This window comes from Oxyura jamaicensis, chromosome 7, assembly GCF_011077185.1.
Source record: "Oxyura jamaicensis isolate SHBP4307 breed ruddy duck chromosome 7, BPBGC_Ojam_1.0, whole genome shotgun sequence".
NCBI classification, from domain to species: domain Eukaryota; kingdom Metazoa; phylum Chordata; class Aves; order Anseriformes; family Anatidae; genus Oxyura; species Oxyura jamaicensis.
Genome location: NC_048899.1, coordinates 11,071,587 through 11,206,208, shown reverse-complemented (window position 1 = coordinate 11,206,208; position 134,622 = coordinate 11,071,587). Strand labels below are relative to the sequence as shown.

General features: G+C 38.0%; 1 long non-coding RNA gene across 2 annotated transcripts; it reads left to right on the top strand.

Moving 5' to 3' along the window:
- Window positions 1-37,690: 37,690 nt before the first annotated feature.
- Window positions 37,691-94,563, top strand: LOC118170272. 2 transcript variants are annotated; one of them, XR_004752616.1, is made up of 6 exons: window positions 37,691-37,725; window positions 38,463-38,611; window positions 38,815-38,894; window positions 92,241-92,307; window positions 92,447-92,520; window positions 93,143-94,563. It is a non-coding gene; the product is annotated as an uncharacterized LOC118170272 (long non-coding RNA). The 2 variants fall into 2 exon arrangements; XR_004752615.1 differs by having other exon boundaries at window positions 37,696-37,743.
- The last annotated feature ends 40,059 nt before the right edge of the window (window positions 94,564-134,622 follow it).

Sequence of the window (134,622 nt, the reverse complement as noted above, 5' to 3'; positions counted from 1 at the left end):
TTTGGCCATGACTTGGGCACAATATTGTCAAATTACACACTTCCCATTAGAAAATGCAAAGTTCTCTTGTGTTCCATGTGCATAGTTGATTGCCAGTCCAGATCTCAATACCTCTCTGGGTATTTGGAAATGATTCCAAGAGATTTGTCCCAGAACAAGCTGACAACATTTGAAAATCTGTCCCAAGTTTGGGAAATGAGTTATTTAGAATATCAGATCTTTAAAGTATGTGTGCCCTTGGCTGTGTTTAAGCAAGGTCTGGAGGTGATGGTTGGTAGGATGTGGTTTGCTTCAGATCCATGTGGGGAACTCACAGGGACTGGTTACAGGCATAAGCTCTGCAACAGAAGAAGGTTTTGGGTCACACAGCAGCTGATGGGGTCAGGGGAGATAATTAAACTGTGTAAAAACTAATTTTGTAGAAAGTAACACTCCAGCATGAGAACTTTGAAGAATCACTGAGACTTTGGAGGGAATAAAAGGAGTGATGAGTCTCTTTTCTGACATTATTTTTAGATCTTGCTGAGAATATTTGCTAACGTGTCATAATGAAGAACTGCAGCCTTTATTGATAGGCATATTTCAGCTCTTGAAACCTTAACTATCATGGCAGTAACTCACTTTTTCTTACCCAACTGAAATTATAGTGGACCATTATGGAAATTGATAGCACCACCTATTGATGTGATTACAAAACTGCAGCTCATAATGCTATTCTGCATAATTTTAAAATCAAAGAAAAAAAAAAATAAAAAAAAATCTTTGCTGTTTTATTATCGAATCAGCCAAATGTGCAACTGATCTGATCCCATAAATGTTATATGGAAATGTTATCCAGTAATTTTCAGAGACTATTTCTGGCAAGTTTGTTGAGAGAGATTGCGGTGCTGTGCTCATGCAGGAACCACTCACTGCGTGGCGTACGAAGAGGTGATCCAGAGCAGAAGATGCTGATGAGGTAATGGCAAGTGCTTTAGGGAAATCGAGGAATTCCAGTTGGTCTACACGAATGACTTCTTGCAAAAAAGTACTTCGGAAATATGCACCCTACCTTGCAAAGCATGTGTTTGAGCTTGCCCAAGCAATGCCGTTTTTCTGTGGCAGCAGTGCAAGCCTCCGACAGGCTGTGTGCTGGGTGTCTCAGTGCACATGGGAGCTGCGGAAATCAATGGGTCTCTTTGCTGGTGCAGATCGGATTGCAAGACCAGGGCACTGGATGTCAGATTTATGGACCTATTACTTCCAACCTCATTTTTGTTTCCTTTCCCTGCTAGCCCGTAGCACAACTATTTTTGCTATTTCCCAAACCCCCTTTTCTTGCACGATAGGAAAAGACCTGGTAAAAAGTAACTCTTAGCAGTTCAACAATTTTTAACCTTAATCTCCCATAACACATACAAGTTTAACTCTTTGCTGTCTGCTGCTGCATTCAGTGTGCCCCAGCCCAAATCTGGGAATAGGGAGTGAGAAATACAGGGGCGTGCATGTCACCCAGCGTACTCCCAGAGCTCTGCTGGTAATCAGCATACTTTTGGCGAAGAATGAGGCCATACCCAGAATGGGCTTCTTAAGGCCAAATCTGGATCTAATTTGGCTGTTCACTTTCTCACAGGACTCACCCTCTCCACTGCTTCCCACAGACTCAGCTGAAGGTGGTGGGTGGAAGGCGAGTGTAGGATTTGGAAGGTGGGTGGTACAGGATCTGCCTCGTGCCCAACACCTAGTGGAAATCTTTGTCTCCTCTGCCCATCCTAACTGCGGTCTTGTGCTGTGTGTTTGGGTTAGGTCTAATTCAGTGCTCTGTACCTATTGTTTTAACATTTAGGGGTGGCTTTGCATTTGGGTAGTTTTTTTGCAGTGTATCTGTCAAGCAGATGTTTTTGTGTGTTTGTGGGAATGTAACATTTGTTTCCTAGAACACTGATCTGCACCAGGTAGTACCTCAAGCTAATAAAAACTCAATGAGAGAATCTTGCTGGTAACTGAAATTAATGCTGCATTTTACTTGGCAAATGTCAAGATTTTCTTCTGTACTAAGCTTGATTTTCTTCTTGACTAAGCTTAACCCACCTAGGGTTGCTATTGGTTAATTTTTTAAATTGGTCTCCTTACTAATTTTATTATATAAAGTTATAAAGCATCTGAAATCATAGATGATGCTTTTCTTCAGCACGCTGTGAATAGTATAGTTCCCTAGGCTTCTATGCACAGCCTATGATGGAAGACCATCAGATTGAAATGGAGTTAGAAAAAAATGCACAAATTAAGTAATTTGGGGGACTGAGACACCACCAAGTGACCCTGATGACACCGTTCTGTTTCAGAAGATGTTTCATCTTCTGAATATAGCTTTATGAAAGAACAAGTATATAAAAAGAAAAGCTAAGTGAAACACCAGAAAAACAAGACCGTTCAAAAAGCAAGGTACCTAACCTGAAAAAGTAGAACAATAAGATTCTCTCTTTTTCTGATCTTTTCATATTTCCCTGTTCATAAGCCAGGCCTAATATAAGATATATTTCAAACTGATGTTATAATATTAACTCTGCAGCATGTTTCAGCTCATCTGGTTTGGCTTGCTGAGAGAGTGGCAGGATGCCTGTGCTGCCTTATTCCCTTTAAGCTTTTGGTATATTTTTTTATTGTTGTTATTATATGTTGTGCAAGTTTGTCATGCGAAAGGCTGGATCATGAACACACCCTGCTACCCACTGTCCAACAACTCACTCAAATTCCTGAGGAAAAATAAATATTTTATTTTCCTATCTAGTTCTGGAAATGTTCATGAATACAAATAACAAATGCAAATGGCACAGGGACAGTGGTATTAAGAATTGAAATGCCCTCTGTGTATTTTGTACAAATATATTCATTATGCTAGAAATGCATGATGACTGAGAGACAGTCCCTGTTGGTCAGCAGTGGCTACAGTTGATGGATACAGATTATTAAATTTTATTTTAATAACAGGTAGTGACAAAGTAGCTCAGTGCCTAAGAATACATACAGATATCTGCCATATAAACACATGCAAATATATTTTTGTACCAGTCCATAAACGCTATTGCTTCTTTTAGGTTCAAAGAAGAAGTTGATATATAAGTCCACATGCACCTAGATGGATATAAAGTCAGGAGAATGGTGCAGTTTTTTGGTAGGTCATTCGAAAAGAATTTCATCCCAAACCCAAGAAGTCCAACACGAGGTTTTTGTGGCAGGCACGTCTGCTGGACGCACGTGGTGATCTGAGGGCTGGCCGCTAGCTGGGCTGGCAGATTTGGTTGCACCAAATTTCATCTCAGCAGGGTGTTCCTGCAGTGTCCAGCGCCACTACTGAGGGAAGGCCTGCGGCTGGCTGTAGGCAATGGGAACCAGCGCCGGGCACTTGTGAAGGGAGCGAAGCCCCCGCAGGGCACTGCTGGCAGGCTCAGCCATGGCGTGGCCTAGCAGCTTCCTGCAGCCTCAGCACCCACAGGAGAGCAGAGGAGGCCTTGTGGGGGGAGGATTGGCAGGATAGGGAGATGTCACGCTGATGGTTTGAGAATAAACACTCTGCAATTACTGCTTTCCCCTCCTCTGACCTCTCAGCCCTGTGGTGCTTATTAGGAGTGGGGCCTGAGCCCTGAGCTGCCCAGTTTGAAGGACTGACTCTGTCTCATTCTCTGTGCTCTGGCTGGCTACCACTGCCTTCAGGACAGGTTTGATTTAATAGAAGGACTAAAATCCTCAGGGTCTGGCCTTGGGAGAGCAGTAAATGCAATCAGCTGCCTTGGTCTGACAGAATGAATGAACAGGGGCTCAGGGGCACCTGTGGCAGCAGAGATTATGAGGGAAGACCTGGATCACATTGCTGACTCCAACTTTGCCCTAACTACTTGTGCAGGAGGTGTAGGCATCACCCTGGACAGCCCAGCAAGGGGCTCCCCTCAGTGCCTTGCAGTGGTTAAAAACCAAATGAAAGGTATCAGTCAGGAGAGTGAAATGACAGCAAGAATATTAGAACAGCATTATTATAAAAGCCTTTCTTTGCATTCAGTTCTCATTACTCTGACTCACAAAGGAAATGGCAGAAATAACGGGGTTTGTAGTGGGATGATGGAAATCTGTAGAGATGTGAAAAGACTTCTGAATCAGGTGAGAGTGAAAAGACTGGTGCTATTTAATTTAGAATGAAGATAAACAAGAAGGGACATGACAGGGGCACATAGGGTAGCAGATGCTGTTCAGAAGGTAAATCCAGAACCTGTGTTTGCCTCTTTTCATGATACCTGAATAAAGGAGCGATCAATGAAATGATAAAGTGCACATTTCATCCAAAAAAATGAGGTATTTGAATTCATATTATGAGACTTAATGCCATGAGGTGCAGCCCAAGGAAAGTAGATAATGAAACCTGAAAAAGAGATAGACATTTGCATGGTCTTTTCCTAGCGACATTAGAGGAAGTGCACGAGGCTTTGGGAGGAACGTAAGCTTGCAGGCTATAGGGGCTAAGCAAATAAATGGTCGGGAGGTGGGAGGTGATTTCCCCTGCATGAGTTATCCTGCTGGCCTTCCATGGGCTGCTTGCACTTACTCTAAAAAAAATGAAACTTTGGTAGGAACACCTCTCCACTATGTTAGATAGGCCCTTGTTTTGAACTGGTGTGGCAATTAACTCCTAGAAATTTGTGTTAAAAAGTAAATGATGTTACTTTTCCATGTTGTAACCCAGCTATGCATGAAATGTCTAGGCCTGACCCAAAGAAATACCAGTAGAGTTGACTGCTTGATTACATTATTCTTGGCTGGTTTAGTTCAGTTGTCCAGTCTCATCCCCATGTCGCAGTGGCCATACTTCGCTGCGGGTTTCTTCTCTTCCCTAGCATTTTTCAGGAGAACAGCTAATCTCTGAAATCTGTAGCTGCCTTGGGATTTGCACAAACACAAATTACTGGTGGCGTGGAGGCAGGGACGGTCAACGAGTTATTTTTTGTTTTTCATACCTTGTGTCTCAGGAATGTATGTGGCCTGGACTTGTCCCTTGGGTGAACTGAAATGAATGGTTTAAGACCACATACTCAATTCCCTAATTACTATAGGTTAAGAGCAGGTAGAAGTACTGCTGCTCAGCTAATGAGCAGTAACTAGTTTAGACACAGAAATTCACTTGCTGTCTCTATACGCCTGCACTCTGTCTTACGTATGGGTGAACTTCAAACAAACCAAATTAAGTAAAGGTGTGAAAGGATTTTTTTCTTCATAATGTCTTCCATTCACTTGGTACTAATATGTACCACCTCTTTCATTCAGAATGAAGTAAGGGAAGTCCACAGACTTGATTTTGATCACTGCTCATTACTGAAGCGAATAGCAAATGCAGCTAGAGAGATTTTGGTTTAGGTGATCTAGGATAAGTCTTTGTGAAGGAACCAAAATATGAGAAAAAATGTGATGTCACGTAACTGCACGTGACATGATGTAACATGACAGCTGCATGAAGGAACCCTGGCTGGGTGCTCACTTGTTGCTTTTCCTTTTGCAGGGAGGAGTCGGAATTACGTGCTAAACCTGCTAATTCATTTCAGGTGCACTGAATCAGTTCTGGGCCAATTTCAGGATAGGGAGCACTTTTTTTTTTCTTTTCTTTCTTTTTTTTTTTTTTTCTTCTTCTTCTTCCCACTGAAAAATTACTGATTGTAATCCTCCATGTATCTCTTTATGAAGAGCTGTATTACAGCTCATATGAATAGCTGGTGAGTAGAGCTTTACCACTGTCCTGTCTGAGTTGTGGCTACACTAAAGTTTGTCTTTTCACATCTCCTTAGCTGAACTATATGAGCACTACCCTGCAGGAGGCACACTGCCTATTGTGTAGTTACATAGCAAGCATACTATTTCTTAAACTCCAAGTGGAGAAAAGAGAGACAGAGAATGAGAAATCCCTGAAAAAGGCTATGAATATAATGGGCTATTTGTCATAAATTACTCAAAAAATACACTACCTCTTGTGTCCTAGCACATAAAAAGGGATGATTTTAAGTTGTCTTGATGGGAATACAATTTGTCTCTGTGGTGGTGATTGGGACTGGCCATGTCTGTGCACTTGTGGGTGGGTTATGGGTGAGCTGGCAGCAGTCCGGCAGATGTCTATGGAGCAAGGGGCTCTTGGCATTACTGTGATCCCAAAGCTCGGTTTGGCTTTTCTGAGGCCTTCTGTTTAACAGCTGATGGGTTTGCTCTTTAGGTACTTTGACTCCGGTCTCCTGAGTGAAGAACAAAACCCACAGCAACACCCAAAGTTTTTCATGTGAATATTGCTTTGTGCTTGCACCAGGTGAACACGTCTTTGAGTTGTGTGCCATGACTGGGGAGGGTCTTTAGGGCTGGTCAGGGTTGCTCATGGCTGCCTGGCTGGATTTGGCTGGGGTGAAGCTCCAGAGACCTTTTTTGAAGGAGCTCAAAGCCAGTTTTATTTATATTTCCTAAATACTTATTACTTGTATTTGGGACCATACTCTCGTCATGTTTGCAGAGAAGGATCAGATTTGGAAACATCTTTGTGCCTTGTATGCTTGGATTTTATGCATGCCAGGGTCACAATCAAAGCAGGGACCTCTTGAAAACAGGGCTATACAACCCACAGCATTTATTGCTGTTGCTCTGTGTCTTTAATGAATTGGGAATGTGAGGGTAGAAGTAAAGACAATCAATTAAGTTTGGGCTTTTATGTATAAAGGCGTTACATTAGGGTAGCAATAGCCTTGCGAGGTGTCGGTCTGAAGCCACACCTGCAATATTGCATGAAATCCTGGAAAACGCATCGTTACAAAAATATTGACAAACTGTTGAGGAGGTGAGAGGAGCAACAAAGCAATCAGGGCAGAAGGGACCGAATGATGAGGAAAGATTTTTTTTTTTTTTAAAAGCTAACTGCCATATCTGTGACTTTGCTAGAAGATGATTGATGGGAAACACAGATAAGTTTGAAGGGAGCCTGAACTCCAAAAAGAGAGAGAGCGAGAACAGTTAGGATGGTACAGGAAGGTATAACTAAGAGTGATGGGGTGAAATTAAGCAAGAGAAAATTTAAGCTGAATCTTAGGAAAAAATCATTACTGAAATATATTAGGCTGCTGAGTGATTGCCCATGGGGAGTAGTGCAAACTGCTGCCGGTAGATTGTTTAGCCTGGGCAAAATGCTTTCAGGCATGCAGCTGAGGAAACTCCAGAAGCAGGAGAGTGAAGTATTTACCTTTTTCAGTTTTCTTTAGTGTTTAATGTGTAACATTTACAGGCATAATTTGCTTAAACCTAGAGCTTCAAAGAGTGTTTATTTTTTTATTTTTTATTTTTATTTTTATTTTTTTTCATTCAGCCCCGTTGAAATTGGTGGGAGTTGAAAATTGGAAGGTATCTATGGATTTGGGGTGATTTTGGATATAAGTGGCATCTTGACAGGGAGTTGAGGACTTTGATTCTCAGTAATGGTGGTGTAAGCAAGTTACCAGGGTCTGGATGGCCAGAAGTCTTGCTGGTGATGAGGAGTATTTCCTTGTCATGTGGGGCTTCTGCAACTCGCACCTTGCCTTTGTGAAGGAGACAAATTGAAAACAAGCCTTGAAAAAAGCAAGCCTAACAATTTACATCTCTTTCTTCAGTTAACAATTTTGCTTCATAATGCTGCTTACTGTTTTTAGAGTTCTGATTCTGTTTTTATAACTGTTTGGAAGATTTTGGAGGGTGTTCCCTCCCACCCTCCATTTCTGCCCTCTGCCTTTTAGTCTATGTATTCGCTACTCCCTATCTGAAGAAATTCTGCCTAAATTCCTTGAGGGTCTGACCCTTCCCTTAGCTTTAGTTTATACTCCTTTGTTCTTGTGTTTGACATTAGCTCAAACAGCCTTGTAAAATCTCATTTCTGTTCCCTTCAGGATTGTGTATTCCTCCATGAAATATTTTCCCCACCCTCCTCTAGCCTGCCTCTGCCTAGAAAAGTGCTTCTGTTTTAGTAACAGTTTTGCACAACTAGTTGTTGGTTTTACGAATTGTTTCCTTACTCTCTCTGTTGCTGTCTCTGTTCCATGCTATTGTTCTGCACTGTTTTAATTAAAAAATAAGTTTTACTCATTTTTGGATATTCAGTACTCCATTTTATTTCCCTTACATTCTCCTATCTTTTCCGTTCAGTAGCTCAGTATAGAGTAACAAACTGTAGGCTATTTGCACCACGTTCTGACCTCTGAAACATGTATTTTGGTCCACATCTGATGCAGTTCACAATGGAAGATGTAGTCTATCTTCCCTAAAATCTTTGATGTGCATTTAATTCATCAAAATGATCTTATACAAAATCCTGAGTTAAGCTATCCGTAAATGGAAATGGGAAATTAATTTTTGTAAAGTCTGTTAGACTTTATGTTCCTTTGGTAAGAATTATATTTTGAGCCTGTACTAGTTTTGCAAATTGCCCTACTATATATAATATATTATAAATTACATTTAAACCAGATCTTTATCATAAACAGTGCTAAGTAGATGCTGTTGAATTTGAATAACTATATTGCTGCAGACAGTGTGAAATGAAGAGGAATTTGGCAAGAAGAAAGTTGATTGAAGAGGGGAATGAAAATTTGCAGAGAAAAGTGTTTTGCTAGTCGTACAGGAGAGCTGAGGTTTCTGCAAGGCATTTCTCAAACAGCTCAGGCTGCTTTTTAGAACACAATTTTCCAGTTTCTTTTCTCTGGAGTGTGCCATTAGATTCAATCTTCCATTAACTTCTTTGGTAACTTCTTAGAAGAACTCTCTAGAGAGCATCTCATCTCTGGAGGACCAAATACCAGCTTGATGAAATTGAACAAATGAGTGATCTTACTGGTAGGCAATTGTGCTGTTTGTCTTTTTTATTTTGACTTCAACCGGGGAATAGAATGTCTGTGATTTTTATATTTTATGAAATACAGAATAGGCATTAATCTAAACACCTCATGATTAGTTTACATGCTGCGCTGGCCAGGAAGAAAGGAAAGAAAATGTAAGCTTTAACATTGGTAGTAGGTATTATTCATGAAATGAGATCTTTTATTGTGCAACTCTGACTGTGAACTTTACGTGCTTCCTGGTGTTTTAATTGTCTACAAAAGTTTCTCAAAATGAAATGCAAAGTTCAACACAGGCTTTTTGTGCAGACGTGGGTATTTCTAGGATTGAGCTTGACAGATAATTTAGCCAACATCTTGAATACTTTCTTCCCTTTATCCAAAGGAAGTACAGCTGGAGACTGAGGAAAAACGTTTCATCTTTGCAAGCATTATTATCCTAGACTATTGTGCAATGTTTTCTAGCAAATGTTTTCAACTTACAGATTCCTACAGTATTTAGTAATGAGTAAAAAAAAAATGTTCTTTGTTACCAGCTAAAATGTATCACAGCTTTTAGTATCTTGAGTAAGTGTAAGGGTTCCAGAGTTCCTGTTGGCACTGTTCAAGCATAGTTTTCTGAGGAGATAATGATGCTTTAGAGTGATCTGGCTTCAGGACAGCCTTGCATGAGGCAGCTCTGTGGCAGCTCCCTTGGTGCATTTCAGGGTTCTGTCCTAGTAAAGGCGCATGCTCTTATCTAGGAGCAGGAAAGCACATGTCTGATCTTCGTGAGCTATGCAGTGAGCCTTGGGCCTCAAGCTAGCTGGTAGGAACTGCTTCGCATATACATATATCTATTTTTAGTTTTGTCTCTGGGACTGCCACGCTACCACTAGCAGAATGGGTCTGGACCACTCAGGAGTCCTCCAGGCTCAGGTGAGTGCTGCTCACCATAACTGTGCTTGAGCTGGTAAGGGTGAAGCGGTGTCCCTCCTCAGTGTCCTTATGATTTGTAAAGCTGGTAGCACTACAGACAGCTGCCAAAATGCCTGCTGCAGGGGAAGCTCTATCTTTCATCCAAGTGACATCTCGGACCATCCTGGGAGGTGCCGGAGGCTTCCTGCGTGCAGCCCAGCCTTGTTGGACACAGCAGACAGCACACGGGGCAGTGACACCCTGCGCCCAGCAGTGGCCCCAGGTTTGGGACAGATCCCCAGGGATCAGAGCCAGGGCCCCTCCAGATCCCGCGTTGGAACAAATGAAGCCAGATGGCCAAACATTGTTAAAGCTGTTTTGCTTCCAGACTTCTGCTTTTATGGTATGCTGTCATGATGTGAGGATATGTCAGGGTACCAGACAGCACAAGGCCTGCCAAAAAAGCAGCAGAGGGCTGTTCTGGGCAGAGGGAACAAAATCTGGTACAGATCATGTTCAGGCCCTCAACCAGTAATGCTGTTTCTTTTCAACCATGTTGTTTTACATGGGTGCACAAGAGCACATGAACATGCAATGATCAAAGGATTTCCTTCAGCCAAGCCTTTCCAAGCAGGTTATCACCAACCTGCTGACTCGCGAATGGTGGTGGTCGCTGGCAAGGCCCACTCCGCTCCTGCAGCACAGGGCACTCCCCTTCCTTTAGCTCACAAAACTCCAGGTAAGAAACACAGATCCGAGCAGGCCACAGTAAATAGGACCAAATTAAAAACAATAGCATTTACAGTTAATTGTAATGCATTGTATTTCACATGAAGGCAGATGTCATGAGCAAGAAAACGTTTTCCATAATCTATTTTTCATTTTTTTAAACAGAATTTTTAGGGAGAAGATTTTTTTTGACTTCTAGAGCTAGCCAATACAGAGACAAAAACTAGTTTGACATTCAGTAGAAACCACCGGGTTCAGGAAGGAAAGGTAAAGAAGCTTCCTGTCTCCAAATAAAATTGTCTGTGTAAGCCATTTGTGGAAGATGAGGGGATTTCTCTTTAGAAAGATCAGGGAGATCATTGCTGTCAACGTGTATTTTTTCAGAAAACAGCATATTTATTCTTTTTCACTTCACATACACAGATCAGAGATATACTATCTGGGCTCAGATTGTGGAAAGTTTCCAGTAAAAATGGTTGCAGTGATGAATAAGACTGAGTTAGTGGGGTTTTGTTTTTGCTCTTTGAGAATTATCCAGTAGGCTTAGATGTCTGACAAAGCTGATTACCTATTATTACCACTTCCATGCTGGATAACTGCAGCAAATAGCCTCTTTTTGATGGGATGGCAGACATCTCCTTGCTGCACAGTGCAAAAACTGCTGTTTGTTTTATTTGATGAAGGCAAAATTCAGCCTTGGGGTAAGGAGTTAAAATGACAACCGGGACTGGCCACCAGCATGCTATCAAAGCAGTGCAGAAAAGACAGACGTAGCACGTTTCCAACATCCTCTAGCTTGTCTTAGCATTTTAAAGAAAACAGATGCATATATGATGGCTTTTATATAGGGCTGTGCTTTTGTACTGCACCTGGAAACTGTGTTTTTATACAGCATGTACCATGTTAGAGCTTCATCCCCATGAAGACCTCTGTGCACCACAATAATAATTTTGGTCTTTATCACTGTGCAGCTATCACAGTCTAGGAGCTTAGCTGAGCTCTTGCGATAGCTTAACTTCTTTTATTGACAATCAGAAAACAAATCTTGGCATTGTGGCAGGAGCTGATCTTAGTCTTGCAGTTTATTGGGCAGTATTCAAGTTGTTTGTACAGCTCCATAGATATTCTGGATACTTTACAGACAAATATAAACCTGGCATCTGCCCCAAGGAATTTGCACTCAAAATACAAGGTAACACAGGAATAGCAAAGAAAACCAAGGAGGAATGGAGAGGACTGGGAGTAAAACATCAACTCATAGTGCAACATTAGCATCAGCATTGTGAATACTGAAGTCACTAAAAAGCTTCTCCTTCTGTGGATTGCATTCTTATTTTCTCATTAAATATTCACTTTTACAGTGATGCTAATGGCTAGTCGCTATGAGACTTTGTAGGTAGCAGTTGCTGGAGGTCTGAAGTTGTGTGCCAGTGTACTAATCACAGCACACCGTACCAGCCAAGCAGCCGTGGGATACGAAGCACAAGGCAGAATGCTAGCGTGAGCATACTGCTACCACATTGCTTCTATGCAGGGATGCTCATTTTGGGATGCACTGCCAAATCTCTGTCGTCACACTGTCTAAGAGAGTTTTCTCCTTGTCACGGAACGATTTTATGCATACAGTACAGTACAGTAGGGCTGTAATCTTGTTTATTCTTCACAGAAACTATGTGGTTCTCTAAAAGCCTTAGGGATCATCACCCCTTTGTTATCATAGCAAGCAGGTATGCACCCTGTGATCTCTCTGTACTAATTGTTAAGAAAATGTGCTCGGTAGTCCTTCACCGGCAGAATCCCAATTGCCAAGGTAATTAATAGTGTTACAGACTTCAAGGCCATAATGCTCATCAGTTATTAATTAGCAATTCATTTTGCTGAATAAATAATACTTATGATTGATGATGGAACTTGTAATTGGGCACTAGTAGTGTTTCTCAAGGGAACCGCTTCTCTGCAAGTATTAACTATGACAGTAACAGCTAAGAAACCCAGGATTACTTAAGAAAATCTACCCTAAACAACTGTGATACAGCCAAGGGAATTTACATGTAATGCTGGAGAAGTAGAGCTTCAAGATCAGAGCCTTGCCTGTAGTAAACCAAATGCTGTTATTTTTGTCTATTTTGCTTATGTTTTTTTCCCCTTTAAGTTTCGTCTCCTTATAAGGAAATGTCCTATATAATTATGTTGCAGATGTTACATTGTCCTTATGAGCTTTCATATGCATTCTTCACAATTTCAGAAGATGGGATAAAAATGGAAATACTTTCCAAAAACAACAACTAATTTTAAAGAAATTTACTCAGATTCAATCTATTTGAGATTAATAGATTGTGGAAAATCAATTTTATTTTATACTAGTTGGCACTACTCTTTGGCATGAATAAAGTTGAGTTCAGCCCTCCACCCCCTGAGCGGAAGGAGAAGCTGGCAAATAAAGCAAATAAGCTGTTAGCTTTAACTGGGTAGTCAACAAAGACGACAAGTAGGGGAGGTCAGCTGCTGACCAGATGCTGCCTTCAATTAATATTCCAACCCTAAAAGACATTTATCGTTCAGTTTAGAAGGCAGAGCAGCTGAGTCATAAAAGCAGCCCACAAAAGATATTTTAAAGCATTTATAATGGCTAAATTGCTTGAAATAAATTAGCCCTGAAAATAAACATATTTTGTGCAGTCTATGTAAACCCAATTTCTTCTCCCTGCAAATTGCTCGGACTAAGTGGGAGTTTGTGTTTGACAAGAACATACATTTGCTTCATTACTCCGCATGGGTTATTTTTTCCCGTGAAAAGGGTTAACAAACTATAAGGTATCATTGCCAACTAAATGAGTCCCGCACCCTTTTAAGAGGGGAAGATGCTGCAGAAGAACAAGTTAAAAAGAAACGCAGAGACTGTGTTGTAATGCTAACAGGCAATTAACAAACTCATGGGTGTTAATTATCTTCATACTGTATCATGTTCAATTAGCTCAGCTCCTGCAACAAAGGCGACCATGAGCAATTGCTTTGATAGGCGTACAGTACTTCATTTGTAGTTAATCGGTTTAAGCCTTGCAGTTGCTAGGCTACACTGGTCTCCAGAGGTAAAAAGCTGCACAGATGCACTATGTTTAAATGACTACAGAGAACTGTTTAAACTCAAACCATGTATAACTCTTTATTGATTTTTCACAGAAGATCTCAGCTCTGATGATAAGGTTTTGATATATTTTCCTGCTACAGCCAGTTCCTTGGAGTATTGCAGAAAAAAAATCTGTCAATATGCTTCTATTATGATCTCTTGATCTGTGGCTATAAAAACCTTTAGCTGCAGCCCTTATTATAAAATAATGGAAGAAGCAATATTTGATTTCCCTCCCCCCCAGTCTGTAATACATGGAGATTTTTTTTTCCCCACTGCCTCTGGAACCAAATTACAGTATGTTCCTTCTGTATTTCTGTGTTAGAATAATACAGAAGAATTTCTAGCACTAATTAATTTGATTGACTCTCAGCAGGAAAGGATCAGCTGTAGCATCATGAACTTTAACAATAACTACCAACTGATGGGCAGTTCACATCAATAAGACCATCACTAGCCTCCCTCACCTGTCACCAGGCAGGGAATGAGCAATAACCACCCCCTGCAGATGCACTGCTTAGCACTTTCTGCCCGATTAGCAATTTATAATGGTGATCAAGAAACAGTCAGCGGCAAATCAAGACAACTGTCTGGCTGCCTGTTTAATTGGCCTTGTTTGCTTTTTGATAAATGGCTCGTGACTGCTATAGGCCCCCGTATTTTGACTTTTAATAGGCCACTGTGATTAGACTACCAACAGATACTAGGTCAAAACTGAGGGAAGGTGCAAAAAATGTTAATTAATATCAATAATAGGCAATTATTAGTTAGACAGAAGGACCTACTAGCTGTGTGCTCTAATGACTCAGAGCTAACTTGAAGGGAAACACTGCCAAATTAGCATAACTGTGTATGCAGGCTGCATGGTGGATCCTAGCAAACATCTGTTATGTGAGCAATTCAAACAGAATTCTTGCTTTTCGCATGATACCCCCAAAATCATCAATTCTTTTTGGTCATTTCAAGACACTAATGATGCCCTAGCGATTTGCTGTCTTGCAGTTGGGCTTTGTGTTGGCCCTTTCCAACCTTGTGTTTCTATGATTCTGTGATTCATATCGAGAACTAAATTGCAAAAGTTACTTTGGGTGTGGCTTCCAAAATGTTTAGGTTAGTAGCTCTCTATATAAAGGTCCCTAATATTGTACGTAGAAGAGCATATGCCGAGCAACTATGTTACACCATGTTACTCCCACTACAGATAACTTCTTTCCCCTTTATCTCATTTAAGGAAAAAAACACCAACAGCACAAAAACCAACCACAACAACAAAGACAGTGATGGGCAGTGAAATATTTGTCTATTGTTGCTGACCATTTGAATATATATGACGTGATATGGGGGTCAGAACAATTACAGGGATGAGACAAAGTAGTGAAGGAGCTCCTCTGGCTCACTACATGCTTATCTGCATGTTGCAGTGATTTTCAGGACGCTGGGAATGTCAACTTCATTGCAAATATGAAGTGGGCAAAGTGCACACAAAGTGGAAACATTTCACTTAAAAGTAGAATTTTAAGTACACTTTATATAAAGGGCTAATAGCCTTAGATTTTAGGGGACAATTTATTCTTTCAAACATAAAAGTCTAATCAAGCTGAACTTTTCTGATGGTGGAGATTAGAGGAGACTTGTTCAGAGCATATTATTCTGTAAGTAGTTTTATCATTTTATTGGGATCACACTGCAACGGTTTCTCATTCTCTGAAATGGTCAGAATTCCCTTTTAACAGTGGTAATATGTGCTACATAATACTGTTCTGCCTGTTCTTCTCCATTCCTCTTGCCCAAGCATCTGAATGTGGTTGCATAAAGAGTTAGAGCCAAACTCTGGCCGAGCTCTACCATTGGTATTTCTAAGGCAGCCAAAGTCCCCGCTAATGCTGATGTGTCATTGACGGGAATTGTATCATGACAAAATCATGCTGATGCAAACAGAGTCAAGGCCTCATTATCAGTCCAACAGAAATATCTCTGGCTGCTGGCTCAGGGAAGTGCTGTGAGTCCCAGTACAGGCTAGTTATGACTTGGGTGGAGAAACCTCCTTTGTTAAGGGCCTTTCATTTTCTTTCTTATTTATTTAATTCTGTACATACAACATATGCAGCACCAAGATCAGGTTGACGAACAGTCTGATTTGTACAGGGTTTGGCTTTTGAAGCCTGCAGCACTCATTTTTTTGCTGATATGTAACTTCTTGGAGCAGGAAATGTTTGTGCACATCTTTCCTCTGGTATTTCAAAAACTTTGACCTATATTCTCAAGTTAAAGGAAAAGGCAGGCTCTCAGTAGCTGGGAGCTCACTTCTGGTGACAAGATGAGAGATATGTTTCAGATGTCTTAAAAATAGTATTTGGGAAAGAGAACATGCTCCTGGCACATCCTCTTTTGTAGGATTCAGGTGTCTGGCTGCTGAGTACCTGCAGTGCTGACTGACAGAGGAGGGAAATATCTACTTAGCAACGCTTCACTTGTCAAGGGAAACTTTGCTGGAAGCTGAACGGGGGGATTCAGAGAAAGAAAAATGCAGGGAGCCTGTAGGATTTAGGAGAAAACAAGGTCACTAATTGTAGAGTTGGACCAAGCTCTGCACTTGCCCCTGTGTGGTACGTGCACGTCAGGAAAGCTCTCTTGACTTCTGACAAATACAGTTGGCAGGGAGCACAAATGCTCGTTTCCTTCGTTTTCCTCTTCTGATTGACCTCTGCTGCTTGGTAGCTTCCTTTGTAGGGTGCCACAGACCTTTCTGGTTTTGTAATTTGGCAGATGGTGTTGTGTGGAGGTGTCTCAGCTTCTTCTCAGCAGCCTAATTCTTGGCAGCCATGAGCCAGCTGAAAGGGAATTGTAGTAGGTTCAGGCACAAATACCTCCACCTGTTATGACTCATTTTCAGTCTTGCATTGTTTATTTGCAGTAGAACAATGCACAGGGGCCCCAGAGGAGATTATTGTGTAACACAATGGTGAAAATACCTCTCTGAAAGAATTTAAGAGCTGAACAAACAAGATGGCAGGAGATGTTTCTACTTCCTTGCTGGAAGCAAAGGCAAGGAGGGACAGAGACTGAGGAAGGCTTCGTCCACTTTGCCATCTCCTGAGCTCCAACCCAAAGTCTTACCTGCAGAACTGTCCTCCTAAATAGTCCAAAATTCTCCTATAGTATTTTTTTTTTAATATATTTGCATCAAATGGTTATGGGCACACATATCACCTGTAATCACACTTTTTTCTACTATAACATGTGTGGACTTTTTAAAATAATATTTATAGCAAATTGAGAAAGAAAACTGTGACGAAGAATTATCTTCCCACTAAGAATCATCTTAAGACTTTACATTGAGGAATAGGATTAATATGAAGCATAGGAAAACATAACAACTGGGTGTTCCAGGTAGTCATGGCCACTTCATCCCATAAGGAAGGTAAAATACCTTGTCTATCACCTCATTCATGCAACAAGAGAAGTACTTTGTACTTCTAGCTTCTGTAGGACTATGAGATTGTTATCAGCTTAAAGATTGGTGCTACTTAAATTTTGTAATTTGGATGATACCAAGAAATTTGGATGATACCATCATAGAAAATGATCCTTTTCAGGAGCTGATTTTTTTTTTTCCTTGAATAAAGGTCTTTTAGTTACATAAATAAAATAATCAGACAGAGAACCTACATTTACATGCTTCATATCATTTGTTATTTCTTTCAGGTGTAACTGTCTTTATTACAAATACTCTTTAAACACAAAATTAACCGAATATACTATTTTTTGTCTGTCTTGGGCTGGGTTCTTCTGTCATGGTCATAATTTCTTCTTCTTCTTCTTCTTCTTTTTTTTTTTTTTTTAATGAAACAAACAAACAAAACCAAGGCTTCCATTATCTACAGCTGATTTTTTTTTTTCCTTTACATGAAATAATTGAAGACATAGCAGGCAGTAAAATTTTCTTAACTTTAAACTTTTATTTATTTAGGCACGGTTTGTTTTGACAATAATTTGCTTAAAATTCAGGAATCCTGAAGTCTTAAGGGCATCTAAACTGCTCAGTTGTTGTCTGTTATCTGTCTCTCTCAAGCATTCTTGATAGCTAGAGACCTAAACAGTCTTCTGGAGGAAGAAAACAAAACAAAACCAACAGCCCCCTCTTGCAGTTTAGATATCCTGACTGACCTTTTTATTTTCTCATTTATTTTGCATAAATTATTTTACTAACCTCATCAGGGAAAGAGTTGTGGAAATCTAAGGTTTATACAGAATGGAAACATTGCATGGGAACTCATGCTCAATACAACATGTTCTGGTACTTAAGGACTATCATCTGAAAGAGCTCCAGGAGGTTTTCATTTCAGTAGGAGAGAAAAATTTACCCCAGCTGTTAAGTGTTTTTGTTTTGTTTTAATTTTCCCAGTTCCTTTGAATTATTCAGGTGCTTAGAGAATTGTTTCCTTCAACAGAGGTGAGTTACACTAGTACAAAGAAGTTGCTTTTTGTCTTCAGGTTTGCTGAAAGCACTGGAGCCTTTTGCCAGATCACACTTCTGTCCCAGGGTGTCCTCATTGTTTTTCAAGATAAATTCTGATTAAATCTCTTTTGAGGTGCTCTGGATGGAGATGCTGTCTTCTTATGGCTGCGTGTGATGAAGTTGCTTTTGTGAAGTGAGTTCTCTAGAACGTGTATTTTCTTTTTTTTTCTTTTTTTTTTTTTTTTCCTCGAACTGTCTCCAGTGAGCTCAGTGAGTTTCAGTGAGGGGGATTTGTTTCCTGTTAGCATATGAACTTAACAAGAATGAAGAGAAACCAGCACTCTGCTGGGAAAAATAGTATACTGCGGTCTTTAATGATTTTATAGTCTTGCATCATGGAGCACAAATGTCTAAACAGTCCCTTTCAACTCAGAGTAGTGTAGAAACCACTTGTGATATTGGAAGTAATGACCATTTATATTGCATGATTCCCCTGTATTAAAAGTTGGTTTGAAAGTTCTTTGCCTTAGTTTTTATAATAATACAATCTCATAATGAAATGCAGCCCTGATTTATTATTATTATCTTGTTTAAAAGACATAAGAAGCATTTAAAATCCAACAGGTTTAATTCAGAAAGCTTGCATTCAAATTCTGCTTCATGAATGGCTTTCAAACATTAAAATCTCTTCTGTAAAGCTGTAGGCACCAGGAAGCTGCATGTATGTATTCCAGATTTACAAGTAGACATGTATTGCATGCCCATGTAAAATGTGAAAAAGCCTAGGAATAGAGCATCAGAAAAGACCTTTAACTTTTCAGAATAATACCCCCTGTATTTTCCATGGTTTCTTGAATGGTACATTTACTACTATATAGGTAAAGTGAGAAAGTGTATTGCTACATGTGTATATTTAACACTCTTATTAAAATAAATGTGGAATTATTTATGGATTTAAATTTTTATGGCATATGACTTTATAATATTTCTGTTTTATTAGCCTTTTATTTTAAATCAATAGACAGTGCTTTATCACAGGCTGTCATCTCAGAACATTTGAGTTCAGACTTTAGCAAAAGATGTCTCCATCTCCCATGCTTTGCACAGTCTGTATGCTGGCAGCCTGTTGCCACATCTACCTGATAGGGTAATGATGTCAGTCTAGGTAATTTTACTTTTATTTTTATTTTTTGCACAAATTGTTCTTGGCAAAAGAGTAAATTGAAAAATGACAAACATGTATTATGATCTGCATATGGGGGGGGAAGCTGGGGGAAGGAAGAAAGAAAGAAAAAAAGTCTAGACTCCTAGAACAGAATCCAGGAAAACTAATTCTGATTTCCTGGATCCCTTGCAGCCAACTCTATATTTGGTCTTGCTTGGCAGGTTTACTATGGCAAACTTTGCAACAGAAACTTCTGCAGCTCTCTTTGTATTGTACTGAAAACAATGCATCTCCCCTTCTATGGTTGCTGTGTTCTTAAATGTTACTGTCCTGACCGTGTTAGAAATTTGCAAACCAATGTGGCACTGAGTAGATAAAGACTTTGATATATTAGAAGGTATGGTAAAGAGATTAAAACCTGAACCAATCTACACTGTCAGAAGATAAGTTCAGGGCATAATCCTTGCTAGAAGTAGAGATGGGTTGACTTAACAGCTCTCCAAATTCAGAACTAATAAAGGTGGATCCCTGCCTTTCTCGAATTTATCATATTGAAGACATCTGGAGGGTTAATCTTAAAATTCAAATCAAATATCTCTTAAGGATAGTGGGTTTTGGGGGAAAAAAAAATATCTCAAATGGTGTTGGAAAAAGACCTTCAAATGTACAGTAGAACTAGCTTTTTGGACATGCAGGTGATGCAGTATGGTCTGAAGTACATTGATCTATTTCATACACTGAGGTAATCTGTGCGCTTCCTTACAGATAAAACTACCAAGTAGAAAAGTACTGAAAGTAGAATGATCTTTATGTATTAAGCAGTAATCTCAGGATTTTGTACTAGGATATATAGTTGAATGTTGTGAAAAGAGCACAGACATTTAGGCGCTATTAACATGAAATAGTTCAGCAAAGATGGGGAAAAAAAAAAAAAAAAAAGGCCCACATGGAAAGAAGAAAACAAATGACCTGGGAAATGTCTGGAGCCATGTGGTCCACCACAGGTTCCCCCCCAAGCATGTTACCTTTTTATGATGATTCTGTCATCTTTATGTATGTTTAGCATTATAAATAGTAAAAAGCTATGGGAGCAACACTAATATTGCTGATATTTGGGGAGTTATTTCTGGCTAGATTAACAGAAACAATAGCCTTTAGGAAGAGGGAAACTGTTGGAGTCGCACTTGGACTGTGCTGCTGCTACAGGCTCGGATGCAGAGGGTGCATTTGGGAGGAAAGTAAAAATTCCGCTCTCATCTGAGCTCAAATCCTGTAAGACTCATTGAAAACCAAATCCTTCAAGTGTATCCATTTAATCTGTGAGGCCAGAAACAAGATTAATTTGAATGTATTTCTAATCTATAGATCTCCAGGCACAGGAGCTTCCCATAGGGGCTGTCTGAGATTCCGCCTGACATGGTGATGCTCACAGCTTGTTGTCTGAAGAGACTCGAGCGGCTGTGCTCCAAATACTCACCTTGCATGGAGGCTCAAAACTGCTTTAGATTTATTTTAGACTCGGAGCATACAGCATGTGTGTGTGGACATACTTTTGACTTTTAACTTTGGATGGTTTGTGAACAAGCAAAGCAGGAGGGCCACCCTAGTGTCTTGGATTAGCTACTCTCTTCTCTTAGGTAGAAATCAAAATTATTGCTGTCAGAAGAAAAGGTTTGTTATTCAACTTCCTGAAAAAAAAATGACCCTATGGACCAAAATCTCCAGCTTCCTTAAATAAGTCTGTTGCTAGCTGGGATGTAGGACTTCAAGGGAAAGAGAACAGCCTCTGAAAGTGCAGTTTGATATGATCAGGTTTAGGAGAATAAATGCACTTGTCAACTAAAAGCTGAGTATTTGAATTGCCTGACACAACTTGTATTCACATAGGAAAAACAAAACAAAACAAACAAACAAAAAAAAAACATTAAGGCAATTAAAATACTTTCTGGTTTTCTGACAGAAAACTATTCTGCTATTGGCCAGTTCCAAACAGGTTTCTTCCCTTATCATTTCTGTATCTTTTAGTGTTTTTATATTCTTGTTGAAAAATAAAATTCAGCTACTTCTTGAAACAAAACACTCAGTGTTTTTTAATGAAGCTTTCATCAGGATGAAGTTCAGATGGAAAACAGAGGCAAATACAGCAGCTTCACCCAGCAGTTGGTATCTGACTGCAGGTATCCAAGCCCAAATAAAATAAAATGATCATCTTCAATTCCACTACCTTAGAAAACAAGAGAGAATGACACATTGCTTTGATCTTTCTCTTTAATGTTTTACTTATAAGTATGCTGAACGTAAACCAAGTTGTCTCCCACAGAAGACAGCAAAATGAAAAACAACTTTTCCATTTCATTCAGTATTTGTACAGTACTTGAACGTGACAGTACCTGATGCGGTATGCAAACCTAGATACAGTTGACTTTGCTCGCAGGCAAGTCACCTTTTGAGATGGCCTCAGCTGAAAGGCTTGTCCCTAGGACAAGTGCCTCCCAAACACTAAACAGACCCAATGGTGCCTGAAAGAGTCTTGCAGGTATATTGGGGAACCCATGCTGCTGAGATCCGGACCAGCTGGTATCAGTCCTCTGCTTTTGTACGTGCCTCCTGTTCCCAGTCTCAGATAGATCCCTGGCAGATTTTAACATTACCATGGCTGAGCCCTAAGAACAAAGGAGTGGTTTCAAGTAAGGTTTTTTCCTTTTGTTACTCTTGCTTTCACTTCCATGGAAGATGACATATTTCTTTCTCTTCTTGCCCTGTCTTGAACAAGGCCAGCAGCCAGCAAAGCAGGGAAATGTAAAACTGGTTCTGCAAAGTCTGAACATGCAACTAAATCCCATGCTCTGCTGTGTACCCAGAATGCAGGGAGAAAACTGAGAGCCTGTAGGTTACACTCAGAGAGCTCTAGAGAAGGCTTCTCTCTCTCTTTTTTTTTTTTTTTGGTCATTTTTTATTAAAGTAAAACTAAGTAACATTTATATGACTTGTTAGCATGGGTACTTTATGATTAATTTGCTTTCCAAACTTTAGCAGGATGGGAGAAATTTCTGCATGACTTGAATATGAGCATCTGACCTCAATGCGTATTCTTTTCCCTGAGTTTGTTTAGGCATCTTCAGCATCCCACACGGTCAGGTTGAAGTGAGACAGTAACTCAGGGTTTACTTGCTTTTTCCTATGTACCTTTACCACTCTCTTCCACTATAAGTCATCTCTATACTAAATAAAAATAAGGATGAACTGTATGTTAAGTATATCATAAAACCTGCTGGTACAACCATAATTTGTGCATCCAACCACAGACTGCGTTATAAATAATTGTCCTTTACTTGACTCTGTTTTCAGTAGTCAGCCTGTAGCTATATATTTCCTCAGGAATTGTTCACCACATTAAAAATTACCACATGGTTAACTAATGTTCTGTTTAGCATTTTTGCAAAGAATAATTGACATAGATGCACAATCAATGTTGTCTATACTAACTTAAATTTAGCTGCTTCAGCTCTCATTAATGCAAAAAATTGCATGAAATGCTATAATCTGATGGTGAAAAGTTTAATAAATGAAGCACAGTTCTGCTTTTCTGTCTGTTATGTTATGCAAAATAAACGAGGATTTTTTCTTCGGGGGAGTAATTTTTTTTTTGGTGGGGGAAAAAGGGGGGAGGAGCTGTTAAAGAAAGCTTTGGAAAAGCCAAATACATGACCAAATTTTCAATGAACCTCCCAGGATTTGTTTTTATTTAATATCACTTAGTTGCAAAATTTGAATTCTATTCTTTGGTTTTAATGGTTAATCTGTTTTAAAACTATAGAAGCTTAATTGTGACATACGAAAGTCCTTATTTAGGGTAGATTTTTAATTTGATTGCTGTCTGCCCTGCTGTGTAAATAGTCTCTTGGGTATGGATTTTTAAGAGTGTGTGTTCTCCTTTACATTTCACTGTATAACAATTCCTCTTTACCCATCCTCTCCATCCTCTGAGCAAGCCAAGAGCAGACAATAGATACATACTAATGGAGCTGTGTACTTGCCATCTGTAAGAGCAGCTGCTCTCCTGCATCTGTACAATATGTTGGAACTGAGAGCTTCACTAATCTGCATAATAAGGAGAAGGCTTATCCCACTCTAGCTAATAATCGCAAGCAATCGATGCACTTCATTCCCTTACTGTAGAAAACAACAAAGTTTCAATATGTTTATGTATTCTCCAGATATACAGAGGTCAAGCAAAAGAATGGACTGCTTATTCTGCCTCAAGAAAAAAAATAAAATAAAAAAAATCAAAATCCAATTCACTGACGTTTTTCGAAACTGTTATCAACAAAACCCCATTATTGTATTCTGATTTCGCAATTCAAATAGAAAATTAAGAACCTTAAGAACCAAATTAAAATATCAGTACATTCAGTCAAGCATAGCTTTTAAGCTGTCTGTAGTATTGAGCATTTTGATTTTGTACTATGACCTCTCTACCTAACTCCAACACCTTTGGAAATATTAAATGAGCTAACGTGATTTCCCCACCCTATGTCCTGCTGAATATAATCCAGACAGAGATGCCCTAATAATTAATTTCTTTTGGTACTAACTCGTTGCAGAAAAGCACTTGCAGTTGAGTATACAAATGTCTTTTTCCTAGCTATTGTGCACATACGGGATGAATTTGATATTCATAGCCATTTTAGAATGGAAATTCTATCCATGACTCCCATATTGTCAGAAATAGCTGTAATGTTATATTACGCTAAGGAACAACAGAATGAGCATGAAAGTGGGTCAAGAGCAAGTGATAAGCAGTATTTATTTTCATTTCATTTACAACACCAGGATGAGACGTATATCTCATCTCTACCGGCGTACTGTAGGCAGCAATGCTGAAAGCAGAACAATGAGAACAATTCCATTTAGGAAAAATAAAACTGAAATACAAAGGTAAGAGAATATCTGCATTCCTGTTGAAAACACATCTAAATAAATGCTAATCTTTGATTTCTTGGCAACATGTTGCAGCTATGCATTTTCTCATATTGACAACTTATCCCAGACGAAATGCAAGGTGACTCTGAAGGAAAATAGGAGTAGATAGCACTCACAGCTTCAGTCAGTGTGCAGTCACTCTGCACCTAGCCCGGTTTCCCAGAAGGGAGGCAGGCCGGCAGGCCAGCAGGCCTCCCTCTTCCCTCCTGGAGGAGCATCCCAGTGGTACTCATGGCAGCTCCCTGAAAACTTCCCTGTTCTAACATATTGCATAATGATAAAAATTCTTTCAAGAGCAGGGCCTGCAATACCCTATGAGCTTGCTCTTGCTAGCAAAGCTTACAGGTCGTGAGATAATTCTGAAATCCTTTTGGTATACTATTGTAGAGCTAGAAGAAAAACAAAAAAACTTCCTGAATGATGTGTTTTGGTACAGTGCATGGTAGGCAAATCAGTCAGCTAGCCATCTGGTAGGACTTTGAGCAGTGTATTCCACAGTAGACACAAAAGTGCAATGTTACTGAAGATCCATTTTAAGTCAATGTGTAAGAAGAACATTTATTTTTTCTTTCTTTAAAATAAAATCCAGGAATAGAATGCTTTGATCATACATCCATCCTCTGACATGGTTGTGGTTAGTGTTTTTAACAGTGCTTGCTTTTCATTCCGATTATTATTATCATTTATGTTACTGTTTGGAAAAATGCATGACAACTAGCACAGTCACAAAGAATGTCTTTTTCTTTTGCATCTCGGGAGCTATGAGTGGTAGGAAACAGATTTAAAAAAAAAAAAAATTAAAAAAAATGACAAAATCTCTAAGTAGGGTGCTATCTAGTAAACCACATGGAAAATATGAAAATCTTGCATGCATGTGTGCTATACAAATTTACTTATACCCAAGAAACATTTCAGCTTCAACTAAGCTGAGTTTTTACAATGGGGCACAGTTATAGGTGTGTTCAGATGCTGCAATCAGTTTGCCATGGTCCCAGCATATGCTCCCCTGTCAGCAAGAGCCCACCTTGAGCAGGCTTGACTGTGCACCTGCGCTTACCTCTGCCAGCTCAGGGATGTCCTCACCACACCATTTGCTGCCTCTCTTGCACAGGATGCATAAAGCCAGGTGTCTTTGAAGCAGAAAATTCTGGGAACAGGCAGCAGTTATTTCACCTCTTGTGATGTCAGTACAGTTCTTCTTGCAGCCTGATAGCTGGACACAGTTAATTATCTCTGAATTTCAGTGGTCAGGGTAAATGTCTTATCTTATAAACCAAATATTAATGCTCCAGCTAAGCTAAAATCTCATATGTTAAAATCAATCTGTTATTATCTTTTAGTTGTCCCACAAGTCAAGGTTTAACCACGAGTACTTGGTAATAGTGTGTAGGTGATTATGTAGTAATATTGTACTTGTGAGTAGTTGTGTATGTGAATGTGCAGACAGTAGATGCACAGGAAAAAGGGGAGGTGAGGCTGAATCACTTGTGACAAAAGTACCAGTGAATATCAAAGCTCTGGTTCCAGAGCCCGGGTAGGCAGCCCCAACAATCCCCCTTGGTGTCTGTAAGTGTACAATAATTGTTAAAACAGACTTGAGGGGAATATATTAAATCATGTTATTTTTTTCCAATGATTTCCATTTTTTTTTTTTCTGGGATTTTGTGATGTTCTGGACACGTGAGGCACTTCAGTTTGTCGTATTACAGCCTTTACATTTTGCATTGTTTTCTTGCTCTGAGCTAAGCAGAGTGGAAGGAATCTTGGGAGAATATTCAGATCCCAAGGATTTGGAGGTAATGTCAGATACATCCATCCTCCCTCTCACTGTGGTCAGCCAGGCTCTTTGCTCACATCATGCTTAGAAAGGAACCAGTGGCTCTAATGGGGGAAAATCAGCACAAAACAGTGACATCCCCAGATGTCCACCCTCCATTCGGTGACTGACAAATGTGCAGCAGATGGTACAAGTGCTCCCAAATGTATTTACAGATCAATGTGAAAGTACACAAATAAATAACCAACAACAAATGCAAGCCACCAACCTTACTGCCAGTGTCTTGGTGGTACTAATGAGGCACAAGGAGGAAGAAAAAAATGTGCGATGTGCCTGAATTTACCTGGGGAAATGCTGCATTCTCTGTTGAGCTGCCTGTATCTTAGGACAAGGCTCTTTTACCCCTAAGAGGAAATTCAGAGATAAGTACATTTATCAGTGTTATTGTCACCTTCTCTGTAGGTGCAGAGATCCCACCTGCTTTAAAGTAGCATCTGACTTCTTCCATCCTCCGTACATATGGAAATGATGAGAGACGCACAGTCTTGGCACACCCTGTGGGGTGTCTCATGAGCATCACTTGCTGGTTGCTGCCTCTGCAACAAGTCCTCCATTTTTCAGAAGACACAAGAACAAGGGTGTAGTATGACTGGCTTTTTATTTCCCTCTATAAAAGCACCAGCTATACAGGGAGTCTGACCACATTTCCCTGTGAAGAAGGCGAGGGAGCAGCTGGGGCTGTGGGGTTAAGCCACTGAGCCCCTCTCCCTGTGTCCCACTGGGCTGTGCTGGATGACCAGAATAAACAGGGAACACTAATTTTTTCAAAGCAGATTTTAGCAGGTTTCATGGTTTAGGGAAGGTTTGTTATCCCCCTGGGCTAATCAAGCAGGGCAAAAAAAAAATAAAATATATCAGTAGAAAATTTTTCACTGGTATTATTTTAACAGCGATCATTATGCCATGCTCTGTAAACAAATGTGAGCACAGCATGTCTGCCAGTAAAAAGTGTCGTAGTCTAAATGAAAGTGTACTTGAGGCTTCTGTATGGGCAGAGATAGCACAGGTATTCCCTCGCTTACCTTAAAAGCAGACCAGCCTGACTCTTCTGCCATTCTCCTGCTTGGTTTTGGTGCTGAAGTAAGTCCCTCTCTTCTAAAAGCAATCACACACTCATACTTGTGAGTAATAATCCTATTACTTGTGAGATGTTTCATAGCTGTGAAACACTTCACGAAAGGCTGTTAGAAACATTATTCTCTGGAAAATGTGTTAAAATTTTTGCCCAGTGAAATCAATGACAGCAACCTACTCAGACAAAAGAAGTATGTCTAGATGTGGGAATGCTTTGAAGTTGTGTAGCTACCAGCAAACCACCAGGAGCATTTTAGAAATACTCTTTCCCAATGAGCATTTATTAACTCAGCCATTTTTTCCATTTACAAGTATTTCTATGGCTAGGTAAAATTGGGACATCCTAACGTCCCCAGTTTCTCTGAATCTGAAGCTGTTCCTGTGATTTCTCAGTGCCATGACAGGAGGAGATTGCTGGATTATTGATTTGTAGCATCTACATTTTAGTATGCGTGTATCCACAAATTTAGCCTCCTATTCCAGCACTGAGCCGAACATTAGCTTGACCTAAGAACCTTCCAGAGCTGCTTTCAGACTTTACCTAGGAGGTTTCCAAGGCTGGAGAAGCAATTACTGCCTGTGGGAGTTTGATTCATTACCCCAATGTTAAAAATTAGCACCATTTGTCCATTTTAAAATTGTTTGCCTTTAAATTCCAACTCTTGTCGAGTTCTTAATAACACCAACACAATGAATTCTATATAGTTACAAAAATATTGATTTTAACGTGTGTTGAAGTAATGGATGGCCTTAAAAATACAGCCACGCAGAAACGACCAGCTCTCGAAACAAATTGAGTCATGAGAGTTTTTGCACTCAACTTCAGTGGGTCCAGGATTATGCCCTTCAGCTCCCAGGCATGAAGAGACTAAACCTTTGTTGGGCGGTTATGATTCTTCCTCTGATGAATGTGTTGGTTGGAAGACTCGCTTTTTATGAGTTTGTTTGCACAGTTTATATTTCACATTGCCTGCAATGTGGTATTAGGCCTGGACTCTGGACCTGAAGTCCAAATGGGATCCAGGTGAGAGTCGGGCAGTGCTAAACCTGGGAGTCTGACTGGGATACAAGATGCAGACAGACACAGAATGGTGGTCAATCGCTGCATCCCCCCATAGGATCAGTGGCTGGAAGGCTCAAACACCTTCTCTTTTCTGGTATGGGCTTCTTTTCCTCAAGCCCTCTCTGAATTAAGAGAGTTGCATTAACAACTGGACAGTGTTTACAAAAGGAAGCCTTGCCTTCTGGTAGTTCTTTGTTTTCCAGATTTAAAGCACAATTGTATCCTTTGACACTGGTATTTGTTTGCTTTCCTGTGAACTCCATTCTGCAGTGCCCTCTTGCATACACAGCTTTTCTTCTTTTTGTGTTGGATGGCATTATCTCTTGCATGTGATAATTTTGTTGTTTTGATTGCTTTTACTATGACATACCTTATTTAATGGGAAGGCTTTTCTTCCACTTAAGATGCTCACCCTGATTTTCCGGATGACACTTGTATTTTAGCTGACAAAACTGAAATGTGTATGTCCAGCAACATACACAGTGGTTTTGTTACTTGTCTCTTATTTGGGAGCTTAGAGAAATGACACTGCTTTTGGAACAAGAAAATCCCAATTTTAATTTGTGACTTTGCCACTAATTCTCTTGGCCATACACAGCCAAAGGCATAATTTCAACTCAAGAAACTGTACCTGGAGTATGTAGCTAAGGCAGCAGTACCTGCCCAGCATCCTGGATGGGATGTGCAGCTCCTGTGCCACAGCACATTGTGCCTGGTGGTGGCCCTTGCTGGAGCAGGCGCATGTGGGCAAGCAGCAGCCATGTGTTCAACTAAGGCATAGTTACAGCAGGTGTTGTGATCCTGCTTCGATTCCTCCATTTGCCAAATGAGCATGCTGACACTTTGTCATAGGGGTAGAGTGGAGTTAAGAACTGAAGTGATCCTGTATTGAGGATTTATGAAGTGCCAAGCCATACCAAATTTTGCTGTTAATAGAAGTTTGCATTTGAAAAAAAAAATCGAATTCTTACAAAGATCAACTTCCCGTAACGTACATTTTGTAAAAGGCCACAAAGGAGCTACTGTGGAAATGTGGATAGTGTTTAAACTCCTCTACTGGTTTAAGAATTATTATTTTCAAAACGCAAAATATATATGAACTGTAAGATATATCTACATACCCAGCTATCTGGACTTAATTTTCATTCTATAATTCCTATTTCATTTTCACTTTGCCTTTCAATAAAGATCAGAAGCTATCACGATATCTCTTACCAACATTATTGGTATAATAATCTCAAAGAGAGCACATCAGATTTAAAGAAGCCTGTCCGTGTCCAGATGTGAAGAGGTCCCTGAATGAATGCCCAGCTCACAGCAGGGAATAGTACTGCATGGTGAACAAAAGACAAGTGGTAGGGGAAGGAGCACACAGTGCTTTGCAGCCTGGGTGAGCCATTTTACTCTGAGCTCCTGGCATCTGAACCTAGACTGCAACAGGTAGTGCAAATTCAGCTCCACTGCCTTTGCACGATAATAGCATAGAGTAAATATGTCATCCACTGCTGACCCTGTGCTGAAAAAATAACTCCAGATGCACTCCATATACTCAGACATCTCTTGTACAAAAGCCTACTTACTTGCACTGTGTATAACAAGATAGGATTTGGTGTCCAACACTGTTTTTAAAATGTAAAAAAGCAAACAAATACAAATGTATACAAGTTTGACATAGTCAAAATTAAATACCTACTGAAAAGGAATCTCATATTTTTCAATGCAATTTGGAAGTGGTGGTTTTGGAAGGCAGCTGCTCCTGTGCATCTTTAAAGTTATTTGTCTTTTCCTTAGCAGTGTGTTATAATGGTTAGTTCCTGTTTGAAAAACATGCAGCAGGAGAGTGTATTTTCAGTTCTGTGATAATCAGCTTGTGCTTGCACTCACAAACATGGGCAAGTCTTTGAACTGGTGCTGTAGCAAGTTAGCACTCTAAAAACAAATGAAAATTCTTGGTGTAAGGAATGTTCCTAATCCAACAACAGCAACAAAAATCAGACCTTGCTCTTGACTTGGAATAAGGAAAAATGTGCAAGGTAAGAAAAACTTAAAGATTTTGAATAATTGGTAAAGTCAATTTAGATTTTAAAATATATTGGGCCTTCTGCCTATAAATGCAGAACCATTTTTCCCCTCATTTGCATCATTACTAAGCCGGCTGAAATAAATGATGTTCTCCTTTTTAGTCTGTGATATTGCAGTGATGCCATTTCACACATCTAAGTGGGAGCAGATTTTGCCTGACTAAGCCTATTAAAAAAATTCCTTGTTTTTGTTGTACCAATGTATGCTGCATGTGACAGCACAGCAGGTGGCTGTATCGAGGTGAACTCTAATTAATTCAAATCAAAAAGTGAAACCCAGATAACAAGCTCTACAATTAGCAAATTACATCAAGTCTATGCAAGCATCTATCAGCAAGTGGCTGACTAGCCACCGGTGTCCTCAGGGTAGATCCAGCCAATGTGTTATTCATGACTACAGTGAGTGCTTACGCTTCTAAGCCAATGGGAGTTTTGTGGGTAGTTTCCCACCGGTGCCACCACTGTCTGGCCAGAACATGTGGGCTTTTGTCTCCTAGAGGTGCAAAACACCAATGGGAGCACAGTCTGGGGTATAACCTGGGTTGCACCAAGCAGCAGTCCATCCAGTTGCTGTCACCACCCACTTCATTATGGAATAAAATAACCCACGATAATATGAAATAAAATGGGTGGCCTTGCTTCATTACTGTTAGGGAATCTGGAGTTGTACGGCATATTTATGAATAGTACAGCCTTATGCAGCCTTATGCCAAGTATTTCACTGTTCTTTTCAAAGTAGCTATAAAACATAGGAAAGGCCTAGGGGAAAAAGATTCTGCTCCCACAGTAAATCAAAAGTGAGCAGACAAAGGTCAAAATACCAAAAGACACAAGAACATTAACACTTAGGATATAAAGATTTCCTAAGAAACTAATGCTTGCTCTTTCCCCAGATAACGCAGACACCTTATCTTTGGGAGTTTACAAAATGGAGCCAAGCTATACAAGTAACCACTTAACTAAACCAAGGCCTGGATCTTTTAGCAGTCTGCAGTCATTAAAGCTCTCAGAAAGTCTCCCAGGAGCCAATGTGCTTGCTTAAGTATATGCTGTAAAAGGTCCCTGAGATTTACAAGGAACCACTCCATGCTAAGCTAGGCACCATCTGATAAACAAGCAATTTTAGCTTCAGGGTAAATGATGCTCTTTGAGGCTTTGATTTACAAGGCTGCCGATGATATATTTGTAGTTCTAGGATAGGTTCTGTTGTGGCCCTGCTGTGATTACTCATCCATGAACCAAGTTAGGGCTCAGATCTTCAACTAGGAGGTCAGAAAATTGTCAGTGGAGTAAGAAATGTTTGATAAGGTTTATTTAGATGCTAACTGTGTTTAAAAAAAAATAAAAATTAAATTAAGCGACCAGTGGTGAACAATTCTTAAGCTTTCTAGGGAGTAAGGCTTTTTCAAATTATTTTTTTTCTGCTTTTTTTCTCTTTTCTTTTTCTTTTGGTTAAGTTAATTTTAAATGTATTTTTGAGTCAAAAAGATATGAGAGTAACTCCCAAATTGACTCTCTGGACTAATTTTACTTTCATTAGACTATCTCTTGGAAAGAGGAATGCACTTAGTTTAACATCTTAAAAAAGAAAATACTAACTTAGAGTTTATGAAATTTCTGAGTTCTGTTACACTTCTCTCCAACATCTAAAAAACAGCTTGGAAATAAACAATACAGGACAAACCATATAAACTTCAGGAGTTTAGATTAAAAACCCAGACAGCCTTAGGGGAAAGGAAGCTTGACCTAGCATTTCAGGATCGTGTTGCTTTCATAATTTTTTCACTGATCCAAGACCTGTGGGCCCAAACCTGCACACTGCTGAGTACCTCCTGAAAAGTGGTGAGTAGTTTCAAAGCAGGGATTTTTTTAGAAGTTCCTCTAAATTTGCTGACAGTAATATATAATTCATGGAACAATAGTAATAATAAAAAAGTGGTTTTAAGCTTGTCGCTGCAAATCTTTTTTTTTTTCTCTCCAGAAAAAAAAAAAAGAAAAAAAAAGTAAAAACAAGTTACATGGATCAAACCTTGTTAAAGTTAGTATAAACACAAGAGCTTTAGTTCAGGAAAAATACAGCATTAATTACTTTTAAACAGAACTCATGTTTTTTTGAAGTTTAGAAACACTGTAACACTGACAGTTGAGCTTGTTTAATGTCACTGTAAAAGGCTGAAAAATGTTTTTTGTTATCTCAAAAAATGTAGACAATTTTTAAAATTATATCTAAATTTTTGCTACTTTTTCCAGATCATTTTCAAATTTAAAGGTCATATTTCTGGGACACCATTGATATGATTATTTCCAAAAATGCTTTTCTTTTAAAACAAAGTTTGCAAAAACCCTTCTTAGTATACAATTTTGTTTCTATACCTATATATATTTGGCTCCTTTAAATACTTTTTCCATTAACTTCTGCTTTGCAAGTGCCACATGCCATTTATTTCACAGCCCTGATTTCTTGCAAAGTTTAATTGATTTTGTCTTGAAGTTTACAAAATCATTAAGACTACATAACGCAAGCAAGGCAGTTATCAAATGATCATATGCCTGAAAGAAAAGAAAATATTGTTTCTGAAACTGTCAGCAACTGCAAAAGAGCATGCTGCAGGAGGTACCAGGGCTTGCCTATCGGTGTGTGTGTGTGCATGTAAATATGTAATGCTGTGCAGAGTGCATGTGGTGGCTGAGATACACAGGTAATATGATCCTGTGCCTTGACATCACTTTATCTTTCAGAGTTGTGGCAGTTAAGTCTGTAAAGGATCATATTCAGTGTTTGGAAATTTTTAAGAACAGCAATTGTGGTCACGTAAGTACCAATAGCTGGAGCTAAGGTTCCAAAGGCATATTATAAACCACTATCTCTTTTTTTTTTTTTTTTTTTTTTTTTCAAATTTGCATTTATATAATTATATTTCTGTTGAAATCTCTCAGCACAGTAATATCTTGCTTGTGAAGACAAGAGTCTGGGTATGGTTCTGTATGCCCACTGGGGGATGGCACCCCTGAAGGAAAGCAGCACCCTGCCTGCTCTCCTCTTCACTGTCTTGACCAGTAATTAAGTCCTGCTTTTTCTGCAGATATTGCGTGTGATACAAGCCAAATTGTATCAATAGCGTGATAATGCAGATATCCCATGGGAGATTTCTACTTCACAAAGCTCCCTACTGAAGTTTTAACAGTGTCAAGAAAATGACTTTTAATGGAAACAGCCCAGAGGCTGTGCACTGGCTACCTTCCAGAGTGTGCGCTCGTGTCGTGCCTGGTGACATGAATGGGATTTACAGGTTTGCAAATGACTGGTGTGTGTATATATCTATCTCTCTGTTAGACGTATAATACATGTGAAATATGGTATCGAGGTTCAATTAGTAATGTAGAAGGTCACTTAAAAAGAGCTTGACTTTTGAAGTAGTTCATAAGAGCACACAACTGGTATTCCTTTTTTTGGTTTCAAGACTTTACATAAAATTAAATATTTCTTTAATAAGAGAAAAGCTAGTAGAATAAGAAGTGGCTTCTAAAACATAGCTCTAACTGTAATTAATTTTTTTTTTTTGGTCATAGCTTTTACTTCCGTGCTATCAGTGACAGAACATGTATGGTTGTGTCTGGTACTTCCAAGACAAAGACCATAAACATTTAGAAGTGTCCTTGCCCCAGCCTGTTACACAAACCATGTTTCTATATTGGTTGAAATGAAAGCCTCTCTGTCCAGCCTCAAAGTACTGGACTGGCAAACCAAGAGTGGGTTATTTCCTCACTGCAATGCTCCTGGGATTGTTCTCACCCCTGGAGCTTGCTCTTTGAGATCCTCTGGCCTCATCGCATCTGTCAAGGTCAGATCAATGTGGAATCTGAATCCTCATGAATATCATTATGCCTCAGAATTTTCCCAAATTCTGAATGTTGGGACCTTTTCTGATCCTTTGCAAGGCTACTCATCTTGAAAAATAAAATAAATTGGTAAATCTCCATTCCAATTGCAGAAGATAGAATCTAGGCAGCTCACAAAAATGTGAAAATATGCAAAGTAAACAGATTGTTTCTGACAGTAACAACCTTGCGATTGTATAAAGCATCATCAAATTGCAACATGCACGTATTAAGCTTTGAGAACAACTGAATTCACAGTGACACATTCTCGGCTCTTGAATTCATTATCACACCTGCTCAGCTTGGAGATTTGCAGTACTGTACCTTGTTCTCAAAGGTGGCCTCCAAAGGAGCTACGTATTATCAAGGTAATCTCATTTAGGTTCAATTTTCTGAAGTTCTTTGTGAACTATATGGAGAATTGTAGCAAGGGCAGGGCAAAAAGGTGCCAAATAGAGAGAAGTATACTCAAGCTCTGCTTTTGGTACTGCCATCTGGAAAGATGCCTGAAGCAAGTCCTTAAGAGATGCTGAAAGGAGACTGTGGAAAGGTGAAAGGACCTTGTCATGGTCAGCTGGGCTGATCCACACACACATTTCCCTTTGTGACTTATAACAGCTTTATTAAGAAGAAATTCATAGGGGAAACAAAAGAAAAACAAAAATAAATATCTAATTCATTATTAGGCAAATGGTAGTAATGACTCACCAGAAAACAAACCTTTTAAAACAAGAAAAATCAATACTTCTAGACATTAAAGCTAGGCTCTCAGCCCCCTAATAAACACCTAGATAAACTTTCATTCAATTATAAAGAAATACATACTTCATGACAATGCTACAGTCAGTCTGGTCAATCTGGTCAGTCTGCTGGGGATTCTTTAAATCAACAAGTTAATGGATATGGTTATGGACATTTTTAATAGTCTAATATATGAACTGGATGTAGAATTTTTAAGCATTTCAAAGTGCTGTGGCTTCTGTTAGTTCTACTGGGTAATTTATTAAAGTATCTTTCCACTTATTCTAAGGAAATATATATGTGCAGACTTGCATTTGGGGCTGGTCAGTAGATATCACTAATGCTTATATAAATAATTTTTCATGGTTGTCTTTTCCAGAAGTAGTTGTTATTTTTAAGTTTGGAATCTGAGAGTTCTCTTGTAATAATATTTATTAAAGGTCAGAAGGTTATGCTGTGATATAATGCATTCTCTATAAGACACGTGTGCTGAAGCAGCACATAATTTATTATGTATTTACATTCATTTCCTTGATTTTATATAATTGATACATGAAGATGAGATAGTCGATGGTATATTTATTAAAAAGACTTTAAAGCTGTTAAAGGATTTCTGTTTCTGTTTGTTTGGGTTCACTCTAATGTGTTTATTTACGCAATTCATTTCCTTATTTCTCACAGATGTACTAATACATCTTCCAATAAGAAAATTGTTTCCTCTCATGAGAGGCACCATGCTATTACAGCAAACGGCTGCAGCTAATAATGGCTGCAGACTGATAGATCTTTACAGCGCTAGGTCTTTCAAGGTCTTGCAGAAGCAGTTTGGCAGAGAGAAGTCCCCCGGCCACTGCAGCAGTGCGGGCAGGCAATGCTGGGTCTGACAGCAGTCATCTGCTGCCAGCAGCACCAGCAGTCGGTGACATGTGCCCTGCTTCTTCCTCCACTCTTTTGCTCACTCACATACGTGGAAAGTGGCATGCAAATACAAAATCATGTCATAAGAAAAGGAAAAGGATTTAAAGACTTTTCTTATTCCTTTTCATCCTTATCCTAACAAGAAATGTGTCACCGTGTTTCACATTTTCAGTGCAACTCTTACTCAAAAATGCCTGGCAGTTAAAAACAAGTTATACGTACCAAAATACCAACAAAAAATGTTTTTGGTTGGGTTCCCATAACACTCTCCCTGCACAGAGCAGAACAACTGACAATGAAGGACTTTGGGCTCAGAAGAGTTTCCTAGGAGCAAGCTGTAACAGGAGGAGCTGTAGAGATATTCTATTTCTATTGCAGTCACAGGACAGCATGCCAAGCAAGCCAAGTGTCCCCCTCACCATCCAGACTGTGGCAGCTTGCTAATCAGGTAGCAATCGTTATGAATACAGTATTGTAAAACAGAGGGAATTCAGAGAAGAGATAAGATTTTTTATTGCTTTTAAAGACAGAAGCTCACTGTTTACAGGGAGAGCTCTGAGAGCAGCAAATGTTTCCTGCTAGCAGGAGAAAAGTGCATTGCACAGCAGAAGCTGCTCACTGGGTGATTGTTGCTGATAACACAGCAGTCTGTCCTGATAGCTTTCCCTGATTTATTTATTTATTTTTATTATTATTTTATTATTATTATTATTTTTTGCATTGTCAAAGCAAACCAAACTGTTATCACTTTGTGGCAAAGGCAGTTTTTAATATATATTTAACATGCCTCCTTCTACATCAGTCTGTGCCAGTTTCAAGATGCAGAGTAAAATTTGCCGCTTTGCCTGCAATGTTAAGGAGGTTGAGATGTTGTATTTTATCTCTGAATTGGTAGGGATGGTAATGCTGCATCAGACAACAAAGAGCAGTTTCTCTTCTCCTATTCATCCACTCCTTCATCTACTTCTCCTATCCATCTTCTATTCATCCACCATCACTACAGTTAAAACCTTTAGCCAGGTGTTTAACGGGGTTGGTGTTTACACCACAGGGTCATAGTCAAGGCCAGGAGTGCCAAACTACTGCACGAAGGTGTCCTCATTGAGCTGCAGCTCCAGTTGGCCTTGAAGAGGCAGTCGTGCTCAGCTCCTGAGGCTTTCCCTGCAGCCTGAACACTGGCTTCTGCAAGAAAATATCCTCATGTCCAGATGCCAGCTTGTCACAGCTCATTGCCACATAGTAGTGCTCATCACCTCTTCTAGACATTAGCAATAGGCAAAGAGATCCAGGTATATTTCAGTACGTAACCAGTCTGCTCTCCTTTGCCACTATTCTACATTATAAACCACCAAGGGTGCCTGTCAATAAATACATTTCAGCACAAACATGCCTGATATTTGTGTATTGAGATACATTTCCATGTAGCTGTGTGAGAGGACAGCTCAGATACCCACAGGTAAATGGGACTTGCCTTTATTACAACATTTCTATATGTTTGCTATAGTGTTGAAAAGCTAAATTTGTCATCTTGCTCCATTTAACAACTCTTGAAAAGCAAACATGCATCTTTAACCCTTCAAACTAGCTTTCTTGTACTGATGACTTGCTTATCTCCACCAAACACCAGCATGCTCAGGAAAAACCTCCACACATGCCTTTTGGGACAGGGTGAGGAGGCAGCTGGCATTGCTCCTAACACACCTGGTGCCAAGCAAGGCCCTTGGTGGCTGGGGGAGGCTGTGGAGGCCCCAGCTGCAGGCAAGGGGCCGGTTGGGACCAAGGGAGGCAGGAGGGCAGCTGAGCTGGTGGCAGAGCAGTTGGAGCAGGTGGGGTTGGTTACCCGATCAGGAGCTATATAATGGCTGGGGGGGGGGTTAATTCAGCCCAGTCTTGGCTTTGCTCTGGGTGTGAGGGGTTTGTGCTGGTTTCCAGGTAATCACTTTTTTTTCAAAGCTTTCAATTTTACCTTGTTTACAGGTTCACTGTGGTGGTGATGATGAGGGGTGCTTTGTTGGAGGCTTTTTGTTTCGCTATGGATATAGCGTCTGTGCTCTTCTTGCCCTGTAGGACTGGAAGGGCTCTCTTTTTTTGTAGAGCTTCTGGAAGAAGAGGGAGTATGTGTGCTTCTTCCCCAAGTAGTTGTCTTGCTTTGCTCTTGTAAATAACTATAACTAATGTAATAATTTTGACGATAACTTTTTGCAGAACTTTTGGCACTGGCTGGTTATGGTTGGGTAGGTAACAAGTACAGTGTTTCTGGGGGGTTGGCGTAGGCTACCTATTTTCTGCCCAAGGAGTGGAAAACTGGAGTTGAACTAGTGTTTCTTGTTTGCTATATGTAAACTTTTTCAGTGCTCAGTCTCTCCCTTTGTAGAGGTGAAATGTGTCCTCAAAGCATAGCTTTATGCTAAAGAAGTTAGGATAAGTTTTGAGTGTTAAAGATCAGTAAAGAAATCCCTAAAGCAATAGGACTAGCTCTGTGGAAGCAAATGTAGCTTGCCTAAATGGTGGCTGTTAGAAAAGAAACCCTGTCTGATCTCTTGCTGCTTTAAGTTCATTGGTTTCTTTAGGTTCAATTCTAATTTAACTTTGACTGACGTAAAATTTTTTATGTATCTCTGCCTGTGTTGAATTATCTGCCAAATCAATAGTTGGTTGCTGAAGCAACTATCACTACCGACAGGGAAAGTTGCAGCTGGTGTTGATGAACCTTAATGAAGTTTAAAGCAGGAGTCAAAGTCTGCTGATGACCATGGTTGCTTTCTTTGTCTTTGCTTCAAGTTTATGCTGAATTACCCATGTAGGTAGCTGACTGCCAGCTACAACCCAGACAAATCCCAGAGTAGGTGAGGGCTAAGCCTTGTCATTTACTGGGTAATGGAATATTTCAAAGGAGGCAGTCCCCCTACTGCAGAGAGGAAAAGGACTGTGTGTCCTGTTTTCGTGCTATTGAATTCTGCTCTTACTTTGAGAGTGTAATTTAATTTTGTTTTTTAAACCTAGTAGACAGTTATGAAGAAGGAAAAAGAGCAGTGCTTCTGTTGGGTGACATGAAATGCATCTCAGGTTACCTGATGAATGTGGTGAGTAACATTTTCTGAATTCTTCTACCTAATATTTACTTACATTTTCTGCCATAAAATACACAAATATACATTAAATATACTATACTTGTTAGTCATCAATGCATAACTGCTTCTCAAGGAAGCTCTTTTGATAATTATTCAATGGTTATAAAAGTTTACATTCATTTTAAAACAACACTAAAGGTAAGGTTGAAACTGTAGTCCTGCAAAGGCATTTGACTGTGCGATTTAGAAGATGTGTGTTCACATAACTGTGTCATTTAAAAAACCTGTATTCAAATAGGGAAAAAAATGAATAACATGGAGAAGCTAGCAGAGATGAAAATATATAAGTGATAAAAAGCTAGGTAGAAAAATAAAACGAACTGACTGAGAAAGGAAAAAAGAACAAAGAATAGAGTGAATGACAAAAATGAAAGTCAGAGGTGTCTTAACTACTGCTATAAACAAACACTGAATTATTTGCAGTATGGAATACTTGTAAATGTATGGATTTTTCCAGCTGTAAACTCAGATTACAGGATGTCACATGTTAGTTTTGATCTCATTTAAATTGACAGAAGATGGGGTTTGGAAAGGTTTTCTGATCACTGTGCTGCCAGGTGAGTGGGAACAGGTTCTACTCTGAGGCTTTGATGGTGCTTTTAACTGAAGCTGGAGATTTGTGCAAAGGGTATCATGAGCAAAAATTCTCTTCTTACTTGATGACCTTGAAGGTCTCTTCCAACCTGAATGATTCTGTGATTTTACATTTTAGCCTTTGTCCTTGTGTTACATCTTCACTGTCATTATTTGTGACTAATGTAAAATGAATTGGTTATGGAAAAGGTGTGTGGCTTTTTTTTTTTGTTATTGCAAACCATGTATATATGTGGTTCCTAAGCTGGAATGAAAAACTTTAATGCTACTTTGGAGTACTTTGGGAGGTGAGGGGAGAATTTCACTGTAGCTCTTAGAAGATACGCTATTAGTTCTTTCGAAGATTTGACTGTCCTAGCAGAACTCATCTGTTTAGCAATAGGAAGGCTATTCTTTGGAGATGTGAGGAAAGTATGTCTTCTGCGTTCTTTATAAACAATTAGCTTTAACTGATTGCATCCTCTGCTGATGGAAATCAGACAATGCTATTTTAATACTAGATAACTCTACGAAGGTTGCTATTTAGTTTTTTGCATGCTCTAATGTATAATCTCAGAAGGAGCTTAAATAATGCAAAGAAATAGATTTGAGTATCTGACCCTGTACTGGAAGAGGGGGTCAGAAGAAACAGGATCAAGTCCTCAGTGTGACTCCTCAGCTGTGTTGGATGGCTTTTAAGCTGGAGAGATCTTGGTTCCCTGTTGTGTTTTTCTTTAAAAGTTTTATCAACAAGCGATACTTCAAACTATGTGTTCTGTCCACATTAATACTATCCCTGGCAAAATCAGTGGAAGTTCTGTTATGAGTACCAAAACTTCAGTCAGGACCTGCAGCTCCTCATCTCCAGTTTCTGATGGAGGTAGGGGATGTTGCTTTAAAAAACAAATTTTGCAGACAAATTCATTGTAGCCTTAATGGACAAGGCAGAGAAGATAAAGAAGAAATTTGGGGAATTGGCTGTGTCTTTCATAGGGCAGAATCAGATTTGGGAGAGATACAGCAGGGTGACTGGAGCCCTACAGCAAAGGAGCTAGAAAATCTGGGTTCCTCATCGCAGCTGGGTGCTGGGTCATACACAGCCAGGACATACCAGCATGTGTTCTGTCCTCAGCATGTGTCCTGCTAGAAACTGGGAGTCAGTTCTATAGTTAATATTCATCTGACTGATGTTAACAATAGTAACCAATAACACTGAGCTGAGATTATTGCTCCAAAACATTTCCAGTTTCAAGTATCTAGGACAGTGAGTATACTATTGTGAATATTAATCATGTAAAGGGGACTAATTTTCAGATACTTGATGTGAAAATATATTTATTCATTTAAAGAAGCTAGTGGGGTTTTAGGTTTTACCTATTACTGAGGTACTAGTAGACATTAATTTTAGCCTCTTTGTACATGGAGCTGCTGAAGTTAAGCAGGAGAAACTGGTGAGTTTAGATTTTTAGGGGATGCTGTTCGCTTTTTACCATAGAACAGAAGTGTCCTGGAGATAAAGAATATGTGGCTTAGGTAAAGATTTAAGTATACAATTTTCTTTGCAGTGTTGTGTAGATCTATTTTTCATTTTCAGATAGATGTGTTTTAAGCAACTGAGGGCCAGCCATGCTATGATTCAACATGTTTTAGGGAGTTGTAATGTAATATATAATCAGTCATATTTCAGATTAATGGATTGATTAGATTAGGAAAAATGTGTATACATTGCACTTTAAACAATTTTAAAATAGCAGTGTGCAGTAATGAACCAAGCTAGTGTCTTCTATTACCTGCCTTATTAGAGTAATAATGTGCAGATCTTGTTTTGCAGTACAGTTGTAAACACTTTTTGACATGTAAATTCACTGATGTTCTTCAAGCTTGTATTGATTTTTACAGAAGAATTTGTTTATTTGACCTACCTTGCTTAGATTTTTTTTTCCAGGAAAATCAATATAATAAAGTAATTCTTTCCTGTTATCCTCTTCTTCACTAAGCTCTTTTGAGAACAGTCTGAAAATGTCTTTCCTTCAATTATTTCAGTCTTGTTTGCATTAAATCCTTTCAAAGGGACCTATGTAAATGGTGCTACTTTAATAAGGATGTCTCCCTATGATATAAGCTAAATAAAATTTTACATTTAAGGTGAGTAAGAACCAGTTATGGAGAAAATTGTTCAATATGTGTTCTACCCTAATTTCCTTTTCCATACAAAACCAGCTCCAGCTATAAAGTAGGATGGGAATTTGATGATCCAGTATGCATAATTCATGTTTTTGGCCTTCTGTCTGCCCTTTTTCTGGAATTCTACATATTTAGATCAGGCAAAATTATTCTTGCCTGCTATCAATGCAGTTTGTTTTCGAGGAATATAATGCAACCTATAATATAGACTACTTGGGGAAAAACACTATTTTCTGTTCTGCATGACAGATCCTAACTTTAACACTATCTTGGTGTTCTGTATCAGGACTTTAAACAGAAATTTTCTATTTTGTAGTAATTTATCTATCTTTTTATTAGAGGCTTATGTACTTAAAAGTCTTGCCAGCTGATTGTTTCAATTAATGTTGAATTTAGCAATTACTCATTACTGTTTAAAAATCTACTGGTTTTATGGTTCAGGTGTCATTTCTGTGGCCAAAAGTCACTTTCTGCTGCTGGGCAGGAGTCTTACTTGCCCAGCAGCAGAAGTGTTTGAGATTTCCTGGCTGAATATTTTAAATTTCATAATCTTTCAAGACAAAAATTTAGACTGACAGTCCTTTCCTGGACTTCTGGAAGCTGTGCAATTCCAATGCAACTTACCAAACAATGTGACAAAATTTGGTGCTGCAAAATGCTTGCAAGACAACATGCTATTTCTCAAACTTTCAGTGTTCCAGAATTAGAGTGGGCAAAAAAAATGCTTTATGGATTAAACTTTGTTTGATATCACTGCCCAACCTGAACTTGGTCATGAGGTGCTATTGTACTAAAGTACAGTACGGGGTGGGGGGGAGGGAAGATGGTTTCAGTGAGATTGTAAAAAGACCAAATTAAATGATGGACTCCTGACTTCTAGAGTAAGTGTTGGAATAAGAATTCTTCATTTTAGAATAAACTGGTAATAATGTTATTCAACCTTTTTTGAGCAGCATTACAAGTTGAACTTTTTTTGGAAAATGACAAACATAGCTTGCATTGAAAAAATGTTGAATAATATTTTTTTAAACCAAACTATTCCAAATTATCCACAAAAAGAAATTTCATTAAAAAAAAAAAAAAACTCCCTTATTTCAGTTATTCAGTAGTCTTTCAGATGTACTTTTGTGATATTAGAATGACTTTTCTCAATGATTTGATTTTTGCCTAGATGGCTTTTTTGGAAAGAACTTGTCATATATGTATATGCAATTACAGCTTTGAAACAGCAGAATTGTGCAGAATCCTTATGTAAGATGGCCAGTCTGGATTTCACAGCTGGAATTGAGTTTGTGTCTATAGATGAACATGTAAAGTGTTCTTCTGGATACTTTCTCAAGTGTTTCAAAGTTCCCTTCTGCTCAGATTTATGCTTACAGAAAGAAAACAAAAATAAAGGAGTATTTCTGCACTCTTAAAATAAAGAAAAACTCCTTTTTGCTTGGATACCCTAGCTGCTACCACTTTCAGGTGTTGCAAGCTAGGGCTGGAAAATGGCTGGAGAGACACATTCTACTCTTAAAAATGTGGAATTTACCTTCATTCCTCTGAAAATACTTATTGAAAGGCAGGAATTGGTCCCTGATGGTTAATTCACTGTCACAGACAACATCAGCCCATACTTCCTGAACTGTTTATATTTACCCATACTATTACTTGGAAAGAATAATACTGTGAGTTCCATTTTCCCAGGGGTCTCCTGCTTCAGTATAGATCCTCCTGCTTTGGCATAGATCCCAAATTTGTGAATTTGTATCAGAAATTCTGATGTATAAGTGTTCCTGTTTGTTCTGTCTGCGGTTACTTAACTGTCCTGGAAAGTTAAATAATAGTTTAGCACTGCATTGATTGTTTTGTTATTATGCATTGTGACTATTTTGGTTGCAAGTTCTAGATTCCTGGTAACACACTATGCTACGTAGCCGTTCTCTACTGAGCTCAGGATCTTTTCTGTAGCAACTCTTTTATTGTCTGGAAAATACTCTAATTCAAACAAATATTTAGGAAATAAAAATGAAAACATTGGAAGGGTCAATTCCTTGCTCTGGCACAGCTTAATTTTTTTGCTTACCAACAACACTGGGATCTGCCTTTAGTGGCAGCTAGATGTTGGTAAACTTCAACGGTTTACCAGATTGTGAAAGTAATTGTGTGTGAATGGCACCAAGGTGCTTAGTACAAACTTGTGTGTGAAATAGCTCATATAAAGTACAAAATGATTTTCTGAAATTACTTGAAAAGCCGCTTGTTGACTTTTTGGCTCCAGTTTCTGTTTTAAATGCTCTGTAAGATAATCTTGTTCATATCTATAGAATCTGTATTTAAAGCTGTTTGGAAATAATTGTTAGTAGGTTATAGCTGTGTTCAGTGTGACTGTGGACAGTCCTGCTCTGTGCATAGTAGAATTATTATGTGGCTGCTCTCATTAAAGCTCAGTAGAACCTAATCATAATTTCAGGATCACTTCTGCTAGATGGCTAGATCTGTTTTGGGCTTTAGTTTTCTCAGGACTAGCACTATTCTTGTGATTGTAGAACTGGGTTGGAAAATGCCCAACACGATGCAAAAGTAATTAAGTTGGCTAGATGGTTGAAGAAGCATATGTCCAAATAATTTATAAATCTGATTCAGAACCCGTTATCTTCCTTTTCATTCTTTCTGCCCCATCCATATTTCTCCCAGGCAGTTCTGTCTCTATTGGCATTGTTCATGGATTTGCAGCCTAACAGATCTTTTGCAAGGAGCGAGCTCTCCTTTAGAGACTCTTCCAGGTACCAGTTAAAGGTTTTGTGTTGGGTCCCCCAGATGCTTGCCAGGATGTGGGACTAAAGGCAGTTTCATAGTCTGGGAAGGTAGGAGTATCATGTCTGGCTGCTGGAGTCATGATAGATGGAGTCAGCAGAGACTGGGTTGCTTCTGGAGTTGGTCTGGGATCTAAGCTGTATTTGACTTTGGTCTTGAGAGTGCTTTGACTCTATATTGCCTCTGTGTAACTTGCAAGGAATTATATTTCTCTTCACTTATTTTACTGTGCACTTCTTGAGTTCAGTAGTGTCTCTTTACATGGAAATCACTGTCATAATTTATGCCATGTTCTTGCTGAATTTAGTACTTTGTAAAGGCAATAATCCTAAGTATGAATAAAAAATCAGCACTCCAGGCAGTAATAGAAGCAATTCTTATATTCCTAATATATTGTAGCATTTTTAAAGGTTTAAAAAAAATGTTTTCAGTTTGCCTTTAAATGACTTCTGAATGATAGTCTTCAGCTGATTGCTTCCTTGACATCCAGATGACATCCTGTGTAGCACATTCATAACTTAGGATGTGAAATGTGTTGCAAAGGAAAGAATGGAAAATGGGTTTGGGTTTTAATATATTGCTCTTGGGACAAAATTAACAAGAAATAATGCATACATTCCTAGTCTTTATGTTTACTTAGTACATACACAGCGTGGGAATGAATATATTATATCATGATGTATATGTTCTCATATATAAAATTGAAACTATAAATATTTGTCTGTCAGTTCATATGTAGAGCACCTATTGTAAGTCAGGGAATGTTGTGTAGGGAAAAGGTATTCAATTTATCTTCAAAGACCAAGCCCATCTTGGCTTTAACTGAAGGTAGGGGAACTTGCTGCTGATGAATTTGAAGAACAAGTTCTTCAGTTAAGCCTGTCATCTGTACTTATGTAAAATTCCAATTGCAATGTGTGTATTACTTTTTTTTTTTCACTTAGCAATATTGGCTAATAATGTATTTTAAATGCAACTTATTCATGCTAGGACTTCTGCTGACATAGAGGGAATTAAAGGAGGACATTTTTTCTTATAACTTCTGCAGAATGAACTGCCTCAAACTATTTTGTGGAAAAAAAACACTGTGGAACAACAAGCTTTTGCATAAATTGGTAGAGCTATTCTATCTTATACTTCTTAGACATAGACCGTGCTTTTGAAGTTATCTTCATTCAGTGAAGATTTATTGGATTATGGACTTCTAGGAGCAGTTCAGCTGGTGCAAACCAGTGGGTGGTGACTTGGACAGTTTCATGAGACAAAGCGCATCACTGCCTCAGTGCTGCTGCAGAGGAAGGCCAGTTCCATTCCCTCCTCTCTCACAAACCTAGGCTGCACAGGCGTTGCTGCCCTGGCAGAAGCTCAACTAGTACTGAGTCACTGCCATTTGAGCCAATGGTGGAGCCTGCAGAAATGATGGGAGGTTGAAGGGAAGGACCTGGGGAATGAAAGTTGGAGCTGGGGAGGGAGCAGGACCACAGGAGCAGAAGGGAAAAGGTAAGACCATTCCACTTCACGCTTCTGTGGCAAGGAGCTCACTAGTCTTGGAGACTGCAGCTGTAGATTACCTGGGACACATGACGGCATCTGAGGAACCAGTTCAAACACCTACTACTTTCTTTTACATTCTGCACCAGTCCCCATTCCTGCTCAACTGCCTAGAGCTGAAAATTATCTGTTCATGGAAATCTATTAGCTCTTCCATGTGAATTTTGGCCTTCAGATTTGCATGTCTTCGTATATTTGTAACAACTTTTGTGTTTTAATACTTCTGCATGAAATAGGAAGGGATTTGCTTTTATTCTTGGAGTATCCATTATTATCTATAAAATATTACTATTCAGTCCTTCCTGTCTGATCAGTTGCCTTCTCTTCCTGCACATAAAGGTTTGGAAATGAGTGCTTTATCAGGACCACATTTGTTTGCCTTTTTACACTCAGTAGTTCAGCCACAGGCTCTGGTGTGATCTGTGAGCTTCAGGAGTGGTAAAGAGCAAAAATCTATTCTTAGAAGTGTTTGCTTTTATCAAGATCTAGCTTGTCTTTTTGCTTATAGTCTTTTGTCTGTAGTTATTAATTATAGTCAGGGCAACATTTTCAATGATTAATTGACTACTGCTTAAAACAATGAGGCTGCTTAATAAGCAAAACACAATGCAAAATTCTTTTGCATTGTTGTCTATATTTTTGTGTGATCTTTAAGTGAGCTCCTATGCACAATAGCAATTTTGGCTCTATAAAATAAGGGAAAAAGTTTCTAATAGCTGTTTATGGTTTAGACTTAATAAACTGCTGGCTTTTAAAGAGGCCTCCATGTTCGTCTTGACACACTTGTTGTTTTAACTACTGATTAAAACAAACACAAAAATGGTATCCTTTAAAAAGGAGGGAAAAAAATAAAATTGTTGGACTTAGTAGAGCTGGCAGAAGTATATGTATAACAGCTTTGAGACAACAGGCTTCACAAACCCTAGAGAGGAATGACAGCATTCAGATGAAAGGAGTATGTGATCAAGATGATCCCATTTTTAATTTCACCTTGAGGCTGATGAGTTCAAACTACTGAGTTAAGCTATGACCCTTGTTGTCTGTCTACCTCCAAGTTGTGGCATGCTCCTATTGCTTTTTAGATATTGCTGACTTCCACTTCCTGTAAGTATCTGAATACTTACAGGAAATTATGCACATCCTTGACCTCTAAGTTATCTAATTATACCATCAAGATGCTGTCAACATTTTCAAGGATAAAGCTAAGACCTGCAGGTAGTGCTGGCATAAGCCGACACCTGGCTTGTGTCACCATATTGGGATTTCAATGCCATAGCCTCCTGCCCTGCCACCTCCTTTCTGTGTGCTTCCTCCACATCATGGACCAGTAGAATAAATATTTTTTGCTAGCTGGAGAGAGAGATGTGTTGCCTGAGGGATTGATCTCCCACATTCTTGCAAAAGTTAAATACCTTAAGTAGTGTCCATATACATCCCTATACACACAGATTACTTTTAATTAGAATATTTAATTCTTTATTTTTGATGGCTTTGATTTCTTTCACTTTCTTAACATGCGCATCCCTCATAACTTATCTCACTTGGTTTTTTGTTATTTACACACTATCTCTCTTAACTGGGATACTTAAATACAGTATCACAATGCTATTTGAGATCAGGCTAAACCAGGCTCCCTTCTACCTGCCAGGAAGATGGCAGGGATGCTACTTCTTTGTAGCTTCTCAACATCTTATCTACTGCTTTGCAAGAACAAAACAAAAAGCCTGATAACATTTTAGAAATGCAGTTAAGGACTACACCAATCAAATTTCATATGCTTTCATGGTCTCTAGCAAAGGAGAGGCTCCCTTGGAAGCCCTGGAATTAAAATTATCACCAAAATAAAATCAGACTTCTACCGCTGAATTGATAGGAACAATGGCATCCACAGATCTCTAACCATAACCAATAGAATGTGCAGTAAATATAGCAAGGAAGAAAATTCAGGAATATATTAACATTACTGTACCTGCTTGGTTTGAATATAAGCAAGTTAAAAAGAAAATAAAAACACCACCAAATTGTGGTCATTTCAGTTTAGTGATTCTTTATTGAACCAGCTTAATTCTACAAGTTTACTGGGAAGCTGTGTGAATACAATAACAAGTATTCACATTCCCTTCCCCTAGCAGGAGAGAACTCTTACAGATAATTAAAAGATGAATTATATTACTTATGTAATAACTTTTTTTTTCATGCTGGGATTGTCCTTGACACCCCTTATGTTTGGTTCCTGAAAGTAATCAACATGTAGGGAACAGCAAAAAGAATCCTTACAGCTGTGTTTTTATCTTTCTGTCTGTAAACTTTCAGGTAATTTGTAATATATTGTAGATGACACTGCTTATCAATAAAATTGACTTAAGCATCTTAAATCAAACCCCCAATTAGACTAAAATTGGCAATACTAATATATGTTAGTAATAGGATGGAAACCTCATTTTGTGAAACAATAATGATTTCTACTAGTTTACAAATTAAACTTTTAGTGTTATAATTGGCCTACTAATGTACTGTTGTTAATGCCTAAAGCAAGCTAAGTTGATCTATTGTTAGGCAATAAAGCACTTAGAAATAAATTGTGACAATAAATCAGAGCTTCGTGAGATCTTTTTCTCTAGTTAAAGATAGAGGATAATTTCCTAGAAAGGGATCTGAGAGTATAACACTTTAAAATGTATATATGACATAATTTAGGTGGTGTTGAGCCTTCTGATGTGCGTAGCAAAAGGAGATGACGTATCTAGTATTTTTTTTTGAAGATGTATATATTGAGAGAAACTTGTTTAGTGACAGCAGTGTACAAGCTGTAAGGTCCATAAACAGCATCAGCAATAACATTTAAGTATGGCGGCTATCACCATTTTTTTGAAAAAAAAGTATTAAAAAAAAATCTTTAATTACAAAAATATAAAAGGAATGTCTTTTAGATTTTCAGCAGAAAATTGTCACCACTCTTGGCATTTAATATCTTTACAGTACAAAGTGCATGTCTGACATCAGGAAGGTCTTTGATCCAAACAGTGTTCATGTGGTTATAAATCCGAAAGCCACATTAAGGACTCTTCAGATTCCTTAGATCTGTTAAGGCAGTTGGGAACAGTGGAAGCTAAAAGCAGGGTACTGGGGTTCTTGGATAGATGTGGTGAGAGAAAAGCTATGAGCAGAAATTTGTCTATGCTAGAGCAAAAATTCGGAAACAAAGATGTCATCTTGTGCATCAGATATACTGGCTTCCAGGTGGGAAAGTGTTGTTTTTTTTTCTGTTTTGCTGTTTTCAAAGGAACAAGAATTTGCATTCAGTAGCTGTTAGTAAGCAGGCTGTTACTGAGAACTTCCCCTGCTACTCCTCTAAGTGGAAGAAATCCTGCAAGACTTGTTTTCCGAAGATGAATAATTAGAGCCAAAAAATGCTCTACCACAGAATTTCATAGTAAAGAATTCTACAGTTGTGGAGATGATCTGGCTATATTTAAATATATGAATGCTACAGCTGTGTTTGTAGCTTCTGAAAGCTTTTTGTTTTTTAAAGTTCTCCAACCAGAAAACCAGTGTCTCCTCCAACAAAAACTGTGGTCGCCTTTGTAATATTATTGTTTCTAAATAATATATGTCTATGAGGTGATAAACATCTACGTTATTCCGACCAATACTTTGAATATTGCATTTATATTCTTCAAGAATATTTTTGATGGTTTTAAGAACGTTTGAAATATGTACAAGTGGCAGTATTCCACTACAGCAGTGTATGACACTTGTCGAACTGGCCAAAACAATCCTCAGAAAAAATGAAGTGTCCTGATATGAGTTACTTTCATTTCTAAACTTGTACAGACTTGAAAATAGGAATTGCTTATTGAAAAAGACACATGATCCATATAGCTAAACGTATTGTTGGTGGACAATGCCAAATGATTAATGTTAAATTCAAAATATTAATCCTCACTTTCTGCTGAGTTAATGTCCATATGCAAGGGGAAGAAACTTACATTGCAAAGTCCCAATAGGGTGAACTTTAACTTTTTCCTGCTACAGTTACGCTTAGCTCTGCTATAATAACTTTGGTGTTCTATATTCAAGACGAACCTTACAATGAAGCATGTCAAAAAAATAAATGTAGTGAATTAATGCCTGCTTTTTGGATTTCTGCATCCTATCATAGCTAATCAGATGATATGCCTGGGTAGTGAAGCTCCTTTGGGAGATGAGTTATGATTTTATTGGAACAAATAAGATTTCCTTTTACAACTTAAATTGTCCCTGAATGCCAGCAAAAATGTCCCAATTTTTTTTTTCCTAACCCTGAAGGTAAATTACTATGGAGGTGAAAACTTTAAGAAATGCTATTCATTTCTAATAAAGAAGTTATAAAACATGAAACAGATCTAGCAGAACAGAAATGCTTAGGAAATGGAAAAGCTCATACAGAGATTGTGAAACTCTTAGTGGTAGATGGGGAATTATGAAATGGAGGAGGACACTGGCTAATGCCTGGAGCTCTTGAAGGACTTAAGTACATGCAGATAAAGCGGAGAATTGAGAAGCCAAGTATCCTGCAAGTATTCCAGAGTTTAAGGTCTAGCTATAATTCCAGATAATACTGTAAAAACACAATTTCTGTTGTTTATTGGTTACTTGCTGTATTTCTCATCTGACTTCTATTTTTACATAGTTTTACTAGGTTTCTGGCTGATCACCCAGAATTTCTGGTCACAATACTGATTTCAGACAGTTGCAGTGGGGTGATAAAATTGTAATAAACCTATATTCGTATAGGAACATGTGAACTGTCATTACTGGATCTGACCAGTGGTCCGTTACAGCCACTCATCTGTCTCTAACATCAGTCTGCTACTCTTACAGAGCTGGAAAAAAAAAAAAATAAAAAAATTGCAAATCCGAAGTAGAAATGGATAGAAGACTCCTTGTAATTAAGGCTACACAGGGTTTTTTATTTTTCTCACATTTCTATTACAAATTTTGCTGAAGTACTGCCAATGTATATTCAAATAGAAGAAATTAAAGTGTTTTTTTTCTGACTTGATTGGAGCCAGACCTGTGCAAGTGGCAGTGATCCTATTCCAAGAGGATTTTAATTTCAAAATAAAATTCTGTCCCAAACCCAGAAAACAGTAATGCTTTCCAACAGTATAGCAAGAGCACCTTGAAACTAAAGTCTTTACTTACAGTGCAGGTTGTGATCTCACAGGGATGGCATAATTCTACTTTGAAATAAAGGACAGGAAAGCTGTGTATAACTTGAACTGGCTGCCCAAGTTACTGGCTGTAACAATTACAGCTAGACAAAAACTTCAACAAAGATAAATCAGAAGGAAATAACCTTCTTGTGAGTCCATTATGAAACCTGGAAAGAATTTGTTGGTGCACCTCTGTGAGTTAAAATGCTAATATGTATAAAATTTTCTTTATCAGCTTTGAGGCTGGAAAATGATGGTTGAAAAGTGGTATAAATGCTAAAACTGGAAGCTGGCATATGCAAATTCCACTGTCTTTTTTTTTTTTCCCTAAATCCTCTTATTAAAATTCTGTGGGGCTCAAAAGCATGAGAGAAATTCTGCACATTTAAAAGTAGAATTTATTACATAAATTAATGGCATTTCAAGTGATCTTGTTGGAGAAAGGAGATGAGTCTGGAAGGAGAAAGAAGAGTGATCAGCAAGTTGCAGCTGTTTGAAATGACAGCTCAGAGGATTTCTAAATGTAGAAATGTAGCTATCACTATATTGCCAGAGTCACAGCAAGAAGTAATAGAAGTGGGGCTGTGTAGACAGAATGACTGAAGATGGTGGAATAGCAATGTGCATTTGAACATAAGAATTTTGGAAATAAAGGAGAGCCATAAAGGGGGGGAGGGGTGGGGGACGATGACTGGAAAAGCAGACAAGGGATAGAAGTGCTCCAAGCAACGTCAGATACACATTCTAGTGGGTAGTATTCAATAAAATTTCAGGATTGTTCACGGGCATTTTTTATGACAAAGCATGTTTTTCACCTTGTGTAATGGGGATTGACTGATACTATTTTTTTTTTTCTTACTGCTATGGGGGTTGTTATTTGTACTTAACTGCAATGAAGCTATATGTTTCTATGTGGAGAGGAAGTATGTACTAGCTGGAGAATCATAGAAGCACAGAATGTCCTGGTTTGGAGGAGTTGTGTTTGTGCCAAGGGAGATATTAAGACAGTTTTGGGGTTAAACACTAGGTTCCTTATCTCTAAGTCCAAAAAGGACTTCTGCATGAGGCCCAAGGAGTGCCCCTCTCTATTGTGGTATCCTTCAGCAAGGCAAGTTAATCTAATAGCCCCTGGCATCACAGTTATTCACCAGGGGTTAAACATATTTGAGTAATGGCAGTGGGAATATTTCAAATAGGTGACAGTGGCAGCTCTTGTACTGGGAGCTGCGGATTCTCAATCTGATGATAAAATCTTCAGAGAATACACAAAACTTGTAATTTCCCTAAACTCACTCGTGAGAAGGGAACTAACACACATGAAGTACTTTCTGTGCAGTAGTTAAGTGAAATGAGTAGAAAGATGTTAGGTTTTAGATGGCAATCTAAAATGGCCATATTAGTATAGCTGTTCTTCAAACACAGGGATGTTATAGTTGTTGCATATGTATACTGTAACAGATGAAATCAGAGCAGGGAGGGAAAATAGTCTGTCATTGGCAAGACCTTTATTCTGAGCTGGAGAAATTACTGTTACTTATAGAAGAAATATCAGAAGAATCTCTAAAACAACTGTGTGATGGAAAAGGGAGTGTGAACTTATATGCTTCTTTTTATGCTTGTTTTTTACCATGATATCTTCTCTCACTTTTTAGATCTGAGTGAAAATGCAAAAAATAAGGAGCTGAGAAAACGTAGCAGTTAAAATGTGGAAGTCCAGTGCTTCCTATTATTCATCTGTAGGAAGTCGAAGTCAGTATCCAGCCAGCAGCCTGTGCAGTGCCTGGAAATGGAGAAGCCTCTGAAGCCTTCCTGCAGAGCACTTCTCTTCAGTTTACTGCTAGCTGCCACAGCTCTTTATTGCCACTATTATCTTTCCCTTTTTGCATATGTACAGTATAGAAGTCTGTTAGAGCAGCCTGAAGAAAACCTAAGGGACAAATTCTACCTTCTGATGCACTGCTAATACCCAGTCAACAGGAGTCTTAAGTGTTTTGTTTTAAAGTAAAAGTCATTGCCTTATAAATCAATGTGCTACAGATGGGATTTTTAAGAAATCCTACAAAACTTCATAATAAAAACATCACCGGTCTGTTCTGGGCTCATTTGCTGTGATAAGCACTGTGTTCAACAAACCTAGGGACAGTGTGGAAGTGTTGCAATGACAGGTTCAGCATCTTGATCCAGTCTGTTTTCCTGGGTCTGATAATGAGCATTGTTGTAGAATTGCCAGTGACAGAAGGAAAGTCTTCCAAAAATACATGTGTAAATTAGTACCAGCTTATTTGTAGGCTGAACTGTTCAAAGGACAGTTAATTACAGCTGTGTGTGCTGTAGCTGCATGTGCAGAGTGTTTGATTATGCTGCTGCATTGCTGATGGGAGTTGTGTTATGGAGTTGCATTGGATTGGAGCTGGGTTTGTGAGGAGGTTTTGGGCAGCCTGCAAAACAATTAATAAACCCGATGGTCTGTGTACAGCGACTGGCTACCTCATACAACCAAGATATTTAAGATTTCAATACTAACAAAAAAACGAAACACTCAGCTGCTGGGCCTCCACATGTCCTGTGTGGCAGTTCCTACCCCTAGCAGAGAGATGGCACTTGGAGGTGTTGCTGTACCAGGTGTACAGCATGGACTGCAAGGTCCATGCTGGATCTAAACCAGGACTGGAATAATTTCTGCAAGTACCCATTCAACTTCTGAAGTGTGTTAGTTTCCATTTTTACTCGGAGGAAATGGGAAGCCTTATTTCGGTTGTAAGCCTTAGTCTGTGCTAGGGCAGCAAATTCTGTTGCAGGCATAAAACATGTTTATGCTGTCTTAAGATGACTTACTGGCATACAAAATCTTTTGCATTAGTATTGCTAAAACTTTCCTATTGTGGACAGATGTACTGGAAGCCAGAAAGCCCAAATCTTCTGAACTTTAGTTTTTACAAGTTAAAGGGAGAAAGTATTAAAAAAATAAAAATAAAAAATTAAAAAAAAAATCACAAACTGCTATAGCCTTGACTTACTTGCAAATTTTAATATCTAGAAACCAAAACTGTTAGTATTAAGTTAGTATCTCCAGGAAGAAACTATTGCTGTTTCTATACATCTCTGGTTTCCCTCTGAGATGCTTATGGCCATTTTGTTTGCAAAGCTCTTTCTCAATTTGTAGTAATCTCTTCAGCTCATACTCTCACATATGCAGCTTTTCGTACCACTCTCCATTCTGGCGTGTCTGTTAGCAAGTTCTGAGTGCCGTGACTCTGCTGTTGCTTGTCTGTGCTTCTGCAGGTGCCTCCCTGTCTCCCTTCTTTTATGGCTCTCTTTCCTCTGTCTCCCAAAAGACAGGCAGTATGTATGCACAAAAGTTCTTTGTACTAAGAACTACCTTCCAGTGCAGATTTATTTACAAATTTGTCAGAGGCAGGTATTTATGGGTACTCTGTTTATTCTTAAATGCAGCTGGTGGCTGCTGCTGCTTTGGTTTAGAGCCACAGGACTAAATGAGACCTTGAGTGAATAACTGCATGTCACCCTGAATAGAGCAGCCCTCATGTACTTCATCTACAAAAAATTCAGAAAACTGGAAACACTGCATAACAGCAACCAGCAGGACAACTGAGCCAGTTCAGGACTCTGGCACCAGAAGGCTTCTGTAGCCATCTCCTATGCATCCAAATCTGTCTCTTCTGTGCTTCATTCCCAAATGTATTTGCCTCATAAAAAAAAAAAAAAAGTAGAAATAAAATGGCATACATGTTTATCAAAAAATATCTCTCAGCAAAATCAACTGAGTGGAAAAGCTGTTAAAAAGATGATTCCACCATAACTAAACAAAACTCTACGGGGACAAAAAATAGTAATAACACTTGGTGAATTTATCGTTTGTTTGATCTAGAGCCTTGGTGGAACAGTGCTACACAGAAGCTGGTGAGCAGGAGAGGAACAAGCAGCATGCGGTTAAACTATGACATACTGAGCCGTCCTCCTGTAATTTGGTAGCAGCGTTCATATTTGTGTTTGTCTTTCTGATGCGAGACTTAAGAAGGTCTAAAGTGACCCTCCAAAAATCCCTTCAGGATTTTTCAAAACATCTTCATTTATGTTTTGTGATTATATTCCTATTAACCTCGAAGAAAACATGGCTTAAAACAAACAAAAAACCACACCCCACCAATAACTCCTTTAAAAAATATCTTGTAATCAGTGGGTTTTTATTACCATTGTCTTAAAGGTAAAATGACAAAAGAAAAAAGAGATCAGGTTTGAGCCGGAGATGCCTGGCAGTAATAGTTTAGAGAAGAAATGGTACAAAGCAAAACAGGAGAATTCTCCTGCATGTTCTTGCTGTAGAATTATTTTTTGTTTGCCACCAAGTGCTCAGAAAATTCTACCAACAGGTCTTCAGTATCTTAAGTTTCTGAGCTGCCAACACTCACTGTCAAATTGTGAATTCTTTAAGGCTCTTTATTATTTTTTTTGTCCTACTACCTAAAATAACGGCTCTGATGTAGAAGGCCAGAGCAGGGCTTCTAGGCCCAGAACAACCAAGGGCTGGAGGTCTGTGGAACCGTGAATGGAATGGAGCTATCTTCTCAGCCTGGATGTAGCTGGGGGATATACAGAAAAGGACAGAATTGCCTTGCTACATCAGCATCTCCTCACAGCTGGAGGAGGAAGGCCTGGTCATGGCAGTTGCCTGTGGTGCTGGTGGGGGACAGATCTTTCTCCAGCACGGACCATTTAGGCTTTCCCAAGATGTGGGCCATGTTGTCCATCTCTTCCCAGATTGTTTCTCTCCTTCCATAAAATCTGTTTTGTTTAAAGGCAGTAGTTTAGTCTGTCACTCATAGGTAGTAAAATATTTATTTTTGAGCCTTACATATTGCATACTCCATTATTTTAGTTCCTGGCAACATATTCAGGATTTTTTAGAAAGTCTTTTAAAAAAGGTAAACCTGGTCATGAAAAAAGTAATGGAAATAATGTTTCATTTATGAAATGTGCAGCGATATGCTACGCTATCTTATGAACACGAGTGACACAAGAAAGCAGTGCTTTAGTCACTAACATAAACCTGTGTTTGAGGGTCAGGTGTATCAATGGAAGGGAAAGCTCGTACCCTGCTCCCCATGATTAAGGTTGTGGCTGAGGCTGAGTCTGGACAAATGGGGATGCTCAGAGCACTGTAGACCAAACTTACTGTCATTAAGGGCCTCTTCTGGAGGTTTTGGAGGAAATTGTGTGTGAAAGACTGCAGAGGCAGAAGGGAAGGATTTAGGGAGTCTTATCCCTGAGGGTTGCTGGAGGTGGGTGAGGGAAAAGGATTTGGATGTGTTCCTGAGATGGGAAGGAAAGAAGCAGTAGGAGAGGTGAGAGAAACCTTCAAAGACTGGATCTGAAGAGGCTGTTCTGCCAGGGTAGAGACCTGAATAAAAATGGAATAGATACCTCTGCAAATGAGAGACATTTGAGTAGAACTTGAGTCAAACAAAATAAAAAACAACCACCTTAGATGATGGCCCCATACCACAAATTATCCTTTAATGACTTCTATACAATTTTGTCTTCCAGTTCAGGGAAATTTAGGAGACAGATAAGAACTACATGAGTTTAAGAGATGAGGAAAAGAATGATGGCAGTTTTGACATCCTTTCCTGAGTGACCATTGCCATTTTAAAATGCTTCAGACTGAGGACTGGATCTATTGATTCTACATGATTTTTCATGAATTACAAGCTGCCTTCTTTGCCATGTCTTCCATGTAAAATGTGCAATTGCCATTTGTTATTTATCAAGACAATTTTTTTCTATATGGAAAAATAACTCACAGCTGCTGAAATGGTAAATCTCGACAGACCTATGACACTTGTTCCAGGTGCTTGAGAAGATATCTTAAAATAATAAAATAAAACAATTCTAAAGGTAAAGTAAACCTTTAAATAGTTTAAACGTGTTTCAAGTACTTAAACAAAACAAATAAAACCAAACCAACTAAAACTTTTCCCTATTTTTTGGGAATGAGGGAAGGGGAAGAGGAATACATACTGCCAGGAAAAAAATTGCAGATACATATTTGGCAAAAAAGTCCTTTTTTCCTCCTGTGTCTCATGAAGTATGAATAAAAACAGCACTTAGAGCCAAGTCTAGTTCTGCTTTAGCATTTCTACTTTTTTCCAGTGTTCTATTAAAAAAAATTAAAATCTTTTAATATAAAAATATATTTAATTCAAGTGATGTAGCATTTTAGGATTCTGCAAACTGGACCCATGACCTGTGATCTTTTTCTTTAGCTCTCATTTGCAGAGTGACTGTCTTTCTTCACAATGAGGATTAAATGCTCCCTTATGAATGCTCCTTAGCTCTCAGACAGCCCTTACAGTCTCTGATCCCCCTGAGGAGCACAAGCTGAGAAAGGAAGAGAGCCATCTGTATTAACTGTGTAACCTTTCTAAACATAACTTGTTAAAAATTTAGATTGGGCACTTTTAGTTAAATAAACTGGGATTGGCATAAGGGTGATTTGACCTTCAGGATCACTTTAATATAACATTCTATATGTAACTACTAAATTTAAAAATGTAATGCTTGTTAGTGGTACATAACTTCTGGAGCTTTCTTTTTAAGCTGACTGTGGATTTTTATGGCACTTCCAATTATTATTGTGCTGGCTGTTTTCTTAATTTCTGTACTGAATAGAGAAAGCCAAAACACCTCTCCCCTTCCAAGAAGTGAAGAGTATGGGTGTGTATGATTAGTGACAACCAGTCCTGGCTTCAAGTTGCGAACACTCTTGATCCAGGTTATGAATACTCATTAAATTTAAGAATGTTCGGATTCATGAAGTGGCTCCTTCCTATCCAAAGTAAGGACTTGAGTTAATCTGACACTGAGATTCTTTTTTCATGGTATGGTTGTTATGTTGATCCTCTTCTAATAGCTTAATCACACAGGAAAACATTAGTTTTGAAACCTAGCACAAAAGGCATTTGTCTGCTTTTTTTTAGTAAGGGATCAGCCCACAATTAGGGCCAGGCTTGTGTAGCTGTTTGTCATCCTATGGCTGAATCTGAAATATTTAAATCAAGTGAAAAATGCATTTCTCCTCTTGTTTCTAACAATGATAATTCCTGCTTTTTCATACTCGGAGTCTCCACAGTTTTTTATGGTACACAGCAACTTAGGAAAGATTGTTTGAATGACATAACAGGAGAAAATGTCTTGGTTTGTTTGTTGTTGCTGGTTTTAGTCCCCGTCTTATTGATCAGTGACTCATCAGGGAGAAGACAGTATTTTATTTTCAGATAGGTGGTATGGCTGCCTACATGAACAATATGATTTCTGACTAACTTTATAGACAGTTAAGCAAAGGAAAAATGTTTGTTACTCTTTGGCTGCTGGCTGGTGTACTTGACTAGCATGTGCTGTATGAAGTCATGTCCACTCAAACACATTTATCTCTTTCTGTGGCTACCACACTGACCACAAATGTTTGTCTCATGTCACGAGGATTCTTTCTGATTTGGTGGAAACTAGTTTAATCTGTTACTGTATTACTGTTACCAGCTGCTACTAAGCTAAGTTGACCTAACTTTCTCTAGACTCAGCAGCCCTGTCTTTTTATTAAAAAAAAAAAAAAAAAAAAGTTGAAACCAGGTTTACTTAACCTTTTCTTTGCATCTCCTTTTCCTTCTCTATCTTCCAAGAGTATACAAGAAAGATTATTTTCTTTGGGTTTGCATGTGCTTGCATGAGGTGAGAGGGATGAGGACTTACTGGACAAAAGCCAAAGCAGTAAGAACAGCTTTTCCTTTTATTGCCAGTGAGTTAAGCCTCTTGGTGCTGAGTGTTGAGTGGTGCTTGGAGCTAAGTGAGTTAACTCACTTGGCTCTTGCAGCAATGAGTTCCATAGCTGAAATTTCACGAAATGCATCTGCTGTATGCTGGAGACTCTTGCTTGACTGTAACTTTGGAGGCTTGAATGGAATCAGCCCTTTGAAGGTGGTCAATGGCGCTGGAGGGAAAAAGCTAAGACAGACCTTGGGATGCAGCTCACCAGTTCTGTTGGTGCATCAAGCTCAGCTCATGCCTGTAGCTCTCTAGAAATTACTGTTCAGCTACAGAGTGTTCAAAGCCTCTGAAAGGTGCAAGCATGATCCTCAAAAATGCAGTGTTCTGGTAGCCCTGATAACCCAGAAAGAGTTGTAGCATCGGGGGAGATAATGTTCCTATCATGTCTCAGGAAAGACCATTCAGAAATGTTCCTCCACTGGATTTCACTACAGAAAGACATTTGGGCAGCTGATGCAGAGATCAGTTCTCAGAAAATGGGGCAGAATAAGATACAGATGTAGGTGGTAACGATGGGATGAGGAAGAAATCAAAACAAATTGTTTGCACTGTTATTTATGCACAAAAATGCTTTAAGAAGACCTTGTAACTAGCTTATAAAACATGAGAGCTAACTTCAGTTTGGTGAACTACTATTGCATATCCTATTGGTGCATTAACCGGCAAGTATTTGCAGTTTCACTTTGTTTCCACCGATGCCACTAACGTCAAAGGACTGCAGCTCCTTGTCACCATGAATATCCTCTTTTCATTGCCTACTGAAGTGAAGATGGGATGGTAATTGCTGCTGATGTGTGTCCTAGGCTAATGTTTCTTTGTGGTCAGGCAAGAAAAAGAAATATGTATGGAACCAAGCTGATAGGTGGATGTATCAGTGTATCCTTCCCCTGGAAATGCAGAAAATGTCTGACATTGAAAGGGAAAAAAAAAAAGAGGACAAAAAGGCTTTTCTCTTTCATCTTCTACCTTGAAAGTTGATATGAGAGAAAAATTGAGGAAAAAAGTGAATGAAATATGCTTTATTCATGTGAAAAATGAAATAATAATTAAAAGATTAGTACTGTGATACCCACATGAGAAACTACTAATCCTTAGGTACTGTAAACTAAATATTTCTAGTCCTTACTACTAACTTGTTACCAACATTTTAACAAATATCACATTCTTCCATGACTGTTTTCAAGAGGCATTATTCTGTGTTTAATATTTAGATTTCAAGTGGCATTCTAGCTATAAACCCTGTGACAGTTTTACAATTCAATAATACCAGTACACTTTATTTTCAGTGTTTTTATTCCTTTATTTTAATAAGTCAAGAGGGGAAAAATGTATCTGTACATATAGATTTATCAGTGTACAATATTGCTTCTTCTCTAATGAAAAAAAAAAACTCCTAAGAACTGCCTTATATCTTTACATTTTAGAGAAAATATAACTCTATAATAAAGTTTAATTTCAGAAGGCTAATTTCTTTTAATAGATTCTTCTTTGTAATTTTCATATAAAAAGCTTTTTCTATGCTTTTAGAATATCAAAATGTATATTATCAAAAATTATTCTTATTCCAAAAAACTGTTCATACATAATTGGGAATAATTTTCATCCACTGTTATTACTCATCTCTATGAGAGAATGGACTTGCTGTCTGTGATCCCATCTGCTCTTTGGAAAAAGGTCCTAGAAATTACCAGGTCAGTAAGTTCATCTTCCCAGTTGCCTTCAAGTGCTGTAGTTTAAAGTGCTTGTTTGAAAGTAAGAACTGTATTCCCTCACTGCATGAGCAGTATCATACTGTGAGATTTACAAGCAAGCAGCTTAATTCCTTCCTCATATTGTCTTCAAGGTATTCCTCAGCCTTTATTTTCCTTATTTATTAAATAAGGCTGCAAGTTTCAAATCTGAGTGCTTAAAATTAGGCTTTTAAATCTGTAGTCAGGCTTTTAAATAGCAGTGTTCTGATTCTCAAAAGTGAAACCAGGTTGATTTTGGAAGCCTACAGAGGGTATTAGAAAAACAAATTTAAGCAGGCAGCTTTGGCATTTTTTTTAACCTCAAATTTATGGTTTGCACTGAGGTATTTTCTTCGGATCACAGGGAGCTATGTGGCCGTCATCACACAGCAGCAAACCCTGAACTAAACTGTGTATGTGCAAAGAATAGGAGTCATAACGCTCTCCTATTATGACCACTGAGTTGTCAGATCATAAATCACCTTTAATTTATTTAATGTCTTAAAGTTATGATGTGCTTGTGTGTCCAAACTGGGCAAACCGCTTTATGCGTGAAATGAATTCTTTATTCTCTTTAATTCTGAAGTTTGATTCAAATATGAAAAAAAACTTTTCACCTTGTAAAACTGCTTTTCACCTCTCTTCCAAGATTACATTACTTAGGGACCCATGGGCAGACTTTCTGTGCTACCTTCCTTTTGCCTTGCTTGTGCCATCCCCAAAGTGCTCAGCAGAGCATGGCAGGCTGGTGATGGATCCAAACGGATCCACGGGGACATATGCAGGGGCAGTGCAAAGCATCCCATGATTAACTTAATTCCTCCTAGACAAAGGCTCAAGTTAGGCTACTGAAAATCTGCTCAGAAATATCTGGCCTGGATCCAGCTCCATGTGTATATAACTGCCCAAGCTAAGCGGTTTCGTATTGCTTCTCCCTGCCAGTGGTCTCTCTGAAGGTAAATTTATGGCTGTGTTTGTCAGTACTGTGTCTGAGTCAAAATAATAACCTTTCCTCATAAGCAAACAAAACTTTCTTACTTTTGTGGAGGATTTCCAAAAGCATAATGTGGAGAAATCAATGTGGTCACTGTACAGAGATATAATTGTGAACAGGTACCTTTAACAGGGGGGTGCTGCCTCATTTAGTCAGGTAAAACCCCGCTCTGCCATGTCAAAGTGGGTTTGGCTCATTGCACTTGGGAGAGAACTTTTTGCCAGTCTTTTGAAAATCGAAAGGTCATAAAAGCCCTTAATGTTTATCTCACGCAAACTACTATTGCTGTTATTTTATAGTCAGTTCTGGATACTTGAGTAAAAATAACTGAACCTTCATAGTGTTTTTGGATGAGCCCAGTGTATATTAGAAATAACTAAATAGCATCTGGTGTTACAAAAAAAAAAAAATTATCTTCTTGCCTACCTTGTTCTTCATAGTAAGAGGGCTTACACAACTACTGTCTCTGTGTCCTCCCATCACTCCTTCAGCTATTGAGAAAAACAGTTTAATTGCTTAAAAGACATGAGACAGCTAAGGGGTGAGAGGTTGGTTCCTGCAACACAGGGCGTTCACCAATGGTGTCCCATGGGGCTGTGCTGTTCATAAACATGCTTATAAAAGGGCTTGAAAAGGGGGAGAGAAGTGAGATGACTAATTTTGCTGTTGATACAAAATTATTCAAGGTAGTAAGGATGTGAGGGCAGGCTGTGAAGGATTACACAAGGATCTGAAGAGACTGTGTGTCTGGGCAATAAAATAGTAGATGAAATTCAGTGTAGATAAATGTGAAGTCATGCATGTGGGGAAAAACAATCCTAGTTTCACATATAAAATGATTGGCTCTGAGCTGTCTGTTGCCACTCAGGAGTGAGACCTTGGCTCATGATGGATAGTTCCATGAAAACATCAGCCCGTGCTGAACAGCAGGCTAAAAAGCAAATCAAATTTTAGGAATTATGAGGAAAGGACCAGAGAACAAAACAGATAACATCATTATGCCGCCATATAAATCTGTGGTTCACCTGCACCTTGGATATTGCACGTACATCTGACTCTCTCATCTCAATGAGGATGTACTAGGACTGGAAAGATTCAAAAGAGGGAAACAAGCATGTAAGCAAAGGCTTTAATGTGAAAGGCTGAGTGGTTTGGGACTCTCATCTAGGAAAAAGGCAACTGAGGGTGATATTATAGAGGTCTACAAAATCATGAAGAGTTGGAGAGGGATAGATCTGTCACTGTGTTTCAGCACAGGAGACAAGGGCCATCAAATGAAGGTTATAGAAAACTGGTTCAGAAAGCAGGAGATGTCATTCTTCAAAAGTGCATTATGTGCCTTACCAAAGGTGTGTAGAGGCTCCTTGGAAGACTGGGCAAATACTTGGATGATATGCCTGGTAAAGGGTTGCTAGATGTGCAAACAACAGCAAGCTCAAGAAATCTCCTGAAAAAGTGGTGGAGAATTTTAGATTGGAAATGCCATGTGTTCATCCTGTACTTTCCAGCGTGTCCACTGCTGGTCTTTGAGGTGGATAAGTGCATTTGAGTAGGTGAGCATCTACAGTCTGATTACTTGAGTGAATCTGTGAAGTATATGCATGCAGGCACTTCATATATTAATCGAATACCTCCAGAACTGCAATCTCTTCTTGTCCATTCCTGAGTGCAAAGGTAACAGGAAAAGCAGTCTGACTTTGGTAGCACAACAAACCAACTGTTAAAGTCTAACAAAAACTTTAATGTGCCCCAAAATGCTTATAGTGCAAATTCTAATGCGATTGATGCTGGAATCTCTGAGCGGACATTAGTAGAAGAAAATGTATACCTTATGAATTTGAGTAATATTCAAGGGCACCAAATAGTTATTGAAATTATGTATGAAGATGTTCACAGGTGGGAATAAAAAATTTTGGTTGGATCCTCCTCTAAATATGTTGAGTTGTAAAACTTGGAGTAGTAGTAAATACATTCTCCCTCTCTCTTTTTTTTTTTTCTGAAGTCAGTACTCTATTTATGCTTACTGAATGTACTGGATGCAAACATTCTTTTTACCATATATTTTTTCAATTAAAGAAATGAAATGTTGTGCAGACAAATGAATAAATAGAATAAAATAAAACAGTTGTTGTCAATCAGTGCTCATTCTCTTACTTGTCTTCCAAGGAGCACAGTGGTTTCCTTGAGCAGTTGCTTCTTGGGACTGAAGAGAAATTTAATTTATGAATGAAGAAAAAGTAGTAGTATAATGTGTAAAGTAAATATGACAGTGCAAATTCTAGAAAGATGTGGAGGAAGAAAAGGGAATGTACACAAGAGCTATGTATATAAAGCTGAGAAACAGCAACTAAGATGAGTAAAGAATTACCTTGAATTCTCCTACTAGTTTTTGGAATATGACACCTTTAATGTCTTCCATTCCACAAATCAAAATGAACTTGTTGAGTAAAATGGAAAGATAAGTACTAAATTTGCAATTCCTATATTTTTTATTATGCACTTAAGAGAAAAACCCGAACTTACATTCTGGGAGTAAAATAAATTATCTAAATTATCTTTCCTTTTGTATTTTGAAGAGCCTATGAAAGTATTCCTGGTAAAAGTGAACAGTATACTGATGTACAGTATACTGGGTGAACAGTATACTGATGAACGGTGATGTGTAAATTTTAGGTGTGAGAGGTTGCTCTTCTATGCCTATTCCTTAATCAAGGTTTTAGGTCTTTCTTCACAGGAAATTGCAAGGTGAGGAGCTCAGCAAATGGTGGGGAATGAAAAACTAGAAAAGTAAAAGGCCAATCTGACAACTTATTCTTACTTTTTGGGGAACTTTTCTTTAGCACGAGGAAATATTCTTATCGAATATTTCTCTTAAAAAGGCAGAAAAATCAAACCCCAAATACCTGATGTATATATATTGCAGGGAAAGTAGGCAAAGTATTTTCAGCTCAGTGTTCATTTATCATCTTATGTCTGTAAGGCTGCATTATTCAGCCAGAAGTATTATGACCTATTTAAATATTCTTTTACAGTATTGGCTAATATTTAGTTCAATAATAACCTAAAAGCTGTGAAGAATGGGTTTTTATTTTAAAAAAATATTTTTAGTACAATGTAACATTGCAGTGTTGTCTATGGTATTCAAGCAACAGATCATCTTTCTTTAACTGATTAACCTATTTCTAGAAGATGTAGGAAGTTGCCTGCTCCAACACCATTTTTGTCAGCATGCCTATAAAAGCCTTGTTAAAATACACTTGTTCCTGCAGTCCCTGACACTACATGAATAGTTTGTGTCCTTGCTTTGATTTTGCAACCCTCCACAACAGAAATTAGAAACAGTGTTAAAGTATGAGTATAAAGTCAGTACAAATATAATTCCTAATAAATACTGGTACTGCTTAGTGTTTACATCTGAGGGAAAACTTCATGTGAAAAAGAGCTTTGTTTCCTCTCAGAGAAAGGAAGAGTTGAATCTGGCACTAACAGGAAAAGCTATTCTGTGTAAGAGCGACTGCAGCAGCAGCTGACCACACAACTCTGCAACTCTTTGGTGGTTGTTGGCTCCCTCAAAAAGCCTGCCAGGTGCTTTCCTATGACCTTTCTTGCCTTCTGCTGTCCTTTTATTTTGTACATAGTGTAACAACAAGAATTAAGTTGTATATTTTTCTAGTTTTACATATCAGTGGTGGCTTTGCAGAAGGCCAGCCTAATCTCCTTGATGCTATGCTACATTTTGTTTGATTGCTAACATTAGATGATGTGACTGGGATAATGTGCTTGTGTTCTCATGTTTTCATGTGCTGATTAGCAACACTCCTGTGAGTACATCATCTTTATCTCTTCAGAAAGATTTGGTGGTTTTGGTTGACTGTTGGAAGTATTGAAGATTTCTGATAATTTTTAGCTACCCGTAAGACAATAAATTCGTTTTTGTTGCTTTTCAGCTTAATCTGCTAGGCAGGCTGGGGTGTTTCTGCAAGTCTGAACTACAGTGTGTTTGTTAAAGATGTTTCAATCAATTCAGTGCTTGCTACAGAAGGGGTAGTGGCATCTCTGTGGGTGCTTTCATTCTGTTGAATTCTTGGTGGTATTGTTAGCTTGATCGTTATTTGCATGGCCAAAGAAATTGAATCCTTTTTATTTTTACATAGATGAATCTTTATTTAGTACATTTCGCAAAGTAAGGCATCTGTCTAGAGGTCTTTATTTATATGCTCCTTTAATTACATTTTTTTCAGGCCCTCAATTCTCAGCTGACTTTGTAAAGGAATAGTTGCTGAGATACAGAACAATCCTGAGATAGCTTCTTTGCTGCTGAGGGTTAGGAGGGTAAAGAAATTATCTGAAGCTTATCTTTCCTTTCTTTTCATTTGCTACCTTCCCATTTTCATTAGAAAAGGATATAAATGTTCACCAAGGATAATTATCAGATTTTGGAGCAACTTAGCAGGAACTATGGTGGATTAGAAGATGTCAGATCAATTGACTTGAATACTGGTTTTAGTTCAACCAGAAGTTAGTTGTCATTCCCAGCTGAAGGTGCCTGACTGACTTTTTGTAGGGCTGCAGAGTTGTAATCAGCGTTAACACACACAGCTCTGAAGGTGCAAGGTGCTTCCTGAGAAGTCTGACACTGTGGTGATTTGAGTTTGTGGACTAATTGTTTTGTTACAAATTTAATTTTATTCAGGTTTCAAGGTTTTCATTTTGAACTTTGGAAACACCACATTGCTCTAAATAGAGGAAAAAAAAAAAAAAGATACTTCAGAGTATTTTTCTTTTTTTCATAATCAAGACCATTAGATATTAGTTGTCCTTACATTTCCCCAGCAAATACTAGTAGTTTACCCAGTCTCTGCCTTGTGATATTGTTCTACTGCATATCTCATACAACAGCACTTAATTTTTGTTGTTGTTGTTCTACCTGCTGAACAGGAATAAGATAGATGTGTCTGCTCTTGACCCTTTGATGAGACATTTCTAAAACATGGAGGGTGTCCTCATTCAGCCTCTTAACCATTTAAAGCTCTAAAATATTAAGCCTATATCCACCACTGTAGAAATATATAAATATATCTCCAAATGAAATATAAATTTAGATATCACAGTACGAGTCTGACCCGTTATATTGCATAACCTTGTTGTGGGTTATATGGCAGAAGACATGATTCAAATCTGCAAGAAGCTAACCTTCATTGTGTTGCTCAGATGATCTCATTGAGCAATGCATGCTCAATGCATTCCTGGGTTTTGCTGGGCCATGTCTGTGCTCAGGAAGCCTACATTTCAGAATTGCAAAGCTCATAACATCCAGCTACTGTGTTGGGAAACAAAAAAATGCTCAGTGGTTTCCCAAAGCTATTCTATGTCCCTGTAGGAATAAAATTAAACTTATGAGAGTTAATGCCACAAAGAGCATGAATGATCCCTCTAAGTGAAATATTACAAACCTCCTTACCTCTGTCCTACAGTCCCTTAAATGAGAGCAAATATGTGAAAAACATTGTACCAATGAATAGTTTGGGAACTCAAAGTGGGACTGGAAGGGCTGTTAGTGGCACAGCTTTGGTAGTGTAAAAAAAAAGTAACTAGAGATCCACTGTTTGCTACTTCTGAATTAGAAAATACTTCTTGCTTCTCTTAGTTTACTTCTGGTTTACTTCATGCATAGGTTGATGAACAAGGTAACAGGATCTTAATTAGAAAATGTATTCATGAAACTGCTAATATTTTCCAGAAGTATAAATCCAAATTTTAGTCTGATTTGTCACAATTGCTAAATACTGCTGTAGAAGGTACCTGAGAACTTGCTGCTGCTGATCTGTTAGGAGATATACTGTGAGCTCCATGAATGCATGGAGGGAGCCTTTCTGATTAATAGCCCTGTGTGTGTGTGACATATCTGTGCTGCTGTGTAACTTTCCGGATGCTAGACACTTATCTTTAATGATATTTGCTACTTCAATAGGAGGAAAAAGATTGAGATTATGTTAAATTGCATTTCTCATTGTGTGCACCATAGAAAGGGAAAATAAACTTTATTTTATTTTCTGCATGCCTGCAAAGTGAGGGCTCTGGTTTTACCCCATCAGTCTGCACAAGGGCAAATCTGAGTCAGCGCTGCCCCATCTGGGAGGGATAAATCCTGCCTCAGTACTGTGGTGGATCCTCATGCTACCTCTGATGGCCAGCCAAGGAATGTCCAGAGCAGTCACAGCTCCTCTTCAGGGTGGAAGAGCCTTCCCATAAGTTTAGAAAACTCCCAAAAAACCTGAGATCCAAACAAACCCAGAACTCAAAATCAGGCAACCAAGTTTCAGGGCTTCTCGTGCTTTTCATCTGAAACAGCCTGTTACTGCTGCTAAAGCTGAGGCCTTCGAGAAGTTCACTTTATGAAAACAATACCTTTTAAACCCCCCAAAGATACTATTTTCCCCTCACTTTTAACAATGCTTCAGTGTGGGAGGACTATGGAAATAGCTCAGTGGCGTGACTGCCACCTACTGCTCGCTGCTCATCACACAGGCCATCAGCAGCTTCGGCAGCAGGAGGGATAATATTTTTGTCAAATTTGAAGAAAAGCTATTCATTACAAGGCATTTTTGATCTAAAAGGAGGCTACAGCTGGATTTGCAAATATTAAGTGTTGCTTGTGGCTCATAATCTATAAATTTCCAGCGTGAAAGATGCTGAAGAACTGAGAGGTGTATTTAGCATGCAGAGCTGGCCAAAAAGTTGGAGAAGCTCCACATTTGAATTTCAAAACCCACAAAGTTAAACAAGGGAAAGCACTTGATTTAGAAGCCTCTTGGACTTTAAAATGGCAAATATGGGTTTTCATCATTTTTTAGTGTCTAGCAGTTTTCTAGTGGGGGCTGTCATTTAACTCTCATTTCACCGAGCATTAATCCCAGTTTAAGGGGAAAATTGAGAAGCAGTCTGCCAAATGCCCTCTCTTCTGCTTCATCAAAGGCCCCATCCTGCATCATACAGAATTGTCCTTTCCTTCTGAGGCCCTCGTGGTGGCCCTGCCACCACTCACTGCCATCATCTTGTACGGTATCTGTACCACTCAAAATCCTGAGAATCAGTCAGCGCAGTTCAGACCATTTTCATGGCAGCATTTCTGAGAAAAAAAGAAAAAAGTTTTAACTGCTATAATCCAGTTTACAGCCCAGTGCTGTTACTTCAGGAACCCTCATGAGCTTTTCCTGTCACTTGGTGTCCTGCAGTCTCGTGCCTGTGGTAATTATAACAGTTACTGCATGAAAAATACTGGGAGCACACACATGACAAAATGACAAACTCAAGGAGCAAACTGTATTACTATATTAATGTTTATTTTACCTCTTATCCTGATTCTATTAGTAAAGATTTCTTCACAAAAGTTATAGGCTATATTTCAGATGTGCTCATCATAAACTTCATATGGGGAACATCTTATGTAATAGCCTCTCTGATAGTAAGCAGGTTGCTACCTCTGGGGTTTCATTTACTACATGCCTTTTCACACATTAAGTGCCTGTGATGGGAGATGGATTTAATTCCTATGAAAACCTTTAACTGTCCAGGAAAAACAAACCAAAAAAAAAAAAAAAAAAGCTCATCCTCCCTCAGTTTACAATGCTGGTGGAAAGCAAAGGCATGCTCACAAAGTTCAATGGCAACCCCATATAATGCTTTCAAAAAACTAACCATTAGGGCACCATCCATGGAGACAGGCTAGTGGTGTCTTTGCAGTACTAATATCATCCCATCATGTAAAAAGAAAAACAAGTCCTATGATTCAAGTGACCAATCTAATTATACAAATAATGAATAACAAACAGCCAGTTGGAGTGAGCTGCTTGTAAATTATTCTGAGCTTAAAATTCTTTTAAATAGATTTATCACAGAGGAAAATGTCAAACATCCAGCACCTTTACAGTAAATCCATGGGCTTTTCAGGAACTAAAATATGTAAATAATGTATCTGTTGAATTTAGTTCAATGAGTAACTCAGCCAGCTGTACTCATAACTTTAGGAAAGCATTATCTTCTGCTTGTTGTTTGTCTGAAGATAAATGTTATTTAAAGATTTAGAGAAATGCTTTTGATCTGGTAACATAAATTTATCATTTTCAGAAAAAAAAAAAAAAAGAGGTAAAGTTAGTAACTTTCCCTCTGACATGGTTAATAAGAAAACTTGGTAATGTTTTCATTTGGATGAGTAATGCTTACAGAAGACTACCTGCCTTACTAAATTTTAAAGAAGGTAGTGTGAGAAATCTATTAAACTGATAAGTACACCTAGCAGAGTAAAATATTTTAAAGAAAACAATACATAATTCTTGAGAAAGCTTCATAGTGTATGCAGTGCAAGTATGCAGTCAGCCAGTTAAAGGGATTTTGAATTTACCTTATTTTATAACTTTAAAAATCCAAATGTAAATGAACAAAATCCAGCTGATCAAGTGCTGTTGAATATTTTTGGTGGTATTGAGCTGCTGATTGTTTTACTGAACCTAAAGCTGTGCTAGACCCCTCACAGCACAACCGAATGAAAGCATGCAAAGAGCTTGCTGTTTATTTTCATGTGACAAAACAAGAAGACAAAGCAATGTAGGTTGTATTAATAAGTTCATATGATTGTTCAGCAATGTCAGTACACCAAATGATTCAACTGCTATTTTGGGGCATATATTATACATATATAAATATATATTTATAAATAGGACATAATAAATGCTACGGTTGACTCATTCCTTAGGATGTGGCAGGGGGATGGCTTTTAAAGGGCATTTTGGTGCCTGCCAGACCCATTCGGGAGGGTCAGGGGCAGCGCCTCTCTAAGCAAGAGCTTTGTCTGCAGGAAGGCTCAAAGGATAAGGTCCTTTTGTATTGCGTGAGCCAATATTGTTGTAAAAAGTTACCAGATTGAATTAAGGGCTAGCTGTACTCCTCAGGAGTGAGTTACGCATTTCATCCCAAACCAGTGCCAATGAATGCTTTGAATCTGAATTACCAAGAGGTAGCATAATGGCAAAACTGACACATACTTGATAGCTGTAACCTTATTTACATCGACCCTGACAGAACTCATCACATTATAATGCAGTATTAATAACATTTTAATTGAACTACTAATTGTCATCAGCCATTAAAGTTATAGGTTGCTGCTTCAGTCCTCAAATACAACATTTATCAGCAACTAAAGAAAAAAATGCTTTTATTTAAAATATTGGTAAAGAAGCTGGACAAATAAAATTAAGCTGACCTTTTGATAGATGTCTGTTTATTGATTTAAATTCACCATTTTGTGAACAATGTCGAAGAGGTCTGTTAGAATAGAAGCATGTATAATAACACGAGCTAAACAATTTCTATTTCTTTGCGTGTCATTACGGAGAGATTGAAGCAAGCTTCACCTAAGTGTAGTGATGCAAAAAAAATAATAGTACCCAGTCTGGATGTGCAAAGGCAGAGGAAAACAAGAGCTTCATATTAAAGTGCCTTCTAGGTAGCTGACATGACGCATCTAGTCAGACGTAAATAATGACAGACGGAAACTATCATGAGGTCTGTGAAGCATCAACATGCTGCCATCATTTTCTTTCTAACCTTGCCTTGCTAGCAGCTCTCAGACTTACAGGCTGAGAGATCATTTAAAAAGCAAATCCTAATGATGCTGCCCACTGTAACAACAGCCAGTGAGATTGGCATCAATTTAGCTCAGTTTGGGAGCTCAGGCTAGCAGCCATGGCTGGCTCCTGACACCCTCACCAGGAACTATCCCTCCTGCCCTGGCTCCTGTGTGTCCTGGGGAAAAGGAGGCTCCTGCATGGGCATGGGGGAGAGGGCAGCCACCACTCCCACCTGCATCACAGCAGAGAAGCCCTCTCATTCCTTCTTGTTGGATTGGTTCACTTGGGTGCAGGATGCCTGGAATATATTTTTCTCTGTATATGTTTTGTTTGCAGTATATGTGCATAGGAAAATGGGGAGTAACATGCCAGTGTCCCTGTAGCGTCAGCTGAGCAGTGTTATGGTTCGGATCAACACATCTGTACATGGCTGCCATAATGTGGAATGGCAGAGCAGTTTTGCAGCTGCAATTCAGGGAGAGAGAAAAAAAAAAAAAAAGCAAAGCACAAAAACCTCATTGCAGTTATCTGTCTTGTCCAGCTCAATAGACTCTATTCGTCAAAACCGCCTACAATAAAACAGTCACACATTTTATTTAAGCCTGTGACTTCATTGCAAACCACTGGGAAACAAAGCTGATGTGCAATAACATAACGGCATTATCACTTTGCAAATCAGCATGTGGCTTTGCTTGGGTGCTAGCAGGGCACGAGGTCTCAGAGAGAGACAGATGACAATGTGGGGGGAAAAAAAGCAAGTAGCTCAGACTGCTTGTTTTTGATTGTAAACATTATTTTCATATACAACAATGAATTTCATCCTGTTTGGTAAGCCTGACCCCAGTCTGTATCACTGTATTTCCATTGTTTTTATGTAAATTAAAACATGACCAAAAAAAAAAATAAAAAAAATCCTCCCTAGCTCTCCCCATCAAAGTCTCTTTACGCTTCATGGATCTTTCCAGTACTTTAAGCACAACTAAGCAGCTATCTCAGGTAAAGAAGATGCTATTTTTTTTTTCAAGGAGGCATTTTAAAAGATTTCTCCCCACACACTTCTGAATGCTCTAAATACTAATGCAGAATTCGTGACTCTCAAAGTAAATAGATGGCACTTAATTATGCTGGTGATGTCAGGTACTGTATAGGTTGATTTCCCAAGGCATAAGTGAAAAATGTACTATTTGGTCTTAAATTTAGACTTAATAAATAGCTAATTTAGGATCTTGTTCTATATGCAAGGATATAATCACAAGGCATTCATTTTTAAAAGGTTTCATTTATTCTTGTGAGCTTAATTATTGCAAGGAAACAGTGAGCAATTTGTTTTTTTACCAGTGTCTGATTTCTGAGAATGGTTATTAAATATTAAATGGATGCATAATTCAGGCAATTAAGAAAGTAATCACACAAAGTAATGTAATGGAAGTTAATTATTACTGCATAAGCAAATAGTTCATTAATGCTAGTAGTTGCTATGGCTGCATTCTTAATACATGCAGAACTGAAGCATGAATCCTCTGTGTATTCAGAGGTACTAGAAGTATGGTACTGCAGAAAGAGTGCTCCTAATGAAAGGCGCAGGCAAATAAGGTCATATTGACCCCTGACTTGTCTGAATGCTGTTGGATCATCATTACTTAAGAGAGTTTTATCAAAACCATGGCTGCTTCAGATGCTTATAATCTCTCCTGTTTGTAATACAGACCATGGCTTAAATCAAGGAAGAACTTGGGGAATTCAGCCTGTTTAAAAATAAATAAATAAAAAACCCACCAGTCCTGTTTCCCCTGTTAAAATTCTACCCAGTGGTGCTCCTCTTGTTAAAAGGCTATAAAATCATTATATGTAACTTAAAAGGATTGTACAATTTTTCAGTGCAAAAGCATAATAGCTGACAACCACCTTGTTAGATTTTGTTCTTGAACGACTAGAGCAAAATCTGACATTTCCTTGCTAACATTATTTCCCTAAAGCACAGCACTTCATAAAGACTATTTTAAGTCGAGAGACACTCACGCAGCTGTATTCTGCCTAGTAGGCTGTGATGCAGTGATATTAGCCTTACAGCCACACAGTTCAACCAGGGATGGTGGGATCTGACTGAGGGATGAACAGTGCAGAAATTATAACGAAGGTCTTGTTGCAGCCTCAGGAGGTGTGCAGATGGGACAGTTGGTGCCTTCTTTTTCTGGCTTTGGAGATGAGCAGAATGTCACTTGTTCATTTTTGACTAGTCAGTATTTTGACTATAGAGTAAAGGTGGAAGAAAATAAGACAGAGCTGTGCTCATGACAGCCGCAATTACCATGCAGGATGGTGATTGTTAAACACTGCAGTTATCTACATGCCCAGTTCTGCCAGCTGCTGGTTCTCATTTATCCTCGCTCAAACTACAGTCATGTTGGGTATAAGAAGATGGATTTTGTTGCTGGTTTTGTACTGAAGCTAAGCAAAATGTGGGATTGGATTAGTTAGCATAGACTGCTCTGAACTGCCTGGGATGTCTGTAGCCCCAGAGGACCGTTTGACAACTGAGGATGCTGATGTTCACAGTTTTAAGTCGTGTACTCTCCTCAACTCAGAGCATCTCACAAAAAGACTGTAAGGAAAGGAGGGTGTAGGAACTAGCTGTTGGTAGCTTGGTGCCTGCTGAATTTTCTGGGGAAATCTTCAGATAGTAGCTTCGTGGTTCCCTGTGTATGTAGGACTTGATCAGGCCAGGGAATCTAAGGAGGGGGAGGAAAAGTGTCGTGGTGGCAGCTCAGCAGTACATGCTGTAGTCTTCCCAAGGAGCTGGGTCAATCAGCTAGAGTAGTGATATAAGAAATCGGGAAATAAAGCTCTTATAAGCCCCTGTAGCTGTCTAGGGGAGAGAAAAAAGATTACCCTTTTGGATTGAAAATGTGCTCTTGTGCACACACACACAATGACACTTCTTCATTTACATTTAGGACTACTTATTCCATGAAAGTGTTCATTATTTTGAAATTTGTAATGCTGTTTCAGAATAAAAACAAATGTTTCAGAATGAAAACAAAAGTACAGGAAATTCCCATAGGACAGAAATTGTGCTTTTTTTTTTTTTTTTTTACCAGCTTTAATAACCAACAACGCACCAGCATGAGCAGTCAATCAAACAGGAATTGAGCCAGCACAACCCCAGGAAAGTTCCTTTCATCCCTTCTTTATTTGAGAAGCAAACCCTTAGTCTTTTTGCAAGCCCTATTAAATGTACAGCTTTTGTGGAACGTCTGGGAAGGCTTGGGATTCGTCTGCCATGGGCTGAGTGTGAGGGAACAAGTACCAGACTCCCACAGGCCCCACAAACAACACCTTGCAAACTGCCATCTGAAGCTTTCCCTGCCCGGTGCCCCTCTCAGCAGTGGCAGTGTCACGCCGGAGGTGGGGAGCCTTTGGGCTCAGCCACCAGCAGGCCCTCTGCAGCGTTATGGCTCTGAACAACATCTCACGCTGCCCCCCACACCTCTTCTGGAGCCCAGCTGCCATACACTCAACAAAAAGCTTGTCTCCATGCATACACTGCTGGCTCTGCTGCACCTCTGCACCCAAGTGGTTCCAAAGTGCAGCCCTGTGCAGAGGGCAATATTACCACCCAGAGGAAAAAGATAGCCAAGGCGGCTTCCAGTGGATATCAGACCACGTGGTCATCTAAAAGGATGTCTAGGTCAATTCAGGTGGTAAAAATGCAGACTTGAATAATAATATTTCTTCAGTCCCACAGCTGAAGCAGAGTGATTGAATGAATTTCTTGGATAGAACAGAACAAGGGCAAAAATGTCATAAAACCAATTAAAACAAAAAATAAACAGGCACTTCCACCTCAAACAGTTCCTCACAGGCCACTGAGTAGCAGGGCACCTTGTGTATCTTAGCCTAGGAGCTGTTCAAGAAGAAATGACCGACAAGATCAGCTGTTGCCCTTTCCAATCCTGCCAGGACTGAGCGCTTAACGATGCGGCTGGCAGTGAGACTGGTCAGGTCTGAAATGCTTCGTGTGAACAGCTGAATATCTGTTACCCAGAAAGCCATCAACCAGTGCAACTCATGATAGAAACATCCTTTGCAGGTCTGCAGCAGACCTCAGCACTGAGCCATCCATGCCAGATGCTGGGGCTGGGACGGGTGAGCGGGGCATTGGTGCCCACAGCTCTCCGGAGTGTGCTGGAACTGCCTCTGGGCACCTTGGTGCTTCTCCCTCTTAGGTGGCATTCTTATCTAGTACATATGTTTTTGGGTGACTGTGTTAGGAGCTATAATTGTTGTACTGACAGCAGTTTTAATTGTCATGTGGGCTGCTTATTCATATTTTTGACAAATGAATGAGTGGTAAGTGTACTTGGAGGTCTTTCAGTGCAGATTCATTCATGGCGTACAGAGGGATATCTGCAAACTGTTCCTAGTAATAATTTTATTTTTAAATCCTGATGACCTCACAAAGAAAGCAGATTTCTGGAAATGTATGTGCAGAGGGTGAAGATCTGTTTAAAACTATGATTCTCTGAAATGAGAGAATTCAATATAACTTCAAAATAATTTCTTCTGAATACAAAATTTACTAACATAATCTTCTCAACACTATACTCTTAATGTGCTGTATTTTTCTAATCACACAGATGCAACTTATTTCAGAAACAAATTTTAAGTGTCATTTGCTGTGCCAAGTATTGCAGAAATATCCATCAAAGCTTCCATTTAACAGCAATAATTAGACCATTTTTTATTAAAACCTGTCTTTGTGAAGCAAAATAATCAGCAATTTCAAACATTGATTTTTATTTTTAAACAGTCATGTAATTCTTCTGAGCTCTGGTTTAATGTGTAATATGGATAACCAGTTTTGTTTATACTTTCCACGGTAAAAGCGATGAATTCTCAGATTCAAAAGAAGCACACTGGACCTTTATTTTCACATAAGAAATGTAAATTTTAGCTTTGTTAGAGCTATAAAACTATCTTGTTTTCTTTAATTATGATACATTATTAGAACTTTTAATTCCCACAGTAAAAATATGTTTCAGTCTAAAGAATTTTTACTGCTAAACCTGAGAGTTACCTGATGGAGAAGGCAGACATGCTAGGGCTTTTGGAAAAGAGGGGAAAATACCTAAGTCACTGCAAAAGCTTAGCACTTGAGTGCATGAGTTTTTTTTGATAATGTACCAGCTGGCAATAAGAACTCATGACACCTACATAGTCCTGTGTATCTCTTTCTAAATATTCTTGCCAACTACATGTGAGAAATGTATTATGTTTGAATCCTGTAGTGCATTTCTAGTGTATTTCTAATGGCCACAGAACCAATATGGAACTTCAAGCATATATATATATAAATATATATTTGCTTTTAATAGGAGTAATCAGATCAAAATTTGAGGTAAATATGCATACTACTACAGAAATTACTAACTAAATTCAAACAAAAATCTTACAAAATAAGTAAAGAAAAAATAAATCCATGATAAAGATGAGATAAAAAAAAGGGGGGGGCTGGGAAGAAATTGAGGGTACTTTCATTGTTAGTGGAATCGCAATGAGGTATCTTCCTGGTGAACTTCCCTAATCAAGCATGCATATTTACTCTTCCTCTTTGTGTCAGTTACCTACTGTTTCAATACTGTACGCTTTAAAAAAAATAATTGTAACAAATGAAACTCCACAGTACTGTTTCCTATTTAAAATTAAGAGTTTTTGCAGTAGGCTAATTATCATAAAGATCAACAGCTTGCTGGCATCAGAAGTGATATTATTTAAACTGCTGACTCTTCTGTTTTTAAAATGTCTGTACTAAGATAACTGGCCAGCATCTGAGACTGGTCTTGTCAAAGCCTTCTGAAGCTATGTTGGGTGCTGCATTAGCAACATGCCTGTGTGTTCTTTGTCTTATGCCAATTGTTTAGACAAGACAGGTTATTACTTCCATCAAGTGTACTGTAGATTGGGGGATGGAGTATGACAAACACAATTTCTCATTTCTCAAGAAGCAATTGTAAATAGATGAGGAACAATAAAAATATTACATGTGGAACTAATCTGCAGTGCAACTGAACTGGGTGATACAGTAGGAAAAAGAAAGCAAGATAGAGGTAGTTTGAGCTGAGAAATAGGCTGGCAGAGCCAAGATATTCTGAGGGAAAACATGATATACTCTAGAGTCAGAATTTCTAAAGAAAATTCCACTCTTCTTCAGTGAAGCCAATTTCTTATTAAACAAAAATCTGGGATGACTTTTAAAATGGTATGAGGAGAGCTTGAAAAGATAGAGCAGAAACATTTAAGAGATGTAGTGCATGTGGAAGGTACCAAACAATATAATGGCCCTCTGCATCTGGGAGGCAGAGTCTTCACAGGAGATAGTTCAGGCATTTTTTCTTAACTAGCTTTAAGAAGTTACCACGGGGTGGCTTTTTTTGAGTGATTCCTCCTCATTTCCTCAATAGTCCAGCATAGTCATACAATAAACATTTCAATAACCAGGTCAACATGCAGTATTCATAAATTCTTGCAGAGCAGCTCTACATCCATCATGCAGTATAGTAAAGGTTGAACACCAGGCTTATCCTATTTTTCATTTTCCTTAAGCATATGCACGTACTTTTTCAAATCATACCACACTGTTATTCATAGATTCTGGGAGGCTGTCATGAAATGTGAATAAAAAAGGTGTATGTATAATTGTAGGGATTCTGATAACAGAGATGACAAGGAGAAGCTGAAGTTTTAAGTATGTCTTTAAAGTTTTGGATCCAGAAAATACCTTCCTTTTTCTCTTTGGCATGCAAGTATAGAAGTAACAAATGCTCAGTTGTGGACTGTCTATGTAGGTAAGGTGATGTATCCTATTATCTATTACTGTGTCTGTATATATTGCATTTGTTCTCATTTTAATAGATATTCTAAATAAATATAGGAAATCCTGAAGACCCACCATCTAGGCCTTAACAGAGAATGTAATTAACTGCAAACTTTCCACTCTAAGTCCATTTGAACAGAGGCTGAAAAACAGTATGTGCTTGTGATGGTTCATAATCATTTGCTTATTCTGTATATAGGACTTGTTTTTTAAATATTTTTCATCAAAGTATAATTTCATGCTCCTTTGATTTTTTTTTTTCTCAACTCTCTACATGTTTCATCATTTTATTTGATGTAATGATGGTTAGGAACCTTTTTTGTTTGCTCTTCTTAGTCTCTTCTTTACTTTTAATTGCTTGCTCAAACATCTTGACGAGGTCAGTCAACTACTTGCCTTCTCTTTGACAAAAAGTTGCTAACCTTTCCAAGGTAAAAAAAACTCCACCTGCATTACCTGACTGCACACCCCTTAATGAAGTTACTTTGGAATTTTCTGTGAGCCTTGGCAGAGTGTAATCAGTGATGAAGCTATGTAAACCCATGTGATTCCTAACCCAGTACTGTTCTGCCAAGGCAGTGCTCTGTTATAGCTCATTGTCGTGTTAGTACATGGAGTTAAGCACTGTTTGCATGGAGTAAACTGAGAGGTGGAGCATTCTAAGAATCAGGACCCTTACCTGTGTATGTAAGTCTGTTAACAGCTCTTGGAGTTCAAGATGTTGTGTAGGGATAACACTAACTTTTCATAGAAATTTTCTAGATCCAGAACTCATTAGTGAACTCCTAATAGTTCATGCCACTATTTGCCCTTGAACTGAGATGCTGGTGGATTGCCAAGGCTTGTTTAGCAAAATGCTCCCAGGGAAATTCCAAGGAGTATGAGATCTGCACACAGTGACTCCCACACTTTGTCTCAGTAAAAATATAAAAGCTATTTCAATACTTCTAACATTAGGATGCATTACAAAAAAAAAAAAAAAAAAAAAAAAGTCTAAATAGAAAACTGAAGTTGCTATGCCTTCAAGTTTTAAACAGGAAACTAAATATTTAACTTTTAAAAATAAATAAAATAAATTGAAAACTTTTTTTTTTTTTTTTTTTTCCCCTGGAGAGATGAAAATTGTTGTTTTTAGGTTCTATGGTATAACTGGCTAAGTTTTGGAGCCTACTAAAGCACATTGCAGGTGTTCTTAGCTGGCAATACATTTCTTAAAGTTTGGATAAGCTCTGGAGAAATATTAAATACTTACACCTTTAACTGATTTTTTTTTTTTTATTTTCTCTGTGTCTGGCTATAGGTTTTCAGATACCTTTGTTAGTGTACTGCATATGCCACACACTTCACCACTTGCCAGTTATAGCATGTGAATAATAAAAATATACGTTGTTTTTATTTAGAAGTTCTGTTTACAGTTTGTTACATGTAATTAACTTAGCATTACTATAACGAATAAAATATCATTGACTATTTCCTCCCTTCCTCAGTGTAATAAAATAGAATTCTATTACTTGAATTAGGAAGGTAAATTAAGGGGAGACAGGAGTTCTTCCCTTTTCACTGAGCTTCTTTAATGCCATACTGGAGCAAATTTTAAGGTAATTGTTAAGAAAGATTTGTGAGTAGGATGTGTAAGACATGAAAAGTTTGTCCCTTGTTATTGCTCAAAGACTGAGTGTCTAGGGCCACCCAGGAGTGATGTATTGTGACTTCTTCAGTACAAGGAGTGCAAGAAGAAACAAAATTAAGCAGAAAAACATAAAACAGGAATACATTTTATTTATTTTGTTCAAGTAACATTTCAGTTTCAAAGTTTCAAAGAACCAAATCTGCATATACTGGAGCAAAAACTTTCTTCCTGACTTCAGCTTGTTGAGATCAGATCATAGATGAGATCATTGGTATAATAGGGCATTCCAGTTTACTTAAAATATCACATGTGAAAATGAGTGGTATACAGACCTATGGTTATTTCATCCATGTGTTTCTTTCCAGTCTCAGGCCTTCAAAAATGCTGGTACTTTATCCTTGAAAGAGCATCCTGACCTGTAATATAATTACAGGTTGCATTTCAGTAGTCTCGATGAACAGAGGAATAGAATGAAAGGACATTTTACTCTTTGGACAGCAAGTCTCAACTAAAGGAGGACACATTTTTTGTCTTTGCCATGGTTTAGTAAGTATACAGTTACTGAAATATTCAGGAATGATTAGTCCAAATGTTTTGTATCACCTGTAATTTTGTAGTTGAAGAGAAAATAAAGAGCAAAGACAGCTATGAAAACATGGAGGAAATGACAGAACAGCAAAGCTTAAAAAGCTTGCTTGGCCAAGTCTTGGAGACCAGAAACACAGGTCAGGAGTCTGAATACCTAATAGCGCTCATGAGAGGAGGAAGTTAAGAACAAGATCAAGAGTAGCATGGGATCAAGGTAGTCTACACAGCCATGAACAGGCAAAAGCACATTGCAGGATTGTCACATGCATGTAAAGAAGTTACCCTTCAGCAATACTGCGTGGTCTCTTTTGAACAGGTGTGAAGGAAGGAAATTTAAATTTTTGCCTCAAAAGCAGACACAGATCTTAGCTGAAGTGCTAGTGATGTCCTTATCCATCTTGGGCCTAATCCTGAGCTCAGTGAAATCAAAGGAAGGTGATTCCTGTTGACTTCAGAGCACCTTGGGTCAGATGCATTATGAAGTATTTGGTGAGAACAAAGTGCTGTTGCTATGCTCTTTCCTGCTGCCAGCTCCAGTATGCAAATTAATTCAAAAATTCTATAACCAGTATGAAGTCAGTTGTATGTTGCTATTGCTACTTATGGATAATTATAAATACCTGCAAAGACAGTAAGTGTGAAGTCCCTACAGATGCTGTCTGGGACATTTCTAGGCAGGAGAGAGCTTGGCGCCATTTTTATAGTTATGCCTGTTAAGATTTAATAGATGGAAAGTTTCATTAGTGAACTGTGTTGCAATTAACTTGAAGGAGGTTCCAGCCTACTGTATGCAGTCCTTCCTCAGAGAAAGTTATTTACATTTCCTTTCGGTAATAATTTATTGGCTTTTCAGCACTTGAATGTTAATGAATAGCGAGGACCATGATTTAACAAAAACCCACCAACAACATAACATGATTTTCTAATTACTCTAACAGAGGATTGGGTCAGCTGTATAACTTTTTATTTCTCAGTGAACACACCAGTTGCTGAAAGTCAAGATTGAGTTGACCCAAGGGCAAGGGATAATGCAGAAATGCAAATTTAAGGGAATAGTTTTCTCCTTGGTAACATCAGTAATAAGGATTAATGAGGTAATGACCTGGCTTTTGTTTGTCTCTTTATCAGTCCACCCTGAGGCCATATCCTGCTTGCTTCATGCAATATTTTCATTGTAAAATAGATTAGGATTTGGGTCTTGGTCTTGGCGATGGCCTGTCATGGGAGAGGAGTTGTACAGTTCCTACTGACTTTAGAGGTATTGCAGATTTTTTAGTGCATTTAGCACAGGACAGTCCCACATACTTCTTCTGAAAGAGGAACATTTGGTTGCTTGAAGCTGGTTGATGTTCATAGTGACAGAAGATCATGTTTCCTGAACTTTCTGGGTCTACTTAAAAACAGCTCTATCAAAGCTAGCCTTCCCTTTTATCCTGCTCAGAAAACTCTGCCCTTGGAGGCAGGTCCAGGGCAGGACGGTGCAAAGGCATCCACAGCAGCAGTTGAGGTGAGCCTGGCTGCTGCCACCTGCAAGCTCTGTCTCAGTGGACAGCCCTTGCTGCCCACCTGAGCTGCAAGATCGCTTTGCTGAGATGTTTGGAGGACCCCTTCCCCCTTTGAGAGGCTCCCAGTGTACTTCTGCTGACAACCTTAACCATGAAGTGAAGGCAAACTGCTCTGAAAAATTGTTCTCCCCAGATCAGAGGAAACTTTCTCAGATTTCTGTCAAAAAACTTTGGGGAGAAAAAAATGAAGAGATCCATATGAACCTCCTTTGGAAGACAGGTTTTTGCTGGCTCTGGTGAGCACTGGAAGAGCACTGGTGAGCACTGGTGCCGCGTAAATATTCATGTAGTGCCAGCAAAACTGAGAAACAGATCATGTGATAGAGAGAGAAGTTATAGTGGCCTGAATAAGTTGCAGGTGATGGTGGTTCAGGGCACAAAAACTGGTGGAGAGTATGGTTCTTACTGAACAGGTATTTCTTCTCTGAGAGACACAATGCAGAGCTGGCAAGCTGGTGTTAACAGGATCTGGAAGGTTTTGCATTTCTTATTTATTGTGAAATCTGTATATGATGACGAGTGTGTGATGTGTGACTTGTATTTGGCCTGGCACCATAATTTCAAAATGAACAAACTGAAAAGAGGAAGGCATTATACCATGTTATGCTATTTAACCTATATAGGGAGTACTAAATATCTGTCTCTGAGTCATCATAAAAACCTAAATATTTTCACTGCAACAGCGGTGTTATAATTTTTTTCATGCTTCATTTTCGGGATGTAAAATTACTAACCAGGACTTTAAAATAAATAAATAAAAAGAAAATGGTAAGCTGTCAAAGCTTACTTGGTAGGAGAACGTGTTCTGTGTGAACCATCCCCTGGGCATGGTTTCTAGGACTGAGGGAAGAACGTGTTGTCAGAGTGGACACATGGACTTGCCAGGTGACCCATATGTATGTGAGCAGCAGGAACGTGTGGGTTTGGGTCAGAGCTGCAAGGCAAGAATTGTTTCTGCCACTTGTAGTCCCAACCAAGTGCCTTTTCTGAATGGGCACCTCTGCCTGCCATGTTATAGAAAGCCCATTTTGTATTAAAGATTTAAGAGAACAGAGACAGAGAAGAGGGGAAGCCAACATTTAGTCCCACTCCAATTATTGATTCATGAGATGTGGAAGGAGGAGTGTTAGAGATGGGTATAAGTAATCCCTTGCATATCAGCTTATTGTCTCATGAGTTCCATCATTCTGGTGGGAGAATCTTTCTCTTACGTTTTCTGTCTCTTGTGCTGTCATAAAACACTCTGGAAGGTTTTAGTTTTGTTTGCAAAAGAAAAGGAGAAAAGCTGAAAAATTAAAAGAATAAAAAATTCTGCTTCAAATATGATTGCAATTGTGAAGGTGAAAGGGAAGTTTTGGACATGTACAGATCATCCTTCTTATTTTGATGGACTTAAGACAGAAAATAAAGGATGAAAGAAGGTAATGGATGTATACGGAAGGGATAAAGCTAGATGTGTCCCTTCAGGGAAAAAAAAAAAAAAGATATTACCATGATGCTAAGAGCAGGATATCTGCATACATGCACAGATGCCAATACATGTTACAGATGTTACAGCTTTGGCTTAATAATGAGAAAGTAATTATTTTTTTTCCTAATTTTGGATCTTTTTCTACTTCATTTAATAAATTCAATATTATTAGTTAACACACACAAAAAAAAAATATAGAATCAGAATGAAGAATAGAATCAGAATGAAGATCAGAATCAGAATAGAATCAGAATAGAAGTTGGAATATGGTGAGAGAAAAGTAGCAGCCATTGGTCTGTATAAATAGGACTATGAACATTTTCCAGAGCATTCCTCACACACCCACAATTCATCTCGAGCTACCCTGAGGCAAGAGTGAAGGTGTCAATCTCACAGTTGTAGATTTTTTTTGTTGTTACTAAAGGTGTCTGAGATTGCCCGAGTCAGTTAGGGCTGCAGTGTTGTTGTGGCTGCGGTTCAATGGGACAGAAATACTTTAATTCACAGCATGATAACCTTCCAGAATCCCTGTCTCTCACCCCTCTACCAAATTATTATTTGCATTTGAGTACTGTAATCCGAGAAATAATACTTCCAATTACCTTAAAGGAATGTTCTGCAATCTTTTGCACATAGTTTGTCACTACAGCAGAGACTACTTTGATTTAGTGACATAACTTGTGGTTAAAAGCTTTAGGCAAGGCCACACACATGCAAACAAGGACTGGTGATTTGGATAATTAGTAAGAATGGCAGAGCCCTGTCTCTTTACACAAAAGTTAGCAATGATATGCAATTAAAAATGAGCTGTAAAAGGTAAAATCTTGTAGATATAATGGAATGCAATAGATCAGGTTGAGCAAAACAATGTAACTACTGGGAAAAAAAAAAAAAAAAAGAAGAAGAAGAAAGTCCTATTTTCAAGAGTTTTCAATGAAATCTTTTCTAAATGTGGAATCGGAGAGACTACTTTGTGTCTCTCTTCAAAGCAGGAACATCTCTGTTGTACAGTGGCTGTCCTGATGGTTCCTAGGCTCTGCTTTCTTAGAACACTTATTGAAGTGTGAATGGGGTACATTGACAGTATGAAAAAAAAAATAAAAAAATAGAACTAACCAGAAAAGAATAATATCCATTAATATTTTTTCATATGCATTTTTTCCTATGTATTTTGTTTCTTGCTGACTTCTGGAGTCCTTGGCCTTGCAATTGGTATTCTTTGCATTGTGAAGGCTTCAGGCTGCTCCCAGCTTTATTTACATTTCAAAAAATTTGGGGTACATTCCATTTTCTGCTTATATATTCCTCCTTATTTATTTTATGAAACTAAATTTCTGACAATTTCCTTGTTATAGTCCATAATATTTTTTATTAGGAAGCAAGATCTGCTACTTACTGTAGAGCATCACAGAAGAAGATTCTTTATTGCAAAAGGATATAAAATTGGGGTTAAATGACAAAGATGGTCAAAGGAAGGAAAAGGAATGCAAAGTAATTGACTAAATAGCTTAGTCATAAAAATCAAATGCAAGTATCAGTCCAATAATTATAGAATGTTTAAGATGTGTGCTCAATAAAACCATATTTTTTACAATGAAATTAAATACTATAATTATTAAAAACTGTTCAATATTACTGATTCAATTCTACACTTTGTCTTGTATTAAGGTATGATCTTAATCATCTACAGAGTTATTTCCTTGTCAAAAATTATTTGAATACATTTTTTTGAAAATACTTTCTCATATGAAAGTATGAGAAAAGTCTGTTTTTTTGCTTGCAAGTATTTTTAGAGTTGGTTGCTATTCATAAAATACTCTAATTTCAGTGGGATTTTTTCCTCCAAAAGTATTTACAAGAAATTTTATTATTTGCCATCACTTCTGTTGTGCTTCTGGTTCTCAACTTGAGCACGCTGTCAGCACATGCAAAAATAGCATGTGACTGAACCTGCAGAGGAGGAAGGCAAATAGTAAATTAAAAGTTGAAACTAGCAGCATACAGGCCATAAATGTAATGAGAAGCATTTGTCAAAATCACTTAGTAAACATGCAATGTCCTGAGGAGACCTCCACACGGAGGAGAGTTTCCGTCATTGGAGACTTTCAGGGAAGGTTCAACATGCACCTGCCAAGGCCAACTGACACAGCTAATTCTGCTTGTGACTCATGCACAAAGATGATGTGGTCATGCTGAGTTACTGAGTACAAGGAAGGGATGCCAGGATCCTTGGAAATGAATGCTTTGAAACATTCAAGGAAGTGATCCTCAGTGGTAGGCTGCAGGAGAATACTGACTGTCCCAACCATATTTAGCATGGCTTGGCATGGCAGGAAGCTACTGCAGTGCAAGAATACATTTTTGCTTCTTGGAGTGCCTTGGCATTATGTGTTTGCAGCACAGTCCATTTTAGGTTTTCATTGTACTCTTCCATGAAAACGGTAAAATCTACAGAGGGATGTGTAACAGTCCTCTATCAAAGACGTTATTGAGAAGAGTAAAAGCAGTTAATTAAGACTGTCATTCCAGTTGAACAGTTACTTTATCCCATTGTAACAGTCAGTAAATATTGTTTATTCAATTATGACTGTCCTGGAAATAAATCTGTTCACTCACCAACTAAGGAGCTCTGTTCGACAAGCTCCCTCTTGGATTTGTGTCTAAGAAACCAAAACAATATTCCTAACAGTGTAGATTTCTTAGTAAGAATATTGCCTCTCTGGCAAGTAATGGGGAAGACTAAGAAGCAGCAAACTATTATGTAACTATTGTTTCTGAAGATTGTAATCGGAGCACTTCTCATGTAAACTGAATAGCTAGTTGTTTAAAGACCTATTGTACTTCATTTTTTTTTAATTTTTTTTTTTAGCTCAAAGCTTTTACAGTTATTTTCCTTTTGGCAAGTCAGATTGGTTACTTTATTTGCTTGATGTGGATATTTGGAGGAAGTGGGGAGGTCTTGATTGTGCAATGTAACTGTTTTCAGCATGCTTTGGTAAAAAGTAGTAAACTCAAGTCTTAAAGAGAAGTTAGCATTTTAGTGGAAAAAAATAAAAATAAAAATCCTATGTCAGCCTTGGTGACCTTGGAAGAAGAAATTACCTTGTTCAGCATAGAAGAACATGACAGAAAGCTTCCAGTTACTTCTGAATTAAAGAAAACATGAAGATAGTTGTAATGTATTTCTAATAAATCAGAATGACTTCACATTATTTTGTGTACTGCATATTTATAGTACAGCTTTAAATCTTTGGAATGAGGTAGGCTACAATACATGTTGGCACTGTCTAATCTATCAGATGATATAATACAGAGGTCCTGACCGCTGAGGTTGCTAAAGATCCACAAACATACCTCACAAAAGAATATTTAACCTCATTCTTTTACTAAAATAGATTTCAGATATTTCTGGAATAAATATATATTTTGCTGAAGTAAGTTATTTCTAAAGATTTGGTGTTATATAGTGCTTTATCTCATTTCTGTCCTTGGTTGTGCACTATTAACTGTATGGAGTAAATTGATACTGTATAGGACTTCACAGGAAGCTTTAATTCAGTAGCTGGTGAATGATTCAAATGTGAATATATGTTTTGTGCTTCAAAACACACCACATAATTATTAACAAAGACTGACCCTTACTTTTTTTAGCATATAAGGCACACCTGGGTTCACAGGTATTTTTGATCATTTTTACATACAAATCATTAGCATTATGTAACGTTCTTTCTAAATTTGTTGTTTTCATGTCACATTAAGCACCAAGTTGTCAAACGTCATCATACAGATAGAATTTCCATCCATTTTTTCTTTAATATTCTGAATAGCCAACTAATGTTAACATGACACCTTTTCTTAGGGAAAGTTAGAACAAATGTAGTGGAGTGTCAGCTTCCCTTTCTGAGCTTTGTTTGTGTAGTTTTTCTTTGTGTCTCGATGCCTCCAGTGGAAGTGTGTATATCGCAGGAATGGGACCTTTCAGATAGGTGCATAGGAAGTGTTTTACTTCTAGTTGGTGATTTGCAGGTATTAGCATTCGAAGCTCTCATTTATGTCTTACAAATGGTTCATATGGTTCAGAACAGAAGATGAAAGGCTTTGAATGGGATTAAGTGAAGTCTCTGTGGTGACTCTACTCCTTAATGGGTATGTATTTGTAAAACAAATAATGAGGAAAAAAAATAATAAAAAATAACACCTCTTTTTGTGCTGGGATCAGATATGCAAAATGTGCAAATATACATTGAAAGTGGTTCTTTTTCCCTCTTACCCAATGGGTCAGTGTTAGGGTCTGTAGATATGCAAAAAAGTGCGAATATACATTAAGAGTGGTACTTACTCCCCTCTTACCCATATGGTCAGGGTTAAGGTCAGGAGGTATTTGTTTGGAGATGATGGTTACATTGTGTAAAAGAGTTTAATGAGCTTAGTGAATGTTGAAATAAGCTTAACAAGAGAAGAGTAGTACCAAAACATCTAGCAAAATGATCTAGTTTCCTTCCAGTAATCTAGCAGAATCATAAAATATCTCTGATAAGGGAGCAATTCTGAGTGATGCTTTACCTCCTAATAAAGGCAAAAAGTGGTAGTTACTTTTTGAAACCTTGAAGACTACTACCCACTCCTAACTCCAGCCTCCTACCATTTGTTATGCATTGCATATGTGTACGATACAAAATGAAGCCATGTTTACAAACTTTTAGACTACAGACTGACCTGCATCTGTGCTGGAAAAAAAAAGATCAGGAGTGTAATACTATCGATGTTTTGGTCAAGAGATGAAATGAGAAGATATGTACGCATTTGATATGGTACTTCTCTTTGAGGGAAATGTTCCTACGAAAGTGAGGATAAATAAGTGTGTCTACGACATGCATAATATTATTTGGAAAAGAATAGAGATTCTAATTATACTGAAAAATAAAGAATCTAAATCATTTGGAAATTTCAGAAAGATTTGGCTCAAGTTTCATTGACTTGATTTCTAATTTTGTCCTTCTTGGTTCTCGGAAATATCCATTGAATTGTGCAGATGTAATAAAATGGCAATCTGTAGCTAGACTGTCAAATAGTGTAGCTGGGAAAAGCAAAATGTGCTCACACATCTAAAATCTTTTATTTTGGGTCAAAAATTTCCCAACAGTCTACATCTTGTGGAATCTCCAAAAACAAATATTATAACATTGTTCACATTACAGTAATGTTCAGGGTTACAACAGGGTTGTTCTTTCAGGGATCATTACCTGATTTGCAAAATGGCTGTTTGGTTAACTGGCACAGAGGAAGGTGAAAGACCTAGATCTGTATTTGAGACAGTGTACATGGTGCTCAGGATAAAGGCACCCTGTTCCATGACTAGAGCACTTGGACTCCAACACAATTAAAATAGTTTACTAAGAAACTTTTGAATCTACAATAATCTGCTGCATCAGCAGTGTTTTTTTTTTTTTTTTTTTAAAAATAAATGGACCCCTTAAAACAAAACCTCCAAGAGACCTCTGTCTGTTTTTTTTTGTTTTTTTTTTTTTTTTTTTTTTTTTTTTTTTTTAATGAGTAAATAATATTTTAGGTAACATCTGACAAGAGAGTCTATCTAAACTTGCATCCAGAAGACAGCCCAATGGTATTTTTTTTTGTATTTCTGTGGATGAATTTAGCTACTTTTCTCTCAGAAAGAGCACAGCTGTGACTTGTGAATAAGAAATGCTCTGAGATTTCAGTGATTAGTTGATTTGCATCTTTAGTTGCAAGGAAATTCTAACTAATTAATGGACTCAACTACACTTGTTTCAATTTAAATAAGCAAGCCTAAAAGCCTTCTCTGCACCTCTGTTTGTTTAAGTTGGGTTTGCCTCTTTGATCTCATGTTAACATACCCTAATGACAGGTAAAGATTGATAATGGTGTATTGTAAAGTTCAGGTAATAAATGGTGTTTTACTCATAATAATGCTGAATAATGTACTTTTTATGACCCAGTTTGATGGAAAATTTCCTTGTCAACTCTGCCTAATTGTCCAAACAAAACCACCCATTACTTAAAGAACTACATGTCTAACCTAGACACATTAATTAGGGTCATGACTGAGCTACGCAAAGGAATATAGTAACACTTCAGCTATCTTTAAGTATGATCTTTGGATAGCAGTCTTAATGTTAAACTGAAGTTTAATGGGGGAGATGTTGTTTACACTACCCTTTTGTAGCTCACGGACGTATGTTGGAATCCATCCATAGTGGCTGGGTGATGGGAGAACAGCATCTCCCTGAAGGTCTTTAAAGGTCATAAACAATATTAGTCTGAACATCAGAAATCACAACATCAAGTAAGCCTGGATGAAAAAGGAGGAAAAGAGGTTTCTGGGTTTTCATCCAGTCAGAAATTGAAGTCAGTAAATATCATGTTCCATTGAATGGAGGGTTAAAATGGGGGGTTAGTGTTCAGCTGTCAACATCTTCGAATCCTGTACATCAAAGTATTGTGCCAAGCCCTCCCTGAGTGCTGGCACTCTCTCAGTACTTCATCTGCTTTGAAGTTTCAGGGATTTTTGCTGATAATGTAGCAAAACTACAGAAGTACCAGTATAGCCTTGAAAACAGAAGTCCAAATTTCAGAACATTCTCATTTCAGAATTAAAGTGTTCAAAACCAGGTGCTTTCGGTTTAATTTGCGTTAGGAAATTTCACATTTCTGACCAAGGATTAAGAAACAGTTTTTAGCTCATTTGGGTTTATGCTGCACTTGAAAGCAAATGTTTGCGAAAATGTGTTCTATCTTGATTCAAATCTTCAGTCCTATTCTACTGTAGCCTTTCCTTTTTCTTGCAGGACTAACCTGCACAAATGAATAATTCTTTGCGTATTTAGTTCCCTTACTACTTTCATTGGTAGGTTACATGCTTGTCTTTCTTCAGAGGATAGAACAAGCATGTTCCTGGTTTTGATTCCGACATTAAAAAAAAAAAAAAAAAAAAAAAAAAAAATACAGGTGTTCCTGTTATTTTATGTTTAAAAAGTGATACTGATTTCTCATTGTCTAAGTTTCATTGCACTTGTGCTGAATTTTGAGTGAAGTTGAGGCATGACAGGCTGGTTAGGGCTAACAGCTTCCGGTTACTTGTGTTGAGGTTAATGCAAGAATTAAAGCAAACAAACAAAAAACATACTTTGTTCTTTATTTGATATCTTTGCATTATTATCTAGCCCAATATGAATGTGGTTCTCAATGGAGCCTGCATTTAACAATGCCATATCTATAGTGAATTATTTAGTATTGTAATGAAAAATAAAAACACAGTTCTGTGAAAACATGAGCTTCCAAAAGTAGACTATGCTGTGGGACAAAGCAATTATCTAATAAGAGTTTTCCTTGATGCAGAGTTCAGGCCCCTTTGAAAAAACAACGCTCACTTTTGTAAGTACCATACAAGCAAACATGATATTGCTGATTTAAGAGAATTTGTATTCTCTCCCACTGCCCCCATGCTACAGAACATTCCTTGGGTTTTGGTAACATCAGCTTTGGTGCGAGACTGAGTGTATCAGCATGCTTGGAATAAAAAGAAAAGTACCTCCAGAAAAGTAGTGCTTTATCCTTTTCCTCTCTCTGTTGTTTTCATACAGTATTAAGAGTATATAAGATGTTATGCCAAAAGGGATTTGTCCTTTTTATCTAGTAAGAAGAATGCTTTTGTTATTTGCATTTCTGAATTGCTTAGCTGCCCAAGCATGCTTTATGTGTGCTGCTTGAAATGTGTCATTGGATCACGTGAGCGCTGTTCTCTAGCTGATGTTGGACTTCCTCCAACAAATATGGATTATGTTAAAGTAGGTTCTGAATTGACGAGGATATGTTAATAACTCCCAGATGGGCATCTTTGTGCAGGGAAATACAAGCGGTGTATGGCAGGAGCTAGTGTTTGGCAGGTCCATCATTCCGTCATTAAAGGCCACATTATTACTTACAACTCTGCTTGCATGACAATTGCTTGCATAAACTCAGTCTCTCAATAACAAATACACACAATTTGCTTTTAGGTATGTTTTCCTCTTGCAAGGATTTTTTTTATATACCAGCTGGTTTTTCCTCCAGTTTAAAATATGGATTTTTGAAAATGAAATAATAGCATGTAATGAACACTTAGGTTCCACAAATTTATGGTTAAGATCATTTTTTTCAGATGTGTGATAGAAGCACAAAATACTTACACCTTAGGGTTTTGTTTATTTGTTTGTTTGTTTTTTCAGTCTGTATTATTCAAAGCTTAATGCTAACTCAAGAATTCTGGTTGGATCAGCACATTTGCACTGTGTTTATTTAAATTTTATTTATAGTTACAATTGGATATGCTATGTTTAAAAAAAGTTTATTTCGTTCTCTAAGTGGGTTTGTAGCCTTCCTATGAGCAGTTAAAAATAATGTTGTTTTTCATGTAGTTGCCTGGATGAAGTTGTTATGATTAGATAACTATATAGGCAACATACACAAATATGAAGTATACAATAAAAACGTTAGCTATTTGCTATGCATCTTGATCACTGCACTTGTGCTTCATTTATTAATCTATTTCACCAAAACATTCCAAAGCTCTGTTCAAAGCAAACATCTGCAAAATGTCTCTGGCAGGAAAATATTCCTTCCTTCCCTCTCCACCCAACATTTTTTATGCAGTCGTACCCCTCCTAAATATCAAGTCATGAACCTGAAAATAAATTCAAAAGCCATACCAATTTTTGAGGTGTCAAAAAAAAAAAAAAAAAAAAAAAGAAAGAAAGAAAAATAATTGCATCTTTCACTGCTAGCTAGAAGGGGAGCAAGGGCTTTGGATTTGGGGAACGGGATACTTTGGGATTCCCAGTTTCTGTTCTTATCTTCAGTCCTAGAGCCTTGCTTCTGAGAGTGGAGCCTATAAACCTAGACCTCTGGTAATGATTTGGGGAGTAGTTCTCAGGTAAGATAATATAAATAACATAGGCAATAATATATATATTTTTTTTTTTAAAAAAAAAAAAAGGGAAAAAAAGAAAAAAAAGACGTAGCAAATGTCATGAATGTTTTTATCAGTTTTCTAGGTCATTCTGCACCGAAGTCAGATCTTTACCTCATTTTAATGTATTCTCACAAGCATGCGTGTATATTTTCTCACTTATGCACCTATGCTCAAACCTGGATTTTGACTGGTATATCAGTGATGATGATTACTTCACCTTTTTTGTTAAGAACAATGAAGTACACATTTTGCAATAATCCCGTTGAAGCAGCTGATGAGAATTTGCATTTCGCAGTACATTCTGGAGAATATTGCTGTGTTGGGGCAGTATTTTCTGTTGATGACCCAAAACATCAATACCATCCAGTGTCTGGAACTAACCCAAACAACAAAGATACTGTGAGGGCTTCACATATTTTTGTACTCCTTCAGTCTCTTTCTGCATGTTATGATATTATTACTCTCAATCTGGCACTTAATTTTCTTGGCTCTTAAAATGAGTGTTGTAAGAGTAGTTGAATGTAATATGTGGTATTTTAATATTGTGACTCTTAATGCTACATAAAACCTTTGTTTCCTACAGGTTTATTGAGCTGGTGTATTAGATTTCCTGCTGCATGAGCAAGAAGATTATGGTGGCTTACGTCTAAGTGTACTTTTGGGAGGCATTTTGTATTTTCCCTATAAATAGTCTTTCTAAAACACAATTGTGGAACTATTAATGTTTATATCGCATTATACATCTCTCTAAGTTTACTGTGCTGAGTATACAGTGTGGTAGCAAGAGGAAATCTTTTTGTCTAAGAAACATTTTCAGAATTGTCATTGTTAAAAGGCTACTAAAAGGCAGGTTTGTTATATTTATCTTTTTATCTGTAAGGTGTTTTTGGCTTATTACACCGAGTCATTCCTGTTTTCAACAATAGTAAAATTACATCTCTTAAGGAGTTAAGCTCTTCAATAGAACTTACAAATGTTAAACTTCCAGCAGAAGTGTGGGCATCCTGGCTATTCCTTTTGTGTCGGAAAAACATCAAACGAGTCCATTGCAATTATAAGCTCTTCACAGATAAACCTTGGACTTGGGACTGAGAGCGTGTGCATAGTAAAACTTGTATTTTACACTGTATAAACTTTTTCTTAATAAATGCATTCTTTTTCTTATGTAATTTAAAGAAAAAAGCAATGGAAACATCCTTCATCCTAAGATAAATTGAAAATATATGTAGGAAGGAAGGAAGCAGAGGAAGTTCATATGTGTATTATATTACTGATGTATATTCTGTTTTGAGAATAATTTAATGAGCAATTTCTTCACGATTAATAAGAAGATGCCACAGGCCTAACTCTGCAAGGTCCCTTGGAACCATTTATTCATCTGTATGTGAACAGCCAGTTTCAATATTTTTAAAAACAGAACATGAGCGAAACAAACGGTTAGTGTCCCTCTGTCCAGTAAAATGAAAGATTATCATCTCAAGCAGTGGCTGTCAGGTGGACCAGGTACAGCTCTGCATCCTCCTTAGGTTCAGATGCAGGGTGACGTGCGGGTAATCTGCAATTTGCTGGGGGCATCGTTAGCTGCTTTGCCTCCGGGGTAGGATTTGAAGCAGGCCTGGAGCAGCTGTGTGCCAGGTGGGTTGGGGAGGGATGCTCGATGCCCCGCCATCACCCACTGGAGTTGGTGCCAAAGCCCCAGTGACACGGAGGAGGCATTAGGTCACATGAGTTACATTAAGTGGCAAGTGATAAATTCAAGATGACAATTCAAAACAGCGGTGTTTCTCCCAGTAATTAATTCCAGTGGTGCCTGAGGCGGTGCTTGGTTGCTACAACCAGTGTGGCCAAAGCTGAGCAGCTAATGAGAAAACATTACAGCAAGGATTAGGGGCCAGTGCATTCTGGCAGGATGAGGTCACTATGATTAGAAAGTATTAATGCAGGTTTACTGAGATAAACTATGACAAAGAAACTTTGTATTATTTGTGAGTGGTTAAAATGAAGATTTTTAAAAAAATCATTATGATTTTTTACATGCTGCTTGGTCCAGTGGCACCAAGCACTGCATTGGTGCTGTCACATGCAATCCAGGCCAAAGCTAGTTAGCTGCTGCAACCAGACACAAATCCTTTTTTCCCTTTCATTTGTTCTAATTATTTTTGTCATGTAATAGTAAACACTCAGCTTAGAGGAATGAGTTCTGCTGTTGTTACCTATGAATAGAAAGAATGATGAGAAAATAACATTTCCACTTTAGGCATCCTCCTGCCCTGTCAGCAGTGGAGATGTGATTGCACAGTAGTGGCTGGCAAAAGCCAAGCAAGCGCTTCCTAAAACTTCCACTGTCTCAGGTATGGGGAAAGGCTGCCTAAGAACAGAGTTTTATAGGTACAGTCCTTCACTGTTGCTGCAGCAGCACAGGTTTGACTGAGTTATTTGTGAAGAAAAATCCACAGACAGTGGAACCTAAAAAACAAACAAACAAAAATGTTTCTATGAGATTTTCCCAGGCTGTTAAGCCCCATAGCTGCAGATTTAAATTATGAATAGCTACAAGTGCTGTGTACTATCTTAATGGAAACCCATGGGTTATAATGTGCTTATTAAACGCTTTTACCAACAGACTTGAAAAAGTGCTCTGCTAATTATGAAGTGATACTTATCTCATAACTGTTTCATGTTAATTGCAAAGATATAGATGAGACGGACTGCATGTTGTGGCATCTGCATTTTTGTTGTCTAAAGCCTAGCAGTTATTTTCACATTTTGCTTTGTTCTCTTGTTACCATATTTACGCACCACTTTTCATCTGAAAGCATTGCAAATACTTCAGTACAAGTACTTCCATAGGGCAGATAAAAATAGTACTTAATCAGAAAGGTAAGACTTGATCTAGTCCCAGATGTCAAATAATATAACTAGCTGGCAAGCTTGTAACCAAATCTTTATATTATCTCAGAATATATGTTTATGTACTTTGTACTATTAATGTTTGTACCCTACATCTTATATTACAGTACGTACCTTTATCTTTTAAAGACAGTTTTAAAAAATATTCCAGCAAAATATTATGCATTTTCTGTTGTATTTCATTCACCTGATTTGTACCTTTTATAACAATTTCCAGAATACTCATAGAAGAAAACATAATACTATGTTTTTTTCTCTCATTCAATTATTTTTATACAGCGTTGAACTACTGTATTGAAAAAATGTGGTCTCCGATTAAAACAAACCAACAACACAAACAACAACAAACAAGCAAAAAAACAAACTTAAAAGTGATGTTTGAGGTGTACAGTTACATAACTATATAAAGTATGAAATATATTTTCATAATCAGACATGCAATGACACTAATATTTCTCTGATGAACAGTGGAAGTATCATCAAGGGTAATATGCAGTAATATGAGCTGTAATCTAGTGTCAATGGTTTCCATGGTACTAAAATCTTTTTGAACATGTTGCTATTTCTGTTTGTATAACAAGCTTGTCAGTTTGCTCAGGTTTCATTCATTTATTTCTGTAGTTGCACAGTGGATAATTATTTTATCTTCATTTTCAGGCAAAGGATAAAATATCCCGTAGTATAATCTCTGCAACACACAGTCATAGAATTTCCATGAATTAAATGATGAATTGGAAACTGTAGTTAAAATATATTAAATGCAACAATTAGGCCCTATTGCCATTTATTTTTAATGTTTAAAACACATTTAGGCCAAAGACTTTAAGAGCACATTAATCTCTAAGCAGGACAATTAAAACCCAGGCTTAGAACTATCAGAATTCTAGATAAATTCTGGAATTTCTGTAGATTCTTAGAATGTTATTGCAGTGATGAAACAGCCACACAATTATCTGTGTTTCAGAGGAGAATATATGCCTTACATGGAAGGCATGGGGAAATGGCTACCCATTTGAACTCACCCTGGAGCCTGCCATATGAAGAGAGATGAACAAATGTGTAATGGTGTTCAGATGAATAGGAGTGCACTCACCAGATCAGCAGGTAAGATCTATGTAGTGCTAATTGCTCATCATTTACAACCCACGTTAGATCAATTTGCTCATCAGAATTTTGTGAGCATAATAAAATGTGAGCAGGCATAAGAACTCTTTGCATGGGTTTTCTATTTGTAAAATACAACTGTTGCAAATCTTCCTTTTAATGGCAGGTATTTTTGATTGTCTTATGGCAGGAAGGCTTCTGAGAGTAATATACAGTAATACTAATGTAGAAGAGAATGTCTACAGATGCCATAGTGTTTAAGAAAAAAAATGTCAGGAAGATAGTTTTTACATGTTTTTCATGTCTTTCTCTGGAATTTTATAATTAGTGAAGATAGCTATGTTTTGCTACTATTTAAATTATGAAATGCTTGGGAACAGTATTGTGAGAAATAGTTCAGATATGTTGAAGTGTTAGGCTCTAAATGGATTATAATGTTCCATATTTCATATTTTATAAAGGATATTTCTTGTTAAATTGGAGTGCCTGGAAAACAAATTGACTGCAAGTTTTTGAGAACTTTTAAAAATTGTTCTAACTAATAACCATTCAAAAATGTCTCATTAATACAACAATGATCATATCAAATAAAGCCTCAGTATCACTTCCAGTTTTAAATATGAGTTATTAGGTAGGCATTAAAAGTAATGCACATAAAAACTTCAAAAATAGATTTTCAGTGTGACTGTGGGATATGTTCTCACACCAGAGGATGGCCAGTGAGTCTGGGCTTCAATTTTTCAATTTTGATAAAAATAAGCCACAGTGTAGTTTAAATACAGGCTTTTCATTGAATCCCAGGTACTGAATTTCACAACATCGCAATAAATGCTTTATTCCACTGAGTTAGTCAGGTTTTGGAAAGTCTGTGTCGCCTTTTTTTTTTTTTTTTTTTTTTTTTTTCCAAAAAAACCCCCAAAATTTATTAATAGTTTAAAATTTTTATCCCAATGCCAAACCCATATGGTTGGTAGGAAAAGAGAAGCTTGGAAATATTTTTTGCTGTGTCATATCTCTGGTTTATGCTCACTAATACCTGCATTTGTGTATTCTTCTTCCATCCTTTAGTACCTGCAGCTATTTAGTGCAGTGAACGTGGGGCCGGCTGTACACATAAACACTGAGAGATGACAGGGTTTGCTGCAGTGGGAAACCAGGGAATATATAATTGCATCGTTGTCTCTCATTCCGTTCCCACATGTAACTTGCTTAAATGTCACTGCAAGCTGCAGGCTCTCACTCTTCCCTTTGCTGTGAGCCTTATCCAACCCACGCTCAGCCATCGTGAGCGCAGAGCCTGAGCCGGTGCCCGACACCCCTCGGGGATTCATATTCAGGCATCACCGATCGTTGACCTGGCTATTGTTGTTTGTGATACTTACTGGTAAACTTTTGCAATCAATACAACATCAGCCTGCGCAGCTCCTGGGAATGGAAACCTGAAGCAGTGCACTTAATCTTGAGGCTGGCTCCTGCTCCCGGCTCTGCTGCTAAACCAGGCGGTTGGCCTCCGTGATGCAGCATGATTGCCGCAGAGGTCAGGAGAGAGCTGGCTCGGCAAGTGCTGATGGATGGCTGCTCATGATGAAGAGCCTTGTCCATCCAACGAGAGGCGTTAATAATGATGGGCACAAAAAAGCATGTGGCTTGTTTGTGGTCTTGTACAGTGAGAGCTGGGGGGTGCCATGTGGTAGTTTGGAGCAAGTCTTTGGGGAAAAGAAGGAAAAAAAAGTAATGAAGAAAGTGAGGTCTCATTAAAAGTTGGAGAAACCTTCCCATTCATTACAAAATTGGAACATTTGCCGTAAATATGTTGCTGTACGTGTATTTCCCTGCCATTCTTCTTGTGTTGGGTCTTTTCCTTGCACTTAAATAATAGTATCTACATTGCAAATTGAAGAAAACAAGAAATGATCCCAAGGGCTATCGTATTGAAATCAGCAAAAATGATCTCTACAGGAATTTACTCAAATTTGTATGTTCCACTGCCAAATAGCATATTTTGCCTGAAATCAGTGATATGGGCTGAGCCCTGGTATGTTGGTATGTTTGGCAAAAATTAAGTTTTTCCCCTTTAGAAAGGGGATACATTTTTGTGAATTAAAGGGATTGTGGAAAAGCTCACCTCTTACTGGAGACAGCTTTCTACTAGGTTTGTACGTTAGAAAAAAAATGCTAATGTAACCAAATAATCACTTCTGGGTACATCTAGGTGGACACATGATTTTTCTTTCCCAGAAGTGTTATCGAGTGCTTTTGTTCTACAGCTTTCCTATATCTTACCTCCTCTGTCTCCTACAGATGTAGATTGCAGTATCAATGCCACATCCCCAAAAAACAAAAACACCCAACAACGGAAACAAAAAACACACACACAAAAAAATGAAATCTGTCACCAGTTAAATGCTAAAACCACAGGCTAGAAAGACCTCAGTAATATGCTCTATTGCTCTGTTTTTCAGAAGATTCAAGGAAGAGAAGTGGTGGTGTTTGTGGACCAAGTTATTCACAGCCATGGAAGCACTTCTTGCAGATGCAAAACACCCCTGGGCTTCTGCATGTGAGCACCTCTGCATTTACGTGTATTTTAAGATGCATAAGGCAGCTGTGTGTGAGTAGCTGTTAATGTCTGTAGTGAGGATGACATGAAAGCTGGTGAACTGTCTCCAACATTGTTTTTAAATTTTCCTCTTAGTTATGTTTGCAAACAAATATAACTGTGGAGAAAATTTTAATGACCTATATTAGAAATTATGATCACACAATTTAATGTTTTACAGCTGAAAATTCAGATCTGTGGTGAAGTGTCCATTTGAATATTGATACCTTTTTGATTGTGGTATTTCATATGCTCAAAAACTGTTGTGTAGGCGGCTAGAGTTTTGCTGCAGACACCTGCAAGTTTCCTATTTCAGTCCAATAATTTGAAATTCAAAACAAGATCAATTACTCTTTTCTAAAAATAGATTCAGTTATCTGATTATTAAAAGAATATTTGTGTGATCTGCCTAGTTTTCTGCTAGTACTACATTGATGGCTTTGTAATATTTAATATGCTTTTCATGAAAATGTATCAAAATTCTCTGTTCTTCTCATTCCTAATGCATGGTGAAGAGATTTTCAATAGACCTTTACACATCATTATAGGAACATCTACATTTACACAAAAGTAGCTTTATGAAAGGGAATGGGTTGGAAAGCAGAGTTGGCTGATGAGAATTGAAACTAGACTGTTAAGGCCAGTTAGCTTTAGCTGAATATAGGCCACGTCATTCCTGGTCATAACTGGGCTTAGACTCGTGGGTTTCCCACACACATCTCCAGAGTACTGCTCACTGACGGTGACTGTGTTGGTGTTTGGTGTTTTTATTTCCTCGTGCTACGTGTTGGGTTTGTGTACAGGTTTTGAAAACAAATAAAAACACAATCAACAAAATATATTTTTTTCAAACAACTGAATTTTGATTAACAGAATTTAGATGGAGGGGGGGGCTTATTATTGTTATTTTTTTAACTGTTCCATTTTTTTCTATGAAGGCAATGCAGACTGTTAGGGATAACCTACTGGTCACTTGAGCCAACGTCAGAAGCATTAGCTCCACCTCTGTAAACTGGGAGGACGAATGGATGTGATTTAACAGGTATGGGAATCAGGAAAAAATGAGTTTTGACCAAGAAAGGAATCACTTGCAGTAACACAGAGGAAGGTGCTGCATCTCCTGCACCTTGTAGTGTCTTACTGCTTGTTCCTCCTACTGCAGCACTGCCGCTCACTTGGCATAGTTGCTCTAAAATGTTTGGAAATGACCTCTTACAAAAATTTTGTTCATTGTCAAAAAATAAATCACAAAGACACTCTTCTAAGTGTGGATGATCTTGCAAAGGAAAAACACCATTTCTTTTCATACAGAAATATGTTCTTCTTGATTTTAACTAAGGCAGGAGGAAAGAGCACAATGCCAATATACATATCTGCGAATACTCCAAGAGACTGTTAAGAGCTCAGACAGAGTTTTTCAGTCAGAAAATTTTAACTAAGGAGAAATTGTTGTCATAACTGCCAACTGTTTTTAGTAAATAGCAGGCACAATCGCAGGACACATTCCTTCTTTCCCTACCGTGATAGCGGTGCCCAACAGTAATGGCTGCAGTTTTTAGACATGATATTGTTATTAAAGAGCTCTAAATTACATTCACAGACCCCAGCCAAATGGCAAAAGCAAAAAACTTTGCTTGAAAACAACAACAACAACAACAAAAAGTAAAAAAAAAAAAAATCTGCTTCTGAAGCTGAGCTGATGCAGGAGGTGCTGCTCCCCCTGAGGTAGGACTCCTGGACCACTAAAACAACAAAAAAGATGCAATGAAGCAGGAGCTCTGTGCCACCATCGCCCTAAGGGAAGACTTGCTTCCTGCCCAAGAGCAAAAGCAGCAGAGGGTAGAGGACATGTCTGCAACCCATAAAAATTGGAAAGGTGCAACAATTAGGGAGCATATTGGTATGGTCTTTAGGGTGAATCAAGGAAGTCCAATTGGAATGAAACTGAGTATCACAAAAATTTACCTAAGTGTAAGGTCTATTAGGTTAGGGATCAATTGTAGAAAGGAAATTGTGAAAGCCTATTTCTTAAGACTTTTAAAACTGAACAATTCAAGACCCTGGAAAATATACTGTAGATAGCATAATATAATGACAGGAGGATAGAGTTACTTTAATAGGCTTATTTCATTTCTAATTCCTATGAGTCAGTTAAGCTATTTATGCTTAATTTTATATAGTTATGACTACAGAGTATAATCATCCAAATTGTAATAAAATCCTTATAACAGATAAAAATAAAAAAGTGATGCCTCATTTTGCTCAAATGAGCTAACCTACCTCAAAAATGAATGACAATGCATGCTGCTGGGGCAGCAGTGGGGTCACCAATGATGCCTTTAAGTAATATTAAGTACTGTATGGAATTATACTCCTGTATTTTGTTTGTCCAGAAGCTAAATAAACCCAGTAACTAGGTGACTGGCTGGGAGGTATGTGCAAAGTGCCTGTGATGTGCCTAAATGCTTTGCTGCCAGGCGAGCACGGGGCAGAAAGGGCTGTGAGCCTATCCTTCCCAAGCAGCTGGTGATGTCCACATCTGTCTGACATTTGCTGCTGGGTGAGTGATGTCAGAATTAATCCCAAGTTTTGTAAATTAATACAGCTCCCCTCCCTCTCCTCACAACCATAAGTATATGTATAGTTATAAAGATATGCATGGTTCTGTAGTTGGGTTTTCATTCAACCCCATTTTTATTCTGTGATTACTCTCCCCCAACACTCTATTCCTGCTTTGATTTCAGTACAGGTAAAGACTGCAAAAACACTCACATGAGTATTTCTTTTGCCTTTTCTCAAATATAAAAACCACAAACACTCTTATTTAAAATTATGTTTACAGCTATGTAGAGAGAGCTGCTCTTATGTTTTGCTGATTGCTTTTTAGTTGATGCTTGGATCTGAGATTTAGAGCCCATTTTGTTTTTTACAAAGCCCTGTTCTGAATTTTCTACAAGCAAAAATGCACTGTTAACAATTAACATGGAAAAAGCTGCTTTGAATTTGTATTAAGAACTAGTTTGGTGCTTGTAACTGTCTCATGCATTATATTTTTAATTTCCATCTGGCCAATCATACCAGTATACAAGATGTATCATCCATGAATGGTCATTAAATTCAGCACTAAACCACCTGATCGTGACAGGAAGAGAGAAATCTGAGCACAGTAAATTTCAGTTGGTTAGGAAATGTGTTTATTCATCACATTTATTTTAATTAAAATGGAAAATAGTGTGAAATACCTTATTTTACAAAACAATAAAACATTACCTACTAATGGGTTAAAAATAAACAGAAGCCGTCATATAGGAGAAAAAAAAAAAAAAAGAGCTAAAGAAAGAGAGAAACGGTAATGACAGTTTTGAAGTATCCAGTACCTGTTGTGACAGGAATAACAAATTAATTGGGACTATAACGGATTCTTTGTAAAGGTGAAGTAAACACACTTGACTGTATATTTTTCACCATCAGTTAAGTCTCAATTGGTTCTAAAAATAAACAGAAGACATTGAACAGTTTTAATGGATTTTGACACCTAGGTATTATGCTGTCACTCCAGTATAAATGAATCATAACTTTAGACTGCGCCAAGGAATTACTACACATTTGGAGAAAATTTATGGTGCACCAGGCTTTGAATCATGATGTGATATCAAAACTAAAGTCACAAGAGGAAAAAGTCTGGCATAAATTATTATTTATCCAAACCATGCATACCCGCAAACGCAACAGGTATGGATTACAGGGTTAGTTGGAAATGCCACTGTATTCCTAGGTGTTCCTGCCATCCTGAGCTCCATTTTGGCAAATCTCCCAGTGAGCTGCATCCAGAGCAGTGCTGAGCACATGCTGGATAAACTACTGCAAGGACCAGAGGTTAGATGCTTCTCAGGGTTCAACTTAATCAAGGGTTTTACCAACAGAGAGGCTAAAGGAAAGGGGAGCCTCAGTAGTTGACCGTATACTTATATTAGGCTTAAATGTATTTTTACCTAACATAGGACTCATCGCTGAAGTTTTTAGGCTGGGCTCAAAGACACATTAAACTGTCTATGAAGTGACGAACATCTTGTGGAGCAACTAGTTCCTGGGCTCCAAACTGGCCACATCATTTGGTCTGCACTGTTATACAGGTAGGTAAAGACTTAAACTACGTTATACAGGCATACATACAATATTTGATGAAATGTTCTCTTAAATACTATTTGAAAAACAAACAAAAAATCAAAAAGAACCACAAAAAACAGAGTTTGTGCAGTTCCTTAAGTGATGACAGTAAGCTTTTGGTACTTTTAAGGAACATTGGGATATATAATAATTTCTCTATAAAATGATTTCTAAAAAAATTTCCTTTGTAGGCCAGATTGTATACAGTGCACAACTGTGTAGTAGTGACTTTTGTAAGTCCTTAGAAAAATTATAATATTCTTAAAAATGGCTTAATTCATAGTAGAGGTAGTTTTTAAAATATTTGATTTACAGTACTTCTTCAGCTTCCTGTGCAGCCTTTCTTGAAAAGATCACCTGTTCAAGCATTTTGCCTTAAAACTTAGCCACTTCATAGATTGTTCCAAATATTGAAAAGAAAGGGTCAAGTTTTTAAGTCTTTATTCAGCAAAAAGGAACAAATCCAAAGAAGATTATAAACAGAGAGAGTAAGTTTATATTTGGGAGTCCACGGTGTATTGGTTTAGAAAGCTTTTCTACATTCTAGCCATGGAGCTTTATAAACACGGATTGATTCATTATTTTTGATCTGCTGGAACAGTAATCATCCTCTTAATGGCTTTGGTACTCTTCCCTTCAAGCAGTGATGTGATGCTGAACTACCTACAGCTGATCTTAAGGCTGGAGGCCAAATTCATGGGCAATAAAATGCTCTACCCTTCACTGAGCCCAGCCTGCTCGCACTGCCTGTTGTTACTTCATGCACTGCAGCTTTGCCTTTGTCCAGGCCCTGGTTGCCCCTGCAGGTCCTGGTGCTGCAGGAGGCTGGGTGGCTGCTTGCCCTGCTGTGCCCATCTTCCTCTGGGGCCTCTTGTCCAGGGGCACCACAGCTACTTACCAGAGCTATTGATCTGGTACGAGCGACCAGTGTGACTTCAGAAAGCAACTTGACGTGTGACTAACCAGGTTAGTGCCAAACATCTGTTGCTCAGAAAAGAGCTATGCACAGGATGGCTTTTGGTGTGCTCTGTTGCTGATCTGGGGGAGAGGCTGAGGCTGGAAGGGACTTCTCAAGGTCACCTGCTCCCTGCCTCTGCTCAAGAAGGGCCGCCTGCAGCAGGCTGCCCAGAACCATAACACTACTACGATCTTCAGCTTTTTCCTCCCAGAACTGCCAAGGCTTTCCCAAGCAGAGCTAGCTGCACAGCAGGAAAGGAAGAGGTGTAAGATGTGTAACACAGCATGATGCATTTCTCCATTTGCCTGTTTCTAATGTGAAAATGGTTTTTTTTTTTTTTTTTTAAAAAAAAAAGAAAAATTCTCATTTTGAGATATTGTAATACTTAAATTTTCATGTAATTGTCTCAATTCCTACATTATGCAAATTATAATAATAATTTATTAATGGTATTAATTAAAAAAAGGTGTTGAGAAGGAGCTCAGAGCATTCTTGTGGCGTGATTACTTTGCAGACATTCATTTTTAGGTCTTTCTCACTTCAGGCTTATTTGGGGCTTGGCAGCCCAAGAGGTGTGTTGCATTTCTTTTTACACAGTGTTTTACTTAAGGGTTATCAACTAATTCTTCATAAATGTCCTCAGTTTTATCTCCAAATTGTTCTGGTAATTGAGATGTACTGTTAAGATAAGTACTTTATGGGCTGTTTTTCTCTAAGGGGACTATTCCGAGTTTTTTATTCTTGTGTTCTACACACTCTAAGGTATTTTGTTTTCATAAATTATGAAAGAAAAATGTCACAAGCTATCACTGTTTCTGTGCTCTGCCTTTGCTGACAGCTGTATGATGCTCATTCAGTGCAGCAGATTGGGAGCTGAAAGTTTCATCAATAAATATGACTCTGATGGCTTCATGTCAGCGGTCAAGGTAATGGCCTTTTATTATCCTGGAAACACTTCCATAAGGTGCGTGTATGTTTTTTTTCTTAACACTTCTGAGAACTTTTTTTTTTTTCCAACTTACATGCACTACTTTAGTCATTATCCTGTGCAAGTGATATAAGGTATTTTAAATAGAAGAAATTATGTAATTATTATTATTATTTTTTTTACTATAGGCTGAAGAATGAAAAATTGAGTAGGATATAATGCTGAAATGTCTTATTGTAAACTTTGTGATGAGAAGTATTATGTCTTGTACTTTATAAAAAATAAAAAATCAAAAGGAAACATGGAACTGACCTATTTGAAAAAGTAAAAAATACAATACTGAGAGGTATGCAGTGTTAAAAATCATAAAAGTGTTATTCAGCTTTAGTTGGACAGGACATAGTTTTGAGTTTAGTTGATTTTTTTATTATTGTGGTTAAAATATTGAATTTTTCATAGGATTTTCCAGTCCATTGTCCTACTAAAGAAATTTTGTAACCCATATAGATACTGCCAGGAATAGCAAGCATTTATTTTGGAAAGAAATGAGCATTACAGTGTTTCAGGCTTGCAGTTCTTGTTTTTTATTTTTTTTACTCTATTTGGTAATTACACATTAAATATTTCCTATTATTTAAATTGTTTTTTCCAAATTCCAAATGTTCTTATTTTTTTTTCTAAGTGGTCTATTAAATATATTTACCATTAATTAAATATCATGTAATTATCCACAAATACTTTTTTTTCTTCACATCAGTTAGGTGATACTTGGTGCTTGGTCATCAGGTAAATAAAAATCTAGGGAAGATGATACCTGCTTCAACAAAAACATTTGTCATTCAATGGCTGTACTATAGTTTTCTATTTTCACTGAGTTTTAACATATAATTGTATTTTTTTAAAAATCCACCTAGTTTTATGGTGCATATGGTCTCAAAATGTTTTCTAAGTTGCACAAATTTCTGTGTAAAATATATATTCTACAGCATGTAGAAAACCAACAAATTTCACTGAACTCCAACATCTGGATGAACTAACAGCTGCAAGTAGATTATCATGCTAGTGAAACTACTAGGAGATGCAGTTTTGGACCTACTAATGTGAAGAACATGGCCTTTTCCATGTTAAAGCTGTGTTTCAGTCTTGGTTTCTTTTTTTTTAACTTTTTTTTTTTTTCTTTTAAATTTAATTTTTAAGGAATTTATTTCCAAGCATTTCAAGAACATGTAGAATATCCATGAAAACAACCCAGTTTTGATCATGTGTCCTAGTCTCATCTGGTAGAACAGTAATTTCTTTGACATATTTGCACCTGGCATCCTTTTCTAAAATGACATTTAAAATGCAAGTATCCAACCAGTGCTGGGAAAATGAGCAATCCCAAATGCCATCGGTGTAGATGTTCCCAAGGTAAGCTCCCAGCAAGGCCCTGGGGGCTGAGCCCTCCATGCAGAGGGGATGCTCTGTTTGCAGAGGACCTGCGAGCCCCTGCAGAACTCAGTTTTTGTCTTCCCAAGCAAATCAAGGGGTACTTAGCTGAGCACATTATGTCAGCAGCATACAAGAACTGCTATTCTCTGTAGAGAATATGAAAATACTAGAAGTTGTTTTATGAGCCAAATCTGTCTTTCCTGGTCTCTGAAGTGAACAGATCAGGACCATCCAGCTGGAGACCACCAGAATTAGGTGTTGTGGTCCTGGTTCTGCAGCAGACTTGTTCTGGTTTCAGCAATGCCGGGCAGGCTTCTTATCCTTCTGCTACTGGCAGAATTGAGGAGTTAAAATTCCCACCCTTGCATGCTGGCTGGCTTTAAAAAAGTAGAGATATGAAGCAGATAAAGCAACATTTTACCGAAAGTTCATTCATCAAAAAGCTGCATATTTTGAAAAGGGTAAAAGTACTACTAGACCCATCAGGGATAAGTAAAGGCTATATACTATAGATTATTTTAATCCCCTTGCTAGATATAAAAGGGATAATTACATATTTGTGGTTGAAGCCATGTGGTGGAAAAATCAATACAACTTTTTTGTATGACACTTCATTAGTGTGAAAAATTTTAAAAGCTGAAAAGAACTGCCTTGCAATTAAATGCCTCTGCTACTCCAGATTCAGTAATGGGTTTGTATTATTATCTAGTTTATTTGAAATAGTGGTTGCACTATAGCAGTAATTGGAAAACATTGATTATGCACTTGTATATAGAAAACCTGGCAAATCATTACAGGGCATAGCAACAGTTAGTTAGCCTTACTAATGAAGCACTAATTGCTGTAAGTAGGTTAACATGTTAGTGAAACTATAGGGAGATACAGCCTTGGATTTTTTTTTTATCTGTTCAGTGCTACTTTTTTTTTTTAAATTACATTTTAAGAAATCTCATTTTGCAAATGCAAACCACAAGACACTCTGATGCTATATTTGGAATAATTTCAAAGAGATTTGTTTTTGTGTTTTGATTTTTTTTCCTTTGAATATAATGTCTAGTACATTTAAGTCATATTTATGCTACTCCTATCAACATTGTGACTTTAATGTATGTAAATGGCTAACTGGAGTGAAATGCTGGTCGGCTCCATTGATTTCCTTATTCTAATGCAATTATGTCATCCATGCTATATGCTTCTTCAACAACCTCTTTTTTTTAATTAGACTGTTCTATGTTTGAAGAGGTAGTAGTTAAACTGTTATAATAAAACGTGACCAATTGGAAAACTTTTAAAAAAAATAAATTCATATTGTGAAAATTTGAGCAGATCAAATCTATTTAGTGAAGTGTATCAGAACTAGGAATAACAATAAATAGATTTTATTTTATTATAACTGTTGACTGGGAAAGACACATTGCAATTTCTTTAATTATGCTGCATTAATGCATTCTGTTTGAGTATATGATGCAAATATTCTTATGGCAGGATTAAAAAAATATTCTAGATTTAAACAATGTGGTTATTTAGCCAATAAGCTCATGTAAATTTGAATTTAAAAACTCAAAAAAAATAATTGCTAACCGTTGCTGGCATTGGAGTGGATGGCCTTCCTAAAAGCTTTCCCTAAAACATATCAGTCCTGGAATGGAAGTATTTATTTATCTAATGCAGAAGATCTTAGTAAGGTGACAGAATTATATTGGGAAGCACTTGTTTACTATGCAGGTTATCCAGCACTGGCACAGGCTGCCCAGAAAGGCAGTGGAGTCTCCTTCCTTGGTAATCCTCAGAAGGCACCCAGAGATGGTCCTGGGCACCCTGCTCTGGGTCTCCCTCCTTGAGCAAGGGGTTGGGCTAGATGACCTGCTGCCAACTTCACACTTCTTGGGATTCTGATTTTGTAGACAGATCTGTGCACGCTGGAAGCACAATATAGAGTTTGTTTATTTATCTGCCTTTGTATGTAAGTTGGGTGGCTGTGTCTGTTTTCAGACATGGGCTCAGGTGTCTACTTCAATGCGAGCAGCTGGTGAGGCTGATACAACTTCCATAAGGGGTAAACCTGTCACAAGAGAAGAGTTTGCAAATGCTTGGCATGGTTTTGGTACACACTCTCTAGTCTGGCAGAAGTTCCTCAATGCTAACAAATGCATTTGATTTGCAGAGAGCTGTTGTGAGACTGCAGGCTGATTTTGAGTGAAATCAGGCAAAATCCAAGCATGAAGGTGTGGCCTGGATGACAGCAGGAGGGATGAAATCCTCACACATCCTGGGAGCAAGGGCACTTACTGGATCTCCACTCAACACTTTGCTTTCCAAAAGGATTCTCTGTGGCAAATCTTCTGCATAGGATAGTGCTCTCTGACCAAGAAGCAGGTGAGCTGATGACCTTTCCTCGGTCTGCCTGAGATATTTCTCTGGGAGTGCAGACAGAGCTTGGCTGCACAGGATGGGTTGCATCTACCCTTCCTGCTTCCCTCCCACTATACAGCTCAGCAGCTTCATTGCATTTTGATAGTGCTTGGCTGCAAAAGTGCAGGGCAGGATTTCCTTGTTTAAATAGGTGTTAAATTCTCTCTCAGATTCACAGGAATAAAGAGTGGCCCCCTAAGAAGTTGCATAACGACCTTGACTTATAGAACATCTTGGAACAATTCTTACATTGAAAAGTAAATGAATAACAACACATAAAGTTTACCAAGCAAGTGTTAGAAAATGTGAGTTGTGATTCTTGCCACATTCCAATTTTTTAAAAATAAGCGTGTGTTTTTTCAAAAGATTTTAAAGGGGAGGAGGGATGTTTTAAAGGGAAAACTGCTTCCAGTTGAGGTCTAACCTCAACTAGTTCTGCTTTGACTCAGCTTCCAAAGAACTTAACAATATTATACCCCTCTGTTCATAATAATGAGCTGTTTTGTGCAAAGCAGCTCATTATTATGAATGTAAGGGCATGTTTTGACTAGTAAAGCAAATCATAAAAATTGCTGCCCATGTCACGTTTTTTCCTTTGTCAATAAAAGATTTTCCTCAGGGTCAGAAACAATTATTGACCAGAGAAAAATCTCAAGTCTTATTTGGAAATTTTTCCCAATGAATCTGAAAGTAGGGGAGTGAAGTTATGAAACTAAAAGTATGTGTGGTGAACATTATCTGCAAGGTCTTTTATGTTAAGGAAATCATGACATCTGCCAATCTTTCAAATTCCAAAGGGTAAAGAATGAGGTCTGTTAGGCTGTCATTGAACATGACAGGCTTAATGTCAAGTTTATAACAGAAAAAGGGCAATCTTATTGTGGTTTATTCAGTTTTATGTTGCTTGTTCAGTAGAAAAGCTCATTTTTTATCTAATTTATAGCATTTGAAATACCAAACAGATTTTTTACATATCTCCTGAGCTCACAGCTCCTCTTGACTACCCCTTAGTCGTTCCTTTAGGGAGCAGTCTTAAATCCTTCCAATTTAGCATCTATGTGAGACCAGACAATTGTTTTACTTGAGCATATCCTTCAGTTGTTATAGAGCTGTTTCTAACTCCAAACATTTTAGTTTAATTACTGCTTAGAATATTTGCTATATTTTTATCTAGGTTGCCTCTCACTTGAGCCCATTGGGCTGAAGAAAGAATTACTCCCCGTGCTGTTCTGTAGCCCTTCTTGTTCAGATCTGTAATTGGCCCTGTGTTTTTGACTTTTTGCTAATAAGCAGCTTACTTGCTCTCCCACTAGACTCAACCCACCACTTTTGTTTCATGAATTTTACAAAGGATTTTAATAGATGCTTTAGGCTATGCAAAATGTTATATGAAGGAAAGCATTAATGCTCTAGCCTTGACACAAAGGACGTGTGAATGGCTGCTTATCATTACCGTCAGGTATCAAAATTTTCATTAGGAGTTCTGGAGGACAAAAGGGGAAAAAGTGTAGCTATATGAAAGAATATTAACCTATACTGTGTAACCAACCACAATTGCTTAGCATTTTACATTAACTCTCCTCAGACACTGGCTCTCATTATTTTTACACATACATAATAACTGCTTATTATAGCAGTACAGTTCACACTGATATATTGTAGATAAGGTTGTGTCAGCACTTCCATTATAAACCCTATTTTCAGAGGTTTAAAAGGCAGCTGTAAAAATTTACTCCAGACAGAAGATTGGTTTTCTAGGTTTCTGCCTCGAGCAATTTTTTTTACACCAATTAAAAACAATTGGCTGTTTTTTAAGCTATAGAAGTAAACAAAACAAATTAAGAGTTTTAAAGCACATTTTGCACTTCTGTAACTCACAAACCTTTATTAAAAAAAAAAATAAATAAACAATTTAGAAAGCAATCTGTTAATATGTTATATTGCCAGTAGTTTTCTGTAAAAGAAATATATAGTGGGTATTATAACAGAGAGTTATAAAGCAGGATACCACAGCTTAAAATTACTTACTCCTGAGTTCAGAGAGATGCTACTTAACAAAAACATTTTTTTTAGCTCTAGAATGTAAGTCCAGACTTTGCTGTCACCAAACACCTACTTTTTCTCACTCCTACAGGGGCTAAAAAGAGTCATGTTAGATTTCTCCTTGGGCTCACTGGGAAACAGGGGTAATTTTGCACTCACATGGATCAGCAACAGATCCAAATGTTTTGGGGTGCTGGGGATCACTCCTCAAATCTTTCCAAGCCCCTTTGGCAAATCACTGATCAGGAGGTGGTACTGGCTAAGAGGACTTCTGGAAATGATACGAGAATCTTTCCCTTTCTGGTTGTCACCAAGCCTGGCACTGCCACCTTTGCAGAGACAATGGAGGTTAACTCTTTTCCCTGTTTTGCATTAGGTGGTTATCTATGGAGGCAGCCTTGCTGATGAAGGGGACACTGGGAAGAAGCTTATACAGTCAATCTCCAGGTGAATTCTGGCTTCATTTTGCCAGTATGCGGTATTTCTCACCAACAGCGGTGTGAGTACATGCAAGCAGTTAGGCTGGAGAGCAGCCAAAAATTCCCTGAAAGTTCCTGAGCAGAGGGGTGAAGTGTCCCCAGCTGTGTTTGAAGATGACTTTGTGACATGTTAGATACATGATGCTTCCTCCTTGAATCTTGAAGGGAAAGGTGTAGCTGTCATTTGCAGAGCTCTTCCCTTGGGTTGGTGAATTCTGTGAATGATGCCCAGGTGCCGTGCATGGCGGATGGAGGAGCACTGCTGGATTTTGCTCTGTAACTGTACCTGGCAGTGAGAGGGAAAAATAACAGCACACCCATGGTAATGGAGGTTACTTGGGAGGTACCCAAATTAGTCAGTTCGATATCCCAACACTTCAGCCCATCTGTTCAAACAGGGATTTACCCACTACTGTGAATTGTGCCTTACTATCTACTGGGTAATATTATGCATTAATTTTTGCAAATGGTTTTAGGTATGACATTTCTGACAGTTGTTCAGCTGAATTGGATTAATAATGCATTTTTATAACCCTCATCTCACTTAAAAATATATTACAGTGAAATGTTTTGAGAACCTCTAGAATTGAAATAAATATTTAAAATATATTTAAATAAATTTGGCTCATCATGGTAGACATCATCAAAAGAAAACAATCCCCGTGCATGTTCTTGAAACCTTGTTGCAAATTTGGAGGTGCTTGTTATCTTTTCCCCTAACTGATTTAATGAGGGAGGGCTCTGTTCCAGAAACGTGGCCGGGAAATGTCATCGCTGTATCTTTTATCATAAGATCAAGAGGCCAAATTCTGAAGTTCTCTCTAAGTATTGGTTCAGTTTCCAATATGGTAAACTCCCTATTGGAGAACCAAGGAAAGTATCTGGAACTAGGAAAGAAGCATAAAGGCACTTGAAGTCAAGCTTTGGTAATTAAAGTTTTTATATGACATGGTTTGAGGTGACAGTTCATGCAAGTCAGAAGAACATGCATGGTAAACCTGATGTTTACTTGCTTAGCTCTTTTTGGTATAACATAGTGATAACAGCCCAGGAACCAATCTGCTGCTTAATGAAAATAGCTTAGTAAGATACTGAACTTCTGATGCTTCACCTGTTAGTTCCTCTTCTGGTCTGAAGGCAGAGACTCAGCTTCTGGTTTCAGGCAGGGAACCATTTCTGCCTGCCTTTCTGAATAGCAAGGTTAGATGAGGTGTGGAGTATCCATAATCACATCTGTCTGCCTGGCAAGGCAATAGCTACACAAGCATGAAATGTAATAAGGAAAACACTGAAAAGAAATGTGAAAAGGTAGCAAAGTTCATGCATCATAATGTGGTTTCTATCTAAAGAAAAAAAAGTCAAATTTTGTTCTAAATTTGAGTCAGTCTTATTTATGATACGTCTAAAGCTCATTAGGTATAAGCAATCTTATTTAAATTTGCATTTATTATTATTTTTTAAAAAAAAAAAACACAACTGTGTTTGCAACCTTATAAAGAATTTCAAATTAAAAATTGAGGCAAAATCTTGGGCAGATTTCATCTGAACCAAAGAATTCTTGCCTTGCTTTGATCTTTCTTGAAAAAGCTGTTTGGTATGCACTTACTCAGATTCTAATGAGAATATGATATATCTTACAAATTTTATTGGATAATGCACCAAAGTGCACCAAAAATCTGAAAACCCAAAGAATGGGTCTGCCAGCAGTAAGGAGCAGAGAAGCCACACATCTGAACATGTAGATAGAAATGCAGATAGGCAGAGCTAGCTGGTAAGAACATGACTGCTGTTCCTACGGCACTGAGCAAAGGGATGTAGAGCAGGTGGTGGGGCAGCGGGTAAAGAAATCCTCTCCAACCTCGCAAGCCGGTCCCCCAGGTTTCAGTAAGTAGGGGGTGTGCTACACCTTGCCATAGTGTAAAGTATATTTACTTTGATAAGCAAATTTAAAATACATTGAGAAACAAGTAAAAGCTCCCCAGTGTCCTTGACTAATATCAACAACTAAAAGATCTCCAAACACAGAGGCATGATTTGTAGAAATAATGTCATTAACTTAGAGACCTTAGAAAATTGATTTTCTCCCCTCATAAATCAGCAAGAAGTTCAGAAAAAGCAGCTGATGGTGAGTGTCTGAAAAAGGCAGACCAGCCTCAAAGAGGAATTGGAGGCAAGAGCAAAACTTTCCCAGCTGGCTACATTTATTATTTAACTTCAGCAGATGGATCCACCTTAAGAAAGGTCCAAGGAGCTAGATGGAAACCAAATACAGCAAGAGGAAGTTGGGGATGTGGGTGTCAGGTTGTCAGTAATCTGACAGCTGTGGTAACTACCCTCTAATCCAGCGGCTCCAGCCACGCTCTCGGCTGACACCGCAAGGACTGACTGACAGCTGAAGAGCGGGCACTTCTTACAGGCAAAAGTGACATCCAGTCTATTAAGGCTGACAAGCACAAAGCAGAGATTTGCCCTGAATGGTTTGGTACTGAAGCCTAGTAAAGGGGTTATTTGAAAGGTCTTAGAGAAAGTGTCAGACTCAAGCTCAGATGATAACAATATTGTAATGATAGCACTGGACAATGAAGTGCTATGATTGCCCATGCAGGCCAGGAAGATTGCATGTGGATATTGAGCTCCAGAAGCCAGTTTACAGCAGTAGATTCTCAAAAGCAAACATGCCACAGCTCTAAGACTACTCTTTGTCAGAATCTTGAAGGCATTTTTTTCCAGTGCAGTGATATACTTGTGCCTTTGCTGTTTTTGCTCCGGTGTTAAGGAAAAAAAAAAAAAATAGCAGTAGGAACAATTATTGCAGGCATCCGTAGAAGATGCAAATGGTGAAGCAGTGTTATCCCTGAACTGTGACTTGCAGGTTAAAACAAGATGTGCAAACTAATTTGCTTAGTGTTGAGAGGAAAACATACAGTAATAAAGGAAATAGCTGGATTTTAGTTTAAATTCAGAAACAGTTGAGGAATCTTGGTCTGATATTGCAATGTGAAGTCATGTTGCACAAAATGGGGCTGATTTTATAAATAAATATATAAACATTTTGCACGGTGTAGCAGCTGAGTAGCTGGCCAGTACAGAAATTGAGAGGTTCCAGAAGGAATTGTAGACAGGAGATCATTCATAATAGCAGTACCTGTACCTGCTGTCGATCAGAATTAAAAAGGAAACCTCTTCCTTATTCAACAAAGATTTTATTATTATTATTATAATTATTAGAATATAGCATTTAATCAAGTGATGGAAGGGTTTTTGTTTTGTTTGGTTTGTTTTGTGATTAAAAAGGTTAATTCCATAGCTGGTAGCAGCAGGTCAATCTCTCCTTCCCCCAGCAATATTCATCAGATCTCTCATCTAGTCCCTACAGCCTACAATTTAAGCTGGCCTTCTGAGCTGCAGAAGTTGCACCATTCAATAGCTAACCCAACCTGCACCGTTTACTGCAACTCAGAAATTATCATTAAAACTCTGACCAATTGTTTTCCCAATATCAAAATGATCCTGCAGTTTGTTTATTCCTGGATACTTTCAGTACATTGCCTCTTCCTTCCATTAGATTATTTCTGTAGCTCTAATGTATTAGTTGAATCTAGTCTAAAGGGGATAAGACTCAGTTTTACAGTGTTAAGCTGAGGCAGGGGAAGTTTAGGCTGGACATCAGGAAGAGGTTCTTCACTGAGAGGGTGGATGCACACTGGAACAGGCTCCCCAGGGAAGTAGTCACTGCACCAAGCCTGTATGAATTTAAGAAGTGATTGGACTGTGCACTGAGTCACATGGTCTAAAATTTTGGGTAGACCTGTGCGGTGCTGGGAGTTGGACTTGATGATCCTTATGGGTCCCTTCCAACTCGGGATATTCTATGATTCTATGATCTCTTCTACATTTTCTGAGGAATTAAAGTTTACAAACCAGGATGAACCAGTTGAGGTGGTTTAGAAGCAATTCAGACTCTAATCAGTAAGAAAAAAATATGGCTGAATCTTGATTACTGCCTGGAGAAGCAAAAGAGGTGACAGAAAAAAACTTCTAAACCTTGTATCTGGTTTGTTTGCCAGTGGATAAATAGCCAAGGCTGCAATAACATCCAGCCATTGCTGCTGTGTGGTTTTTTTTTTTTTTTTTTTTTTTTTTTTTTTTTTTTTTTAACAATTGTCTTGAAGCAATACCACGTGCTAATAGTGGTACATTATTACACTACAGTGTACGCTATTTACAGCTGCTGTTTTTTGGGGGGACTTTATACTAATGATGACTTACTGCCTATTTTTCTTAGTGAAAGGAATGTGGGGTTTGCTTATGCTCACTGTAGGGTGTTATATTGTCCTTCCTCATCCACAGATGAAGAAGGCATGTACAAAAAGCTTGATCTGAAATAGCAGTAACTCTCCAACTCTTTCCCTTTTTGCCTTTTCTGACACATAGTGACTTCATAACACGTTGCATCAGGACCTTGGCTAAATTTTGACAAAATTAAGACACTATGTCTTACTTAGGATGCAGTAGCAAAGCCCCTACCACTGCTGGACATGATTTAGTCTGAAGACAGAGAAATAATTTCAGGTGTGTGGAAAAGATGATGCCAGTAACCAATGGTAGGAGTGGGCACAGCTTTCAGCCCAGGAGCCAAGATGGAGTGAATGTGAGCGTGGACAGTCCTGGTGTGCTGTGAGCTGTGCTAACAGATACGTTATGTGGATCGACTTAATAAGGTACATGGATCCTCGACGGGCTTTGGACTTCAGTGGTCATTGCAATTTCTTTGCTGAAGTCCTTTATGCTACCAACATAATTTCCTAAGAAAAAAAAAAAACAAACAGTAACAACAGAAACAAGTACTACACTTAGCTGTCCAGATAATCTGTTCTTTTAATTCTTACATGTTTTCTGGATTTCTTGAACATCTAGAAAATGTGATAGGTTTCAGTTTTTTGAGCTAATAAACACAACGAGTAGAACTGAGTATGAGTTAACATATGCTGTGTGAAGTTTAAACTCACTTTTTAAAAAAAAACATCCCTACCAGTCAACAGAAAATAAAGGCAAATTATGCAGCATCCCTCTGCATGTTTATTCAACTCTACTAATATATATGTTGTGTTTAATTGTCTGGTGGGTTATCTTTGTTTTGTGTGTGTTTTATAATGGTTTTTGATTTTTGGAAGGCAAGGATTTGCTTTTATTGCCTTGCCAAAATTCTTTTTTTTTTTTTTTTTTTTCAGTTTCATGTTTTGACAGAAAATCATATGTGCTTCTGGGAAAATATATTTCTTTGATCTGTTTAATATTTTATTTGGATGGTAATTTAATGCTCTTTTTCAGTACACTATGTTTTACAAAAGGCAACCAAACCCACTTGCAGATTTTATATTTCCAGAAACAGGACACCAATATATCATTTTTGGCAAGAGTTCAGTAGAAAGAATAATCTGAAACTCTGTGCCAATGTATTCAAGTACTTGCTGTCCTAAACTAAAAAACCTACTTGCTTACTGTATAGTAGCCATCTGTCATTTACAAAGTGACACATCCAATTTAAAACTACTAGGAAACAAAATGTTTAATCAAAATTTTAGGAATGCTTGGTAACCATGAATCTTGGAGACCTAACAACGTCACTGTGCAATTTCACTGACAAGCCATGTGGTCCACTGCAGAGGACATGCAAGTCAGCTGTCACCTTGGGCAGGGTGCTTTACTTGTCCTTTGCTCCTTTTTTCCAGTCTGTGGAACAGGAAACAAATATTTTACTGCTTACAGGGAAGGTATTGATGGGAGAGAAAGTTCAAGTAAGTTACTTGTATCTAAAGCTTTCATTAGGTTTTTATTATGTCTGCTTGCAAAGATACTAGAAAATGCGGTAGATTCTTGGATGTTAATCTTTAGCTTTATTTTATGGCAGAATTATGTGATGTGGTGGGATTTGATAGGGTAGGAAACCTGTTTTAGTTGCATGTTGCAGTGACATAACTACAAGATATGTGTACAGGCTGTAGAAATAGCAACCTTAGTAATGAAAATCTCGGCAAAAGTTTTGTATGAAGGTTGGCTATCCCTGGATCATCAAACGTAGTCCTCTTGTACATTAAATTTTGCTGTATCTTTTTTTTTACTCATGTATTGTACTTGATTTCTATTATCACCTTAATTTTTTGGAGTTAGTTTTTAACTACATATATACACAAAGCAAAAGAAAAACCCTGCCCTGAGGAGTTTAGCCTAAACAGATGGGACAGATAGAGATGTGAAATGATTCACCCAGGATCACAGCAGAAACAGGAAGCTGGTCAGAGATGAAGGTCTACAAACTCCAGGTGGACCCAGGAAATCAGCTGCCTTGGTTCTTCTGGGCTCCTTCTTGGAGCAATGCGTCACTCTAGCACCCATCATGTCCCTTCATTTCTCCAGAATGGAAAATCCAATGTGCTGTGGATATAAAGTTTTAAATATGAGTTGAGTTTATACTGGGAAAATAGAAATGCCTGATGATAAAAAACAGAAGCTGGTTGTGTTATATCCTGGGTGTGTGTTTCAGAAGACTGAGCTCAGATAGTATTGTAAGCTGTTGTTTAAATCATGCATGCAGCCAAGAGAAATGTTAAGTCTTTGTTTCCTTTATTATGCTTTAGTATTTTCCATTAACAGTTGGTTTTTAAACATGGTAAGTGAATTCCATGCAGTAGTTGCGGAAAGCCTTGCAGATAAACAAAACAGAAAAAGATAAAGCAAATAATCTCTGAAGACCTGAAAAGAGAAGAACTGGATAATAAACGTTCAATCAGTCTGAGGTATTTTGTAAATCAGAACACTTTTATTTGGATATACTATTGTTTAACAGCCAGTTTAAATTGGGACCAGCATCCTGATTCTGGACAGCATGCTTTTTATTGGAAGTCCCTGCCACTTTTAAACATCTTTAATACATTTTAAAAATAGAACTGTAAAAACCAGCAACCAGACTTCAAAGAGAAGACATGTTGTGCCAGAATTACGAAGCTGGTGCCGATTTTCACTGGTTGTAAAGCCTTGGGAGCGCCTTGCAGTCCGTCCCATGATGATGAACGCCAGGAGCACAGGCAGCTGGCACGGGAGCACCCGCAGCGTGGCATGGCCTTCAGGAGAGGATCAGGGTTATATCAGGATTATATACTGCACATAACCATAATCTCTGTGAGGGTCCTAGAAGAAACATACAAGATGGGGGGGATCAATTTTTTTGCATGACTCTGTTTTATAGGTGATACTTTTCATGTGTTAAGCTGAAGGGAGATGCTCTGCTGGGTTAAATTGGCACTACCCAACTGGAGCTCCATGACCCTGGTTTGAGAACTGCAGAATTAGCCCTGAAGTTGATGTTGTTCAGACATGCGTTGGTAGAGGATTGGACCTATAAGTTTTTTGACTCTGGCAGAGTTGTGGAGGCACTTCAACTGCATTGCTGTCCTGGTCTGTAAGATAATGAGCTCTCCGTTTCCTTCAGTAGGCAGCAAGTGAGCTAAACATGTTCTAGAGAAGTTTTATCCTTGTTGGTAACCAGGTTGCTTCTTCAAACCCCTCCCATTACCTGTCTGTTTGTTTCTGTCTTCCACAGACAAGTCCTTTAAAGTACCATAATTCATCAGCCACTTTGCCTCAGTGCTACCAGTGCTACACCTCCTTCCCAGGAGAAGTCCCATGCCGGTGTGTCCATACATGGGGTCCTTCCTCAGTAGCTCTTAGCAGGGTGCGTTCAGCACTGTCAGCAGTGAAGGTATTGCTGCAGCACAGCTTCAGAAATCAGTTTGAAGTGTGAAGGCTGCGACAACTGGTTTATTGCTACCTCTAAATAGGCAGGGATGTGAAAGGGACTCTCCAGTGACATATCTGCAGAGAATGTTCACCTGGGAATGGGCTAATTGCACATTTGATGTCACTGCAAACCCACCTATGCATAACTAAAATGAGCATGTATCTGACAACTGCACTGAATTTTTAAAGAAATTTAAAAATACAGCAATTGTAGAACTCCAGGGCCTGAGATGGGTCTGCTCGACACTGAAAAAATTATTTATTAAAATAGTCTCTGTATTGATTTTTTTGAAAATTAAGACATGAATCTGTTCTTCACTAAATGTTTAGTGAAAGAGCTTCTGGCAGATTGTAAATTCATGACTATGTTAGGAGTACCTCTGGCTATAGCTTTTGGCATGGGCTCTTTCTGATTTTCCTGTTAAAGAGAATTACAGTTTTTGTTGTGTATTAGCATCTAGCCTTCAAATCCATTGGTGTTTGTCGACACCCTATGCAAAAAAAATAATAAAAATAAAAATAAAAAGGTTCCTGTGGGTATGTTGTTCCTGCATAGCTGAGCTATTTGATATTTCCACATGACCAACATTATGGTTTCAGTTCCTCTTACAAAATTTAAATAAGGTGTCCAAATAGCCTACAGAGAGCCCTCGTTTTTTTTTTTTTTTTTTCCTTAGTTGCCTTGTCTAAAGGAAGTCAACATTGGTTACAGTTGAATTTCTTCTTATTTTTTATTTCCCAGCAGTGCTGTATTTGTCTAAGATTTCTCTGTCTTAACCGATGTAGAGTTTAACTCTATTGCTACTACTGTAATTCTGGGGAGCAGGTTACTGGCTGCACCCCAGAGAGCTGGTTACACTATGCAATGACCTTTATAGCCATGAGGAAAGGGGACTCAGCTTTCCCTGCATGAGGAGATTCAACCCTGATGGTGCTGACCACACAGGCAGCCCCATCCCCTAAAGGCTCCCGAGCTTGCAGGCTCTTAGAGCTGAGCATTGCTGCCACACACCGTGTATCTAGATCTTGGCAGGGGCTGAGCAGTCTTGGAAGAGATTGCTGACTGCACACTTGGCAAAAGAGCTCTTTAGGGGAGGAGGATGAACCTCACTGGGTCCTCTTTGCTCCCCCATGGAATTACTGCAGTGTTTCCTACATGGGACTGCTCTGGGATATTAATGTTGGATGCCAGTTCTTGGACTGCCTCACGCAGCTGAGGGTATGCATGTTAGGACTCTTCATCAGTTACAAACAAAAAATACAGGGCAGTGGACTGCACCAGGCACTGGGAAGGCCTCTGGAGTTTCTGTTTTTCTCTGGCCTCTAATAAGGTGTGGCTAAACCTCTGGTTTGATGAAGAGGCCAGTAGAGAATTTTACAGCTGTAGACAAATAGCTAAAAGGATTTGGCTCATTAAGCATTAGCAACAAATTGCACAGGAATACCTGAATATATTTTAAAAACAAATAAAGTGTAAGTGAAGTTAAATACACAGAGGATTTTTCTTTCATCAGAGGATAAATTTTCTTATCTCTTGCTAAAGGTCTGCAAGTGTTAGCTTTAATGGAGTTCAGGAAATGTGTGGGAATAGATGTACACAGCCATTACTTAGGTAACTGTTTCATCTCTGAAAGGATTCACTGCCTTACCAGAGGAGAAAAAAATAAACTTTTCCTGGGAGTGATGGGTGATCTTAACTTTCCTCAGAACCCCATGACTCTGTATTTTTGTTTTCTGAAGAAAGCAGATTAATAAACAGGTGGTGGACTTGAATGAGACCATTCCAGCTGGTCAGTGTTCGCTTGTGGTGGGACTGGGAATGATGGACCTTGGTCTACTCAGTTTGTCTCTGTCTTTTCTTCCTATGACACTCTGTATTATAAACTGAAATTATGACGTAATGGCAGGAATCTTACACATCCTCATTCAGCTGTTAAAATTCTACTCTGATCAGCATTAGAGAAAATATTTATTTGTTGGAAGAAATAGAATATATCTGTCTGTATGAATTGTGATGATGCTGTTAGTCCCTGGAAGTGATACATTCTCTGATATCTGGTATGTGACAACAGGACATTTCTTGCCTACCAGCATTGGAGGGTACCCTTTCTAGAATGGTTTGGTGTAATAGAAAATTATAAAGTGGTGAGTTTTTGTAATATATACATGCTTGAACAGTTTTACAACTACTTTTTTGACAAGGTTTCAGACAAAAAAAAAAGAAAAGAAAAGAAAAAAAGACACAAATAATGCTTAGTGTTTCCATTCAAAGTGTTAAAAATTTGTCCACTGAAATGAAATTATACATATACAGTCACTGTTTCACTCCTGATAGCATTTAAAAAATGTGCAAATTTAGGTAATTATGAGATAAATGCACCCTCCCTTCTGTCTCCCCTCTATATGCTTCATGGAGTTCTGCAACTGCATTACATTACTAGTTTTATACACCGGGCATACTCTTCAGGCATTTTAATTCATTCAGCCTACTTTTTGTTCTTGCGGAAAGCCAGTTCAATAAAGAATGCACTGCAGTTTACGTCAGTAAGTGTTACTTATGTATACACTGGATTTAAAAGTAAATGAGGATAATCCTTATGGCTTTAACAGCCAATATTAGAGATTGATACAGTTTTGACTATAGAAGAGAATATTGCCTGTATAAACTCAGTCAGAAGTCTGAGTTTTGGAATTATTAATATAAAAGTTATGCTCCCTCTACAGATAAGCATATAAAGAAAAATTATTTATCTCAGCATCTTGGTTCATTTTTGTAAGAGGTAGAGCCCTCTCTATAATACATTATTTGTTTTAGCAGTGTTTTCTGGAATGCTGCCCAGCACTGTTTGTTCTTATGGTAGGTAGGTATTAAAAGAATATAAAAGTGCCAAAACTGAATAGAACTGATTATTCTATTTCTAGTGATTTAATCCTTTCAAATCCAAAAGTTTCTCACTTAGTAGCCCTGTTTGTATGAGTAGTCTAAAGTAAGCACCTATTTTATTTCTCAGAAATTAACTGGAAGGTACTAACAAACTGTTTCCTCTCATTTCACTAGAAACCTGGAAGAAGTCTCTAACTTGAGAAAAACTTGCATTTCCATTTGGACAGATTCTGACTTGCAGGAGAAAGTAATTTCACTGCACTTGGGAAGTTCAGGTATGATGAAGGTCCTCACAGAGCACATGAATTTAAGAATAATCCTGGCTCCTATTTTTAAGTACCAGTGTTCCCCTGTGAAAAGTCATAGATGTCCTGCAAATATTTGTAGCAGCTGTGGCCTAGGTATTGTTAAAAATTGCAGCTCTCTCTGCAAGGTTCCTACACAAAGTCTGTAGCGAAAAATGAGATCTGTTACAGGGTAATGACAGCATTAGTCTTTATTAAAAGGAATTGTTTGGGGGAAGGCAGGCGTCAAGGTAGGATATTAATAAGAAAAAAAAAAAAAGGTAAAAAAAGTTAAAAATGAAAGATTTGTTTCTGAAGTACCCTAAACCCCTTTTCTGCTTGGTGTGAGTTTTCTTCTGTGATTTCACAGGAGGGAGAAATACCTTACACAGGGCTACTGTTGCCAGTGTGAAAAAACTTTTTGCATTTGTTTTGGAGCCTGTTTGGTGAATTTCCTTGAAATCAGCAAGGTTTGTGCAGGTCACTAATCTCAGATAATTAATTCTGGAGTTAAGCCAGCTGCAGGGCAGCTTGTATTTCTCTTAAAGCCAGCACTGCAGCATCATGAAGGAGGGATTTGGTGACAGGTGCCCTGATGGTTGCTTCTAAGAACTGAATTTTGGGTGTTATATAAGAAAAGAATTCAAATCAGATCCATTTACCTGGCCAAGGTCTTTATGACTGGACTCCTTGGGAAATGATACTTCTCGCTAATGAATGCTCCCTTATATGCAGTGGTAAAGTGAGACTACTGCTTGTGCTGTAGGTTTAATTTGACCTGGAGTGAGTCTATTTTTTCTTCTGAAAAGGCGGAGATTCTAAGCACCTTGAAGTTTGTGCTTTGTCTCTATTTTTAGAATTATTGTACACCCTTAAATGACATTGATTTTTGGATTAATTTATGCATACTAAGAATCTGAGGATCTCTCCAGAGTCTCAGGATAGATTACCGGAAAGGAATCTACCAGTACAAGAGAGATTTTTCTGAAAGCACTGACCAAAGGTGTCTGACAACTGCTGAGAGGACAAGGTTGGCATTTTTTTTCATTGGAAGCTCCAAAGAAAACCTGTTGCAGATAAAGTTGTTGTCTCATACTTGTGCCGATGACAATAAAGAACACAAACATGTACATCAGATACAGCAGATTTAGAAAACGTTGCAGAACAAACTTTCTGTTATTGGTGACAAATCTTAATGGTACACCCATGTGATGGTGTATCACTACACCAAGATACTTTCTTAACATGGCTCATAACTTTGTAGTGGATCAGACTATTGTGATGTTCTCACTCCAGTCTGTCTGGTTTGTGGTAACAATCTTTTCTTGGTAGCCTGCTGGTGGCCCTGGGGTAATCACCTTTGTTAGTTAATTACTTCAGGGAGCAAACAGTGGGATCAGATAATTTGTGAATGATTAGTGGGTCTGGGTGTGCTAGGAGGCTGAGCACTTTCTACATGTGCACAAACACACACATGGAAGGGGAAGATTTGGTCTTCAGCTCCTCTCCATCACCTATTAAAATGCCTGACATTCTTGTAGCAGAAAGGGTGACTTCAAGGCCAAAGCGACGGCTGCTTAGTGTTGGGCATGCATAGTCAGTCATGCACGAGAGTCATTTTGCTTGCAGAGTTGTGTGGCAAGTCATCATGGCTGTTATTTCAGAAGGTGGAATTGGACTCGTTAAAAATCTAGGTCTGCACCTTAAGTCACCATATGGATATCACAAGGGTCTGTGCATTAGCTTGCCACACATATATTTGACCCTCCTTGAGATTTATTGAATTAGAGAGCTTCTTTTAACAGTTTATAAACAATAGTAGACCTGAATTCTTCAAACTTTTTCTGATGTCTGGGTGCTACAGCATGCATTTGTGTTGCATCTAGTAATGCTGAGGCATACATTATTTTTGACATTCCTAATTAGGGTGTGGTTAAAGTACTAGCAGTATTTCTGTTGCATTAATAAACAGTGTTTGTTTCTTTATAATACATATCAGTTTGGGTCTGAATACCCGTATAGGCAAGTTTAAAATTCAATTTCTACCACTGTATTTCCAAGCAAAATACTGGATAGAAAGTCAACAATTAGGCATGGTAGTAGGCACATTCAGCTTCACATATGGGACAGTTGATGTCACCAAGAGTTACAAATGGTCTTTGCATGTAATTAGCTTTGTGTTCAGGCCTTAATATTTCAAAGGCTTATATACATGTTATATCAACAGAAATATTCATATATGAAAAGTTAAGTGAATGCATAAATGTCTTTGCAGAATTGGGATGTAATTAATTGGAATGTTTTAAAAAAGTAAGGTTATCTACTCTAAAAGGGTGCAGTATTAATGTTTTCTGGCTGTAAAGCTGGTTGTACAAGTGCCACTTTCACAATTATTTCTATCTTAAAATGTGGATATTTTCTAGAAAAATCCTCAGAGGTTCATTGAATAGATTTTTGCAGCTTTGGCTTTCAGTATGAAAATTTGCTGTTATCACATTAAATTTCATCTAAGCGAACAGTAGCAATATGCTACTATTTCATTGTGTATGAGCATAGCGGCTGATTTTTTTCCTCAATACCCAGGAACCGTTTTCATGTTACCTCACTGAATTAAATATATATATATATATATATATTTAAAAAAGGGCACTTTTTACTGTAGTGAGCCCGTTAGTAATTGGTATTTATTCTGAAGAGCAGAGAATCAAATGCTCTGCTAAGGAAGACTGGAGAAGATGGCCAAAGTTGCACTGTCAAGAGCAGAGTTGTGGTGAGGAGCCCCATGCTACACTACTTGTTGGGTGTGCAACTTTTATGATCTTCAGTCAAACAGTGCTATACGAATGAAATCTTGTTATCTTACATATAAGAAAGTAATAATAAGATTTCATTTTAATACTTATTAGTCAGCTTCTTAAATGGCTATTCTGAGGCAAGCACTTCTCTCTACTAAGTTCAAAAGATCAGCCATCAGGAAAGTATTTCCTGAAAAACAGTTAGCTTTCCAGTTTCAGGAGTGGGCGATCAATTGTTGTGAGTGTTGTTGGGTTTGTTTGTTTGTTTTTTGCAAAAATAGGTGGTGCTATATTCTACTAATTCTGACCTGAAGGGATCTGTCTGAAGTATTGGCTAGGCATTTCAAATACCTATGCATTCATGATATGATATATTAAGATAATGATATCTTGTTTTTATGCTAATATCTGCTATGGCATGCTCAGGCATGTTAGACCTGTGATCTGGCCTTTCTACAGTTAAAAACTGAATGGAGATTTGACAACAGTGTTCTGTCTTTAAAATATGGCCTGCTGATGATAACAGATACTATCACCCAATAGCTACTACTCTGTCCCTGCGTGACATATTTATGCTTGTTGAAATGAATTGTCACTTGGGTTAAAAATATTCCATTTGACAGCATCATTGTGTTTCAAGATGTGTTCAAATCCTGTAGTACACAGCAATAGGTAGAACATGCTATTCAAGATAAATCTAAGATGTCCTGAGCACCCTCCTCCTGGAAAAAAAAAAAAAAAAAAAAAAAAAAAAGTTTTCCAGAGTGATTCTTCTGAGGAAGTTTCCCCCTAAATCTCAGAAATAAGCACCTATTTCTCTCTCCATTGCCATTATTCCATGAGAGCTGGTGGTGAGCTCAGGCTTATGAGGTACTGTGCAGATCTAGGATTTGTCTCAGAGACTGCCCCTTAGACAAACAAAACATATTTCCTGGGAATGGTCAGGGTTGTGGTTACCTTTCATTCTCTTACTCAAGATTTCTTTATTTTTCTTTTTTTTTCCCCAATACCTGTAATGTTCCACTTCCATAATTTATGTAATGAAAATATTGATTACTTGATCTGATTACTTATTTCAAGTAATCACTTTTATACCAACTAAATTTTAAATAATTTCACACATTTCAAATAATAAAAAAAAAATAAAAAACTAAATTTCAGAGGATTAGTTCTTGAAAAAATATTTCAAAATCATAAAAGTTTTCAGAAGTGTCGATATGACCAAAATTGCTAGAATGCATTTCTTCAGCTCACATAAATTTAGTTATTTAATTTTAGAAATCTGAAAAATGTAAGATGCAAAAGGACTGCTCTCCAGCTGCAACTCTTAGTACAGATATGTAACATTATTATATAAGCTGATTTGAGCATGCTCAGTGGGTTTTAAAAATTTAGAACCTGCGCACAAATCCTCCAAGGGACTGAGAATCTACATTTCATATTTAGTACTTTTAAGTCCTATTTCCAAAAATGGAAATATGTCCGGGTTCATTCACATTTTATCTTGTTGACAAAACTGCTTTTTCCATCAGAAAATGTCAGATCATCAAAAGAGATTTTTTTTTTATGGCAATTTTCCACTTGAACTAAATGTTGTCAAAAAGATTTTGCATAGAATAGGATTTTTCTTTAGAGCAAAAGGAATTAACAGCATTATGAATAAGATGCCTTCTGAGGAGTTAGAAAGATACCATTTTATATCTGACTTGACTTGACTCTGCTTTGTTTTTTGCTGTAATGTTGAATAGAAATCAGTTTCAAAACCTCAACAGTTTTAACAAAACACAATTGTTTTTCAGCCCACTCAGGGTTCAAGGGCTCTGGGTAAGTGCAAGAGGTATTCTCAAGCTTGTAAGACAGGAGTGAATGTGTTTATTGATGCCCTTGAGAATAACATTGTGCAGCAAGAATTGGTGAAGTGAATAATCAAAAAGTAGAAATATTTGAATGTGTGTACTAAATTCTGTGTATGTATCCTCAGACTGGGCTATGGCTTTGGTTGTAAGTATTGTAAACTAACTATTTCAAAATGAATTTAAACTTGATTGAATCTCAGCATGAAGATGCCAAAATTCAAATTGATTCATTAGCTGACCTGAATTCTCTGATAAAATTTACTAGCTTGCACAGACAGAGGATCTATTCTGTTCATGTCGTTAACAGGAACTACCACTGGCAACATACATAAAATTAGAGCCAACAAACAAACAAACAAACAAAACCAAAAAAAATAAAAAAGGAAAAACAAACAAAAAAACACATAAGTTATCTGAAAACAAAACACAAAAGCTTTGTCAGGTTAAAATAATTTGTTGTTGTTGTTGTCATCACCTTTCAACCAGTATAAAAGCCAGAAGGCAACACAATGGAAGTTTTTGTTGAGCAGAGTATGCTTGCTTCTAGAAGCTAGTGTGCCAATAGAGGCACACATCAAGTGAAGCTAACATACTGGGTGAATTATGTGTCCCATCATACCAATGACTGCAGAGCTATAAAATCACCCTAAGTGTTCTAGTTACAATCAATTACATCATGCTTTAATCACATTTTAATGATGTATTAACCAAGATTTCAACAGCAATTAGTTTAATGGGTGTTTGCTTTTTTAAAACTATTTTAACAGTGGTTATATCCAGTAAGATTAAAAATAAAAGAAAAAAATAAAACATTGATTGTGACCTTTCTTCTTCAGCAGTTTTGTGTGATGGGACTGAAGAGAGAGATTTTTCAGTTACTAAGCATTCATAAGCCTTAAGTAATAATGTGTTTGACTTTGCCATGCAATGATATCCTGTGAGATTTTCTCATCTAGAAAGCTTCTGCAAAATATAACATGCTGCACATGAGATGGTTAATGCATCTCCCCTCTTTCAGGGTGGGAAGTATTATGCCGCCTCTTGATATTTAGGCAAAAATAAGAAAAACACAGAAAGAAAAATTGTTAATCATACTAATTTTTAATAGAAGGGCTTAGAGAAGTTCCATGGCGGCTCTCCATGACATTTTCATTGATGCACATTTTCCTTATAGAAAACTGACAAACGTCTCTGGGCATACAGTTCCCTGTAAAGCACTCCTAAGAATATTAACAGATAAACAAAAGAGATTTCACAGCAAAACCCACATAAAAACCCATATTAGGAATGATACCAAACTTAAAGAATGTTGTAAAATGAGCATGGAAAAATGTACAAAATGAATTCATGCCCATTTACATGCTTTCAGTCAGGCTACCAGATAACAAAGCCTCTGTCTTTGTGTTAACACTGCAGATTAGGTCAAGTTTTTACCCCTCTGAGCTCTTTTCCTGTAAATGACGGGTTTTGATGTGAAACAAGCAACATGTCAAAGCAAGTTGAAAGATGTAGGCATTTTATGCCATGTCACAATGACAGGCCGGTGAATATTTGGGCCATTAGGGGCTTATTAGTGAATAAATGACCAGATGGTTCAGTGATGCACAGAGATGGACAGAACTGGATGCTACTAATCAGCACTGTCTGTACTTGATGTCAAATCACATGACACAGTAACCCATGGATACCGAATAAAAGTTACCATTAGCAAGTCAATTTGATATCTGTGTGGTGTAAACAGACTTATAACTGCACTTCAGAGCTGCCTGTTGTTAAGAAGAAATAATGGTAGAGTATTTAAATAAACACACGCTCCTCTTATCAAGTTATGATAAATATAAATAGAATTTCAATTCCAAAGATCTCCTTTTTATTCTGAAGAGGCTGAGGAAGGTCATTTACATATTAGACCATCTCCAAAGACAAAAAGGCTGAACTGGAAATGCTGTAAAGAAGAAACACGAGACACTTTCTTCGAACAAGATGGTTAGCAACATGAAGTGATGCTTTGTTTGTGCATTTGTCACAGAAATGCAGACTTGGAGAACAGGACCTGCTTTCTAGGGGACTGCTGCTTGTGTCTTGTTATATTTATTTTTGATTTTACCGATGTTGATATATGTTCACTTGCCACTACCTTAAATTTTTCCCATGGGTTTTTCAAAATTTATTTCGACAAACCCTTGTTAGCAAGTCATTTACAAAGCATTGCGCTGGGGTTAGAGGCTTCGGGTGTCTGGTAAGGATCTGATCCTGATCCAGATGCAGGACCAGATCCTGAACCACTATTGCAGGAGAGGCAATGCCAGGCTGCATGTAGGGTGTAAGCTAAGGCAGGGGCGAGGGCAAGCTGCACTAAGTCTCAGTGGGCTTCAAGGAAATTTTGTCTGGAATTCAGTGCACTTGCAGACTGTAGAGGTTTGGGCTGCATCCTTCTCTCTGAGCCCATGACAAATGTGCCAGTAATACACATTTTTTAGGCAGAGATGTATGCATTTTGGAAGCACTTATTACTTCTTTCTTACAATTGTTTATAGCAAATGGGGAACAAATGCAGCGTTAGGACCATCAATGTTTGATGATGTACTAATGTGATTTACCAAGTGTTTTAAAATGTTAAGAAAACTTGCTTGAATTTTTCCATCTGAAGAAACAGTTGTAAATGCATGTTCCGCTTTGTCTCTAAGGTCGATGATGTTAGTATATGCATTTTATGTAGTGGGTGAATATGTAATAACGTCTGGTGGCTTAGCTATGTTTAACCATTAGTTCCCCTTCATCATGATTCTCTCTCGTGCACCTCCTTTGTGGAAAGAATATGGAATGAGTGTCTTTTGTATGAGTGGTCACAGAAATTGAAAACATGATGTTCCTGTGATTAAATATAGAATCAGATTAGGGATTAGACCTGTCCTGTAAAAGAAGCACTGTTACATAAGCAATCAAAAATATGCTGATACTGTGAGCATACTGCAAACTCAGATTAGCACAAAATACACAAGAATGGATTAAAATTGCGGAATACATTGTCTATTTTAAAACCCCTCTTTTAAAACCCCATGCATGCATTTTTATTCAGAAGATATAAAGTTAATAAAATAGTATATGTTAACTACACAATCTTGTACTTCAGAGAACATATGCCACACTGCTTATACTGCCATAATAATCACTGCAGCATTGTATTTTTACACTAATAGTTTTAACTGCATCTGATCCAGTGATCATCTGAAGATGCCTGAGTATAAAAGTACTAGGAAACTGGACGTACGTCTAGGGACCCTTTGGCTGGAATTCACAGTTATGGGGTGTTGCGAAGAATGAAAATCAAAATGGGTTGGAGAAGTATATGTAAGGGACCGAAAGTGTTGTAGAAGTTGTTAGGTGTGTTTCGGCACATTTGTGTCGGTGACTTCAGTACATTTTTCTGATATTAAATTCTCCACTGATGTAATTTCAAAATCACTCTGTGGGAGAAAGTGCTTTATAGCTTATCCTTTTTCCATTCTTTCTGATCCTAGACCTGAGAATGAAGCATGCCTGCAAGCTTTAACAGAAGTCTGAAAAATGCAGTGGTCTACCCAAGTTTCATTTGACCATCCCTGAAACCTCAAACTGCATTTCAGTCTGAACTAAACTTCCAGTGAATCTAGGATAACTTTACTGATTTGAGTAGAAGCAATTATAATCTTGGTAGTTTCAGCAAAGGGTGAATTAGTTTATGCTCTGCTTCTATTAAAAAAACTTAAATTCTAGAGTCTATAAGGAGCTGAAAATAAGTGTCATGTGGACTCTTGTGGCTTTAAAAGACTTCAGTCATAACTTGATAAGTCCTATCAACCAAATAAATATAGCATTTTTAAGCAAATCAAAATAGCATTCCTTTTTAATGTTTGATCTTGAGTCAAAGGGAACTCTGCTGTTGGAAGCTGGATCAAACATCTAATAGCTGTGATTGAGGTCACTACCGAATGGTTCTTTAACTATATTCATTTATTTCCTGAGTACTTTGCCTTACATGTGACCAACGTGACTCTGAGGAACAGGGGTTACTGCACATCAGATTGATGCTGTAGCAGCTTTCCCAATCTCGTTGAGATGGACTGCTTTATACATACGGTTTTCTCTTGCTTTGCATAGACAGTTGACTATGACTTGGCAGTCCAGTTTAATTCTTTGCAGAAGTCAAGACATTCACAGGGTACTTTCTGTAAGTAAGGATCTAGTTATGTTTTCTGTTGTTGGCATTGTTATTTTAAAGTAAATGCAACCTTCTTGGAGAAGCTATGCCTCGTTATAAGGATCTTGTTTAAAAAAAAAAATCATCTGGGGATGGAAAGTTCTATTATTTTAAGCATTTAATGGGAAAAATTTCTATATTGATATATGTAATATTTGTATGACACTACTAAATAATTTTGAAAAGACTTGTAAAATAGTTGTTGCAATGTATTGTGGCCATTATAGCAGTTAATAGTTGTTGAGTGTAATATCCTTTAACTTTTGGTTAGCCCTGAAGTGGTCAGACAGTTGGACATAATGATTTTTGTAGGTCTCTTGACCTGAACTATTCTAGTTCTAAAGGCCCTCAGGCAAAATCAAGAGAAATACATCTCAAACCTGGGTGTCTGCAACCTCACTTAGAAGGTAGGTATCTGACAAATGGATTGTAAAGGAAGGATTGATGTGGAAATGCACTCAGATGTGACACGATGTTTTCCCTCTGACTTTCAGGATTGAACGTGTACACTGATCTCTTAATGCCAGCTGAAAATTGTTTAGAGTCATTAGGAGACCCCAGAAGACACTTTTCCCCCTCCTGCCTTGTGGCAGCAGCTTTCTACCTCTCCCATACAGTTCAGGTGGAGATTTTCTCTGTGGCTTGCTGGATATGGATAAGGATGCTCTGGGGACGTGAAGGACGCAAGGTTTTGCTTTTCACCTTTGGGTGAAGGATGCTTTGCTGTTCAGTTTTCTTAACTTGCCCGTAACTCAAACCAATCAAAAGTAAAATACAACAAGTAACATATATTTGAGAGCATATCATGTTCTCCAGTTCGGGGAAAAAAAAAAAAAAAAAAAAAAAAACTTCCCTTCACTGTACAAAGAGAGACTGGGTATAAAACATTAAAATGTATTTTTAAATCTTTAATAGATATGGAAAGCCCCCACAAAGCAGTCACTTTTTAGTAATTAACTAGCCAATAGCCAAAGATTAGACAAGTATATTGGAGGGCAAATCTCATGATGTACTAACAGCTTTGGAGAAAGACTGTAAAGAACGTTTTAAGTAAATGTGTTAAATTGTGAGTCTTAGAGGACATGGAGGAAAATCTGGCAGCCTGCTTAAGGGCCATTTCTGTTCCCATTGAATTCAATTGGAATTTTGACATTGCCTTTTGCTGAAGAAACGTGACCCCATATTTAGTGCATTACATTGAATAATTGCAATGTACCTGCAGAATGACAATGAAAAAAAATGATGTCTTTGACCTGCTGCCTCTGGTAGCTTTGTTACAAGTTTGCTGAGGATGCAGCAGCATCACATAAGCTGCTGCTTATTTACTAATTAATTTACCTGTGTATGTATGAATAGCTCTTTTGCAATGGTTTCCTAGCAATTCAGTTCTGATATGCATCCTTTGTTTTCAGTGACAGGATGTGTGGGTGACTGGGTGTGCATGACCATGGGCTTCCCTGTCATCAGATGTTGGGATAATTTTCATGATTACCTGTTCTTTTAGCAAATTAATTTGAGTAAGTCTCCCATTTGTCTATACCTTCAGAGGTTTGGGATTTGAGTCAAATTCCTATCAGAAAACCAGAGCAGCTGATCATTACATCTCTATTGCATATTTCAGTTCATTTTGTGAAGTTTATGAAGGAAGATTTTGAGCACTTTTAAAACAACATTGACTTAATTCTGCCATGACAGAGGGAGCATTGACTGGTGTAACTAATCCAGCAACCTTTCTTCTAAGCATCAAGCCCTAGTCAGGAGACTATTTCAGTATCATAACATGCATATGTGTGAGTGTTTGTAAATGTGTATGTGTGTACTAGGCAAGTTGCATATAGGGAACATATAGTGCCTTCTGGTTGTATGCACTTCCACTAATGGCAGAAGGAGCATGAAGACCTGCTGCCTCCACTGTACTTGGCCCAATAGAGCAGCATTTAAGCTTCTGGTAGTTAAAATAATTCAGATGAGGAAGAAATGTTCCCTGCTTCAGGTGCTCAATCTACGTACCGCCAAGTAGTGTAGCTTTGCATGCTCTTGCAGTGATAGAAAGCAGCCCATAAATGAGTGGAAGAAAGTCAGTCTTTTGAGAGAAGAGAGGAATTCATGCTCCCAAACAGCCTCCCATCCTGTGAGTGCAGGGTGAGAAGTACCTTAGTTATGGATCCCCAAAGCTTCATGATATCTCATGCAAGAGTATTTCAGTAGTGATTTCTGGCATTGCTGTGCTTCACATTTTCCAGACTAATAAGTTTCAATATCAGTTTTCACCCAGGCTGGGACAAAAGCAGATACCTGAAAATATCAATTTCATAGGAAATAAATAAAATGACCAACTCTAAAAGAACAGATGAAAAAAAATCCCTATTTTCTCTTTCCTATCTTGTTCTTATTCTCTATCCTGTTCTGCCTTTTTTATCCCCTCAGTCCTGAATTTATTTTCTCCTCAACTGACCAGGAATCATCAAGAAGCAAGTCTGACTATGGAAAGGCATGATGCTCCCTTTCTCAGTCTCCCTGGGCAAAAAGACAAGCTGTAAGTGTGAAACATCTTCCCAACGTGGGTAAAGATAGGACACCACCAGGAATCCCTGCTTTTGCCACCACATGCAGGTGAGAACCTAGTGCGCTAACAGTCACCTTCTTTTCCTGATATTGCCAGTTCACGTTGCATTCACCTTGCCTGACAAGTTCTCGGTCCCCAGCTGCTAAAAGAAGCACAGGAGGGGATTTTCCTCCCCATTAACGGTGGAGATGGTGCTGTTGCAGTGCCCCTTCTGAGCTGAGCTCTCACCGTGGAGCAGTTCCTTCGGGTAGACAACCCAGTGCAGGAGGGCATGAAAGGCTTACTCAGCTCTTCATGCAAATTTGTTGTCCAAAGACAAAGCAACCAGGCTATCCTTGGAAGTCTGATAAATTAGATGCAAAGTAATTGTTTCTATCAGGCATCACAGCTCTTGAAGGATAGACTGAGCTATAATAGGCTCCTCCCTTCTCGCTCCATCTTTTATTCACCACATGGGTAACACATCCTAATGCCAGACTGCTTTACGATTTATTAGCATACTGCTTTCTTTCAGCAGGCATTACTAAAGAGCTTCACCTGCTCCAGTACTTCCTAAATAAACTGAACACATGAAAACATATTTTTTTTAATGTGAAAAGATTTGAACTTC